The 137655-nt window shown below is 57.2% G+C and overlaps 9 protein-coding genes across 12 annotated transcripts in view; 4 read left to right on the top strand and 5 right to left on the bottom strand.

The window, feature by feature from the left end:
• The window catches only part of MAP3K14 (mitogen-activated protein kinase kinase kinase 14), a 31575-nt gene extending 25912 nt beyond the window's left edge, over window positions 1–5663 (top strand). The window contains exon 16 of the mRNA XM_059489456.1: window positions 1841–5663. Within this exon, the coding sequence (XP_059345439.1) occupies window positions 1841–2005 (165 nt within the window). The 3' untranslated portion in view covers window positions 2006–5663. The remainder of the gene's footprint in view (window positions 1–1840) is intronic.
• Window positions 5664–6618: 955 nt separating this feature from the next.
• FMNL1 (formin like 1) lies at window positions 6619–28127 on the bottom strand. Its single transcript, XM_059489457.1, is given in 26 exon segments — window positions 6619–7897; window positions 8737–8860; window positions 8995–9087; window positions 9298–9399; window positions 9576–9739; window positions 9827–9956; window positions 10553–10633; window positions 10734–10802; window positions 11525–11759; window positions 12887–13089; window positions 13477–13598; window positions 14444–14737; window positions 14910–15129; window positions 15216–15317; window positions 15424–15573; window positions 17001–17111; window positions 17604–17678; window positions 17963–18056; window positions 18170–18246; window positions 18544–18652; window positions 19677–19808; window positions 20495–20578; window positions 21098–21171; window positions 21252–21335; window positions 21574–21657; window positions 27916–28127. Coding segments are annotated over 26 exon segments (3279 nt in total). The 5' UTR covers window positions 28078–28127; the 3' UTR covers window positions 6619–7793.
• An 11776-nt stretch (window positions 28128–39903) lies between these two features.
• Window positions 39904–45993, bottom strand: LOC132084358 (myosin light chain kinase, smooth muscle-like). Of its 2 annotated transcripts, none has more exons than XM_059489431.1 (11): window positions 45803–45993; window positions 44685–44792; window positions 44252–44369; window positions 43844–43934; window positions 43536–43739; window positions 42496–42713; window positions 41534–41657; window positions 41304–41456; window positions 41041–41161; window positions 40451–40541; window positions 39904–40172 (listed from the first exon to the last, which is right to left on the bottom strand). In XM_059489431.1, exons 3-11 carry the CDS (start codon window positions 44265–44267, stop codon window positions 40054–40056), a joined length of 1137 nt encoding a protein of 378 aa, XP_059345414.1. In that variant the 5' UTR covers window positions 44268–44369; window positions 44685–44792; window positions 45803–45993; the 3' UTR covers window positions 39904–40053. The 2 variants fall into 2 exon arrangements, with proteins under 2 accessions (XP_059345414.1, XP_059345413.1); XM_059489430.1 differs by having other exon boundaries at window positions 44685–44746; window positions 45803–45976.
• A 10420-nt stretch (window positions 45994–56413) lies between these two features.
• Window positions 56414–58003, bottom strand: HEXIM1 (HEXIM P-TEFb complex subunit 1). Its single transcript, XM_059489402.1, has one exon. It carries the CDS (start codon window positions 57832–57834, stop codon window positions 56914–56916), a length of 921 nt encoding a protein of 306 aa, XP_059345385.1. The 5' UTR covers window positions 57835–58003; the 3' UTR covers window positions 56414–56913.
• Window positions 58004–59361: 1358 nt separating this feature from the next.
• On the bottom strand, window positions 59362–68267 carry ACBD4 (acyl-CoA binding domain containing 4). Of its 2 annotated transcripts, XM_059489357.1 has the most exons (11): window positions 68139–68251; window positions 67925–68002; window positions 67417–67655; window positions 67151–67235; window positions 66951–67071; window positions 63679–63780; window positions 62859–62956; window positions 62242–62401; window positions 61275–61393; window positions 59911–59946; window positions 59362–59694 (listed from the first exon to the last, which is right to left on the bottom strand). In XM_059489357.1, exons 1-11 carry the CDS (start codon window positions 68247–68249, stop codon window positions 59584–59586), a joined length of 1260 nt encoding a protein of 419 aa, XP_059345340.1. In that variant the 5' UTR covers window positions 68250–68251; the 3' UTR covers window positions 59362–59583. The 2 variants fall into 2 exon arrangements, with proteins under 2 accessions (XP_059345340.1, XP_059345341.1); XM_059489358.1 differs by lacking the exon at window positions 67417–67655 and having other exon boundaries at window positions 61275–61432; window positions 62227–62401; window positions 67925–68045; window positions 68114–68267.
• Window positions 68268–74589: 6322 nt separating this feature from the next.
• Window positions 74590–90087, top strand: PLCD3 (phospholipase C delta 3). Its single transcript, XM_059489361.1, has 17 exons — window positions 74590–74777; window positions 77320–77481; window positions 79215–79443; window positions 80338–80467; window positions 81104–81329; window positions 82023–82224; window positions 82707–82851; window positions 83411–83563; window positions 83641–83793; window positions 84114–84149; window positions 85051–85210; window positions 86124–86240; window positions 86323–86422; window positions 87417–87640; window positions 88649–88798; window positions 88873–88998; window positions 89988–90087. Exons 1-16 carry the CDS (start codon window positions 74675–74677, stop codon window positions 88959–88961), a joined length of 2379 nt encoding a protein of 792 aa, XP_059345344.1. The 5' UTR covers window positions 74590–74674; the 3' UTR covers window positions 88962–88998; window positions 89988–90087.
• Window positions 89454–112746, bottom strand: NMT1 (N-myristoyltransferase 1). Its single transcript, XM_059489356.1, has 12 exons — window positions 112400–112746; window positions 104514–104628; window positions 102541–102685; window positions 100776–100894; window positions 99346–99437; window positions 98645–98761; window positions 97781–97951; window positions 96811–96919; window positions 95652–95822; window positions 94230–94397; window positions 93028–93165; window positions 89454–90745 (listed from the first exon to the last, which is right to left on the bottom strand). Exons 1-12 carry the CDS (start codon window positions 112600–112602, stop codon window positions 90725–90727), a joined length of 1569 nt encoding a protein of 522 aa, XP_059345339.1. The 5' UTR covers window positions 112603–112746; the 3' UTR covers window positions 89454–90724.
• Window positions 112695–121868, top strand: DCAKD (dephospho-CoA kinase domain containing). Of its 2 annotated transcripts, none has more exons than XM_059489359.1 (5): window positions 112695–112937; window positions 115677–115797; window positions 117650–117853; window positions 120339–120426; window positions 120827–121868. In XM_059489359.1, exons 1-5 carry the CDS (start codon window positions 112842–112844, stop codon window positions 121110–121112), a joined length of 795 nt encoding a protein of 264 aa, XP_059345342.1. In that variant the 5' UTR covers window positions 112695–112841; the 3' UTR covers window positions 121113–121868. The 2 variants fall into 2 exon arrangements, with proteins under 2 accessions (XP_059345342.1, XP_059345343.1); XM_059489360.1 differs by lacking the exon at window positions 112695–112937 and adding an exon at window positions 112962–113092.
• Window positions 121869–129215: 7347 nt separating this feature from the next.
• Window positions 129216–135455, top strand: C1QL1 (complement C1q like 1). Its single transcript, XM_059489425.1, has 2 exons — window positions 129216–129779; window positions 135125–135455. The coding sequence occupies exons 1-2, from the start codon at window positions 129216–129218 to the stop codon at window positions 135302–135304; spliced, it is 744 nt and encodes a 247-aa protein (XP_059345408.1). The 3' UTR covers window positions 135305–135455.
• Window positions 135456–137655: the final 2200 nt, after the last annotated feature.

Below are 137655 nucleotides of genomic sequence, written 5' to 3'. Positions count from 1 at the left end.
CCCCCCAGCCATGGCCCAGAGCTCAGGGAGGTACTTTGGTGTGGGACTACCAGTCACTGTTTTTTCTGGGTCTGGATTGAAGGCACTTGAGACAGTAATTCATGTTTGAATTCAGGTGTTTATTATTTCTTATCAGTAAAACAGTCTCACTGCTGTGAGTTCTGCAGCAAGGCACAAAATGGCCAACAATCTCTTGTTACAAGGTCTTTTAAGACTAAACTATCCAATTAAGGACTGACACCTAGATTATTTCCCTTTTTAACCCAATAACTGTTCCCAATGTGAGCTTTTCTGCCCAATTACAAAATGCCACCCAAACCCATGAAGAAGAAGAAAGAAGAAGAAACCCAGGATGACACCCTGTGCTCTCCATCTCGCTTCCATCCACTACACACTAAAAATCCCAAAATCTCAATTTCTCACCAAGTGCTACACCTACACTGCTCTCTATAATCCATTTCACACTTTTGTGGATTCCAGTCTATCTTGAAGTCTGGGAAACTTTCTCCTTGAATGAGGGTCAAAGTCAGAGCTCCCCTGGTGTGATGGTGTTCACAGGGGTCTGAGGATGAGGAAGAGATGAGGATCTGACTCCGTGTTTTAGAAGGCTTGATTTATTATTTTATGTTATATATTCTATTAAAACTATACTAAAATAATAGAAGAAAGGATTTCATCAGAAGGCTGGCTAAGAATAGAAAAGGAATGATAACAAAGGTTTGTGACTGACTGAGACAGTCTGGGCAGCTGGGCTGTGATTGGCCATTAATTAGAAACAACCACATGAGACCAATCCCAGATGCACCTGTTGCATTCCACAGCAGCAGATAACCATTGTTTACATTTTGTTCCTGAGGCCTCCCAGCTTCTCAGGAGAAAAAATCCTAAGGAAAGGATTTTTCATAAAAGATGTCTTTGACACCCTGGGGGCAGGACACCCTAGAGCAGACAGAGAAATATTCCCAGTGCCCTGGGTTTCCTCACTTTGGCAGCAGGGTGGGCACTGCCCAGTGCAGTTGTGAGATGTTTCCTTATGAGAGGAGCTCAGGATGTTCCTGCCAAGCACGAGCCCCTCCCTGAGAGCTGCTTCTGCCTTGGGAAAAGCTGGGTGTGATGGAGGGGTGTAGGAGCATCGGGGGTAGGACGGTTGGGACGGACAGAGATGAGAGATCTCTGCAGCCAGGTCGAGGAATTTGGGGTTTATTGCAAAGGGCCTGGGTGCAGGGCCCTGCTGGGAGCTGCCAAACACAGCTCAGAGCAGGCTGAGAGAAGAGAGGGGGAGAGAGGATGAGAGGGTGAGAGAGTAAAAGGCAAGAGCTAAGAGACAAGAGGTAAGAGTAAGAGCTAAGAGCATAGAAAAGTAAGTAAGTGAGCGAGGTTCCCGTTCCCATACAATAAATCATCTTCTGTGTTGAATATTCTGATTCTCACTAACCAATCTAGTACAAGATACAAATCCTATAGCATTTCCATACAGCCTATAAGAATTACTACATTACCATACTGTGTTACATTTTAAACCCTAAAAACTCCTCTTTGGGCCCCTTCTGCCAAGCTGGCAGGGTCTGCTCAGACTCTTAGACATGCCTGCTTGCAGAGGGTGTTGTTCCATCAAAAGGGGATCACCTTCAGCCAGCCACACCATTGTTTTCCAGTTGTTCAGTAACTGAGGGATCTCGAAGCTTGCTTTCCTTTCAATCTCACTTATAGTTTCTATATTCTCAAAACCTTTTGCCAGACAATCATATTTATAATGCTTTCCTGTTCCATCTTCCCCAACAGAGGGGTGTGATGGAGGGGACTGGAAGTGGCACTGAGCTCTGTGTGTTCTGCTCCCCAGATCCCCGTGCCTGCCTTCAGCCTGGTGACCAAGGAGGGGCAGCCTGTGCACTACAACATGGAGGTGCCTGACTCTGGCATCGAGCTGCAGTGCACCCCGGCCCCCGACTGCAGCGTGGGCTGGGCCTGGCGCGTCAAGCACGGCCAGCTGGAGAACAGGCCCTGAGGCCCTGCCTGCTCTGGAGCTTTGCACCTTGTGAAAGGAGGGATTGCAGAAGCTTCTGACCTCCCCTGCCGTGGAGCACCAAGTGCAGTGGCTGCTGGTTGTGCTGCAGCAGGATCACAGCTCGCTGCCCTCGCTGCTGTTGGCTGCTCTGGTCCACTTCCAAGACGTGTCCTGAGCTTAGACATTCCCCAGGACAGTGGGAATTCCTTGTTTGGGGTGTGTTAGAGCTTGAGAATGGTAGGTGGAAATTCCTCACTTCTCAGAGGAAGGAGGTTGTGCTGTTCAGGAGAGCAGGGCCATGAGAACTCTGCTCCTGCTCCAAGGTGAGGTCCGTCGTGGCTGGGCTTGCCCAGAGGAGGAGCTTGGGTGCCCTCAGTGTTGTGCCAAGGGGAGCTGGCTGACTTCCTTCCAGCTGGAGGAAAAACCATTTCTGTAGGCTCTGGGGAGCATCATCTCCACCTCAAGCCTTTAGCATGGGGAGGATCCACAGCAGTCACTGGCTGGCTCTTGGTTTCACCTCCCACCCTTCCCCGCAGTTGCTTCGTTCTTGAATGAGAAAAGAACTTTGTTCCCAGAAAGAGCTTTGCTTGCAGCCCCCACCTGCAGGGCTCAGAGGAGCTGCTGCTCTCTCTGGTGTCCCTGGCAGGCAGGGCAGGAGAAGGGGACAGAATTCCATGGAGGGGTTGTTCCTCCATCCTGTTCCCACCTCTGAGGTGGGACTTGAGGTGTGCTGTCCCATCCTTGGAGGAATAAGGGACATCAGCTCTGTCAGCTGTGACAGGGATGAATTTTATTGCAGAGTTTATAAAAATCTCCCTCCCAGCTCCCAGTCCAGCCCAGTGCCCCAGTTCTGTGAGCTCAGCCTGCCCTCACAATGCTTCCCACTCCTCACTTCAGACTGGGTTCACTGAGTGGGATGGGCAGCTGGGCCTGCAATGCCTTAAGCTTTAAACTGTTTTTTTTACTGATTTCTGAATGTTTGGAACACACTGAAACCTCACAGGTTAATTCAGGTGGGTGGGTGTTGTTCACCCTTCTCCACCCCAGAACAGATCCCAGGGGAGGTGTGAGCTCCCAGTGTGCTTGCTCAGGGCCGTGCTTGTACCAGGCCTGGCACAGCTGGAAATCACAGTCCCTCCTTCTGGCTGTGCCTCTCCCAGAGCTCTGAGGCTGCATCTGAGCAGGGGCTCTGCATCCAGCAGCTCCCAAATTCAAGGTGGGCTCTGCCAGGTCCATGCTGCTCTGGGAGACACCATGGGGCAGCAAAGTGTTCCCAAGGAAAGTTCACTCAGAAAATAGCTGGGAAAAGCAGAACTCTGGGTCTCCCTTTTTGAGGAACAGCACTCCTTAAACAATGGATGCTCCTTCCCTTTGGTCTCCCAGAGCATGGGCTGGTTTTGCTCCACCAGTGACATCCCTGATCAGAAAACTCAAGTTTTTAATAAGAAAGTGGAACTCATGAAGAAAAATGAAACCTGTCACCACTTTGGGTATCGTTTTTATAGCACTTTTTGTTCTAAAGCACTTAATACGTTGTCCAAAATAGGCACCTAATTATATCTACTATGCCACATTCAGAGTCTTTTCAGTAAATAATTAACACATTATGCACATATCTTCCAGGAGGGAGTGGGGAAGGGGGAGGTTGGCTCCAATTCTTTTTTCAGATGCCATAAATCACTGAGAGTTTAAGCTCTGGAGTAGGAGGGATCAAAGTGCCTCTTCCAGGACTCCCAAGCACAGGCTCAGTGGATCCCTGGCTCCTTTCCTCAGCTTCCTCCAAGGGGACAGGAGGAAAACCTGGTTGTTTTTGTGAGTGTGTGGTGGTGTGTCAATCCCAAAGCACGGTGGGTTCCATCCCAAAGGCTGCACCTTGTGCCTCTGTCACCTGAAGGGTGCTCCCATGTCCTGGTGTCCAGTTCCATGCCTGGGCATTGGGAGTGAGCCCTGGAGCAGCAGGGAGGGAGCAGCAGGACTGCCTGCAGGACTCCTGGGCTCTGCATCTGCAGCATTAACTGAACTCAGCCACCTGCACGGGGCAGGGAGCCCTCCTGGGCCTGGGATGTCCTCACAGGGCCCATGGAGATGTCTGTGTTCCCCTGGTTCATGGAGATCTCCTGGAACATGGAGATGTCTGAGTTCCCCAGGCCCATGCAGATGTCTGTTTTCCCAGGCCCATGGAGATCTCCTGATCCATGGAGGTACCTGTATTCCCAGGCCCATGGAGGTGTCTGTGTTTCCAGGTCCATGGAGATGTCCGTGTTCCCCAGGCCCATGGAGATCTCCTGGTCCATGGAGATGTCTGTGTTCCCAGGCCCGTGGTGCTCTCCTGGCCCATGGAGATGTCCATGTTCCCAGGTCCATGGAGATCTCCTGGTCCATGGAGATGTTTGTGTTCCCAGATCCATGGACATGTTCATATTCCCCAGACCCATGGAGATCTCCTGGTCCATGGAGATGTCCATGTTCCCAGGTCCATGGAGATATCTGTGTTCCCCAGGCCCATGGACATGTTCATGTTCCCCAGGCCCATGGACATGTCTGTGTTTCCAGGTCCATAGAGATGTCTATGTTCCCCTGGCCCAGGGAGATGTCTGTGTTCCCAGGCCCATGGATATCTCTTGGCCCATGGAGATCTCCTGGTCCATGAGGATGTCTGTGTTCCCCTGGCCCATGGACATGTCTGTGTTCCCAGGCCCATGGAGATCTCTTGGCCCATGGAGATCTCCTGGTGCATGAGGATGTCTGTGTTCCCCTGGTTCATGGACATCTCCTGGCCCATGGAGATCCCCAGGTCCATGGAGATGTTCCCAGGCCAATGGAGATCTCCTGGTCCATGGAGATGGCTGTGTTCCCCTGGTTTATGGAGCTGTCTGTGTTCCCAGGTCCATGGAGATCCCCAGGCCTGTGGAGATGTCCATGTTCCCAGGCCCATGGAGATGTCTGTGTTCCCATGGAGATCTCCAGGTCCATGGAGATGTCCATGTTCCCCAGTCCCCTCATAGCAGCATTAGCCAGGATTCCCCCTGTTTGTTTGTCCCAAGCCTCCAGCCCTGTTTTGCTGCCACCACAAGTGCCCAGTGAGGCTGCAGGCTCCCAGCTGGCTGTGTCCCTGCTCTCAGGGTGGCATGTGCTGTCACATCCCTGCCTGGGGACACAAACCACCGGTGCCTTCCCAGTCCCTGAGCTCCTCTGGGCTGATCTCCAGGCTGTGCTGAGCTGCCCCTGGCTCTCTCCTGCTGCCAGGACAGTTTCCTGTTCCCTTGCCTTGTCACTTTGCTGTGACAGGCACAAACAAGCTGGCCTCCAGATGAAGGCAATACTGACAGCAGAAAGTCGGCAAAGATTTGCATTATCCTTGTTCTGTCAGGTTTCATAACGAGTGTTTAGGACAGAACCCCAGCTCAGGGTGGGGAGGACAAGTAGGAGTGATAAACACAGATGGCTCTTGTTGTGCAGCTCCGTCTGGAAGTCTGGAAAAATCGCTGCTGGTGAGCTGAGGATCTCCTCATTGAGATGGGCACTGGGGGAAGGTGCTGGAATGAGGAGCTTGTATGGAATGAATGACACTTTATAAAACTGTGATTTCTTGAAGTTAACGTTTTTGACCTGCATTTTCACAGGGAAAAAAAATAAAGCTAAAAAAAAAAAAAGAGAAGATTTTGTTTGTTGTCACTGCTGGTGGTTTCATGTGTTGTCCCAGAGAACAAGATGGTGATGCTGAATGAGACATTTCCAGGAAGAGGAGCTTGGTCTGAATGAACTCTGCTGTATAACTTGGGTTTGGGAGATTCAGGAGAAGTCAGGGAGGAGGCTTGGGCACTGCCCAGGGAATGGTGCCAGCCCTGAGGCTGCCAGAGCTTCAGGAGGGTTTGGACAGCACTGCCAGGGATGCCCAGGATGGGATTGCTGGGGTGTCTGCAGGGTAGGAATTGGACTGGATGATCCTTGGGGATCTAGGTCTACAATTCTGTGATTTTTGGGGCTGAAGAGGCAGCACCGACTTTGATGGATCTAAGCCCAGGCTTTGCTGAACAGCCTGGCATCTCTCTCCTTCCTAGCAGACAGTCCCTTGTCCTCCCTCTGTCCCTCTGTAGGGGATTTGCTGCACTGGGAGCTGCTCAGTCTTGCTTGGGAGGCACAGAGGTGAGGCAGGCAGGTGCTGCAGCCCCTCTGCATGTTTGTCTGCATGGAGCTGTTTGTCTGTACAGAGCTGAATCCTTCCCCAGCAGGCTGGGGAGGGGCTGTGGCCAGGCTGCTGAGTGAGGACATTCACCCTGACACACATTTTTTGTGCTGTCATGCACCCACATGTCTGTGCTGTGAACAGACCTCAGAGCTGTTGAACTCGAAAAAAAAAAAAATAAATAAATGGAAGGTGGGTGGTTTGTTGCTAGAATTCCAGACTGGATTGTGTTGGAAGGGACCCTAAAGATCATCTCGTTCCATCCTCTCACCTCCCACTATCCCAGGGTGCTCCAAGCCCTGTTCAACCTGGGGATGGGGCAGCCACAGCCACTCCCTCCCTTCATCCTTCCCTCACCCCATCTTTCCTTCCTTTCCCCCTCCCTCCCTTCACGACAGCATCACAAACCCTTCTCCCAGACAAGTCCTTCATCAACTCTGAGACGTTTTTATTACAGTTATGCTTTAGATTAAACAGGCCTTCAGTATATAAAAATAATGTATACAAATGAGCAGTTAATGGTTTACATTTCTGGCTTAAAGGCATTTATAAGTTACACATTCATTTCCCATCCCTCCCCGGACACGGAGCCGGCGCTGAAGCAGCTTAAATACAGCAGGAAGCAGCGGCTGCTGTGGCTGAAGCGAGGGAGGAGCGGGGTGAATGCACCAGCAGAGGTTTAACTACGGCATTGCGGGGCTATTGAGCAGCAGCGGGGCAGGGCAGGGAGGGAGAGCCGGGTCCGGGCCGGTACCGGGAGGTTCGTGCGGCTCCGGGGCCGCTTCTGCAGGCGGCAGCAGGGATTGGGGCTGCAGCATCTCCTGAGAGTCCCACCGAGAAAACGGGGAGCCCCACAAAGCTGACAGTCCCAATTCATCCCAAAGGATGATGGGGATGCAGGTGGATGGAGATGCCACCACCTCGCAGGGAAATTTGTCCCTGCTGCTGATTGTCGCAGCTCCGGAGCCTCCACAGCGCTGCTCGCCGCAGCCCTGGGGCCGCCCTGCGTGGGGGTGTTCCAATCCCCTCCGCCGCAGCGCGGAGAAATTCGAAGGAAGACTTTATAAAATGCTGTACAATAGCACCGCTGCCAGCCCCTGGCTCTGGGGGGTGCCCGGGCTGGGAACGCGGCTCTGGGGGGCTCTGCGGGCCGGGGAGGATGAGATGTGAGATGAGATGTGAGATGTGAGATGAGATGTGAGATGTGAGATGAGATGTGAGATGTGAGATGAGATGTGCGGGGAGCGCTGTGTCCCTGGCTGACACCCCCTCCCCTTCTTCAGGGTGGGACAAGGACACAGGGCCGGGGTAGGGATGGGACAGCCTCTCTTTTCCTTCCAGGACAAGCTGGAGCCCTTTTTGTGCTTCCCTGTAGCCAGGACGACCCGCCAGGCTGCGGAGAGGAGCTCAGGGACGCGGCCAAGCAAGCGCCGGGGGTGCTGTGCCCAGCAGAGCTGGCACATCAAGCGGCTGGAGCAGCTCGGAGCGGGCACTGTCCGTCCATCCCGCCGAGCCCCGGGCACAGGGACCGACACCCTGCGGTGCCATCCGTGTCGGGAGGACGGTGCTGGCCCGGTGCTGCCGCTGCAGGGACGGCGCCGGTCACAGCGCCATGTCCGGCGTCGCCTGCAGGCTCTGCCCCGCCGCCCGCTTCTTGGCGCTGCCGCGGGCCTTGTCCCCCCGCCGGTACGGGTTGTTCCGCAGATCTGCACCGGGAGAAGCACCAGGGATGGGTGAGCTTCACTGCCCGCCCGGCATGGCCGGGGAACCGCAGCCATCGCGTTAATGTGGGATGGGTTGGGTTGGAGGGACCCCCAAGCCCACCCAGTGCCATGGCAGGGACACCTTCCACTGCCCCAGGGTGCTCCAAGCCCTGTCCAACCTGGCTTTGGGCACCTTGTGCCAGGGTTCACCCTCACAGGAATTAAATTTTTTCCGAACCTTCAACCTAAAACTCTCCTTTGTTAATTTAAACCCCCTTTCCCTTGTCCTGTCTCTGCCCGGGATTTGTCCCTCTGGGTACAAGAACCGAACGCAGCCACGGGAGCAGCAGCTCCCAAAAATCAGCCCATGGGACCCCGAGCACCGGCCCTGCCCCGGGGCTGATCCCGGGTGTCAGCGTGGCACAAATCCCGCAGGAATCCCGGAGAATCCCGGTGGGGACGGGAGGGAAGCCCTGGAGCCCCCGCCCGCCCGCGCCGCCCCACGTTACCTACAGAGGACTCTCCTCGTTGAAGCTCACGTCGCAGAAGAGCCGGGACGAGCGTTTGCCCGTCCGGGCCGTGAAAGGAACAGTTTTGAGAGCTGAACAGAGCGACCCAGAGACAGCGAGGAGGAGGAGAGAGGAGGAAGAAGCAGAAGAGGAGGAAGAGCTATGAGACAGGGGAGCAGCTTTGCCATGTGGGATGTGAAGGTGCTTGCAGGTAGGTTTGGTCCCTGTGGTGGGGTTTGGTGACCCCCCAACTCCTGTGACAGCGCCTGCAGCCCCCAGCACTGGGTCTGTGATGTGGGAACACCTGGCTGCTCACCTGAACTCATCTCTCACCTGAAATTATATCCTCGATGGCCCCATCTTTGCCTTCGTAGATGAGCGGCTCCTTCACCATCTGCCGCTTCTTCAGCTCAGCTATCATGTCCATCTGCTGCCTCCTGGCCTTCTGGACAGGCAGCTGGGAGGGCACAGGGCCCTTGAGTGGTGTGATCACACCCCAGAGGAGGTGGGGCACCCTCCCCTTCACCTCCCACCCCAGGACCTGTTTAGTTCTGGGACCCCAGCAGGGCACGGACAGGGGGGCACCTTCACCTCGGGCTGCTGCTCGCTGCCAGGGGAGCCGGATTCTGCCTCCTTGGCTGCAGCCTCCTGCTTCTTCCACAGCTCAATGTCCTGCTCTGCTTTCTTGGGAGAGAGGCAGGGAGGGTGTGATGAGCCTGGGGAATCCAGGACTGCAACCCCTTTCCTTCTTCACCTCACAGCTCACCCCAAGCCAGCTCCAAAATCTCTGACCACCCCAAAGGCATTCCAACCTGTGATTGCTCCAAAGTGGAGTCAGGTGCCCCAAATCTCCTCCCAGCCCTCAGAAAGAGCGACCCCCACGTCCCCTCCTACCTTGTAGGCTTTGATGAAGCGCATGAACATGGGGAAGAAGGTGGTGGGGGGACTGGTCTTGGGGTTCTCCCCAAAATATTCCACAGCTGACTCATAGGCTTCCTGTGGGCAGAGACACCTGATCTGGGGGCTGGGCCCCATCTCAGCAGCTCCTTCCAGCCTCTCCCACCTCCAATGCTGCCTGTCCCACTGGAGCCACATCCCCAGCAGGGACAGAGGTGTGAGCAGAGGGTGTCCCCACGCAGGGACTGTCCCCACGTCCCCACCCCAGCACCCACCTTGGCGGTTTTGCTGTCAGCCTGCAGCTTCTCCATCACCTCGGAGTTGACCTTGAGGAAGTCCTTGAGCACGGGGCTGTCGTCCTGCCGCATGAACTCCCTGCGGGTCAGCTCCATGCCCTGCTGCAGGCTCCGCACGTCCTGCAGGACCCCGTCCAGGGACACTGCGGGATGGGAGCAGGGCTGGGTCAGGGCGGGCTCCGGGTGCCAGGGGCTGCCCCGACCCCCAGCCCGGTGCCCCTGGGCGCTACCTGTGCCCGCCTTGTCGAGGAAGTGCAGCTCGGTGTGGAAGCCGGTGAGCTCCGGGTACTTCTCCATGATCACCCGCACCAGGTAGTGCAGCAGCGTCTGCTTGCGGTCTGTGGACTTCATCTCGAGCAGCTGGGGCGGGGCAGAGTCAGCCCCGAGCCGCAGCCGCCGGCCCTGACCCCGCTCAGGGCTGCCTCTGGTGGCCCTGTGTCCGTGTGCTGGGTGTGTGTCCGTCCCTCCATCCCCCAGCCGGGTCTGCATCCCTCCACTCCCATGGCTGATCCCCATCTTCTCCATCCCCGTGGCTGCGTGTACGTCTGGTTCTTCATCCCTACGTTCCCATGTGTGACCTCCCTCCCTCTCTCCCTGCTGCTGGTTCTTCATCCCTTCATCCCTACATTCCCATGTGTGACCTTCCTCCTTCTATGCCCACGCTGGTCCCCATCTTCATCCCATCTTCCTCATCAAGCTCTTTGACTCCTTTAGATCCATATCAGGTCTCCATCCTTCCCACTCCATTCCTGTGTATCTCCATCCCTTTGCCCCCTCCATGCCCACAACCAAACCTCATGTCCCTCCATCCCTACTGCTGCTGCTTGCATCCTTCTATCCCCACAGCAGATTGCTGTGTCCCTTCATCTCTGCAGCTGCTCCCCTGTCGCCAGGGGTGTCCCTGGCAGTGGCAGTGCCCCCATCGCCCCACACCACGGCACCCACACCGTCCCTACCGCGTCGAGGCTCTGCAGTCGGAATCCATAGGCAGCCCCTCTCTTGCTGCTGTTCATGTAATTCCCGAAGGCCAGGACGATCTGTGGGGACACCAGAGCTTGGGGACAGGGGCCAGGAGGGGGCACAGTGCCCAGGGACACTCTGTGTGCACCTCGGGGCTGCCTCCCCCCGAGCCCTCACCTCGAGGATGTGCCGCAGTTTGCTGGAGGACTTGAGGGACATGGAGGCGGCGATGATGGCGTTGAGTTGCTGTGGGAGGGAAGGAGGGAAGTGTTGGGGAAGATGAAACAGGAAAGCCTTATAAATATGATTGTCTGGCAAAAGATTTTGAGAATATGGAAACTGTAAGTGAGATTGAAATTAAGCTTTGAGATCCCTCAGTTACTGAACAACTGGAAAACAATGGTGTGGCCAGCTGAAGGTGATCCCCTTTTGATGGAACAACACCCTCTGCTTGCAGACAGTCCCAAGGTCAGAGCAGACCCTACAGCTTGGCAGAAGGGGCACAAAGAGGAGTTTTTAGGGTTTAAAATGTAACACAGTATGGTAATGTAATGATTCTTATAGGCTGTATGGAAATGCTATAGGATTTGTATCTTGTACTGGATTGGTTAGTGAGAATCAGAATATTCAACACAGAAGATTTATGGTATTGGAATGGGAACTTTGCTGTCTTAGCTCTTAGCTCTTGTCTCTTAGTTCTTGCCTTTTATGTTCTTACCCCTTCCACTCTCTTATGCTTTTACTCTCTCACCCTCTCACCCTCTCTCCCCCTCTCTTCTCTCAGCCTGCTCTGAGCTGTGTTTGGCAGCTCCCAGCAGGGCCCTGCACCCAGGCCCTTTGCAATAAACCCCAAGTTCCAGCCCTGGCTGCAGAGATCTCTCATCTCCGTCCATCCTGACCCTCCTACCCCCGTCACTCCTTCAGGGCAGGGTGTGAGTGTGGCCACAGCCCCTGTCCCCAGCACACACCGGCATCAGCAGCTGGGCCGTGTCCCCGAAGCTGCCCAGGAAGATCATGACGTTCATGCGCTCGGCCAGCCGCGGGATCTTGCTGAAGCGCACCATGAACTGATCCTCGTCCGACAGCTCCTCCGGCGCCTGCTGCTCCCGCTCGAACTTCCCGATGAGGCTGCGCTCGTACTCGGTGGGCAGGAAGCGCAGCAGCAGCTCCAGGAAGTCGAGGCTCAGGGCTTGCTGATCGTACCTGCATGGAAGGGACACCCCTGGCACTGTCAGGCCCTGCTGCAGGTCCCGAAGCCCCCCTGTCACCCTGAGCTGGTTCCATTGTCCCTCTGTCCCCACAGCTGGCTCCTGCATCCCTCCATCTTTCTGTATCTGGAGCCTGCATCTCTCTGTCTCTCCATACGGATCCCTCCATCTCTCTGTCTTTGGTCCCCACATCCCTTCCCTTCATGGCTGGTTCCTGCATCCCTCCATCCCCACAGCTGCTCTCTGCATCTGTCTGTCCGTGCCTGGCCCCCACTGCCCTTTGTCTCAGCTCTCATCCCTGCATCCCTCCATCCCCACAGCTGGTGCCTGCATCCTTCCACCTCTCTGTATCTGATCCTTCCATCCTCTATCTCTCTGTATCTGATCCCTCCATCTCCCCATATCTGATCCCTCCACCTCTCCACATCTGATCCCTCCACCCTCCATCCCCCCATCTGTGATCCTTCTATCCTTCCATCTCCCTGTATCTGATCCCTCCATCCCTCCATCTCTCCAGACTGAATCCCTCCATCCCTCCATCTTTCCATATCTGATCCCTCCATCCTTCACATCTGATCCTTCCATCCCTCCATCTCTCTGTATCTGATCCCTCCACCCTCCATTTCCCCATCTCTGATCCTTCCATCTCCCCATGTCTGATCCCTCCACCTCTCCACATCTTATCCCTCCACCCTCCATCCCTCCATCTCTGATCCTTCTATCCTTCCATCTCTCCATCTCTGATCCCTCCATCTCTCCATCTCTCCATATCTCCATATCTGATCTTTCCATTCCTCTGTATCTCCGTCTGATCCTTCCATCCTTCCATCTCTGCAGACTGAATCCCTCCATCTCTCCATCTGTCCACATCTGATCCCTCCACCCTTCATCTCTGATCCTTCCATCCCTCCCTTTGTATCTGATCCCTCCACCTTCCATCTCTCTCTATCTGATCCTTCCATCCCTCCATCCCTCTGTATCCGATCCCTTCACCCTCCATCTCTCTCTGTGTCCTGTCCCTGCATCCCCACCCCAACCCCTCCATCCCACCCCACCCTCCACCACCCCAACCCCTTGTTCCTGCCCTTCTCCCCCGCTGCCCACCCCGTGGGGGTCACTCACGTCTCGATGGCCGTGCAGATGTCCTGGACGCTGCGGCCGCCCTTGCGCAGGGTGATGGCCAAGTTCTTGGCGCGGTTGGACTCCATCAGGGTCACCTTGCTGGGCGCCTTCTGCGTGGCCTTGGCCTTGAGGGCACTGATGTCCAGGGCAGGGCCCTGAGCCTTGGTCTTGAACTGCTCCTCAAAGTCACTCATGTCCAGCTCCTGCGGGGACACACGGCAGGGAGGTGGCACAGGACATCTGGGGTGAGGACGGGGCCAGAGGAGCAGGATAAGGGTGAGGAGTGAGGATCAAGATGGAGCAAGGGATGAGGATGGAACAAAGGGACAGGGAGGGGTGAGGAGGGGACCAGAGGATGGAGATGAGGAGGAAGAAACGGGCAGGATGTGAAGGTGCAGATGGAGCAAAGGGACAAGGACAGGGCGAGAGGAGAAGCCCGCCTGACCCATGTCCCTCTCCATGGTGCTAAGGACTTTCCTGACCTCCAGCTCCTCCTGCAGCCCCGGACACCGCGGGGGGGCACAAGGCAGGCTCAGCATGGCTGGGGGCACTGAATCCCCCCGTGCCCAGCCCCTTGTCCCCAGGCTCACCTGCAGCACTTTCTCATCGTTGAGCTCCGTGAACACGGTGCCGTCGATCTGGCTCGGCTTCAGCGCCACCCAGTTGAAGACGGGCATGCGGAACTTGGTCTGGATCGGCTTCTTCACCTTCACTGAGGGCCACAGGCGGGGAGGGGGGACACATCACACCCACCCCAGGGTACCCCAGACCCCTCCTGGGAGCATTTCCAGCATCCCCGGGTCACATCCCCCCATCCCTGGGTCACATCCCCCCATCTCTGGGTCACATCCCCCCATCCCTGGGTCACATCCCCCCATCCCTGGGTCACATCCCCCCATCCCCAGGAGCATCCCCATCATCCCTGGGTCACATCCCCCCATCCCTGGGTCACATCCCCATCATCCCTGGGTCACATCCCCATCATCCCTGGGTCACATCCCCACCATCCCTGGGTCACATCCCCCCATCCCTGGGTCACATCCCACCATCCCTGGGTCACATCCCCACCATCCCTGGGTCACATCCCCATCATCCCTGGGTCACATCCCCATCATCCCTGGGTCACATCCCACCATCTCTGGGTCACATCCCCCCATCCCCAGGAGCATCCCCATCATCCCTGGGTCACATCCCCCCATCCCCAGGAGCATCCCCATCATCCCTGGGTCACATCCCATCATCCCTGGGTCACATCCCATCATCCCTGGGTCACATCCCCATCATCCCTGGGTCACATCCCACCATCCCTGGGTCACATCCCCCCATCCCTGGGTCACATCCCCCCATCCCTGGGTCACATCCCCATCATCCCTGGGTCACATCCCACCATCCCTGGGTCACATCCCACCATCTCTGGGTCACATCCCACCATCTCTGGGTCACATCACCCCATCCCTGGGTCACATCCCCATCATCCCTGGGTCACATCCCCATCATCCCTGGGTCACATCCCACCATCTCTGGGTCACATCCCCATCATCCTCAGGTCACACTCACCTGAACCATTGGTGCTGGAGGGGGCTCCCGGCCCGGCTGGGGGTTCCCCGCTGAGGGGAGGGGGTGGCGGAGGGGGCGGCACGGGGCCCTCCGGTGCCCCCGGGAGCGGTGGGGGGGGCGGTGGCAGCGGGGCACCGGGCAGGGGGGGGGCTGGGGGGGGGTGTGGGGGTGCCCGCGGGCAGGGGGGGGGGGCGGGGGGGTGGGGGGGGGGATGGGATCAGCCCCCGGTAGGGGTGGGGGAGGCGGGGGGGGGTGGGGGCGGTGGGGCCGGAGCCGGAGCCGGAGCCGGAGCATCTGCAAGGGAAAGAGGAGGTGGGTGAGATGGTGACACCACCGCATTGCCCGGAGTCCCTGGGCACATCCCCACATCCTGGGCACCTCGCTCTCTGTGCCCAGAGTCGCTGCCACCCCTCCCCGGTGCCAGGTGTCCCCTCGGGAAGGGGACATCCCCTCGCAGCCGCGGTACCTGGGGTGGTGGCGGTGCTGTCCCCGGAAACCACGGGCGTTGCGGGGGTTTCTATGACAACGGGGACAATCTCGATGGCGACGTCTCCGTCGGGCCCACGCAGGATCTGCACCAGCCCCTTCTCCTCGAGCTCCGCCAGCCGCCGCTCCAGCGCCAGCCGGTAACACTCCTGCGGCTGCGGGCACGGCGGGCTGGGCGGCCGCGGCGGGCTCAGCTGCTCCTGCGCGGTGACAACGGGTGACGACCCCCGGCACGTCACCGGTGTCCCTTAGAGCCGCTCGGACCCCCAGCCTCCCCTCGGCTCACCCGCAGCGCCTCCAGCTCCCGCCGCGCCTGGCTCAGCTGCTTCTCCAGCTCCGCTATCTTGGCCATGGAGTCGTTCTCCGCATCCTGCAGCTTCTCTGTCAGCTGTGGGGGACGAGGCGCCGCCGCTCAGCTCAGCTCAGCCCTGTCCCCATCCCATCCCTCCCTCGGGGTTTGCGTCAGCGGCGCTGCCCACGCTCCCCCGGCCCACCTGGCTGACGTGCTCCTGCAGCTCCTCCATGTGCTCCAGCACCGCCGTCTTGGTCTCCGAGTCCTCCAGCATGGCCCCCACGTCGAACACGTTGTCCAGGTAGGCTTGGATCTGCACCTGCAGCTTGTCGCTCTCGGTGAGGCGCAGGGTCTGATGAGGGACGGCAAACCGGGGTCACCAGCGGTGACAGGGACACCCCCGGCCTGGGATCACCCCCTCCCACCTGTGGGATCACCCACTCCCACCCTCAGGATCGCCTTACTCCAAACCTTGGGATCACCCACCCTCAGGATCATGCACCCTCAGGATCACCCACTCCCACCCCTGGGATCACCCACCATCGGGAGCACCCACTCCCACCCCTGGGATCAACCAGTCTTGGGATCAGTCACCCTCAGGATCACCCACCCCTGGGATCACCCAACCCCACCCCTGGGATCACCCACTCCCACCCTTGGGATCGCCTTACTCCAACCCTTGGGATCACCCACCCTCGGGATCACACGCCCTCAGGATCACCCACTCCCACCCCTGGGATCACCCACCCTCGGGATGACCTACTCCCACCCTTGAGATGGTCCACTCCCACCACCAGGATCAACCACCTTCACCTCTGGGATCACCCATTCCCACCCCTGGGATCACCCACTTCCAACTCTGGGATCAACCAGTCTTGGGATCAGTCACCCTCAGGATCACCCACCGCTGGGATCACCCACTCCCACCATTAGGATCTCCCATTCCCACCCTTGGGATCACCCAATCCCACCTTTGGGATCATCCACCCTTGGCATCCCGCACTCCCACCCCTGAGATCACCCACCCCTGGGATCACCCAACCCCACCCTTGGGATCACCCACTCCCACTTTTAAGATCACTGACCCTTGGGATCACCCACTCTTACCCCCAGAATCACCCACTCCCACCTTTGGGATCACCCACCCTCGAGATCACCCACTCCTATCCTCAGGATCAGCCACCCTCAAGATCACCCACTTCCACCCTCGGGATCTCCCACCCTCAGGATCACCCACTCCCACCCTTGGGATCACTCACTCCCATCCTTGGGATCATCCACCTTTGGAATCACCCACCCCCAACCCTGGGATCACTCACTCCCACCCTTGGGATGACCCAACCACACCCTTGCGATCCCCCACCCTCAGGATCTCCCACTCCTATCCTTGGGATCACCCACCCTTGGGATCACCCATCCCCACCTTTGGGATCACCCACTCCCACCCCTGGGATCACCCACCATCGGGAGCACCCACTCCCACCCCTGGGATCAACCAGTCTTGGGATCAGTCACCCTCAGGATCACCCACCCCTGGGATCACCCACCCCCAACCCTGGGATCACCCACACCTGGGATCGCTCACTCCCACCCTTGGGATCACCCACTCCCATTCTCAGGATCATCCACCCTTGGGATCCTGCACTCTCACCCTTGGGATCCCCCACCCCTGGGATCACTCAACCCCACCCTCGGGATCACCCACTCCCGCCTTTGGGATCACCCACCTTGGGATCACCCACTCCCACCCTCGGGATCACCCCCCCTGGGATCTCCCACCTCCAGGTACTGGTCCAGCCCCAGGTGGGTGAACTCGTACTGCAGGAACACTCGGAAGTTCATGTTCTCCACCGAGTGCACCACGATGTTGATGAACTGCATGCAGGCCACCTGTGGGGACACGGCCAGCATGGGGCCAGGGTGGCTCCTGAGGATGCTGCCCCGGGGGATTGGTGGCCCTGGGGAGTGTATGGGGGTTTACACAGTCCTGGGGACATGATGGCCTGGGGACAGCACAGTGGCCTTGGGGACATGATGGCCTGGGGGACAGTTTGGTGGCTCAGCATGCCTTGAGGACATGATGACCTTGGGGACAGTTTGGTGGCTTAGAAGTCCTTGGGGACAGCAGAACAGCCCTTGGGACATGGCAGTCCTTGGGACATGCCACCCCCAGGACAGCAGGGTGGCACAGCTGACCCTGAGGACGTGGTGGCCTGGGGAGAATTTTGGTGGCCTGGGGACAGTTTTGGTCACTCAGCATCCCTGGACAGGGCCAGCGTGGTGGCTTAGACACTCCTGGGGATAATGCCCTGGGGACAGCACAGCAGCCTTGGGGACAGCATGCCCTGGTGACAGAAGAGCGTGGCCCCAGCAGCCACTCACCATGAAGTCAATGTTGGAGTCCTCATTTCTGAAATACTCCATCAGCTTCTCGAAGCGATTCTTCTCCCCGCAGACCTGGGGGGAGCAGGGGGCTGAGGGCAGGGGGGACATGGCCAGGGGACACCCAGGAGAGTGACAGGACAGGAGGTGTCTTGGTGACACCATGCCAACCCTGCCTGGTGCCGCTGGGGACACATGGTGGCATGGGGACATCAAACCCAGTGAGTGGAACATCCCCAAGTGAGCCAGAGGTTTGGGGGTGGTGCAGGGAAACTGAGGCACAAACCCAAATGGAGCACAGATGTTCATGTGGGGACCGGGTGTCCCTGCTGGGGACAGGACTGGCTGTCCCTGCTCACCTCCTTGAAGTTGTCAAAGGCAGCCAGGATGATGTCGTGTCCCCCTCGGACCAGGCAGACAGCGGCCAGCAGCTCCAGCACCAGAGCTTTGGTCCTGCAGAGACACACGGGGTGTGAGGGGGCTGGCACCGAGGGGACAGGGGGGCAAGGGACACCAGGGGACAGGGACAGAGGGACAAGGGACACAGGGGACAGGCCAGCCCCTACCTGGCACTCTTGTTGTTGAGGCTCAGGGTGATCTCGTTGACGCAGGCCGGGTGGTTCATCACCAGGCTGAAGCCAGACTGGGGAGGGCAAAGGAGCATCCATGGGCTCCTGTGTCCCCCTGGAGACCCTCAAGGTCCCCACCAGGCAGGAGAATGAGCGAGGACATCTCAGAGCCAGGGGAAGCAGAGCCGGTGCCAGCCCGGAGCTGCCCCCGGGGGCTCGGGGGATGCCGGGGAGCCCCGGGCGGGTCCCGGGGGATCCCGGGGGATGCCGAGGGATGCCGGGGGAGCTCCGGGCGGGTCCCGGGTGATGCCGGGGGATGCCGGGGGAGCTCCGGGCGGGTCCCCGCGGATGTCGCCCACTCCCACTCGCACCTGGTAGTTCATGATGGCGCGGAGGCACATGATGCACACATGGACATCGTCCTTCTGGCTGACGAGCCGCGAGTTGCGCAGCGTCTTCCTGCTGTGCGAGGGGTTCAGCCTGGCCGGGGAGAGCGCGGCTGAGCGGGGCCCGGGGCACAGCGGGCACAGCGCAAAGCGGGGACAGCGCAGGGGGTGGCAGCGGGGCTGGGGACACCCAGGGGACAAACCCGCGTGTCCGTGCCCATCTAAAACCCTGGGATCGGGGGGTGGTGTGATGTGGGGTGGGTTTCGGGGGTCCCCTCGTGCACACGGAGGCTCACCGGGGCGGGCCGGAGCTGCCGGGTGACCTGGGGGCACTGTCCCCATCGCTGCCCGGGGCACCGCAGGGGTGGACGTGGCGGAGGAGGAGGGTGTGCAGGTGCTGGTTCGAGAGGCAGCAGCTGGAGGCGCGTTAGAGCCTGCAGGACAGGAGGGAGAAACGGGGCTCCCGCGCCGCCCCGGGGCCACCCGCGCTCGGGGACAAGCGATGGGACATTGCCACGTCCCTCCTGACCTGTCCCTGCGGCCGGCAGGGACGCCCCGGCTCCTGCAGACCCCCGCGGTGCCCGTGGGGTGACCGCGGTGGGTGTCCCTGGGACCCCCCCCGCCCACCGGGGGCGGCCCTGTCCCCAATGCCCTGGTGACAGCAGCGGGGTGTCCCCGTCCCGCCGGTGCCCCGTCACCTACCGTCAGCGCGTCCCCGGCAGCGTGCAAGAGAAGAGCGGGGTTAGACGGGGCTGCGGGCACCGAGCGACAGCCACCAGGGGGGCACGGGGGACACGGGGGACACGGGCCCGTCCCTCCGCCCCGGGTCTAACCCAGGGGATGCCATTTGCTGCCCCAAAATCTCCAACACCCCCAATTTTGGTGTATTTCTGAGGTTCCAGAGCACCCCGGAGCAGTGCCGGGGTGGGGGACACGGTCCCAGGAGGGGACAACAGGGGGATGTGGCTCTGTCGCCACCCTCAAACCAGCAATGGGCGCCCATTTTTAGGGCCGGGCCTGCGTCTCTGTCCCTGCCAAGCCCCTGTCCAAGCGCGGGGGAGCAGCGAGGCGACAGCGGGGACACCACGGGGACAGCTGGGGACGGCACCACACGTTACCTTACAGTGAGGGGCCGCGGCTTGGAGGAGCCCTGCGTGGGGGACGAGGAGCTGCTCCTGTTCAGGTCCTCCAGGGACCTCTCCTTGCCCTTGTCAGAGCCAGGGCTGTTCTCTGAGCTCTCCATGTCGTACCTGGTGGGGACACGGGGACAACGTGAGATGTGGCACCTCAATATGGGTGGGTGTCCCTCAGGAGTGCATGGGGGTTAACACAGCCCTGGGGATGTGGTGGCCTGGGGACAGCACAGTGGCCTTGGGGACAGTTTGGTGGCTCAGTGGCCTTGGGACATGACAGCCTTGGGGGACAGCACAGTGGCCTTGGGGACATGATGGCCTTGGGGACACTTTGGTGGCTCAGCATGCCCTGGGGACAGTTTGGTGGCTCAGTGGCCTTGAGGACATGATGGCCTTGGGGACAGTTTGGTGGCACAGTGGCCCTGGGGACATGATGGCCCTGGGAACAGTTTGGTGGCTCAGCATGCCTTGAGGACATGATGGCCTTGGGGACAGTTTGGTGGCTCAGTGGCCTTTGGGACATGATGGCCTTGGGGACAGCACAGTGGCCTTGGGACATGATGGCCCGGGGGACAGTTTGGTGTTTCAGCATGCCTTGGGGACTTCATGGCCTTGGGGACAGTTTGGTGGCACCCCAATAGGGGCAGATGCTCCTCAGGGATTTGGGGATGCTCTGCTCAGCTCCAGCCGTGGAGCATCGCCCTGAGGACAAGGGAGGGCACCCCCAGGGACCCCCCAGCCCTGCTGAGCCCCAGGGGAGGCTGATGCCAGCCTTGGGGACAGGGGACCCGCTGGGGACGTACGCGACGGAGCACTGGGCGAAGGCGAGGTACTCCAGCAGCACGTCCAGCCCCTTGTTCTCCTCGTTGAGGAACTCCTGGACCCAGCTGGGGGGTGCAGAGGGGTCAGTGAGCTCTGCCAACCCCCACATCCTCCCTCCCCCTGCGCCCAGACACTCAGCAAAGGTGGAATAGAGGTCCCCAGCAAGGGTGGAACACGCTGGGGACATGAGGTGGCACCACGAGCTGGCATTTCTGTGAGTGCCACGGTGAACCTGATATAGGGGGGACACAGCCCAAGGGCTCTCCTGCCACCACTGCCACTGCTGTCACCACTACCACAACAGGACAGCCTGGCCCTGGGCACTGTGGGCACCCACCAGGGCTCAGGACAGCCAGGGTGGGGACAGGGGGACACCCTGGGGGTACCAGAGAGCCATAACGAGGTTCAGACCCCCAAGCACCCTCAGCTGCCTCAGCACCCTCAGCCTCCCATCAGAGACCACCTAAGGGTTCAGGATGAAGCCACAGCCCCACCATCCTGCTGTCACCCTCCAGGCACAGACAGCACACGTCCATCCCAGAGGTGGTGGCAGTGGCTGGGTGACAATGCCACCCCACCCTTACCCGATGTAGTTGGTCCTCAGGGAGATCTCCAGCTCCCGCAGCACCTGCGTGGACTCCTGCACCCTCCTCTTGAACTGTGGGACAGGGACAGCCATTGGCACCGTCCCTGTGCCCAGCCTGGCACGGGGACCAGGGTACAACGGGGACCCCTCACCTTCCTGCTGACCCCACCCGTGTCCAAGTAGCTCTTCAGCTTCTGGATGTAGGCAGACGGGGGGTTCTTCACCTGGAAACGCTCCTGAGAGCCCAAAGAGAGGCTGAAACTGGGCCACCCGTGTGGCAAGGGACGTGCCACTGTCCCCACAGCAGCCACGGTGTCCCTGTCCCCACCCCTGCTTAATGAGGTTAATGAGGGGCTGTGTCAGTAATGAGATGGATGTCAGGGCTTGGTACAGCCAGATTGGTGCCCAAACTGTGCCACAAGTGGCACCTGGGGACAGGGACAGCACTGGGGACACTCTGAGCTTGGAGCTCACCTGGTCACAGATCAGCTCCCACTTCTTCTCGTTGTCGTACTGGTTGAGCAGCTTCATCTTGTCCGGAGGCAGGTTCATGGAATTCTGTGGGTGAAGGGTGTCAGCGCTGGGGGTCACCCCAAAAACACCCCAGGGATGGAGCACCCCCTGCTCAGAGAGCACTGGGAGATGGGGAGACCCATGGGAGGAGGGGGATCCTGGTGGGACACGAAGACCCCCGTGAAAAGATGGAGACACTGGTGGGACATGAAGATTCCAGAAGATGGGGGCACTGGTGAGACACGAAAATTCCAGAAGATGAGGACAATGGTGGGACATGAAGATCCCAGAAGATGGGGACACTGGTGGGACAATGGAGACACGGTGGGACAATGGGGACAGTGATGGAACAATGGGACAGTGGTAGGATGATGGGATCATGGTGGGAAAATGAAAACAGCATTCTTAGGATGGGGACACTGGTGGGACAATGGGGACACTGGTGGGACAATGGGGACAGTGATGGAACAATGGTGGGACATGAAGATCCCAGTGAAAAGACAGAGACACTGGTGGTACATGAAGATTCTAGAAGATGGAGACACTGGTGGGACATGAAGATTCCAGAAGATGGGGACTTCTGGGACAACAGGGACACTGGTAGGACAATGGGGACACTGATGTAACGATGGGGACAGTGGTGAGAGGATGGGATCACGGTAGGAAAATGAAAGCAGCATTCTCAGGATGGGGACACTGGTGGGATGGTGGGGACAACCCTGGGAGGTTGGGAACACCGCATTTCCCAGGATGTGAGTATCCCATGGACCCATCAGTGATGTCCCCACCCGAGGGCCCCCAACGTGGGGGGCAGGAGGAAGACCTGGACACACCCACCCATGTCATGAGTGCCCCATGTGCCTCATCCAGCCCAGTCCCAGCAGTGCCACACGGGGTGAGGGACAGGAACACGACTGGTGACACAACTGAGGAACAGGAACACGACTGGTGACACAACTGAGGGACAGGAACACGACTGGTGACACAACTGAGGGACAGGGACACGACTGGTGACACAACTGAGGGACAGGGACACGACTGGTGACACAACTGAGGGCTCCAGGAGCCTGGGCGGTGCCTGGGGGTCACCCCTGAGTCCCCCTCACCACAGATGGTGACGAGCCCATCTGGGGACAGCAGCGTTTGCTGAGACACGATGACATCAGGCCTGGCTTGTCCCGACGTCCCTCCTTGTCCCCCCAGCCCCCACAGGACGTGACGCGGCTTCCGCTGCCGAAACCACCCCCGCCACCAGCGGGACACGGCCCTGCCCCTGCTCGGGGACACGTGGGGCACCTCCATGGGACACCAGCGTGGCCTGGGCCTGCTGCAGCTCGGCTCGGCTCACGGCGGGGTTATTTTGCTGAAAACCCCAGGTTTTGGTGGGTGGCAGGTGCACGATGGCACGCGGGGCAATGCACGGCCCCAAGCCACCCCTAAATCCCAGTCCTGGGGTTCCCTGAGGAGGAGGAGGAGGATGATGGGGATGTGGGGTGCATGCCATGCTGGAGCAACCACATCCTCACAGGAAGGCATCTCCCAGGGCTTTGGCTGCCCACAGAAGAGCAGGTCCAAGGGGAGAGGTCCCACTGTGGTGGGCAGGAACAGAAACCTCTCCACCAGCACCTCCTCCAGGGAGGACCTGTCGAGCTGCTTTTGCAAGAAGCCAAAAGCAGGAGCTGTGGCTGGGGAGGAGCTGGGTTGGGCTGGCACGAAGAGCTGGGCACGGGGACAATCAGGGTCTGAAATGGCCTCACTGTGAAGCTGCTGGGCTCTGGAAGGGGCAAGGTGACAGCAGCACCTGGCTGTCACCATTGCTGGTCCTGAGCTGCCATCCTTGGGATGGATGAGGGTCAGACCAAGGGACAGGGCTGTGCCAAGAGGGATCAAACACCCAGACACCCCCGTCACACCCGTGACACCTCTGTGGGGACACCCTTGGCACAGAGGGGATGGTGGCACCTGCCACAAGGACCATCCCATGTGGGACCTGGACCCAGCAGAGCCCTGGGTGTGACAGGACCCATCTCGAGGGTGTGGCAGGGCTGTCCCATGGAGGTGGCTCTGCCCCGAGCCCTGGTGCCTCCCTTGCGGGCAGGATGTGGCACAGGTCGGGTACAAAGTGGGTGGGGGCTCCTCCCGGGTGGGCTCGTGGTGCTGGGAGGAAGCGGCTCCGCTGAGGAGCCTCAGCCGGCAGCGCAAAAAAAAACCCCAAAAAAACCGGTTCTCATTTCCTGCCGTGAGGGGGGGAGGTGGGGCGGGGTGGGGGATGTGGGGCACAGTGGGGGATGTGGGGCAGTGGGGGATGTGGGGCATGTGTGGGGCACAGTGGGGGATGTGGGGCAGGGTGGGGGATGTGGGGCAGGGTGGGGGATGTGTGGGGCACAGTGGGGGATGTGGGGCACAGTGGGGGATGTGTGGGGCACAGTGGGGGATGTGGGGCACAGTGGGGGATGTGGGGCACAGTGGGGGATGTGTGGGACACAGTGGGGGATGTGGGGCAGTGGGAGGTGTGGGGCACAGTGGGGGATGTGGGGCACAGTGGGGGATGTGGGGCACAGTGGGGGATGTGTGGGGCACAGTGGGGGATGTGGGGCAGTGGGGGATGTGGGGCACAGTGGGGGATGTGGGGCACAGTGGGGGATGTGGGGCAGTGGGAGGTGTGGCTGGGTGAATGATATGGGGCTGGTTGGATAATGTGGGGCAGGGCAGCAGCCAACCACCCCACATGTGTCAGGAAGGACCTGATCCTCCTCCTCCTCTTCCTCCTTTGGGGACAAGGATGAAGGAGCACCTTGTCCCCATCACCCTCATCCCACCCAGGGCTCCCAGCAGCCCCACAGCCCAGCCCGTCACTGAGTGGGTGCCACCAATGTCCCCAACACCCCAAAGTGCCCCCGAGCCTGCAGGGCCACCCCAGCCATGCCCACAGCAGGCTGAGCCCGGCTGGCACCCAGCACCAACAGGGCCAGGGGAGGTGAAGCAGCCCCAACACCATTTTCTGCTACAAACTGCCTCTTGCTGTGGTGGCTGGCAGGGCTGCAGCTATTTTGGGTGCCAGACACCTCGTTCTGTGCCACACGTGAGCGGGCAGCGCACCGAGGCTGGCACGGAATGTTCTGGCACCCCCAGGGAAGGGTTTGTGCTGTAAAACCCTGGCAGAGCCGTTTCTGGGGCACTGGATGTGTGAGCACAGAGAGGGATGGGCAGCCTGGGCAGCACGGGGGGTGGGACAGGATCCCAGCAGCACCAGGGACAAAGCACTGCCACAGGGAGGGGACAGGGCAGGGGACAGCCCCAGGTGGTGGCTGAGGGGCAGGAAGGACCAACTTCTGCAGGTGTGTGGGTCACAGATGGGCTGTGCCACTCCTGGCATGCTCCAACCCCCCTGGACACAGCACCTCTGAGGGTTTGGGACATGGCCACTCCTGAAGTGCCAGCTGTCCCATGGTGTCCCCTGCAGTGCCACTGGAGTCATTCTCCCGCCTCTTCCCGGGGCTCAGAGCAGGACCAGGCCCACTCAGGACACGGCCAGGACCAGCCCAACCCATCAGGGATCCACCAGACCCAAACCCACCCAGTGTGGGCAGGAGGAGACAGACGGACAGACAGACAGACAGAGTGTCCCCAGGATGGCTGGGAGGATGGTGGCAGCTGGGCTGGGCTGGGCTGGGATGGGCTGGGCTGGGATGGGATGGGATGGGATGGGATGGGATGGGATGGGATGGGATGGGCTGGGATGGGATGGGATGGGATGGGATGGGCTGCCACTGACTCCTGTGGCTCCAGCTCTATTTTAAGAGCAAGCAGAAGCTGCTGTAGCTCAAAGCAGGGAGAGGAGCCTGATCCCACCAGTGTCCCCTCATCCCTGCTGGGGTCCTGCCTGCCCACCCTGCACTGGGATGTTCTCCGGGATCCAGCAGCACGGGAGGGCTCCAGCAGCACAGGGCATTCTCCAGGCCCTGGTCCAGCAGCTGGTGGCAAAATGTCCCACCCAGGACACTGCTGGGGACATCCTGGGGCAGCCCCACATCCCCCAGCCAGCCTTGGCCACCGTGCTGGAGATGGATCCAGCAGGAAGATCAGGACCAGCTCTGTTTCCTGCTGGAGCTGAGGCTGACACTGTAGCCAGGACTTGCTGCTGACCTGTCCTGCTGCTGGGGCCAACAGCACATCTGCAAACATCTGCAAACATCTGCAGTGGTGACGCTGGCCTTGCACTGCCCCAGCTCCAGGGAGAAGAGGCAGCAAAGCCTCAACCAGGCAAAGCTCCCAGCTGGAGCAGCCCCTGTCCCAGCCTGACACTGCTTGATTTTGACTCCACCACAACTCACAACTCCATTTATATATTCCCAATTAATGCCCCTTGACCTGCAAAAGGGGGGAAATCCTTCAAGCAGGAGTATCTGGGCATCCCTATCCCAGCAGCAAAGCTGCTCCATCCCAAAATTCCACCTGGTCACATCCCAAACTGCCTGGCACAGGACAACCCTCCCATGGCTCTGCCAAGGCAGCATCTGCCACAGTGCCCCAGCTGGGAGGGAGCCAATTTTTGAGAATGAAATTTTGGGAAACTTAAATTCCCATTTCTTGGCACTGAATGGGTGTATCCCCTTCCTGGCAGCAATCTGGATCCCCATGGCTCCTCCCTGGCTTTTTCTGCACCACCAGCTGTCCCAGTTTGGGATGTCCAGCCCAAAACTGGTTCTCTCATGGCATCGCTGCAGCCATGGCAACATTGAGTTCTGGATTGTGTCCCACCAGGAGATTCCCAGCTCATCACCACCTGCTCCACCAGCGAGCTCAGGGGTAGGAAAGTTGAAGGCAGAGTTGGGGAATGTGTTTGTGGTGGGTGAGGGCAGAGGGGACCCCCTGTCCCCACCCCCCCGGAGCCACGAGAATGGGGAAGGGACTGTGAAAGGAGGAAGCAGAATTGGGACAGCCACTTTCACAAGCCCTCGCTTCCCCTCAGGCCACATCCAGCCCCTTGGGTGCCCCTTCCCCTGGAAAAGGCCTTTCCCTCGGGATGAGGGCACAGAAAGTGCTGCTGAGAGCCTGGAGCAGCGCTTTCCCCTTTTCTGACCATTCTTTGGTTCAGAATTTGCAACCTGCAGGGCCCAGCCCGGCTGAAAGCGGCGCTTCCTGGGGCCTCACAGCGGAAACACCGCGGGGCTCTTCCTGCCCCGGAGCCATCAGAGGCACCGCCGCCACACCCTGTCCCCCGGGAGTGCCGCGGGGTCCCTCATCTTCATCACCTTCCTCACCTTCACCTTCATCACCTTCCTCACCTTCATCACCTTCATCACCTTCACCCCCTGCGGCTGCGGGGATCACTCACCCCAAAAAATCCCATAAACTCCACAAGATAAAAAAGCTCCCAAGGAATTCGCGCTCGGGGTTGGGATGGGGACACCCAGCCCAGCAGATCCCGGCCGGTCCCACCGAGCGCGTCCCGGCATTGAGGGAGCTGCGCCCGGAGCGGGATGGGCACGAACGGCTCCATCACCTGCCAGGGGCTCGGGGGGTTAAAGCAGAGATTTCTGTTCCTCGGGGGTTAAAGCAGCGATTCCTTTTCCTCGGGGTGTTTTTGGGGAGGGCACGGGCAGGGTTTGCAGCGGGTGGCGCGGTGGAGGGACCCGGCGCGAAGGTCACGGCCGGCCCGCCCCGCTCAAGGACGGAGCAGCGAGCGGGAGCTGCTCTCCCGCAGAACCGAGCGGCTCCCGGGGCTGCCAGCCCTCCATCCATCCATCCATCCATCCATCCATCCATCCATCCATCCATCCATCCATCCATCCATCCATCCATCCATCCATCCATCGCCAGCTGCCCACCGGCCGGGGCTTCCCCTGCTCCGTGAGGAGGAAGAGGAGGAAGAGGAGGAAGAGGAGGAGGTGAGCGAAGCATCGCCATCCGCAGCACCGGCGCGCTCCGGCCCTGCCGCCCATCCCGCCATGGCGGAGCCTGCCCGGGATCCGGGACTCGGGGTCACCCCGGGAATCTGGGGGTCGGATCCCCCCCTCAAGGTGAGAGCGAGGAGGGGAGGGAGCGCTGGGGTCATCCCGGGCCAGGGCTGAGCGTCCCCGGCAGAACGAGGTGACAGCGGGGCAGGCATCATCATTATTAATAAGAACATCAATTAAATAATAAACCGAATAACTAACAGAACTACGCAATAGTCACAATCCGACGATGATAACGCTAATGATGGTGACACCGGTAGGGATGCCGATACCGGAGGGACCCCCACCCCGTCCCCCCGTTTCGTGGCACCCCCCTGTCCTGCCCGGCGCCGTCCCCGCTCACCAGGACGCGGCCGAATCGCTCCTCCAGCTCGGCGTTGCCGGGCATGGGCTGCCGGGGGGGCGGCGGCGCGGCGGCGGCGGGGGCGGCCCCGGGCTGCGGGCGGTGGTCGCGGGGCTCCCGCGGGGCCGCGCCCCCCTCCAGCCCCCCGGCCGCGTTGCCCATGGCGGGGCGGCCCCGGTTCCCAGCCCAGCTCCGTCCTCGCCCGTCCCCGGCGCCGCTCGCCGGCGTTTGCAACTTCTGCGGGCGTTATCGCGCTATAAACGCTCAGCCCGCCCCCGGCCCCCGCCCCGGCCGCGGCCAGAGGCGGCCCCGGCACCTGCGAGGCTGCGGGGAGGGAGCGGAGCGCTGCTGCCCCGGCCAGGCTCACTGCAGCCCTTTTGCTTTATTTATTTTATTTTATTTTATTTTATTTTATTTTATTTTATTTTAATTTTTTTATTTCCTATTTTACTTTATGTTATTTAATTTATTATATTTATTTTATTTATTTTATTTTATTTTATATCCTTTTTAACTTTATTTACTTTATTTAATTTGTTTTATTTTATTTTATTTTATTTTATTTTATTTTATTTTATTTTATTTTATTTTATTTTATTTTAATTTAATTTTTTACTTTATTTTTTTACCTTATTTTATTTTTACTTTTTTATTTTATTTACTTTATTTTATTTTACCTTATTTTAATTTATTTTATTTTACCTTATTTTAATTTATTTTATTTTACCTTATTTTATTTTATTTATTTTATTTATTTTATTTTATTTTATTTTTATTTTTTTATTTCCTATTTTACTTTATGTTATTTTATTTATTCTATTTATTTTATTTATTTTATTTTATTTTATTTCCTTTTTTACTTTATTTACTTTATTTAATTTATTTTGTTATATTTTATTTTATTTTATTTTATTTTATTTTATTTTATTTTAATTTTTTACTTTATTTTTTTTACCTTATTTTATTTTATTTATTTTATTTATTTTATTTTATTTTATTTTATTTTATTTTATTTTATTTTATTTTATTTTATTTTATTTTAATTTTTTTATTTCCTATTTTACTTCATTTTATTTTATTTATTCTATTTATTTTATTTATTTTATTTTATTTTATTTTATTTTATTTTATTTTATTTCCTTTTTTACTTTATTTAATTTATTTTGTTACATTTTATTTTATTTTAATTTTTTACTTTATTTTTTTACCTTATTTTATTTTTATTATTTTATTTTATTTTATTTACTTTATTTTATTTTACCTTATTTTATTTTATTTTATTTTACCTTATTTTATTTTATTTATTTATTTTATTTTATTTTATTTTTTATTATTTTTACTTTATTTTATTTTACTTTATTTTATTTTTATCTTACGTTATTTTATTTTATTATCATTTATTTACTTTATTTTATTTTTTTACCTTATTTTAAACTTACTTTTCTATTATATTAAATGAAGTTTAGTTTTAAATGTCATGTTTTGTCATAAATGTCAAATTTAATATTAAATGTCATTAAAGATCATATAAATAATAATTTATATTATATTAAATTAAATTTGTTTTACTTTTTAATTTTCATTTTTATTTTCTTTCTTTTTTACTTTATTTTAGGCTTACTTTTAAAATTATATTAAATATCATTTATCATTAAATGTAATTAATATTAATTTATATTATGTTAAGTAAAATTTATGTTATATTTTTATTTTATTTTTTAAATTTTTATTTATTGTTATTTAATTTTATTTATTTTTTCAAAATATTGTTCTTAAGTTTTTTCTTTTATTATTTTACTTTTTTAATTTTTATTCCTGCTTTCCCTTTATTTTGTCCTCATTTATTTAATTTAATTCTATTCCTTATTTTAAATTCACTTTCATTCTATTTATCTATTCAATTTTTATGTTCTATCAGTGCATTCTTTCATTACATTTTCTTTAACTACTTTATTTCCATCTTATTTCATTCTATTAGTTATTTTGTTTTAAAATTTCCATTTATTTCTTTTTTTATTTAGGCTTTTTGTTTGACTTTCCTTCTATCTTACAGTAACTTATTACTGTTTTATACCATTTATTTTTACTTCATTTTAGATTTTTCTTATATATAATAATACATTTTAATTTGTAATTAAATAACAATAAATTTAGTGTGTCCTGGGATGGGGATGTGGCACCTCCTGGAATCCTTCTGGGGGCACTGCCAGGGCAGCGGGGCATGGCAGAGACCAGATCTGCTGAGACCCGGTGAGGTTCAGGGACAGACACTGAGATTTGGTGAGATTTGATGACATTCACCAAAATTTGTTGAGATTTAGTGAGGTTGACCAAAATTTGGAGGTACTTGGAGAGACTTGATGAGATTCACCAAAATTTGGTGAGATTTCATAAGATTTTTATGAGATTCACCAAAATCTGGTGAGATTTAGCAAGACTTGGTGAGATTCACCAAGATTTGGAGGTATTTGGTGAGATTAACCAAAATTTGGAGAGACTTGGTGCGATTTACCAAAATTTGGAGAGATTTGGTGAGACTTGATGAGATTCACCAAAATTTCGAAATATTTGGTGAGATTTGTTAGGAGATTCACAAAAATTTGGTGAGATTCAGTGAGATTTGGCAAGACTTTGTTAGATTTGGTACAATTTGGTGAGATTTGGTGAGATTTTATGAGATTCACCAAAATTTAGGGAGCTTTGGCAAGATTTTGTGAGATTAACCAATATTTCATAAGATTCGGTAAGATTTCATGAGATTCACCAAAATTTGGAAATATTTGGTAAGACTTCTGAGGAGATTCACCAAAATTTGAGGAGATTCACCAAAATTTGGTGAGATTCATCAAAATGTGGTGATATTTGGTGAGATTTCATGAGATTTGATGAGATTCACCAAAATTTGGAGAGACTTGGTGCGATTTACCAAAATTTGGAGAGATTTGGTGAGACTTGATGAGATTCACCAAGATTTGGGGAGATTCACCTAAATTTCATTATATTTACCAAAATCTGGTGATATTTGGTGAGATTCACCAAAATTCGGTGAGATTTGGCAAGATTCGGTGAGATTCACCAAATTTTTTTTTTTATTTGGCAAGACTTGGTGAAATTCACCAATATTTCATAAGATTTTATGAGATTCACCAAAAATTTGAAAGATTTGGTAAGACTTTTGAGGAGATTCACCAAAATTTGGTGTCATTTGGTGAGATTCACCACAATTTGGTGAGACTTGGTGAGATTCACAGAAATTTGGTGAGATTCAGCAAGATTTGGTGAGATTTGGTGAGACTCGGCAAGATTTTGTTAGATTTGGTACAATTTGGTGAGATTTGATGACATTGGCCAAAATTTGTTGAGATTTGGTGAGAGTCACCATAATTTGAAGAGATTTGGTGAGACTTGACGCGATGCGCCAAAATTTGGAGAGATTTGGTGAGATATGATGAGATTCGGTGACATTCACCAAAATTTGGTGAGATTTGATGACATTCATTAAAATTTTGTGAGGTTTGGTGAGATCCACCAGGACTGGCTGAGACTGGGTGGGATTCCCCGAGTTTTGGTGAAATTTGTTGAACCCCAAGATTTGAGGAGAGCCATGCCAAGGGACTGGGACGGATCCAGAGGGGATCCCAACAGCCCTGGGGGATCCCAACCCCTGCCCAGCCCCGGCGCTGCCACATCCTCACCACAGGCCCTGCCAGGTGTCCCCAGGTGTCCCCACAGCGCCACCAGGACCAGGTGAACGCGCCCAGCCTGTTCTGCCAACCCCAAATTCCAGGCAGGGGACACACCAGGACAGCAGGCACCCATCCCATCATCCCTGGGGATTTGGGAGCTTGGAGAGGACTCAGCAGCACCAGAATTGGGGTCACCCATGTTCGGGGTCGTTCTGACGTCCCAAAGCTGAATTTTGCAGCCAGTTAAATATTTCAGCTTCTCGTTAAATGTTTTACATTAATTTCCTGATCCAGGTTTTTAAGGGAAGGCATTGCAGCGCTCTGTGGGCACAGGGACATCCTGGTGTGGTCCCAGAGGTGTGTCCAGGGTGAATATTGTCCCCTGGACCATGGGTGGCACCAGGGCTTCCATCCCACACCGGGGACAGGCTCTGCTGTGGGGATTCCAAGCTCTGGGAGCTCCAGGATTGTGGAATTATGGAATGGTTTGGTTTAGTTTGGGCCTGAAACAGCACCCAGTGCCACCCCTGCCATGGGCAGGGACATTTTCCACCAGGCCAGGCTGCTCCAAGCCCTGTCCTTGGACACTTCCAGGATGTTCTGGCCATGAAACCCCAGAGCTGTGGGGTTTATTACTGTTTTATACAATTTATTTTTATTTCATTGTAGATTTTAGATTTAATTTTAGAATTCTAGATCCAGGCAGCACCTCCCTGCCCTCAGCTGGAAAAAGCCCCGAGGATCTGGAGCTCTGGAGCCCCAGCAGGACCAAACCAGACCAACAGTTCCATCTCCTGGCCGCAGGGAGGGCTGCGAGGGGCAGGGCTGGCAGAGCCTCCTGTGACACGTCCTGGGCAGGGCTGGGTGTTCTGTGAGGGGTTTGGGTCCTGCTGGTCCCCACCGAGACGGGAACAGGGAGCCAGGAGGGAACTTGGGCTGCTGGAGGTCTTTGGTGCATCAGTGGCAGCAGGAGATGAGCTGGGGGAGCATCCTGCCCACCCTCTTCCCATTCCTGGGCACTGGGATGGCTCTGGAGGGACATCCTGCCACCTGTGGGATCTCAGCACCTCAGGATGGAGGTGCAGAGTGACCAAGACCACCCTTGGGGGGCTCGGGAGTCCTGGAATGTTGCCAGAAGTGTCTGGTGGCTGGACTTTGATCCTACACAGGAGACGACACCTGTATGAGGATGGGAGGAATTCACTGGGTGAATGGTGAAGGGATAAGTTAGTTAGAGTGTGAAACACAGGGTTTAGGATTTCTGTACAAGGGGGTTTAGAGAAGTAAGATGGAGGAATTGGGGTGTGTCCTGTCCTTCTTCTTCTTCTTGGCCTCCATCTTCTGTGGTGATGGTGGCACTTTGGGATTGGTTATTACTAGAAGTGCACTGGTTAATAAGGGTAAAAGGTATTGGGGAAAAATGATAAATATTGTATATGTAATTTTGAGTATAAAGATAGGTGACCACCCCGGGGGCTCTCAGTGTGCCCATGGCTGACTGCTGTGCAGACCTCTGTCGGGCTGAAAGAAAATCTTTTAGATAAACAATTAATAAACACCGAGACCTAGAAAAGATCAGAAGTCTCTTCTCGTCCTTTGAAGCGCCGGCTGTGCAAGGCCACCCTGGGCCTTTCCAGGCCACCTAAACAGCCGAGAAACCGACAGCCACCCTTCATCCCTGCTCCAGACACTAGCATGTCTCTGGAGGAGCATCCTGCCACCCCTTATCCCTGCTTTGGGCACTGGGACGTCTCTGGAGGAGAACCTTGTCCACCTCTCATCCCATCCCTGGGCACTGGGATGTTTCTTGAGGAACGTCCTGCCATCCTGCCACCCCTTATCCCATCCTCAGGCTCTGGGATGTCTTTGAAGGGGCATCCTGCCATCCTGCCCACCCCTCATTCCTGCTCTGGGCACTGGGATGTCTCTGAAGCAGCATCCTCTCATCCTGCCCACCCTGATCCCATCCCTGGGCACTGGGATGTCTCTGGAGGAACATCCTGACACCCCTAATCCCATCCCTGGGCCCTGGGATGATTCTGGAGCAGCATCCTCTCAACCTGCCCACCCTTATCCCATCCTCAGGCACTGAGATGTCTCTGGAGGAACATCCTGCCACCCTTTATCCCTGCCCTGAGCACCGGGATGTCTCTGGAGGAGCATCCTGCCATCCTGCCCACCCCTTAACCCAGCTCCAGGCACTGGGATGTCCCTGGAGGTGGGAAACCGCCCAGACTGCCCATGGGGGATGAGGGGATTCACTGCTCTTCTCCAGAGTGATGGTTCTGGAGCTCCTGTGACCTCCAAGAGCCTCCTGACCCCTCAGTGTGGGATCTCAGCACCTCAGGATGGAGGTGCAGAGTGGCCGAGACCACCCTTGGGGGGCTCGGGAGTCCTGGAATGTTGCCAGAAGTGTCTGGTGGCTGGACTTTGATCCTACACAGGAGATGAGACCTGTATGAGGACTGGGAAGGTTTCACTGGGTGAATGGTGAAGGGATAAGTTAATTAGAGTGTAAAACACAGGGTTTAGGATTTCTGTACAGGGGGGTCTAAAGAAGTAAGATGGAGGAATTGGGGCGTGTCCTGTTCTTCTTCTTCTTCTTCTTGGCCTCCATCTTCTGTGGTGGTGGTGGCACTTTGGGATTGGTTATTACTAGAAGTGCACCGGTTAATAAGGGTAGAAGGTATTGGGGAAAAATTATAAATATTGTACACGTAACTTCGGGTATAAAGATAAGTGACCGCCCCGGGGGCTCGCAGTGTGCCCATGGCTGGCTTGCTGTGCAGACCTCTGTCGGGCTGAAAGAAAATCCTTTAGATAAACAATTAATAAACACCGAGACCGAGACAAGATCAGAAGTCTCTCCTCGTCCTTTGAAGCGTCGGCTCTTCAAGGCCATCCCTGGGCCTTTCCAGGCCACCTAAACAGCCGAGAAACAGACACCTCAGAACCTGGCTGGGACCTTTGGGAAGTGAGGAAACCTCCCTGGGTGTCCTCTTCACCTGAGGAGCTTTGTTTGGAGGAGACTGAACCCCAGCTCAGGTGTTCCTGATGTTTCTCCAGCACAGAGCTTCTCTCTCCATCGAGCCACCCTCACCTCAGCCTGTCCATGGGGACAAAGATCTGGTCCTTGTCACCACCCTGTCCTCATTCTCCTGTGTTTTCTCTCCTTTCATTTCTTTCCTGGTGTTTGGGGTGTTTACCTGACAACTCCAATTAGCCCAGGGCTGCTCAATTCCTGTGATAAAAGTCCTTAAAAAACCATTCTAGAAACTACACATTCAAATAATCATCTTCACTAAGTGCCCAGGGCTACATTTCTTACATTAAAGGTGATTTCAGACACTTTTGTTTCCCTAATTTATTTCAATTCCCTGGAAAGCACAAGCAGGAATGGGTTTTTCTTCCCCTAAATTAGCAGGTCCACAAAGAAAAAACAAAAACTATTTCTTGATGTTAGAGCTACCCAGGCAATATCCCCTCATCCAAACAAGAATTCCCAGTTTAGATTGTGCAGCCTGAGGTTGTCTGATCCCCTAAAGGATGAAGCTCCAGAAAATTGAAGGTGTTTGGAGAGCTGAGCCCACCTCATGTTCCCCAAAGAGCTGGACCTGAGGGCACCTGAAATTCCTGAGATAAGGTGGGAACCCCTTCTCAACATTCCCCAGGTGACACCACTCATCCTTTCCACCCCCATGGAGCATCCCTGAGGATTTAAAGACATTTTCTGGGGTTCTGTGGTTGAAGTGAAGGTCAGCCCAAGAGTCTGCCTTGGTGGAAGGACAAGATCTTAATTCCTTTGCCTCTGAGATGCTGAGATTAGAATTCTATTTTCAGCACTGCTGAATTTCTCAGTGGCTGTAATGAGTTCCAGGTATAATTCACTCTCCATTCCTTCCTGAATTACAGATTTTAATGTGTTAAACCATAGCAAGCAGCAGAAGGAGAAGGAACACGTGTCTTCTGTCAGCGAATAAGCTGCTTATGTAGATAAATCAGATTTTTTACAGTATAAATATAGGTTAGGAGAGGAAAAGTTTTCATGCCTGCAGTCCTGGGACTTGGATTTTCAGGGCTACAAGGAGTTTGGAAAGCAGAGGAAGATAAACATCTTTCCCAACCAGAAATATTTTGGTCATGTCACATGGTAAATAGCTCATCAAGGGATTGATTATACCCAACTTGGTGTTTGCTTATCATCTGCAGCTTGAGCACACTCAGCCTGTTCCCCAGGGATGGGCTTGGAATGAGGGTAATGAGGAAAACATGGAATAGATGGAGGGGAAAAAAATCTGGGATGTGATGTGTGGGAAAGGGGCTCCTGAGCCTCCCTGTGCTGTTCTGGCATGGGAAATGCTGAGGGCAGAACATGGAATATTTCTGTTTGTTTATTTGTTTCTAAGGAGTTTCTTCTCCAGCAAGGAGGAGGGAATCCACAGCTCCTGCTGGGAACAGGGGAGGAAGAGGAAGCAGGTGAGCTCTGTCAGGATGTCTCTCCCTGTGAGGAGTCATTCAGGTTGGAAAATCCCTCTGAGACCAAGCCCAGCCATTCCCCAGCACTGCCACCACTGACCCCTGTCCCCAAGTGCCACATCCACAGGGGTTTTAAACCCTGAGCAGCCAGGTCAGGGCTGGAGAACCCTTTGGGGGAAGAAACTTTCCTTAATATCCACCCTAAACCTCCCCTTGGCCAGCCTGAGGCTGCTCCCTCTCCTCCTGTCCCTGTTCCCTGAGAGCAGAGCCCAACAGCCCCTGCCTGTCCCCTCCTGTCACAAGGGACCCCCTGATCCCCCTTTTCTCCAGGGAACATTTGGGATTTCCAAAAGTGCTCCCCTTTCACCAGTAGCAGGTTCATATGCACATTTCCAAAATAATTTCCTCCTCAAATTCCACCCTCCATTTCCAACAGGAGATCAGAGCACCAAGCCCTGGCCAGGTGACAATCCAGTGCCACCCCCCAGTGGTCACACGGAGCCAGCAGCCAAGGATATCAGGAACAGGAACAGGTTTGGCCACCAAAATTCCGAAATTATCAGTGCCCAAGGCCTGGGCACTGATAAGGCCCTGGCAGCTGGAGAGTCTGTGCCACAAGGAGGGGACAGGGAGGTGACAAATCCCTCCCCACCAGCCCTAGGGTGCAGGCAGGGGCTGCTCTGCCATCTCTGCAGGCTGCAGATGCCAAGGTGGCATCCGGATGCCAAATCCTGCCTGGATCCTCCTGCTGTGGTGGCCACCAGCTCCCAGAGGGTTCAGCAAGGTGGCCAGAGTGGATTTGTCACCTCTGCTCCAAGAGCAGCTCCCAGGCTTGGTGTCCCTTCCAGCTGGGTCCCAGGCAGAGCTCTCAGACGTGTCCCCCCATGGAGTGGGTGGATTTGATTCTGTTTAATAATTAATTCTTCTAAATTAATTAATTGAATTCGGTTTGGATTTGGTTCTGTTTAATTAATTTAATTAATTAATTGAATTCTGGTTTGGATTTGGCTCTCTTTAATAATTAATTTCATTATTTTTAATTAATTTAATTAATCGAATTCTGGTTTGGATTTGGTTCTCTTTAATAATTAATTTAGTTTAATTGTTTTGGATTTGGTTCTCTTCAATAATTAATTTAATTCTGTTTATTTTAATTAATTCTGGTTTGGATTTGGTTCTCTTTAATAATCAGATTGTTTAATTAATTTATTTAATTGGTTTGGATTTGGTTATGTTTAATAATTAAATTAATTATTTTCAATTAATTTAATTAATTTAATTAATTTTATTTGGTTTGGATTTGGTTATGTTTAATAATTAATTTCATTCTGTTTATTTTAATTAATTAATTTAATTCTGGTTTGGATTTAGTTCTGTTTAATAATTAATTTAATTCTGTTTAATTTATTTAAATTTATTTATTTATTTAAATTTATTTATTTAAATTAATTTATTTAATTTTAGATTTGGTTCTCTTTAATAATTAATTTAATTCTGTTTAATTAATTTCATTTAATTAATTAATTTAATTCTGGTTTGGATTTGGTTCTCTTTAATAATTAATTTAATTCTGATTAATTTAAAGAAATAAATAAATTTAAATAAATTAATTTATTTAAATTAATTTATTTAATTTTAGATTTGGTTCTCTTTAATAATTAATTTAATTCTGTTTAATTAATTTCATTTAATTAATTAATTTAATTCTGGTTTGGATTTGGTTCTCTTTAATAATTAATTTAATTCTGTTTAATTTTATTTATTTATTTATTTTATTTTGTTTTGTATTTGGTTCTCTTTTAATAATTAACTTGATTCTGTTTAATTTAATTGATGAATTTGGTTTCGATTTGGTTCTGTTTCATAAAAAGAGCAGTTTCCTCCTGGCCCCTGCTCCAGGCAGAGGAGGAGGAAGGGTGGAAGGCTGGCATTATTTGGCACAGCTGGAGCCTGGCACTGGGCACCGCTCTGCCCCACCCAGGGCACCTCCAGGAGGCCTCTCTGGTGAGCAGGAAGGAGAGCAGGGAAGAGAGCAGCACCCAGCCCTGCTCCAGCAGGTTTTCATGGAATCACAGCGAGGTTATTGCTGGAAGGAGCCTCTGGAGGGCACCTGGTGCCCATCTCTGCTCCAGGACTGTGCCCAGACAGAGTTTTAGTATCAGCAAGGATGGAGAGCGCACATCCCCCCGGGCAACCTGTGCCAGTGAAAAACATTGAGGTTGGAAAAGCCCCCTGAGATCACCCAGCACGGCCAAGGCCACCACTGCCCCCTGTCCCCAAGTGCCACATGCACAGGGCTTTGAAACCCCACCCCTGTCAGGCCTGGAGAACCCTTTGGGGGAAGAAATCTTCCCTAATTCCCATCAGCAGTAAATAAAAGTGTTTTCCTGAGGATCAGATGGTGCCCATGGGCTTTGGGCCCTGCTGAGTTTCACCTGGTGTCACCCTCCCTCCAGGTGAGGTGAGGAGGTGCCTCTGAGCCTTCTCTTCCCCACACAACCCCAGCTCTCCCAGACATTCCTCGTGGGTGAGGAACTCCAGTTTTCCTCCAATTTTTTATCAAACTGTCCCGTGTGTTCGTGTCATTGCTGCAGTGGGGCCCAGAACACAGCACAGCCCTGCAGGGTGACCTCACTGAATTTGGGAATGATCCCTCACTGAATTTGGGAGTGACCTGTCACTGAATTGGGAGTGATTCCTCATTGAATTTGAGCATGATTCCACACTGAATTTGGGCATGATCCCTCAACTCGCTTTGGGAGTGACTCCTCCCTGAATGTGGGAATTATCCCTCACTGAACTTGGGAGTGACTCCTCACTGATTTTGGGAGTGACCCATTGAATTTGGGAGTGACCACTTGCTGAATGTGGGACTGACCCCTCATAGAATTTGGGAATTATCTCTCTCTGAATTTGGGAGTGATCTCTCATTGAATTTGGGGGTGATCCCTCACTGAATTTGGGAGTGATTCCCTCCCTGAATTTGGGAATTATCCCTCCCTGACTTTGGGAGTGATTCCCCACAGAATTTGAGAGTGATGCCTCTCTGAGTTTGGGAATGATCCTTCCCTGAGTTTGGGAATCCCTCCTTGACTTTGGGGATGATCCCTCCCTGAATTTGGGCGTGATCCCCCACTGAACTTGGGAATGATTCCTCACTGATTTTGGGAGTGACCCCTCATTGAACGTGGGAATTATTCCCCCACTGATTTTGGGAGTGACCCCTCATTGAACGTGGGAATTATTCCCCCACTGATTTTGGGAATCCCTCACTGAATGTGGGAATGATCCCTCCCTCCCCCTGCAGCCCAGGCTCCATCCCCACCCTGAATTCGGCAATTTCCCTCCTCCTGCAGCCCAGGCTCCATCCCCACCCTTCCCAAGGGCACCCTGAGGCTCAGTGGCCACACCAGTGCCCAGCAGGAGCCCAGCCCAGTCCCTGTCCCAGCTGGGTGTCCCTCAGGGTGTGCCTGGGCTCCTCCCCAGGGCTCCCAAACACCAAGTTCTGCCTCCTCAGGCCATGGCTGGAGCTCCCACAGCCATTTCCAGCCCCAGAAATGGGCAGAGCAGAGGCCTCAAGGCTGATCCTGGCCCATGTGAGCTCAGGAATGATAACAACCCCTCTGATAAGGAAGGAATTCCCTTCTGAGCAAGGAGTACCCATGGCTGCTGTGCCCATCACTGCTGGAGATGACCAGGCTGGTGGCCCAGAGCCTGATGCCAGCTCCCAAAGGGTGGCCACAGCTTCAGCAGCTCCTTCCTACCTGTGCCAATGAATCTGGGGAAAACTGGAGCAGCACAGGGAGTGCAGAGGTTGTCAGTGCTTTATTGGTGACAGGGACAGCACCAAGGGACACCAGAGCTCACTCCAGGAGGGTCTGGGTGTGCCCCACACTGGCCAGGACACTCTGGGAGCTGCTGTGGGGCTCCATCCCCATCTCCAGGTGCTCCAGGATGGGGTGACAGGGCCATGCTGTCACTGCCCCGAGGCTGCAGTGCTCTCACCATCCTCCTCCTCCTCCTGGTCTGGCAGCAGCTCGGAGGGGTTGGCACCTGGTTGGGGCAGAGCTCTGGAGGGCTGGTCCTCCTCTAGGCCTGCAGGAGATGGGCAGAAAGGGAATGGTGAGGTGCAGGAGACACTCATGGGGATCACACAGAGCAGGATGAGCCCATCAAGGGCTGGATTTCAATCCCCCCCAGGGATGGGGATGGAGAGAACCTCAGGCCCTGGAGCAGAAATGGCACAGTGGGGCCATGCCTGGGTGTTTAGGGATACCCAGGGTGGAGCAAAAAGAGGAGGAGGCTGCCCAGGAGCACAAGGTGGAGATGGCAAAGCAGAGAGAATGGGCTGGGGGTGTCTCAGGGGCCATCACCTTCCTCATCCTGAGCCTCTGATGCCTTCCCCTCCAGGCTCTGGGACAGCAGGGTCAGCCTCTTGAGGGCCAGCAGGGCTTTCCCTGTTTTCTGGAGGGAGGAGAATTGGCACTGAGCCTTCATTAGAGTCACCCCCATGTCCCCATCACCCCACCAGGAGCACTGAGCTCTTCAGAGCCACCCCATGTCCCCACCATGGGCACTGAGCCACCCCCATGTCCCCACAAGGGCTCTGAGCTCTTCAGAGCCACCCCTCTGTCCCCATGTCCCACCAGGGACACTGAGCCCTTGGGCAGAGCCACCCCCATGCCCCCATGTCCTCACCAAGGGCACTGAGCCCTTCAGCAGAGCCACCCCAATGTCCCCATCACCCCACCAAGGGCACTGAGCCACCCCCATGTCCCCACCAAGGGCACTGACCACTCCCCATGTCCCCATCACCTCACCAGGGCACTGAGCCCTTCTGCAGAGCCACCACCATGTCCCCATCAGAGGCACTGAGCCCTTCAGAGCCACCCTCACATCCCCACCAGAGGCACTGAGCCCTTCAGCAGAGCCACCCCCTTGTCCCCACGTCCCCAGCAGGTACCTGCCACTTCCTCCGTGCCAGGAACTGCCTGATCCTCTCCTTGGACAGCACCTTGGGGCTGCTGGGCTGGGGCTGCTGCAGCCAGGGGTGCAGCAGAGCCCCTGCACTGGGGAGCCGCCGGCTGCAGCACACACAGGGGGTCACGGGGGGCTCCTCCACCCTGGAGCATCCCCCCACCCCAAACACACAGAGCTTCCCCTCACCCACCCCCTCAGCACCCCAAAACCCAGCCCAGCCCCAGCTGAGCAGCCCCCAGGCCCTACCTGGGCTCCTTCTGCAGCAGTTGGCTGATGAAGTCCTTGGCTTGCTGGGAGATCTCAGAGAAGCTCTCCTCCTCAAAGTCCCACCGGGCAGCTGTGACATTGCTCAGGGTCTCCATGTCCGTGTCCCCCTGGAAGGGTGACTCCCCACTCAGCCTGGAGAGGGGAGCCCAGGGCATCAGTGAGAGCTCAGCCCCCTGCACCCAGCCTGCCCTGCCCAGGAGGACACTCACAGGATGTAGCAGATGACACCAACGCTCCACATGTCCGTGGAGAAGCTCACGGGCTCGAAGGCGACCACTTCTGGAGCCATGAACTCGGGGGTGCCGTGGAGAACCTTCACAGGGGTGTCTGGAGCTGCAGAGAGGAGGCAGGAGATCAGCTGGGATCTCCTTGGGGTCACTTGGGATCTCCTGGAGCAGGAGGCCAGTTGGGATCTCCACGGCCCAAGGAGGCCCAGCTGGGATCTCCATAGGGCACACGAGGCCCAGCTGGGATCTCCATGGGGCAGAAGGCCCAGCTGGGATGGTCCTGAGGAGTTGGGATCTCCCTGGGGCGGGAGGCCAGCTAGGCTCTCAATGGGCAGGAGGCCCCGTTGGCTTCTCCATGGGATCTCCCTGGGGCAGGAGGCCCAGGCTGGGATCTCCAGGGGGCCAAGGAGGCCCAGGCTGGGATCCCAATGGGGAGCTGGGATCTCCCTGGGCCAAGGAGGCCCAGCCTGGCATCCCCATGGGCCAAGGAGGCCCAGCCTGGCATCCCCATGGGGAGCTGGGATCGCCCTGGGGCAGGAGGCCCAGGCCGGCATCTCCAGGGGCCAAGGAGGCCTGGCCAGGATCTCCATTGGGAGTTGGGCTCTCCATGGGCCACAAGGCCCTGCTGGGCTCTCCATGGGATCTCCCTGGGGCCAGTTGGGATCTCCACAGGCCACGAGGCCCAGGCGGGATCTCCTGGGGAACTTCATCCTCTTGCCTTTTACTCTCTTATGCTTTTGCTCTCTTATTTTTTTACTCTCTCACCCTCTCTCTTCTCTCAGCCTGCTCTGAGCTGTGTTTGGCAGCTCCCAGCAGGGCCCTGCACCCAAGCCCTTTGCAATAAACCCCAAATTCCACAGCCTGGCTGCAGAGATCTCTCATCTCCATCCATCCCGACCATCCTACCCCCAAAACTCTCCGATTTTAGGGATTCCCACACTCACCCAGCCTCCGTGCCAGCCCGAAGTCGATGATCTTGACGCGGTGGCTGCCGGGGCTGACGCAGACGATGTTCTCGGGTTTCAGGTCCAGGTGCACGATGGCCTGGCCGTGCATGAACTGCAGCCCCTCCAGGATCTGCTGCATGTACTGGGCACTGCTGGGCTCTGTGTGCTCGAAGTCATCGTCCACAATGCGCTCAAAGAGCTCCCCGCCTGCCACGCTGGGGACAGACGTGATGGGGACACTTTGGGGTTTCACCAGCGCCAAGGAGGGGAAGCCCCAGTGGAGAACCCAGACTCAGCACTCTGGGAGCATCTCTCCACCCTTATCTCCAGGAGCTGAGGGTTCCTCATCCAACCCACACCAGCACCCCATGGCACAGGGACCCCTCTCCACCTGTCACTGTGGGGACACCCAGGTGCTGGGGACCTCTTTGGGATCTACCAGCCCCAAAGAGGGGAAGCCCCAGTGGAGAACTCATCTCTCCACCCTTATCTCCGGGAGCTGTAGGTTCCCCATCCATCCCACCAGCACCCCATGGCACAGAGACCCCTCCCCACCTGCCACTGTGGGGGCAACGAGGTGCTGGGGACCCCTTTGGGACCCTCCATACTGGGGACTCTCCACACTGAGGGACAACAAAATTCTGGGGACCCCTTTGGGATCTACCACCTCCAAGGAGAGGAGGCCCAGCAGAGAACCCAGTGCTCTGGGAGGACCTCACCATTCGTAATTCCAGAGTTTCCAGGTTCTCCATCCATCCATCCATCCATCCATCCATCCATCCATCCCCACCTGCCATTGTGGGGACAATGAGCTGCTGGGGACCCTTTTAGGGTCTCACCAGCCCCAAAGAGGGGAAGCCCGGCAAGAACCCAGTGCTCTGGGAGGACCTCACCATTCCAGAGTTTCCAGGTTCTCCATCCATCCATCCATCCATCCATCCATCCATCCATCCATCCATCCATCCATCCATCCCACAGCACAGGGACCCCTCGCCACCTTCAGAGCCCGCCCTGGCAGCCCCCAGCCCCTCACTCACTACTCCATGACCATCACCAGCTGGGTGGGCTCCTGGAAGGCCTCCAGGCACTGCACAAGGCGTGGGTGGTGCAGGAGGTTCATCAGCTCCACCTCGGCGCGCGCCGCCTGCCTCTCCTTGGCCGTGCGCGCTCGGAAATATTTCCCGGCCCGGATCCTGCCCGTGGCCTTCTCCTGCAGCCTGTACACCGTCCCAAACTTCCCCCTGGCACAGAGGAAGAGGAAGGATGGAGGACCCACCAGCAGCACCAGGGCCGTGCATGGACAGCCAGGGCAATGCCCAGGGTGGGACACAGGAGCTTCACTCACTCCCCGAGCTTCTCCAGCTGTGTGTACACATCTGAAACCTTGTCCTGGCTGTTGATGACCACGTCACGGTGTTCAAAGGGCTCCTCAGCTCCTGGGGGATGGATTAAGGTGGGCCATGCAGGGATTCCACCCTGATTTGGGGACCACAGGCCTGTCTTCCCCTCCAGTGATGATTTCTGTGTCCCCCCGGTCCATCTGGGACCAACCACCCTCTGCACCCAGTGTGCATGGCACCTGGGGACAGGAGCTGGTGCAGCCCAGCACTCTGCAAGTCAGGTTTGGGGTGAAAGGTGCTTTTAGGATCAAAAATCCAAGAGAAATGAGGCCAGGATGGGATAGAGACTGGTGCTGATAGGGGGTTGGACAGGGGTCACACCATTGCTGGGGTCCCCTGTGCCTCTGCTGTACCTTCTTCCAGGGACATGGTGGTGCCACTGGCTCCTCACAGGGTGCTGGAACAGTCAGGATGTGTCCCCCTGGTGATAGTCTCTGCTTCAGCTGCTCCCTGGGGCTCTGCACCTTCTCCCTGCCACAGGAGACCACCAGCATGACCCCAACATCACCCCACTCCCCATTCCACTGATGGACCCAAAAGAACCAAGACAGATTTTAAAGCAAGGCCCCTTTTTGGATGGGGACAGCCCTCCCCAGGCTCCAAGGCGATGTTTTTCCCATGCACTGTCTTACATCAGGCAGGAAATCCCCAGGAAAGCCTCACTTGTAGGGCAAAGGAGCTGCTTCCTTACATGCCAGAACCCAGAGGGTTGGGGGGACAGACAGTGACACCCAAGGGTGTCAGGCAGTGACACCCATACCCCAACCCGGGACCCCCAGCACTGACCTGGCACCGTCCAGCCCCTCCTGCAGCTCGCTGCCCTTTCAGTCACTGCAGAGCCACAAAAGCTGGGTAGAGAGGGAAGGGGTGATGCTGGAGGCTGAGGAACCACAACTGGAACCACAAAAATGGGGATATCTCGGGGTCCAGCTGGGAGCATCCCTCCCACTCCAGCACTGGAAGCAGCCCTGGCTGTCCCCTCCCTTTCCTTCCCAGCACAGCGCTTCCGGACATGGGGGATAAACAACCCCCACCAGCCTGAGCTGTCCCCAATGTCCCCTTTGAGTCCCAGGTCTGCAACACAGAGCTGTGGAACCCCAGGGCAAGGGGGGCTGCAGAGAGCTGACCACACAGCAGAGACCCCCAGCTCTGCCCTCCCAACCTCTGTGCAGGATTTGGGGCTCTCACAGGTTAAATCCACAGCCCACCCTGGGGGTAAACAACCCCCACCACCCATGAGCTGTCCCCAAACCCTGTCCCCAACATCCCATTTGAGTCCCCGGTCTGTAATACAGAGCTGTGAAACCCCAGGGGCTGCAGAGGCTGACACACCTCAGCACACAGCAGAGCCCCCCAGCTCTGCCCTGTGCAGGATTTGGGGCTCTCCCAGGTTAAAGCCACAGCCCACCCTAGAGGATAAACAACCCCCATCACCTACAAGCTGTCCCCAAACCCTGTCCCCAGTGTCCCCTTTGAGTCCCAGGTCTGCAACACAGAGCTGTGGAACCCCAGGGCAGGGGGAATGCAGAGAGCTGACCACACAGCAGAGACCCCCAGCTCTGCCCTCCCAACCTCTGTGCAGGATTTGGGGCTCTCCCAGGTTAAACCCACAGCCCACCCTAGAAGATAAACAACCCCCACCACCCATGAGCTGTCCCCAATGTCCCTTTTGGGTCCCAGGTCTCCAACACAGAGCTGTGGAACCCCAGGGCAAGGGGGGCTGCAGAGAGCTGACCACACAGCAGAGACCCCCAGCTCTGCCCTCCCAACCTCTGTGCAGGGTTTGGGGCTCTCACAGGTTAAACCCACAGCCCACCACAGATTTAACCCTCTCCCAGATTAAATCCACAGCCCACCCTGGGGGATAAACAACACCCACCACCCATGAGCTGCCCCCAATTCACCTTTTGGGTCCCAGGTCTGCAACACAGAGCTGTGGAACCCCGGGGGCTGCAGAGGCTGACACACCTCAGCACAGCAGAGACCCCCAGCTTTACCCTCCTAATTCCTGCACAGGATTTGGGGCCTCCCACAGGTTAAATCCACAGACTGGGGCCTCTCCCAGGTTAAATCCACAGCCCACCACAGATTTGACCCTCTCCCAGGTTAAATCCACAGCCCCCGCCCCCGTCCCACCCATGGGTGGGTTCCTGCAGAGGGGCTGAGCACCCACAGCTGCCCCCCTGGCCCTGCTCCACCTGCAGCCAATATCCCAACCCCGAGTTTTGGCTTCCCGGGAATGCTCCAGGTGAATGGCGAGTTAAAAAACTCCTCCTGGCCTCCAAAGTGGGTGATTTAAAGGAAAAATGTGTTTCCCAGCTTTTATCCCCTAAAAGCAGCAGCGCGCAGCCGCTCCGTGCCCGGTACTGTGGTTTTCCTGGTTTGCCCAGATTTGAAATGGGAAGAACGCCGTGATTTCCTCCCGGAGCTGACTCCAAACGCGAGGATCAGGCAGTGGCACCTCAAAGGGACACGAAACCCCTGGGGACCGCGGTGGCACAACAGGGGGTGTCACCTGGGGTTACCTGTGCCCGCAGCCCCTCTCGGGGACCTTTGGGACGCCTCCAGACTCGTCCCAGCGCCGCTCCCAGGCTCGGCTCAAAGTCCACGGGCTCCGGCAGGGAGTAGGTGACAAATGTCCCCAGGGCAATGGCGGGGTCACCACGACCTCGCCGTGCCTTTGTCACCGCGACCTTGGAGCCCGGGGGTGTCCCAGCGTCACCCCCGGGGATGCGCGGATGCTCCGGGCTCGGCGCTCGGCCGGACCCCGCTGCGATGTTATCGACTGCGGGGACACGGGGGTGGCCGCCATGGGGACAGGCGGCTGGAGCACGGCTGGGTGCATCCCGGGGCCCCGGGGTACGGCGAGGCCGGGCTGGGCAGCTCCCCGTGCACCGGAGACAGCCCCGGAGCGAGAGCGATGCCGGCAGCCGCTGGATGTCAGTGTCGGCCTGATGCTGGAGAAAGGAGCAGAAAAAGAAAGATTTGGGGTCTGGGGGATCTGGGGAGGGCTGGGAGCACCCAGGTCCTGCGGGATGTGCCGGGATGGAGGGGAATCCCTCAGGGGATGGAGCATCGCAGCCATGAGACAGCAGCAGCGGCAGGGATCGACAGCAGATCAATCCTGTCTCGTTACCGACGGCTCCATTTACCGGCCCTGTCCCACCCCCCTGCCTCCGGATTTGTCCCCTCCCTTGTGCCTTAACCCCTTCTCCTTGTGCTTTATAAAATTAATTAATTAATCGAATTAATTAATCATTAGTAGTCACAGCAGGCAGCCATGTGTGGTGCTTTGGGGGTCAAGGTGTCCCCATCTGCCCAGGGATTCCCCCAACCCCAAACCCACTCGTGCTGCCCATGGGGTGCCCACCAGACCCCCCAGTTCACCCTGACGCCCTCTGCATCCCCTCCTTCCCCTTTGGGCTCGGTCAGGACCCTCAGGGCAGCTTCAGCTCCTCTGCTTGAGGTGACACCTCAATAAACGGGGTCACCTTGGTGCTGAGTGACAGCAGGACGGACAGGGTCACATCAGTGGGTGCTGGCTGGCTGGCTGTCCTTGAGCCTCTTGTGCCTGAGGGAAGGGCTCGATGGCCTCAGGGGGACACAGTCCCTGCTCCCTGTTATCCCAGAGGGGACACAATCCCTGTTCCCATCACCCAGAGGGGACACAGCCCCTGTTCCCCCTTTCCCCAGGATGAAAGACTCAGCACATGTGCCAGATGTGCATGGAGACATGGGTGACATGGGGACATGAAGGGCACTGTGGACTTGGGGGACACAGGAAGGACATGAGCACAGGGGACACCATGGGCATGGGGACACAGGGGGGTAGTCAAGGGACTTAGGGGGACCAAGGGAGCATGGAGGGGACACAGGGAGGGCAGCGGACACTGGGGACAGGGGGGGACATGGGAGTCACAGGGGCCCGCAGAGGCCATGGAGCAGATGGAGGGGTGCAGGAGACATGCGAAGGACAGGGGACATCGGAGGGACACAGGGGACACCAGAGGGACACAGGGGACATCGGAGGGACACGGGAGGGGACATGGGGGACTTCAGGGGGAACACCAGAGGTGGGGACAGCAGGGACACCCCGGATGGAGGGACAAGGAAGCACAGGGCACATGGCAAGGTTTGGGGACACCTGGGGGACACGGGAAGGGACGGGGGGGACACGGGGGGCGGGGCCAACAGCATGGGGGGCGCCGCTGGTGGGCGGGGCCGGCCGCGCACGCGCTGGGGGCGGGGCTACGGTGGTGGGCGGGATGTTCGGAGCGCGGCTTCCGGGTTGGGCGGGGCCGGCGCGTTGCGTTCGCGGTGGGCGTGGCCATGCCCTTATTGGGAGATGTGGGCGGGGCCAGGGGGAGCGCGCGTGTGCGGCTCTGGCGCCCCGCAGCGCTCGCGGGAGGGGGAGCGGCCGGGAACTGGGAACACTGGGAACACTGGGAGTGATGGGAACACTGGGAACACTGGGAGCGATGGGAACACTGGGAGTGATGGGAGCACTGGGAACACTGGGAGCGATGGGAACACTGGGAACACTGGGAACACTGGGAGTGATGGGAACACTGGGAGTGATGGGAGTGATGGGAGCACTGGGAACACTGGGAGTGATGGGAACACTGGGAGTGATGGGAGTGATGGGAGCACTGGGAACACTGGGAGTGATGGGAACACTGGGAACACTGGGAGCACTGGGAGTGATGGGAACACTGGGAACACTGGGAGTGATGGGAACACTGGGAATGCTGAGAGCGCTGGGAGTGCTGGGAACACTGGGAACACTGGGAGTGATGGGAGCACTGGGAGTGATGGGAACACTGGTAACGCTGGGAGTGATGGGAACACTGGGGACGCTGAGAGCACTGGGAGTGCTGGGAGCTCTGGGAGCGCTGGGAAATGGGAGCACTGGGAGCTGGATGCTGGGAGCGCTGAGAGCACTGGGAGTGTTGGGAGCACTGGGAGATGGATGCTGGCAGCACTGGGAGTGCTGGGAGATGGGAGCATTGGGAGCTGTATTCTGGGAGCACTGGGAGTGCTGGGAGCACTGGGAGCTGGATACTGGGAGACAGGAACATTGGGAGCACTGGGAGACGGGAACATTGGGAGCACTGGGAGCTGGATGCTGGAGATGGGAACACTGGGAGCTGGATGCTGGGAGCACTGGGAGCAGTGGGAACTGGGTTCTGGAAGCACTGGGAGATCAGTGCTGGGAATACTGGAGTTACTGGGAGCACTGGGAGCTGGATGCTGGGAGCACTGAGAGCACTGGGAGTGTTGGGAGCGCTGGGAGCATTGGGAGATGAATGCTGGGAGCACTGGAAGCTCTGGGAGCTGGATGCTGGGAGCACTGGGAGGTGGATACTGGGAATGCTGGGAGCTGGATACTGGGAGATAGGAGCACTGGGAGCAGTGGGAACTGGGTTCTGGGAGCACTGGGAGATCAGTGCTGGGAATACTGGAATTACTGGGAACTGGGTGCATGTGCTGGGAGCACTGGAGCTGGGCGCAGGCTGCGGGTGGAAATGGGAGCACTGGGAGATGAGTGTTGGGTGCTGGAAGTCATGGCTGATGCATGGTGGGAGCGCTGGGAGCACTGGGAGCACTGGGATCCGGGAGTTGGGGGTGCTAGAATGCTGAGGGATGGATGCGGGATGTTGGGATATGGAATTCTGGGGGATGGATGCGGGATGAGAGGACAGGGAATGCTGGGGGATGTATGTGGGATGCTGGGATATGGAATTCTGGGATGCTGGGATATGGAATTCTGGGGGATGGATGCGGGATGAGAGGACAGGGAATGCTGAGGGATGGATGCAGGATGTTGGGATATGGAATTCTGGGGGATGGATGCGGGATGAGAGGACAGGGAATGCTGGGGGATGGATGTGGGATGATGGGATATGGAACTCTGGGATGCTGGGATGTGGAATTCTGGGGGATGGATGCCTGGAGCTGCAGATTTGAGTGCTGGCAGCTCAGTGCTGGCTGTAGGCACTGGGAGTTGTGGTGGCTGCCGGGAGCTGGGGTCAAGCCCTGTTCTGCAGGATCAGGGTTGTGCAAACATCCATCACCCCAAATTTATTCCTGACAGCATGGAAAGGGTTGTGGCATTCTGGATTTGGGATGCCACGAGGGGTGGCAGTGCTCAGCCAGGGTGTGGAGGAGCTAAAATGTGGCTGGAAAAGACCCAAACCCATGGCAAATAAAAATAAATCAATCTGGATCTATAAAGCACGGTATTTCTGGCAGCAGCTCAGGAATCAGCCTGTGCCTGTGTGGGCTTGGCTGATCCAGCTCCTCCAGGCAGCCCCGGGACCCTGGAGCTGCTCCTGCAGCCCCAAGAGGGTGCAGGGAGTCAGGGATGGGCTGGGGAGCGCCCTGGGGAGGGGGATTGACTCTGCAGCCTCGCAAAAACCCCACAAGGTGACAAATAATGGCACTTCAGAGAGCCCACGGTGGCTAAAGGCACGGAGCTGGGCTCAGAGATAAGCACAACGCCCCGAGGCGTTATCAGCTTTATCAGCAGCCCAGGGTGTTCCTGCCTCATCCAAAGCCCTGCGGGCAAAGCTGGTGCTGAGGGAAGGGAAGGGAAGGGAAGGGAAGGGAAGGGAAGGGAAGGGAAGGGAAGGGAAGGGAAGGGAAGGGAAGGGAAGGGAAGGGAAGGGAAGGGAAGGGAAGGGAAGGGAAGGGAAGGGAAGGGAAGGGAAGGGAAGGGAAGGGAAGGGAAGGGAAGGGAAGGGAAGGGAAGGGAAGGGAAGGGAAAAGACAAAACAAAAACCACCCCGCCACACTAAAAAAAAAAAAACCAAACCCACCCCCCTTTGTTGTTTAGTAACATCAGAACTTAATTACAAAAGCTTCAAGTGGCTGCTCAGGCTCATTCCCTGAACTGTTCCTTCCCAAAAATCACACAGGACAGGGCCTGGGCCCAGCCTGCCCCAGAAAATGGGACCCCAAGACAACCGACTTTGAAGGGAGAGACATTTTAGGTTGGCAGTGAGGGTTTTTTTCCTTTTATTTACAAACTGTATTGCTTATTTTTGCCTTTTACATGCCCTGATCACCCAGGACACATTCTCTTAAAATTCCTGCTCACTGAACCCCCCTGTCCACACCCCACAGGGCTCAGCCAGCAAAGAGCACAACCAGTGGGGAAAAAATCCCTTGAAACCCTTGAGAAAGCTCATGGACTTTGCCTTGTGGGTCACTTCTCTCCTTGAGACGTGAGATGGAGGCCAGATAAGCCTGGGAGGAGCCCTTGGGAGAGATGGAATTGGGCAGACTGGTGATTTTAGGGGAGAATTGTGACAAACCGGGTGATTTTGGGGGAGAGCTGTCACCCCCTGAGCACACTGAGCTCCCACCGTGCTGGGGGGACATTGTGGTCCGTGTCTGCTAATTGAGATCCATCTAATTGCGATCTCTGGGTGCCAATTTTAATCCTGATCTGTGGCTGCTGCTGCTGGAACGGTTCTGGAGAAGGACAGAGCATGAAGGAGTTAAATTCAGACGGCTGAAGAGAAAGGCACTCTCATTTGGGGCCCTGAGGCTCTGGGGTCACCCCCTCGATCCAGGCCCGGCCCTGAGCAAGGCCTCGGTCCCTGGGCCGCCCCGGCCGAGCAGCCCTCAGGGCTTTCGGTGTCGCCGTCCCGGCCAAAACCCTCCTCCCGGAGCCCTACGGGGCCTGCAAGGCCCCCCTGACGATATCAAGGCCTGAGGGAGGCCTCGATGTTCGGTGTTCGCTGTCCCGCGGCGAACCGGGGCCGGTTCCTCCGCCTCCCGCCGTGACACAGCGCCCGCCACGTGCGGCCGCGGGGCATCCTGGGGCGGCGAGTCCGCAACCGCCCCGGTCCCACTACCGCAAATCGCTGGCGGACTACAACCCCCATAATGCCCTGCGGTGGAGGAGGCACCGCCTTTTCCTGTACTAGTCGCGTTTCTATTGGCTCCGCCGGGCCGTCACGCAGCGGCACGGCGGATTCTGATTGGCTGGAGAGCGGCGGAGCCGGGACGGCGACTATGGCGGCCGGGCGGGCGGAGCGGGAGCGGGAGCGGTGCCGCCGCCGCCGCCATTTTGTGTGTGAGAGGCCGGGCCGGGCCCCCTCCCGTCCGTGGCCCTGAGGCGGCAGCACGGGCGGCCCAGCCGAGGCTCTGTCCCGCGAGCGGAGCGTGGGGCCCCTAATGGGGGGCGGTACCGCGGCGCCACCGGGACCGGAGCTCACGGAGCTGAGCCGGTGGAGGAGCCCGGCCCGGAGCTCTCCGGCTGTAACTGCGTTACTGGGTGGGGGCTGGGGCTGTTTTTCGATCAAAATTAGCGTTAAACGGTATCTGAAGGTTTCTCACGGCCGCAGCCCGATCTGGTGCGGGGCTGGCCCTGCCTGAGCCCCGTGAGGAGCAGCGAGGGGAGGAACAGCGCAGCTCTGAGGGAAATCGGGGCTGGGTGTGCCGGGGTCCCGTCCCTCACACCCCGCGGTTTCTTGTGTGGGGGGGGAGATAATCCCTGATATTTATTTAATCCTTTGTTTCACACATTTCAGCCAAAGCCCGCGGGGTTCCCGGAGCGATCCCGGCCGGATCCAGTGGATCTCAGCTAACATGGCCTCCCCGGCGGGGAGCTCCGAGACTCAAAAACAAAAGCGTTCGGTTGTTGCCAGGGCCCGGGGGAACTTCTCGGGCGGTAACAAACCCGACCGACCCGGGCTCGCAGGGAGCGATGCCCCTCCGGGGCTGGCCAAGCACCTGCTGCGTTGTTTACCCCGTGCAAAGTCAAACCCCAGCTCTTTAAAAACTAAAAATGGCTTTTTTTGGGGGGAGGGATTGAGCTGGCGCAGCCTCCCCGCGGTTCCTCAGTGGAGCTCCAGTTGCCAGCCCTGTTGTTGCCTCGATAACACCAGCTCATCCCCTGGTATTTGTGGGCCTGGGTTTAGGTTTAAAACAGGGAGATTTGGGAGCCTTCTGCTTCAAGTGTGGATTGTGCTGTCAGACGTGGGTCAGCCAGTTAAAACCAGATTATTTTACATTTAGGCACTTGGTGGGTGGGGTGTTGTATTTTTCTCTTTTTTCTTTTTTTTTTTTTTTTAAATTGTATTTGTTGTTGTGACTCTGCAGATGTTGCTTTAGCAGGTCCTGAATTCCAAAGCATTATATGGAAAGGTGATGGCTGCCCCAGCCCTGGAAGGTGTCCAAGGCCACGTTGGGCAGGGCTTGGAGCAACCTGGGACACTGGAAGGTGTCCCTGCCTATGGCAGTGGGGTGGAACTGATCTTTAAGGTTCCTCCAACCCCATCCATTCTATAATTCCATAATATTTTACATCCCAACTGCATTTCCAGGGCTGGGATGTTTATTGTGTGTGTCTTCAAATGCTTGTGACAGCTGAAAATGCCATTTCAAGCTGATTTTGTCAAACCCATGAGGGTCACACTTGGTTTGAGCTGTGAGCTTTGCACCTGCCCAGGTGTCAGAGGGTTTGTGGGGAGCAGAAGGGGAGCAATCCCGAGGGGCTGGAGCTGCCAGGTTTTTTGTGACCAGCTGCAGATTGTCCTCTTGCTTCACCAAAATGCCACTTGTGCCACCCAGAGTCACCAGTGTCCTGGGAAGGTGGGGACAGTGAGGAGGAGCTGGGGCAGGTGATGTGCCCAAGCTGTGCCCTGGGTGTAACCCTGGCACAGAAGGAGCACCAGGAGCAACTCCAAGGGGCTGCTCAATCCCAGGGCAGGATTTGGGGCTCACCTCACCCCAACAGACACTTCCTTCTTGGATTTGTGGTGTTTCCAGGGATCTGCACTGCATCTGTCCAAGGGGAAAGGCCATTCCTGCACGTGGGATGGAGCAGTCTCCATTTTTGTGTTGGTGCTGGCAGAATTTCAGCCCTTTCTTCTGAAAACAAAAGAGGGTCTCCCAATGCTCTGTGTTTCCAAGTGCCCCAAATCCAGTGTTGGTGTTGCCGTGGAGCCCTGTGGAAGTGATTCCTGCTTGTCCAGAGAATCATGGAATGCTTTGGGTGGGAAGAGACCCTAAAGCCCATCTCATTCCACCCCTTGCCATGGCAGCTGCTCCAAGCCTGCTCCAGCCTGGCCTTGGACACTTCCAGGAATCCAGGACCAGCCACAGCTGCTCTGGGCACCTCTGCCGGCGCCTCCCCACCCTGGCAAGGTTGGCACTGGGTGGTCTTGAAGGTCACATCCAACCCAAACCATTCCATGATTCTGGTTGCAAGCTGAGCTGTGCCAGGCTGATGTCTGCTGCTGTGGCTCTGTGCTCACACAGATGAGCTCCAGTCAGGAGTTTGTGGGAAGCCTTGGGATGAGGAACTCCCTGTCCATTACTGAGCCACTCAGAGGTTCCAAAGGTCCCCAAATGTCCCCGGTCTGTGTCTGCAGGAGCTGCCCTGAGCCCTTGGGATCAGGATAAAACACCATGGAATAAAGCAGGAGAACTTGGTGTGGGCAGAGGAGGTTGGAGAGTTGATCATTATGGTCCCTTTAGTTGGTTTGTTTGCTTTGGGTTTTTCTAGGTTGTATTTTTAAAAAGCATTTGCAGAGAAAATATTTCTTCCAGAGACTTGAACCTGGCTGACAGGGTGTGGGGTGAGTGGATGAGGGCAAAACCTGAGAATATCCCCTTGGATGGAGCTTTTCCCACAAAACAGGTGCGAGGAGCTGCATTTCACAAAGCTGGGACCATCAGGGACCCGGTGAGGAAATGCCTCTTGTGGGAATCGCGGACAGAAAATCGCTCTGCAGGGGAATAAACAGCGGGAAAGCATCGGGCCGGAGGAGCAGGGGGGCTCGGCCCCATCGCAGCCCGCAGGATCCCGCACACCATCGCTGTCCCCTCCCCGGCGCTGCGGTGATGTCATGGCACAGGGAAGGACTCCCGGGCCCTTGAGCAAGTGGCCCTGGCTCGTTTCCTTCCCCCCGCCGTGCCCCGGAGCTGCATGGGGGCTGGGGGGGACAGAAATCGCTGTAATTCCCCCTCCCCCCGATTTTACACCGCCCTGTCTGCTCTGGGGACATCGCTGTGCTCTCCCCCTGAGCACGGCTGCTTTTCCCCCATGGAGCCGCGGGGGTTTGGCCAGGCTGGGGTTAAACCTGGTGGGACCGTTCCAGCCCCGAGGCGGTCACACCGGGCTGCCTGGCAGTGCTGGGACGGCCCCGTCCCCATCGGGATCTGTGGAAATGCACAATTACCCCATTCCCAGGCCCATCCCGGTTCCTGCAGCCCCCGGAGCTCTGGGACGGCCCCATGCCCTCCTCTCCCGTCGGGTTTTATGGAAATGCCCGATTCCCCCATTGCTGGGCAGCTGCCCAGGCCTGTCCCGGCTCCTGCTGTCCCCAGAGAACTGGGATAGCCCCGTCCCCTGTCCTTCCCCTCCCCTTGGGTTTTGTGGAAATGCCCAATTCCCCCATTTCCAGGCCCATCCCAGTTCGTGCTGCCCCCGGAGCGCTGGGACAGCCCCGTCCCCCTCAGGTTTTGTGGAAATGTCCAATTCCCCCATTCCCGGGCAGCTGCCAGGGCACATCCCGCTCCTGCTGTCCCCCCCGAGCCCTGGGACACCCCCGTCCCCTCTTCTCCCCTTGGGTTTTGGGGAAATGCCCAATTCCCCCATTCCCAGGCCCATCCTGGTTCCTGCTGTCCCCGGAGCGCTGGGACAGCCCCAATCCCCTCAGGTTATATGGAAATGTCCAATTCCCCCATTGCAGGGCAGCTGCCCGGGCACATCCAGGCTCTTGCTGTCCCTGGAGCGCTGGGACAGCCCCATCCCCCTCCGGTTCTGTGGAAATGCCAAAATCCCCCATTGCTGGGAAGCTGCCCGGGCCCATCCCGCTCCTGCTGTCCCCGGAGCTCTGGGACAGCCCGGTCCCCCTCCCCTGCCCTTCCCGAGCCCCTCAGGTTTTATGGAAATGCCAAATTCCCCCATTCCTGGGCCCATGCCGGTTCCCGCTGTCCCCGGAGCGCTGGGACAGCCCCGTCCCCTCCTCTCCCCTCAGGCTCCGTGTAAATGCCCCGTTCCCCCATTTCCAGGCCCAGCTTTCATCACCTCCCAGCCCCATCCCCATCCCAGCCCCTCCTCCCCTGCTTCACCCCTTCATGGACCTGTTCACCCCCCAAAAAAAGCTCCAGGCTCGGAGCTTCTCCCTCCTCCTCCTCCTCTCTCTCAGGTGCAGCAGGAGGGAGGTTGAGCCATCGCCTTTCCCTCGTCAGCCATTTCAGAGGCCAAGTGCTGACTACCAAAACTTTTCCTTGGGCTGCTCCAAAACTTTAAGGTTTTTCTTCTCACTTGCAGCTTTAAGTATTTTTTTTTATTATTATTATTTTGGGGCAGTTTTTTGCCCAGATTTCAGTTAATGACCTGGATTCCTGCACAGCTGCTGGGAAACAGAGTCAAGTTTAAGTGAGCCTTAGGCAAACAGAGAGACTTGAGGCTACTCCTACTCCTCTGTGTCCATCATACACCATTTCAACCCCCCTTCCAGGTACTTTAAACTATTTCAGCTCATTAACCAGAATTAAAATTGAAAATAAATAGGGGAAAATAATAACAAAAAGGGTTAAGCGGGGAATTACAACTAAGTTTAATCAAACAGTTATAACAGGATGAAAATAATCCAGGATGTATTCCCTGGTGGAATGCCATCCTGATTATTTTCGAGAAATCACACCAAAACTATTACAGTTACAAGTAATTAAATTTATTAGACCTCTGTATTTTTTTTTTTTTTTTATAGTCAGTTTTGGCCAATTTACAGCTTTCCTGGGGAATTTTTTTTTCTCTTTTTTGGTTTAGACACAAAAAAAAAAAAAAAAAAAAACCAAAAAAACCCATAAACCAGATATCACCAACACATCAACCCCCCCCTCACCCCATCACAGCCACCTAAAAAAGGGGGAGCCCTCGGCCCACCCAGCTGCAGTTTAGCCCGTAAAAAGGGTCCGCGGCGACTCTGTACAAGGACCGAATGTTCCACCCAGCACTGTAAAAACCCCCCCGCGCCCCCCTGGCCCAGTGTCACTCCCCCGGCTTGCAGGGGCCCTTTTCCTGCCGGGGCAGCAGCTCCTGCTCCCGCAGCAGCCGCAGGTTCTCGGCTCGCAGCCTGTCCACCTCCCGCTCCAGCGCCTGCACCCGCGCCGGGTCCGCCGCTTCCCCGCCGGCTTTTTTGCTCTCCATCCTCAGCCGGTTGTTCTCCTCCTCCATGCGCGACAGGCACTTCTCCAGCTCCAGGTACTCCTTCACCAGCTCCTGCTTGCTCATGTTCTGCAGGCTCTCCACATGGTACCGCTCGTAGGTCTCCGAGAAGTCCCTCTGCAGAAACTCGCTGCCGTCCCCCCCCATCCCGTCGCTGCCCCCGTCCTCGTCGGCCGCGTCGTCCAGGAAATCCTCCTCGCTCGTGTCGTCCGACTTGGCGGCCGCTCGCCGCGGGTACAGCCCGGTTTTCAGGTCGGGCTCCTCCTGGTCATGGTCCTCCATGAGGAACTGCGTGGTGTTGTAGGGAGCCACCGGCTGCCCCTTGGCGAACATCTCCGCTCGCAGCCGGGAGGCGCGGAGGCTTTGCCGCTCGTCGAACTGCTGTTTCTCCTCCCAGCTCAGCTTCGAGTACGGCTTCCAGCGCCGCTTCTTCTTCGACGGCCGCCGACGGTGCTTCTTCTTCACCGGCCACTCCTCGGTGCGTCCCACGGCCCGGTACCGCGGGCCCAGGCCGGGACGCCCCGCTCCGCCCGCCGGCGGCCGCCCCTCGGCGCCGCCCGCCGCCGCCGCCTCCGCCCCGGGGGGCGGCAGCCGCCCGGCATCGCCGTCCTCCGTCGGCGCCTCTCCGCGCTCGGGCTGCGGCTCGGGCTCGGACTGCGGCTCCGGCCGCGCCTCGGGCTCGGAGCGAGGCTCCGCTTCGCACTGGGGCTCCGGCCCCGGTTCAGCGGGCGCCGCGTCGGCCATAGCGCTGCGCTCGGCTACGCTCGCTGACGGGCGCTACCGGCGCCGCATGGGGGCTGCCCCGCTCAGGCCGCCCGGGACATGGCCCGGGGGAGGTTTAACGCCGCCGGGCCCGCCTCCCCGCGCGCACTGCACGCGCCGCCGCCGCCGCTCCCGCCGCAATCCCACCCCACGGCCCAACCCGCGCCCGCCGCCGCCCGCTCCCGACTGCCTCTCCTCGGCCGCGGCCGCTCCCTTTATAGCCGCGCGCGCCCCGCCCCGCCCGGCGCAGGCGCCCTGCGCGCCCCGCCCCGCCGCGCGTCGGGACCCGCCCCCGCCGCGCGCCCCGCGCCGCCGCCACGGCCCCGAGCGCGCGGGCGGTGCCGCCCCTCGGCCAATCAACGGGCGCGAGAGGCGGGCCGGCCATCCAGGACACGCCCCTGGCCGTTGCAGGGACTGGCCGCCATTGGCCGAGATGGTCGTCACTCTTCCGCGGCGCCACCAATCGCGAGGGGGAGAAGGCGGGACCGGACCGTACCACGAGGCGGGGGAGTCCCCATGCGCGGGGCCGCGCGCGCCCCGCGACCTTCAGGCCCGCGCCGAGGGCAGCGCGCGCGCCACCCCCACGGCGGGGCTGTGGCACGGTCCGAAAAGAGTCCCCGCGCGGCGGAGGTTTCGCCGGCCGTGCTGCGAACCCCGGGACCGGGGGGTTGTACAGGGCTGGGCCGGGCCGGGCCGAGCCAGGCTGGGCTGTAGGGGGGGCCGGGAGGGCCTCCGGGGGTGCGCGGGCCCGGGGGAGAAGGGGGCGAGCGGAAGGATCCCGGCGCTGTGTGGTGTGCGGCTGTGCTGCAGTTGGCGGAGGGAGATGTAAACAAACCGAAGCGGAAAGAAGTCCCCTCTTAAAGGCGCCGCGTCCCTTTTGGCAGGGGCGGTGCGGAGCCGCGCTCACGAGGCCCGGGGGGTGCGGGGGGAGGGGCACGGCCAAGGAGGGGGATGGGGAGCCCTCGGGCCTTGTGCCGGTCCCGGTACCGATCCCGTTCCCGGCCCTGCCACCCTTAGCCACGGCGGCCATGTCCCCCTCGGGCCCCACGTTCGGGGGGGGCTGGCGGGGTTTGGGGGCCCCTCTGAGGGACACAGGGCGGGGGGAGCCATGTGGGGGCACCGTGCCTGAGGGGGAGCAGCACAGGAGGGCCCCGGGGCAGCCGCGGCCTCACGGGGGGAGGAACCCGCCCTGCCCAGCCCCGCACCGGGCACCCCCTCACGGAGGTCCCGGGGCTCCCTGGGGCTTCCGATCAGGGCCGGTGGCACCCTCAGGGTGGGCATGGCACCCGGTCAGGGGACAGCCTGGGGCCTGGGACAGAGCCGGCCGGGGGGACAGGGCGGCCACGGCCACCTCCGGGGACAGAGGTGACCAGCCGGAGACAGAGGGTGACCAGGCAGGGACAGGGGGTGACCAGCCGGGGACAGGGGGTGACCAGGCAGGGACAGTGGCCAGGCCGGAGCGTTTGGCCGCGCTCTCCTCCCCCGGTAGCAGGGCACAGGCAGCGGGGCTGAACCGAAAATGCGACTTTAATCGAGGCAGGCTCGGTGCTGTCCCCGGTGAGGCCGGGCCGGGCCCGGGGCTGCTCCTGCTCCGGCTGTGCGTGGCGGCGGCGGCGCGGGGCCCGGTGCTGGCCCTCAGTGTCGGTGCCGGTGTCCCGGTGGCTGCTGAGGCGGTTCCCGCGTGGCTCCGTGCGAAGCGGGATGGCGAGGAACGGTGGCGATGCTCGGGGGTCACCTCTTCCTGCCCTGCCAGTGGCGCAGCAGCCACTGCGTGACGAAGGGCCAGGTGGCCAGGAAGAGCAGCGTGCGTGGGGACACGGGCAGGCGCCATCGGGACACGGCCTGGCCGGGCAAACGGGGACAGAGGTGGCACCGATGGCAGCGAACAGGCCCTCAGCACTGCTCGGTGTCCCGGTGACATCCCCCCTCCTCTGTGCATCCCTGGCAGTGTCCCCATGGATGTCACCTGCTCCCCAGATGTGTCCCCACACCCCTGTGGGCTCAGGTGGGCAGGGGCACAGCAGGGCCACCCCAGCACGTCCTTCAGCCCTAACTCACCTGTGGAGCGAGTGCCGGGCCCGGGTCTGTCTGCCCCTGCAAGACAGGAGAGGGTTTGGGGTGCAGCTGGGGTGGGCACCCCCTGTGCCCTGGGACACGGAGGGAATGGCTGGAGAGGCCGTGCAGGGATCAGAGGGGGCAGCTGGGCCGGGAGCATGGGGGCAGAGGGAATGAGGGGGGCAGAGGGAGTGAGGGGGAAAATGGGAGTTGGGGGAAAACAGGAATGAAGGGACAGTGGGAATGAGGGGGAAACGGGAATGACAGGGGAAATGGGAATGAGGGGGAAACAGCAATGAGGGGAGAAACAGGAATGAGGGGGGAAATGGGAATGAGGGGAGCAGTGGGAATGAGGGGGAAACAGGAATGAAGGGGCAGAGGGAATGAGGGGGAAACGGGAATGACAGGGGAAATGGGAATGAGGGGAGAAACAGGAATGAGGGGGGAAATGGGAATGAGGGGAGCAGTGGGAATGAGGGGGAAACAGGAATGAAGGGGCAGAGGGAATGAGGGGGGCAGTGGGAATGAGGGGGGAAACAGGAAGGAGTGAGGCAGGAATGGGGGGGAAATGGGAATTAGGGGAAAATGGGAATGAGGGGGACACCAGGAGTGAGGGGGCAGTGGGAGTGAGGGGACAATGGGAATGAGAGGGGAAACAGAAATGAGGGGGGAAATGGGGATGAGGCGAGCAGTGGGAATAAGGGGGGCAGTGGGAATGAGGGGGAAACAGGAGTGAAAGGGCAGCAGGAATGAGGGGGGCAGTGGGAATGAGGGGGGCAGGAATAAAGAGAAAACAGGAATGAGGGGACAATGGGAATGAGGGGTGTGCTGGGAATGAGGCGGGAAACGGGAATGAAGGAGCAGAGAGAATAAGCAGGGCAATGGGAATGAGGGGGAAACAGGAATGAAGGGGGCAGTGGGAATGAGGGGGGCATTGGGAACAAAGTGGGCAGTGGAAATGAGGGGGAAACAGGAATGAGGGGGGCAGTGGGAATGAAGGGGGCAGTGGGAATGAGTGGGGCAGGAATGAGGGGAAAATGGGAATGAGGAGGCACTTGGAATGAGGGAGCAGTGGGAATAAGGAGTGCAGTGGGAATGAGGGGGAAACAGGAATGAAAGGGCAGTGGGACTGAGGGGGACACTGGCAGCGAGGGGCAGCAGCCCTGCCTCTGTTGGCAGGATCAGGCCACCACCAGCCTCACCCCACCAGGATTTGTCACCAGCAACCACCAGGGTGTCCCCACAACAGGGCCAGCCGTGTGGCAGGGCCCGGAGCCGAGCCCAGCTCTGTCCCAGCGCTGTCCCCGGCTGTGTGGCATGGCCCGGAGCCGAGCCCAGCTCAGTCCCAGCGCTGTCCCCGGCCGTACCTGGGCAGCCCCGAGCGTCTCCAGGCGGCTGAGCCGCTCCCGCACCCGCCGCAGCTCCTCCTGCAGCGCCCGCACCGCGCCGGCCACCTGCGCCTCCAGCTCCCCGGGCAGCCGGGCATCTGCGGGCACAGCCACGGGCACACGGCTGCCAGGGCGCGCTGGCACCCACTGCTGGGCAGTGACACCCATGGGGCACCTGCCCACCCACAGGATGTCCCCAGGGCCGTGCACTGCTGTGACACTGCCTGGTGGTGGCAGTGGGTGCTGTGGGTCACCTGGTGAAGGTGCCACCATGGGGCAGGACAGCCAGGGCCAGGGCAGCTCCTCCCTGGCTGTCCCCAGGCCCAAATCAGGCTGGCAAACCCTGGATAATCCAGGCAGGGAGCAGGACACAGGCAGGGACTCGCTGCCAGCCCTGGGGACAAGTTCAGTGCCAAGGTCAGGCAGCCCGGAAGGGAACAGCAACAGGGGAAAGGGTGAGACACGTGGGCTGTGCCAGGTGAGGCAATGGCACCGGTCCCACGGGTCAGGGTGGCAATGCCACCCCAGAGTGTCTGGGGACAGCACAGAGGGTGCAGTGGCACAGCTCAAGGCCTGGTGGTGCCCAGGTGAGTGGCACTGCTGTCCCCAAGGCCTCCAGAGCACAGGGAACAGCTTCCCCCCTGCCCCGCTGGGCACAGCTCACCCTTGGCACCACCCACACCCAAAGGACAAGGGGCAGGAGCTGGGCATGGGGAACCAGGGCCCTGCATCTCCCAAACTCAGACAATTCAGTACCACAGCAGGAAATGGGCAAAGGAGGGGCTGAGCTGCTTGGGGATGCACACACAGGACACTTGTGGCTTCCTTCAGCTTCTGACCACCCAGCTGTGGGTGCTGGAGCCAAACTCAGCCCCATCCCACCCCCAGGCCAGCCCACGGAGGTGGCAGCAGCAGGAGGGGACTTGGGGACAAGCTCTGCACCCACCTGTGTCAGAGCCCAGGGCTGGCAGGTCTGTGCTGCTGCTGCTGCTGCTCCCCTCGGCTCTTCTGCCTTCACCCCGCTCGCCCTGCCCAGCACTGAGGGGCTCTGGGGGCTCAGCCCCGGCCTGGGGGCTCTTTGGGGGGAGCCCCTGCACCTGCCTGGCCTGTGAGAGGGGAGAGAAGGGCCCTGAGACCCCAGTTCCCATCCCAGGGCAGGGGGGCAATGCCAGGGCAGCAGTGCAGGGCTTCCCTTGGGGTGGCATTTTTGGTGGCATTTCTGGTTCGGGTGGTGACATCTGAGGGGAGTGAGCGCCCAGATTTGAGGTGGAAAAAGAGTGGGGGGTTTTCTTCTTCCTTCCACCAGACCCACAGGCCTCAGCATGGCACCAAATGTGGCAGGGGAACAATGCAGGTGGTGGCACCCATGTGGTGGAGCCTCACCACAGCAATGGGGAGGCTGGGGAGGCTCCTCAGCATCCCCCAGTGACAGGGACAGGCTCCAGGAGTGACACAAAGCACAGAGAGCTGCACGAGGGTGTCCCTGCTGGTTTTATGAAGCTCCCAGGTTGGTGCTGCTGTGCAGAGCAGGGGTGGCAAAGCCTCCAGCGCTTCCTCCATTACCTTCTCAGGCTCCATCTGCTCCGGGGTGTCACTGAACGTGTCCCCCTCAGAGTCACTCGTCACCTGGGTCACCTCGGGGCCTGGAGCCAGCCCAGGTCCTGGAAGGGAAGCACAGGGCTGAGCCCAGGGCAGGGCAGGGGTGCCCAGCTGTGTGGAGGGCACAGCTGGAGCGGGGGATGAGCACGCCCAGGGCGAGGCTGGAGAGGGAAACTGAGGCACTGCAGCTCTGCTCACGTGGCCATGAAGCCAAGGACTGAATTCCCCCTTCTGCTGCCCACGGTGCCCCACTGGCACAGCCCCCAGGGCAGCCGTGGCACAGGCAGGGACACAGCCCAAGGCTCTGTGACCATATTTGCTCCTGGGGAAGGCTGGAGCAGCACCAGCAGGAGGAGGAGGAGGAGGAACCTCCTGCAGCACCCTGCCCAGCCCAGGGCACAGCCAGGGGCCCTCGAGGGGGCACAGCGAGGCAGGGCTGAGACAAAAGCCAGGGCTGAGGTGCCACCAGGGCTTGGTGCTGTGAATCCCAGTGCCAAGGAAGCTGCAAACAGGGCTTGAGCCACGGGAGAACATCCCCCCATGGATCAGGGACCTTCCAGGGTGATATTTGCCAGCCCAGCCTCCCCTTGTCGCTGCAGTTTAGCAGATCTTGGCCCCTTTGCACAGCAGGAATGAGGCAGAGCCAACCCCACAAGTGCAGTGAGAGCTGGACCTGTGACTGGGCAGCGCCCAGAGCATCCAGGGCTGGAGCAGAGGTGCCAAGAGCTCCATGCCCCAGCCCTGGTTGTGCTGCACAGGGCTCTGCCAAGGCAGGAACACCAACCTGGCACGTTCTGCTGCCCTGGCAGGCTGTCCCTGGGGATCTCTGGAGCTGGGCTGCCCTCTGTGCCATCCTGGCTGGTGCCATCCTGCTGCCCCTGGCTCTCTGCACAGAGGGAAAGGCACAGCTGGGTCATTTGGTGCCCTCAGAGCTGCTGTCCTGGCTGGGCTGGCCGTGCAAATGCCAGGGAGGTGCCAGCAGCTGGCAAGGGAAGGAGAGGAGCCAGGAACCCAACTGGGCTCACCCTGTGCACAGCACCCTGCTCACCCAGGAGTGGTGGGGTGTCCCTGTCCCCAACCCCTGGGGCAGCAGGCAGAGGGTGAGTGACAGCAACAGTGACAGTGCTGTCCCCTGGCAGTGCCCACAGCCCAGGGCACAGCCACAGTAACAGAGCCCAGGGCAAGAGGTGCCTTGTGTGGCCAGCAGTACCCCAGAACCTGGGAGAGAAACACCCCACAAATCTGGGCCAGCAGCACCCCAGGGACCTGGGAGAGAAGAACCACAAAGACCTGGGCCAGCAGCACCCTGAGAGGACCTGGGAGAGAAGCACCCCAAGACCTGGGAGAGCAGCACCCTGAGAGGACCTGGGAGAGAAGCACCCCAGGATCTGGGAGAAAAGCACCCTAAAGATCTGGGCCAGCAGCACCCCAAGATCTGGACCAGCAGCATCCCAGCACCTGGATCAGCAGCACCCCAAGATCTGGGCCAACAGCACCCCAAGAACCTGGGAGAGCAGCACCCCAAAGATCTGGACCAGAGGCACCCCAAGATCTGGACCAGCAGCACCCCAGAACCTGGGCCCGCAGCACCTCAGGGATCTGGGAGAGAAGCACCCGAATATTTGAGCCAGCAGCACCTCACAGACCTGGGCCAGCAGCACCCCAGAACCTGGGAGAGAAGCACCCCAAGGACCTGGGCCAGCAGCACCTTGAGAAGAGCTGGGAGAGCAGCACCCCAAGGACCTGGCCAGCAGCACCCTGGGGATCTGGGCCAACAGCACCCCAGGACCTGGGAGAGCAGCACCCCAGGACCTGGGAGAGCAGCACCCCAGGACCTGGGAGAGCAGCACCCCAAGGACCTGGGCAGCAGCACCCCAAGGACCTGGGCAGCAGCACCTTGACAAGACCTGGGAGAGCAGCACCCCAGGGATCTGGGCCAACAGCACCTTGAGAAGACCTGGGAGAGCAGCACCCTGGGGATCTGGGCCAACAGCACCCCAGGACCTGGCCCAGCAGCCCCCTGAGAGGTCCTGCCAGCCCCCAGCCCTCCCCAGCAGGCCCTGGTGCCCAAGGGGTTAATCCCAGCAGGTTTCCAGCAGCCCCCAGGACTTTGCTCCCTGCTCCTGGGCAGGTGTGTGGCAACGCTGCCCTGCTGCTCCTTCCCTCACTCTGCTGTCCCTGCTGTCCCCAGCCTGTCCTCACCATCACAGGGACACTGAGGGGACAAGGCAGCTGCACCCCACACAGGGGCAGTGCCACTCCTCCCAAATCCTCCTCAAATTCCCCAAATCCTCCTCCCCATCCCCAGATCCTGCTCAGGGTGTGCTGTGACCCACAGAGTGTGGCTCCTGTCACCTCCCAGAGCACCAGGACAGACCTGGCCCCAGCCACCACATTCACCAGGCTCTGGAGACCTGGTGGGAGCGGGACCCATCCATGGTTTGGGTTCCAAATGCTGCTTTATAACTTTATATACTTTATATATAAATAAACAAACCCAAAGCTGCCCAGAGCCCCAGCTCTGTGAGCTGTCACACACAGGGACACCAGAGCCACACATGGGGACACCAGAGCCACACACAGGGACAGAGTCACATAGAGGGACACCAGAGCCTCACACACAGGGACACCAGAGCCACACAGAGGGACACCAGAGCCACACAGAGGGACACCAGAGCCGCACACAGGGACACCAGAGCCACACACAGGGACACCAGTCACACACACAGGGACACCAGTCACACACACAGGGACACCAGAGTCACATAGAGGGACACCAGTGTCACACACAGGGACACCAGTCACACACAGGGACACCAGTGTCACACACAGGGACACCAGAAGCTGCTGGAGGCACGTGCCACGCTCCACACTCTGGAATTCCCTTTCTGCTCCACCACAGCTGTGATTGCAGGGGCTGAAGGTGATTTAGGAGCCTTTAACACAAATGACGCCACACCTTGAGGAGCTCAGGGCTTTGCACCTCAGTTCCAGCCACCTCGGGCTGGTTGTGCCACCAGGTTTGGATTTAAGTGACAATGTCACCTGTAAGTGACATTCCCAAGTGACAATGACACCTGTAAAGGACACTCCAAGTGGATAATGACCAGTTTAGGCACAGCTTTTGAATTTCAGAGGAAAACCAAGTCTGCCTTTCAAAGGGGTTCAGCAGCAAAATGGAGAACAAAGCACCTGGGACACAGAGGGACACTGGTGACACACAGAGAGACACGTTTGTCACACACAGGGACAGCAGTGTCACACACAGGGACACCTCTGTCACACACAGAGGGACACCTGTGTCACACCAGTGTCACACACAGGGAACCAGTATCACACATGGGGACACCTCTGTCACACATGGGGACACTGGTGCCACACAAGGGGACAGCAGTCTCACACAAGGGGACACAAATATCACAGACAGGGACACCTCTGTCACACACAGGGACACCTCTGTCACACACAGGCAAACCAGTGCCACATACAGGGACACCAGTGTCACATCAGTGCCACACACGGGCACACCAGTGTCACACACGGGGACACCTGAATCACACACCAGGACACTAGTGTCACACAGGGACACCTCTGTCACACACAGGGACACCAGTCTCACACAAGGGAACCAGTATCACACATGGGGACACCAGTGCCACACATCAGCGCCACACAAGGGGACACCTCTGTCACACAAAGGGACACCGGTGTGCCCAGAGAGCCTCTGGCAGCAGCAGCAGTGCCCCTGCAGGGTCTCTGGGATGTTCTGTGTCCCCCCCGTGTCCCCTCGGGGCCAAACGGGACCCGGTGCCGGTACCGGTGGCAGCAGGAGGGCAGCACTGGGACAGGGCATCACTGGGAGGGCAGCACCGGGCACAGGGTAGCACAGGGGGCACCGGGAATGGCAGCACCGGGAGGGCAGCACCGGGCACAGCAGCACGGGGGGCAGGGTAGCACAGGGGGCACCGGGAATGGGCAGCACCAGGAGGGCAGCACCGGGGACAGGGTAGCACAGGGGGCACCGGGAATGGCAGCACCGGTCCCGGCCGCACTCACCCGCCGTGCTCCTGAAGAAGGCCTCGGGGGGCCGGGGCATGTCGTGGATGACCTCGTAGAGCGGCTCGAAGTAGCGGAACATCTCCCGCGTGCTCTCGTCCATGGGCACGGTGTCAATGACCTGCGGAGGCCGCGGCTGGGCACGGGCACCGGGCGGCACCGGGCACTGCCCGGCCCGGCCCCGCCGCCCGCCCCGGTACCTTCTGCGCCACCTTCTTCATCTCCGCCACGTACGCGGCCATCGCCTCCTCCTTGGACATCGCGCCCAGGCTGTGCCAGGCGTCCCTGCGGGGCCCGGGCCGTCAGCGGGACCGGAACCCGACAGGAACCGGAACCGGACCGGAGAGGAACCGGAGCGGGAGCGGGACTGGACAGGGACAGGGACCGGGAGCAGGACTGGACCCAGAGCGGGACCGGAACCGGAGGGGGAGCGGGAGGGGGACCGGGACGGGGATCGGGACCGGACCTGGAGCGGAACCGGAGCGGGACTGGAATCGTGACTGGACCAGAACCGGAGCGGGACTGGGACCGGGAGCAGGAGCGGGACCGGGACCAGACCAGAACCGGAGCGGGACCGGAACCGGAACCGGAGCGGGACCAGAGTTGACCGGAACCGGAGGGGGAGCAGAACCGGGAGCGGGACTGGACCAGAACCGAAGCGGGACAGGAGCAGAACCGGACCCAGACCGGAACAGGCACTGGGATCTGGAGCGAGACCGGACCCGGAGCAGGAGAGGGACCGGGAACGGACCCGGATCCGAACCGGATGGGGAGCGGGACCGGACCGGAACCTGAGCGGGAGTAGGACCAAGACAGGGACCGGGACGGGGACCGGGACCGGGAGCGGCCCCGGAGCGGGACTGGGACCGGAGGGGGACCAGAGCGGGACCGGAACCAGACCGGTCCTGGACCCGGACCCGGACTAGAACCGGAGCGGGACCGGGACCGGGAGCAGGACCGGGACCCCCCCTTACCACTTGTATCGGCCGATGGGGTCCCAGAAGCCGGGCCGCGGGCCCTGGCAGCGCCCCGCCGTTGCCTGTTTGTAGTAGCTGTAGAAGCGCAGCATCTCCTCGTACGAGGGCCGGTACGCACCTGCGGGGCACGGTCAGCGGGGCCGCCCACGCCGCGCCCGCCCGGCCCCGCTCCCGGCCGCTACTCACCGCTCCGCGGCAGCCCCTGGATCACCTGCACGGCGGCGCGGAACTGCGCCCCGCAGCCCGGCTCCTCCATGGCGGGACCGGCCCCGCAGCCCGGCTCCTCCATGGCGGGACCAGCCCCACAGCCCGGCTCCTCCATGGCGGGACCGGCCCCGCAGCCCGGCTCCTCCATGGCGGGACCGGCCCCGCACCGGCCCCGGCTCCGCTCCCGGTCCCGCTCCCTCTCCGTGCTGGAACAGCGCGCGGCCAATCAGAGCCCGCCTTGCATCGGCTTCCCAGCACTGCGCCCAATCAGCGGTCGCTTTACATAGGCTCCCTCCGCTCCGCGACCAATCAGCGCGCGGCTCCAGGAACGGGCCCCTCCCGGCGCTGCGCTGTCGGCGCCCCCTGGCGGCCGGAGCGGGCAGTGCACGGAGAGCGGGGATGGGAGGCGCCGCCTGGCGGGGATGGGAGGGACTGCAGGGACAGGGACAGATGGACAGATGGACAGGACAGAGGGACAGAGGGACAGGGATGGGGACAGATGGACAGAGGGACAGGGACAGCAACCGGGACAGAGGGACAGGGAGACAGGGACAGGGATGGGGACAGGGAGAGAGGGGCAGGGAGACAGGGGGATTGGGATAGGGGGACAGAGGGACAGGGGGCGGAGGGACAGGGATGGGGACAGGGACACAGGGACAGTGGGACAGAGACAGAGGGACACAGGGACAAGGGGACTAGGACAGAGACAGGGGACAGGGACAGGGGGATAGAGGGACAGAGGGACTGGGACAGAAGCAGGAACAGCCAGACAGTGGGACAAGGACACCCAAACAGGGACAGTGGCATAGCAGGACAGGGACAGGAGGACAGTGCACAGGGATAGTGAGCCAGGGCAATGAGAGTGCACAGGGACAGTGACAGACAGGACAAGGACAGTGCCCAGGGACAGTGCCCAGGGACAGGGGACACTGCCTATGGACAGTTCCAGCCCCCCGGAGCACCCAGGCTGTGCCCAGGTGTGGAGCCCCAAGGCCAGGTTGGACACTGGGGCTTGGGGCACCCTGGGACAGTGGGAGGTGTCCCTGCCATGGCAGGGGTGGCACTGGGTGGCTTTGAGGTCCTTTCCAACCCAAACCATCCTGGAATTCTGTGACAATCATCCAGGATCCTGGGGACACATGTGGGGACACTGGGGCCATGCACTGTGACACCAGGACACTGCAGTGGGGACAGGGACAATGCAAAGGTGCCAGGGGAAGGGACCAGGGACTGGGACACCTCACTGGGATCTGGAACATGGCACTGGGAGGGTTGGACACTGCACTGGGATGTGGAACGTGGCACTGGGATGTGGAACGTGGCACTGGGATCTGGAATGTGGCACTGGGCCAGTGCCACCAGGCCACCGGGCAGCAGAGGGGACAGCTGGGTCAGGCAGAGAATTGTTAATTATTACCCAATTGGATCCACTGTTCTTTTATTCACTGGATACTTTTAACCGCTGTTAATTATTATCCAACTTCATTAATGACGGTAGCGAGGAAGGGGCAGGATTTGGGGTCCGTGAGGGGTGAACCCCCCTGCTCCAAGGGCTGTGGGGACATGGGGACATGGGGACAGGTGTGACCTGGCAGAACAAGGTGCCCTGGGGGGGGTGGGAAGTTCTGGGGTGCCATGGGAGGTTCTGGGGTGCTGTGGGGTGTTCTGAGGTGCCATGGAAGGTTCTGGAGGGCCGTGGGAGGTTCTGGAGGGCCATGGGAAGTTCTGGGAGGCCAATGGAGGTTCTGAGGTGACGTGGGAGGCTCTGGGGTGCTGTGGAAGGTTCTGGAAGGCCATGGGAGGTTCTGGGGTGCCATTGGAAGGTTCTGGAGGGCCATGGAAGGTTCTGGGGTGCCGTGGGATGTTCTGGGGTGCCATGGGAGGTTCTGGGGTACCATGGAAGGTTCTGGAGGGGTGTGGAAGGTTCTGAGGTACCAAGGAAGGTTCTGGGATGTCATGGGAGGTTCTGGGATGCCATGGGATGTTCTGAGGTGCCATGGAAGGTTCTGGAGGGCCATGGGAGGTTCTGAGGTGCCATGGAAGGTTCTGGAGGGCCATGGGAGGTTCTGAGGTACCATGGAAGGTTCTGGGGTGTTGTGGGAGGTTCTGGAGGGCCGTGGGAAGTTCTGAAGTGCATTAGGAGGTTCTGGGATGCCATGGGAGGTTCTGGGGTGCCATGGGGACCCCCTGGATCCAGCCTGGCCCAGGGTGCTGGGGTTGGGATGCAGAGCACCTTTCAGCATCCCTGTTTCATCCTTGCTTCCACTCTGGTTTCCCAACCTTAACCCCACCTCCAAACCCCAAATCCAAGCGGGTCAACACCTCCCAAACCCTTCTAAACCCCACCTACATCGCCTGGGGATACATTCCCTTTCCCAATTAAAGACAAGTAAATAAAAAGAAATAAACCATAATAATAAAAAATGAAACAAAAGCAGTAAAATCTTTGCAGGCCCCGGCCATTTCCCAGCTGTGACTCAGGAGAGCTGCGCTGATTCACGGCACTCGTGCTGTGCTATAATCGGCCGGGAATGCGAGCCCGGGTCCCACGGGATCCCGTCCAGAAAACAGAACCAGCAGCGCCAGGGAGGGGAGGGACCGAGCCGGGATTTGGGATTTGTTGTGCCCTGGGGTTGGGGAAAAATGAAACAGGAAAGCCTTATCAATATGATTGTCTGGCAAAAGATTTTTGAGAATATGGAAACTGTAAGTGAGATTGAAATGAAAGCAAGCTTTGAGATCCCTCAGCTGCTGAACAACTGGAAAACAATGGTGTGGCCAGCTGAAGGTGATCCCCTTTTGATGGAACAACACCCTCTGCTTGCAGACAGGCCCAAGGGTCAGAGCAGACCCTACAGCTTGGCAGAAGGGGCCCAAAGAGGAGTTTTTAGGGTTTAAAATGTAACACAGCGTGGTAATGTAATGATTCTTATAGGCTGTATGTAAATGCTATAGGATTTGTATCTTGAACTAGATTGGTGAGTGAGAAGGAGAATATTCAACACAGGAGAAGATTTATTGTATTGTAACAGAAACCTCGCTCTCTCACCCTTTTACTCTCTCACCCTCTCACCCTCTCTCCCCCTCTCTTCTCTCAGCCTGCTCTGAGCTGTGTTTGGCAGCTCCCAGCAGGGCCCTGCACCCAGGCCCTTTGCAATAAACCCCAAATTCCAAACCTGGCTGCAGAGATCTCTCATCTCCATCCATCCTGACCATCCTCATCAATCCTACACCACGGGGTTTTTGCAGCCAGAGGTGTTTATCCTGCTCATCCCACTCTGATGAATTCCTGGCAGGAACAGAGCTTGGAGCAAAGCCCACTGATGTGGTTTGAAATTGCATTTTTGGGGTGACGCCGGTGTCCCCCTGTGTCTCGGATTGGAAAGACAGGAATCTGTAAAGTGTGAAAAGCGCCAGTCACTTGTTTTTAAAATGTTAAAAGTTGAATAGTAATAAAATCGTTTTAAAAATGGGAATACAATTAGAGTAATAATAATTTGGACAAATTGAATTAGGAAAATATGAGACAATAATTACAAAGAGTTACGGACATCCGGGTACCTTTTCTGGGCAGCACAGCCCAAAAAAGGATCCACATTAACAAAGGATTAACCCTTAAAAGCAACAGCCTGTTGCATATTCATACACTTCATACATGATGCATAAATTCCATTCAAACACAGGATTCTGTCTGGTCATTGTCAGCTTCTTCCTCTGAATCCTAACAGCACCTTCAAGGCAGGAAAAAGTTTGTTTATTCTGATAATGGAGCAATAAATTCTTATTCTCTGAAAGATTCAGGTGTCCTGTGGCTGCTACCTCCCTGTGAGTCCTTTCTTTAAACAAAGTATCCTACACAGCATAGTTTCTATTTTAATATTTTTTATAACCTAAAACTATATTTAACACAGTACTTAAAAGAATTAATACACCATTACTTTCTAACACAACACATATAATATTCATTTGAATATTTGCAAAAAGCCAATCATAAAATACATGCATTTTTCACACTAAGGAAGGCAGGAGCCTCCCCTGAAATGGAGAATGTAAACCCTCCCCACCCCTCCAAATTGCTATAAATTTTAAATTCAGGGGCTCTCAGGCAAAAATATGGGAGCAGGAAATAGCAGTTCTTTAATAGGGAAAAGTAAAATAAATAAAAGGATAAAATAAACAATGCAGTGCACTAGAACAACACTGAGAGAGTCAGAACCCAGCCTGACACCCTGTGGGTCAGGCTGTTGGCAGCAGTGCCATTGGAATTGTGGCTCAGCCCTCCTGCAGTGTCAGGGGTGGTTCTGTTGGAGCAGGGGGATCTGCAGAGAAGGATGTATTCTGCCTCTGAAGATCCAGTGGAAGGAGGGGCAGCTGCTGTTCCTCTGGGGAATCCAGTGCAGAAAGCCGTGCTGGTGTCTGAGAACCTCTGGATTATATCTGGGCAGCAATGCTTGGCTCCTCCCTCTGGGCTCACATCTCCCAATGGGATGTTATAGTTCTTATCAGCCATGCAGGGACATTCAATAGCTGTTATCAGCAATGTCCCCTCCCAGGGAGGTGTGAATGTGGTCACTCAAAGAGAGAGATAAGGCAAACTGCCCACTTGACAAAGGTAATCTGCCACACAGATGGTGATGGAAACATCTTGCATTGCAATCTTCAACACCCTATCCCCAAAGTCCTCAGGAAGAGCTTTATCCCCCCAAACACAGCCCAGATGTGTCCCCAGCTGTGGCAGCAGCTGCCCAGGTCTGGAACCACAGCACTAAAACTCTGTCCCAGGCTGCTCAGGTGCTGTCCAGATGTCTCCCTGCATGCACAGGTGTTGCTCTGGGACAAGCAGAGATTGTCCCAGGAGCCCCCAGTGGTTGCTCTGGGTGCCCAGATGTTGCTCAGGACACACAGACATCACCCAGGGTGCCCAGATGCTGCCCTAAGAGCCCAGATGTCACCCCAGGATACTCAGGTATCACTCCAGATGTTGCCCAGATGTCGCTCCAGCCTGCCCTGCTCTCGGGGGCCTCAGGGCAGGCTCAGGGTGGGCACAGCAGGAATTTCCCCATGGAAAGGGTGCCCAGGCCTTGGGAAAAGCTGCCCAGGCAGGTTTGGAGTGCCCATCCCTGGAGTGTCCAAGGAATTCCTGGATGTGGCACTGAGTGCCCCGGGCTGGGGACAAGGGGAGGGGTCAGGCACAGCCTCGATGATCCCAGGGGTCCTTCCCACCCTAAACCCTTCTGGGGTCTGTGTGAGTGAGGCTGCACACTCACACTCACACACTCACACACTCACACTCACACTCACACTCACTCACACACTCACACTCACACACTCACACTCACACTCACACACTCACACACACTCACACACTCACACTCACACTCACTCACACACTCACACTCACACACTCACACACACTCACACTCACACTCACACTCACACTCACACACACACTCACACACACTCACACTCACACACTCACACTCACACTCTCACACTCACACACTCACACTCACACTCACGCTCACACACTCACACACTCACACTCACACACTCACACACTCACACACTCACACACTCACATTCACACTCACACACTCACTCACACGCACACACTCACTCACACACTCACACACTCACACTCACACACACTCACACTCACACACTCTCACACTCACACACACTCACACGCACACACTCACACACTCACACTCACACACTCATACTCACACTCACACTCACACTCACACACACACACTCACACTCACACACTCACACTCACACTCACACTCACACTCACACTCACACACTCACACACTCACACTCACACACACACTCACACTCAGGGCTCTGGGACTGGCACCTCCCGGCTCCTTCTGCTGCCCCTCCCCGGTGTCCCCTCACTGGGGACAGTCCCCTGGGTGTCCCTTGGTGTCCCTCTGCTGGTCAGCCCCGTTCAGCCCCGTTCAGCCCCGCTCAGCCCCGTTCAGCCCCGCTCAGCCCCGCTCAGCCCCGTTCAGCCCCGGTCAGCCCCGTTCAGCCCCGCTCAGTCCCGCTCAGTCCCGCTCAGCCCCGCTCAGCCCCGGTCAGTCCCGGTCAGTCCCGGTCAGTCCCGGTCAGCCCCGCTCAGCCCCGGTCAGTCCCGCTCAGCCCCGCTCAGCCCCGTTCAGCCCCGCTCAGCCCCGTTCAGCCCCGCTCAGCCCCGCTCAGCCCCGCTCAGCCCCGGTCAGTCCCGCTCAGCCCCGCTCAGTCCCGCTCAGCCCCGCTCAGCCCCGGTCAGTCCCGGTCAGCCCCGGCACAAACGGTTAACAGGGCCCGGCTGCCCCGTGGCTCCTCCCGGTCCCTCCCCGCGGGCCGGCCCCGGTCACGGCCCGACCGCCCAGCCCCAGCCCCAGCCCCAGCCCCGACCTTCGCCGCCGCCCAGCCCGGTTACACCGGCCGGGACACCGGGAGCGACACAACCGGACGGGACACCGGGAGCACCGGAGTCCCGAAACACTCCCGAGACACCGGCGGTACCGGGGATACCGGCGGTCCCGGGCCATGATCTGCGGCAGGAGGGCGCGTCCCGCCGCCGAGCAGCTCCGAGCCCCGTCCGACGGTGCCGGTGGCTGCCGCCGGCCCGGGAGAGCCCTGAAGAAAATGGGTGAGTCCGGGGGGAACCGGGCAGGAACCGCGGCGGGGATGGGGCAGGGGGGTCCGGGAGGGTCCCCGAGGTTGTTGGGGACCCCTGTGACAGGAACAGGTCCCCATGGCTGGGATGGGTCCCCAGGGACGGAAGGGTCCCCCAAGCAGGGAGGGGTCCCCAAAATATCTGTGCACGGCCCCAGCCTTTGGGGGACAGCAGGGTCGGGGTTTGGCCACATCACAGGGGACAGGAGCGCCCCTGCTCAGGGCATTTGCTGTCCCCAAGGCTCGGGTGCCACTCCCCAACACCGTGCCTCAGTTTCCCCTGGCACAGGGGGCACAGGGGGCCCGCCAGGGTGGGAGCAGCAGGAAGGGGCAGGGCTGGCCCTGTGCCCCCAGCCTTGGACATGGGGCTGTGTGTCTGGAGCTGCTGCAGCTCCGTGTGTCCGTGTGTCCGTGTGTCTGTGTGTCCTTGCACCCATCTGTCCCTGTACCTCTATATCCACACATCCACATGTCCATCTGTCCCTGCACCTCTATATCCACACATCCATGTGTCCATCTGTCCTTCTTCCTCTATATCCACACATCCATGTGTCCGTCTGTCCCTGCACCTCTATATCCATGCATGTCTGTCTGTCCCTGCCTCCTGGCACCCGTGTGTCCATGCCTCTCCTGGGCAGTGTCTGGGAGCACCCACCCCCATGTCCATGCATGTCCATGTGTCTGTCTGTGCCTCCCAATGCTCGTGCACCCACGTTCCCACATGTCTGTGTGTCCTGCAGCAGTGCATCCATGTGGATCCATGCATTCCTGCATCCTGTCAGTGCATCCCTTTGTCCACTGTGACTGAACACCTGTGTCCATGCACCTGTGCATGCACCCACCCTCCTGAATGTCCGTGTGTCTGTCTGTCCTTCCATCAGCAGATCCCCATGGATCCACACATCCCTGCGTCTCTGTATCCATCACCCACGTGTCCTTGTGTCTGTGCACCCACAAACCTGTGCCCATGGATCTGATATTCCTGTGCCCATCCCTGTGCCCATGGACCTGTATCCATGTGTCCATCCCAGTGCCCATGGATCTGACATTCCATGTGCCCATGGATCTGATATTTCCTGTGCCCATGGACCTGTATCCATGTGTCCATCCCTGTGCCCATGGATCTCACATTCCTCGTGCCCACAGACCTGTATCTATGTGTCCCTACATCCCTGTGCCCATGGATATGACATTTCCTGTGCCCACAGACCTGACATTCCATGTGCCCACAGATCTGACATTCTTGTGCCCATCCTGGTGCCCACAGATCCGACATTGCCTGTGCCCATGGACCTGACATTCCCCGTGCCCACAGATCTGACATTCCATGTGCCCATCCCTGTGCCCATGGACCTGTATCCGTGTAACAATCTCTGTGCCCATGGATCTGACATTCCATGTGCCCATCCCTGTGCCCATGGATCTGACATTCCTGTGCCCATCCCTATGCCCATGGAGCTGTATCCACATGTCCATCCCTATATCCATGTGCCCATCCCTATATCCATGTCCATCCCTGTATCCACGTGCCCATCCCTATGCCCATGTGCCCCCAGATCCCTGCAGCCCCATGTTTGTGTCCCCATGTCCCCATACCCTCTGTCCTGCACCTCGGGCAGGATGTGACCGTGCAGGGGGTGCTGGCAGCTGTGGCCGTGTCCCCGAGGCCACGGTGGCTCACGGTGTCCCCAGAGCCCCCAGACCACCCTTTGCCAGCCCAGGAGTGGAATCTCCATCCAGAGCAGGACGTGGCCACTGGAGATCATGGGAATGGCTGCCAAAACAATAAAGGGAGGAAATAACCATGCTGAGAACAGATGGAAAAATCCTGGCTGAGTGAGGCGTGGGCCTGCCAGTCCCCTGAGGCCACCCTGTCATTGTTCCCAGCCTGAGCTCTGCTGCTGGCACTGTCCTGGCACTCTCCATGCAGGATCTGGGCAGCTTTGCTGGGATTTGGCAGCTGGGCTGTGTCCCTGCTGTGCCCTGAACAGCCACACTGGGCTCCACGGGGGCCCAGGGCAGTGACATGTCCTGTCTGTCCTCTCCTGCCTGTCCTGTCCCATCCCATTATCTCATTCCCATTCCCATTCCCATTCCCATTCCAACCTGTTTGTTCCACCACATCCCATCTGCTCTGTCCCATCCCATCTGCCTCATCTTGTCCCTGCCCACCCTGTCCCATCCTGTCCAGTCCTACTTGTTCCCATCTTGTCCCATCTTGTCCCATCTGCATTGTCACATTGTGTCATTCACGTCCCACCCCATCAGCCTCTCCTGTCCATCTCACCCTGTCCTGTGCCATCCCATGGATCCCATCCCATGGATCCCATCCCATCCCATCCCATCCCATCCCATCCCATCCCATCCCATCCCTCCTCTCCCATTTGTCCCACGCCATCCCACAGGATACAGATGTGCACCCAGATGTGCACCAATCCCCCCCAGCCTGTGCCCCCAGAGCCCCCAGAGCCCCCAGTGCCCCCCGTGCCCGCGGTATCCCAGGGCTGTCCCCGCAGGGCTGACGGAGGATGAGGATGTGCAGCGGATGCTCCAGGGGTCGCTGCTGTGGAAGGTGAAGGCCCGGGGGGGCTCCAGGGCGCGGCTGTTCCGCCTGCAGGAGGACGGGGTCACCGTGTGCTTCGAGGGACGGTTCCGGCGCGCCCGCGCCCCCCGGAGCTGTGAGTGCTGCCACTGTCACTGCCACTGTCACTGTCCCCAGAGGTGTGAGTGCTGCCACTGTCACTGTCCCCAGAGGTGTGAGTGCTGCCACTGTCACTGTCACTGTCACTGTCACTGTCCCACACCGGAGCTGTGAGTCCTGCCATTGTCCCACGGGGCTTGGGGACACCAGACATAGCCAGAGCTGCCACCAGCTGCAGGGAACAGGAGCTGGGCACTGCCCCAGACCCATCCCTACTCCCCACCTAGGACCTGACCCTTATCCAGACCCCACCTGGGACCCCGATCCCAATCCAGGACCTCGTCCACAGCCTTGGGTCTGGATTCCCACACAGAATCCAGATATGGACATGTCCATGTGAGACCCAGACCCCAACCCAGGACCCCCACCTGGAATCCAGACCCTACCCCAGGACCCAGATCCATTCCCAGCACCCAGAACCCCCCTGGATCCTGAGCACAGCCCAGTTCCCAGACCCCCACCCAACACCTGGATCCCCACTCAGAACCCAGACCCCTCCGTGAGTTCCAGGACCCAGATCCCAGCCCAGACCCAAATCCCGCAGTGAGAACCAGGGGATTCCCACTCCTGGGACATGGAACTCCACAATCCAGACCCCACCTGTGCCCCAGATTCCTGCCTGGGTCCCCACCTGTGACCTGGACCCAGACATCCCCCCTCACTCAGACCCCAGCTGAGGACCCAGACCCCAACCCTGCACCCCAATCCTGGGCTCCAGACCCTCACCTGAGCTGAATCCAACCCAGAATGGGGACCCCCACCCAATACCGGCCCTCCAGCACCCTTCACCCAGCGGCTCCCAGAGCCTTCCAACCCTTCCCAGTGCCTCCCAGTACATGGGGCTGGGAGAGCCCCCACCCTTCCCCATCCCCCCGAGGTCCCGTCCCCATCCCGGCCAGACTTTGTCCCCCTCCCCGGTGTCACCCATCCGGGACGGGTGCCCGGGGCACGGCGGCTCCGTCCCCTCCCTGGCAGTGTCCCCGTGCCCATCCCCGCGGGGACAGCGGCTCCTGGCGCGCCTGGGATTAGCGGGATAAGCCCGGCAGCGGCACCGAGCGGGGCCCGGCCTCATGCCAGGGGTGTCTGTCTGTCCCGGGGAGTGTCTGTCTGTCCCGGGGGGTGTGTGTCTGTCCCGGGGGGTGTGTGTCTGTCCCGGGAGGTGTGTGTCTGTCCCGGGGGGTGTCGGTCTGTCTCGGGGGGTGTGTGTCTGTCCCGGGGGTGTCTGTCTGTCCCGGGGGTGTCTGTCTGTCCCGGGGAGTGTCTGTCTGTCTCAGGGGTGTCTGTCCGTCAGCAGCCAGGGTGTCTGTCCGTCCCGGGGGATGTCTGTCCGTCCCGGGGGTGTCTGTCTGTCCTGGGGAGGTGTCTGTCCTTCCCAGGGGTGTCTGTCCATCAGCAGCCAGGGTGTCTGCCCATCCCAGGGGGTGTCTGTCCGTCCCGGGGGGTGTCTGTCTGTCAGCAGCTGGGGTGTTTGTCCTTCCTGGGGGGTGTCTGTCCGTCCCAGGGGCTGTCTGTCTGTCCTGCGGGGTGTCTGTCCATCCCGGGGGGCATCTGTCTGTCCCGTGGGGTGTCTGTCCGTCAGCACCCAGGGTGTCTGTCTGACCCGGGGGGTGTCTGTCCGTCCCGGGGGGTGTCTGTCCATCAGCAGAACGGGGTGTCCCGCAGGATGCTGGCAGGTGTCTGACCCGCCCGCTGTCCCCCCCGTCCCCGCAGTCTCGGTGGCGCTGATCGAGGCCGTGCGCGAGGGTCGCCGCTCCGAGGGGCTGCGCAAGCACGGCGCCGCCTTCCCCGAGCGCCACTGCTTCAGCCTGGCCTTCAAGGGCTGCCGCAAGAACCTGGACCTGGCAGCCCGAGGGGAGGAGGACGCCCGGCACTGGGTGCAGGGGCTGGGCAAGCTGATGGGGAGGCTGCAGGCCATGAGCCAGATGGAGAAGCTCGACCAGTATCCTTGGAGGAGGGGCTGGGGACAGGGTGGGTATGTGGGATATAATGCCAATATTGCCAGATGGAAAGTGCCTGGGCTCGTCTGGCCCTTGCTGCTTGACCAAGGGCGGCAGCCGTGGTGGTTTCACCTCAGAGACACCTTTGGCTGGCTGGATGCTGCAGCAAAAGTGAGGGTGCCACCTCAGGGGTCTCTTCCCTGACTGATCCATCCCCAGGATGGAGCTGCCCCACGTTGGGCGCCAATATATTGGAATTAAATGACAATATAGCTGGATGGGACATGCCTGGGCTCGTCTGGCCCTTGCTGCTTGACCAAGGGCAGCAGGTGTGGTGGTTTCACCTCAGAGACACCTTTGGCTAAGCTGGATGCTGCCGCTGGCGCTTGGAACAAGTCCAGGCATGCAGGAGCTCAGGTTTACCTCTGGTGGAAAGGCTTTAGGCGAGGTGAAGGAAAAGGACACGGGTCCTGCTGGAGGGTTTCGATCCAGAGTTTTTTTCCCTGCCCTCAGGCCTCTGAATGCTGCAACAGCTCCAACAGAACAAGAACTGTGTGGTTGCTGTGACTTTTAAACCCAGGGAGAGGGGGAGGGAAAGGGTAGGGAGACACCAACCAGGTAAGGAGGTGGAAGTGTCAGGGGACAAGTGACACCTGGATGGCTCAATGTCCCCCAGGGTTGAGAGGCATCTTTTGAACTCTGCCAATCACACGATGCCCTTGCTGGCATACCGAGATTGGCTGACAGCTCTCAGCAGGTAGCAAGGGAGGGGAAGGGAGAGGGTGTTGGCACACCTGGGGGAGGAACTGGGATAGCTGAAACAGGCTATTCCATCACACTGCAACAGGTGGGGATGGCTGTGGGTGACTCTGAGAGGTTTCCTTAGCCCGGTGCAGTTGGATCCATGGGGTCCTGCAGCGAGCAGACAGGAACAAGGACAACAAGATGTCCTTCCGGGAGGTGAAGAGCATGCTGAGGATGCTCAACATCGACATGGACGATGTCTACGCCTCCAAGCTCTTCAAGGTACCTGAGCTGCACCACCCAGTGGCTCCTTCTCTGCATTTCCCAGCACAGAGAGCTGACAAACTCCTGACACCAAAGCCACCAAGGGCTGGGTCCCACCAGGAGCACGTGGTGGAGAGGGGTGAGGTTGGCTGAGCTGTCCCAGCCACTGCTCTGTGTGTCCCCAAGGTGGGACATTTCTCCTCCATGGAGAGCTGCTCCTCAGGGCATCTCCCACACGTGGACGTGTGGATGCGTGGGTATAGAGGAACAAGGACAGATGGACACATGGATGTGTGGATATAGAGGTGCAGGGACAGATGGACATGTGGATGTGTGGACATGGGGACAGGGCACGTCCCTTGGGGATGGTGAGGATGGGCAGGTGGTGGACTTCCACATCTCATGGGTGGTATGATGCCAGTTCTGCTATGAATGTGTAGATATAGAGGCACAAGGACAGAAACTGAGGCACGGGGCTCTGCTCTGCTCCATCCCAGAGTGGGGGCTCAGGGGGCTCTGGCAGGGGGATCAGTGGGCACAGGACTCACCCCACTCACCCTGCCCGCTCCAGGGACAGGCAGAACAAGGCAAGGGGTGGCTGTACCCCGTCCCCACAGGCAGGGGACAGTCCCTGAGGCTGGGCTGTGCCACCAGGAGTGCGACCACTCGGGCAACGAGCGGCTGGAGGGCCGGGAGCTGGAGGAGTTCTGCCGGCGGCTGCTGCGGCGCCCCGAGCTCGAGGAGCTCTTTGGGCGCTACTCGGGAGAGGACCGGGTGCTGTCGGCCGAGGAGCTGCAGGATTTCCTGAGGGACCAGGGCGAGGAGAGCAGCCTGCGCCAGGCCCGCGCCATCATCCGCACCCACGAGCTCAACGACAAGGGTGAGGTGTGGGATCGTGGGGTGGGCGCTCATGGATGTAGGGATGGGGCTCTGATTTGGGGTATCACCACCCCAAATGGGTATGGGGTCCTGCAAGGTTTCTACACTGTCCTGGTACCCATTCCCAGTGTCAACCATCCAACACATGGCCTGGCTGGCACCTGGTGGATGTGACACCATGGGGACAGGGCACGTCCCTTGGGGATGGTGAGGATGGGCAGGTGGTGGACTTCTGTGTCTTAGGGGTGGTGTGATGCCAGCTCTGGCATGAATGTGACACTGCTGAGGGACTTTTGTCCTCCTCAGGTGCCACCATGGCAGGTGCAGGGTGAGCACAGCTCTAGGGGACATCATGGTGGGGATGAAGGAGCTCCATGTAGTACCCTTAAGGCAGATGTGGCACTGATGGAGGACATCAGATGGGAGATGGGACACAAAGGGGACCTCCCCTGAGTGCTACAGTGCCAGGTCAGGGTGACACAGCACTGGGAGGACAGAGGGCATCAGGGTGAGGACAGGGAACCTCCACAGCTCATGGGTGTCACCATGCCACATCCAGAGTGAATGTGGCACCAGCAGTTTGGGTGACATCAGGATGGAGATGAGACACACTTACACATCTCCTGGGTGCCACAGTGCCAGGTCAGGGACGAACATGGCACCTCCAAGTGACACCTGCCACTGTGTCCCACAGCCAAGCAGCAGGACCTGATGATGCTGGATGGTTTCATGATGTACCTGCTGTCAGCTGCTGGGGACATCCTCAACCAGGAGCACACCAAGGTGCACCAGGACATGAGCCAGCCCCTGAGCCACTACTTCATCTCCTCGTCCCACAACACCTACCTGACCCGCAATCAGGTCGGCGGCAGCAGCAGCACCGAGGCCTATGTCAGGTGTGTGTGTCCTGGGGCCAGACGGACAGATGGACACATGGGTGTGTGGATATAGAGGTACAGGGACAGATGGACGTGTGGGTGTGTGGATAGAGAGGAACAAGGACAGATGGACACATGGGTGTGTGGATATAGAGGTACAGGGACAGATGGACACATGGGTGTGTGGATATAGAGGTACAGGGACAGATGGACACATGGGTGTGTGGATATAGAGGAACAAGGACAGATGGACACGTGGGTGTGTGGATATAGAGGAACAAGGACAGAGGAATAGACGGACACGTGGGTATGTGGATATCGAGGTGCAGAGACAGACGGACATGTGGATGTGTGGATATAGAAGTACAGGGACAGATGGGTGGGAGGACACACGGACACAGGGACACACAGCCACAGGGACACACGGACACAGGGACACAGGACACACAGCAGCTCCCGTGGCCCCAGGGCACAGGGCTGACCGGTGCCGGTGTGTGCAGGGCGCTGCGGGCCGGGTGCCGCTGTGTGGAGCTGGACTGCTGGGAGGGCCCGGACGGGGAACCTGTGGTGTACCACGGGCACACCCTCACCTCCAAAATCCTCTTCCGAGACGTCATCGAGAGCATCCGCGACTCCGCCTTCGAGGTGACACTGGGCAGGAGCCCTGGGGGTGCCTGGTGCCCGGTGCAGACTGTGGAGTGTGGAGTGTGGGGTGTGGGGTGCCCGGTGCAGAGTGTGGAGTGTGGAGTGTACAGTGCCCGGGGCTCAGTGCTGAGTATGGAGTGTGGGGTGCCTGGTGCCCGGTGCTGAGTGTGGGGTGCCCGGTGCTGAGTGTGGAGTGTGAAGTGCCTGGTGCCCAGTGCTGAGTATGGAGCGTGGAGTGTGGGGTGCCCGGTGCCCAGTGCTGACTGTGGGGTGCCCGATGTTGAGTGTGGAGTGTGGGGTGCCTGGTGCTCAGTGCCCGCTACCCAGTGCTGAGTGTGGAGTGTAGGGTGCCCAGTGCCCGTTGCTGAGTGTGGAGTGTGGGGTGCCTGGTGCTTGGTGCCCAGTGCTGAGTGTGGTGTGCCCAGTGACCGGTGCCCAGTGCTGAGTGTGGAGTGTGGGGTGTGAGGTGTCCAGTGCCTGGTGCTGAGTGTGGGGTGTAGGGGTGCCCGGTGCCTGGTACCTGGTGCCCAGTGCTGAGGGCTGCCCTCCCCATGCCCAGAAATCGCCCTACCCCGTCATCCTGTCCCTGGAGAACCACTGCGGGCTGGAGCAGCAGGCCACCATGGCCCGGCACATGAAGGCCATCCTTGGGGACAGGCTGCTGACACAGCCCCTGCAGGGACAGGACCCCCACGAGCTCCCCTCACCAGAGGTAAGGCCACCCGTGTGCCACCACCACGGCGTCCCCGTGTCCCCTCCGAGCCCTGAGCTCGCACCTGCCCTCTGCAGCAGCTGAAGGAGAAGATCCTGGTGAAGGGCAAGAAGCTGCCAGAGCTGTGGCAGGAGCCACGGGGTGTCACCTCCCTTCTGGACCCCGAGGAGGAGGAAGAGGAAGAGGAGGAAGAAGAGGAGGAGAAAGTGCAAGAGAGAAGCCCCCGGCGGGTGAGAGACTTCCCCAGGGATGTGGTTTTGGGGGACCATGGAATCCTGGTGGTCCTGATGGATCAGAGCATGCTGGTGGTTTTGGGGGACCATGGAATCCTGGTGGTCCTGGATCAGAGCATCCTGGTGGTTTTGGGGGATCACAGGATCTTGGTGGTCCTGATGGATCAGAGCATGCTGGTGGTTTTGGGGGACCATGGAATCCTGGTGGTCCTGGTGGATCAGAGCACCCTGGTGGTGCCAGGGCATCCTGGGGCTGTCCCAGGTGGGCACTGCCAGCTCTGCCATGCCCCCTGCAGCCCTGCTCTCTCCTCTTTCAGTCGCTGCAGTCACTGCAGGAGATCAAACCTCTGCAGGTGGGTGATGCTGGAGCTGGGGGGGCTGACGGGGTGGGTGCTGTGGGGGTGATGAGTGACTGTCAGAGGGGACAGAGCTTGGGGACTCCTCAGCTGTGCCTCCCTCTTCCTGTTTCTGGGGTTTCCAACACTTTGATTTCTCTGTCACCTCAAGTTCTCCATCATGTTGGGCCTTCATCACATCCAGGGTGACCTCTTGGGGTTGGCATCACTTTGGGGTCTCTGTCACCTCAAGTATCCCATCCTCTTGGGGTACCCATCACCTCAGGGTCTCCAGCACTCTGGGGTCTCCTTCATCTTGGGGTCTGGAACATCTTGGGCTGTCCATTCCCTTGGGTTGTCCAGGTTCTCAACCTCCTTGGGTTCCCCATCAGCCCTGGGTCCATCACTCCATTGCCTGGGGTTCTGCACCCCTTTGGGGTCTCTGCCACCTCAAGAATTTATCCTTTTGGGGTGCTCATCACCTCAGGGTCTCCAGCACTTTGGAGTCTCCTTCATCTTGGGGTCTGTAACATCTTGGGCTGTCCATCCCCTTGGGTTCTCCATGACTTCAGGTTCTCAACCTCCTTGGGTTCCCCCAAGCCCCTGGTTCATCACTCCATTGCCTGGGGTTCTGCACCACCTTGGGGTCTCTGTCACCTCAAGTGTTCCATCCTCTTGGGGTCTCCAGCACTTCGGGATCTCCCTCATCTTTGCATGTGTAACATCTCGGGCTGTCCATCCCCTTGGGTTCTCCAGGTTCTCAACCTGCTTGGGTTCCCCATCAGCCCCAGGTCCATCACTCCTGGGGTTCTGCACCACTTTGGGTTCTCCACAGCCCTGGGGGTCTCAGCACTCAGCACTAGCAGGGCAGGGGGTCTCAGATGGCACCAAGGCCAGCTTGTCCCTGTGGCTCCTGCAGGCCAAGGACGCATCGCAGGTGTCCCCAGAGCTGTCGGCGCTGGTCGTGTACTGCCAGGCTGTGCCCTTCCCCGGGCTGGCCCAGGCCCTGCGCCACCCCCAGCCCTGCCACGTGTCCTCCTTCAGCGAGAGGAAGGCTCGGAAGCTCATCAAGGAAGCAGGTGAGGGCCACCAGATGGGGACAGGGTGGGGACAGGGTGGGTCCCCATTCCTGAGTCACTGGGATGCAGGATGGGCTGGGAATGATGGGCTCGGTCTCTAGGGTGGCTCCATGAGGGGTCAGGGCCATGCTGGTCTCACCCAGGGTACCCTGGATGGGTGGGACTGGGGTCTGCTGGCAGGGCCTGAGGCCAGGGATGGGGTCACACAAACAGGATAAAGGTCTGGGATCAGGATTTGGGATGTGGCATCTGGGTCCAGGATCTGGGGATGGGAATAAGGTCTGGGTCAGAGTCCAGAACTGAAGTCTGGGGTCAGGGTCAGAATCTGAGGTCAGGGCCTGAGATTAAGATCTGAGTCAGGTTTTGGGTGTTCAGGGTCTGGGGGCCAGGGTCAGTGTCTGGAGTCAAGGATTAGGATCTGGGTCAGGGCTTGGGGCTGGGAATAAGGTCTGGGTCAGAGCCCAGGGACTGAAGTGTGGGGTCAAGGGCTTGGGGTCAGGGTCAGGGTCAGAATCTGAGGTTAGGCAGGGCCTGAGATTAAGATCTGAGTCAGTGCTCAGGGTCTGGGGTTTAGGGTCAGTCCAGGGTCTGGAGTTAAGGGTTAGGATCAGTGTCAGGGCATAGGCTTGAGGGTCTTGGTTTGGAGCCTGAGGTCCAAGGATCAGGGTCAGGGTCTGGGTTCCATGGTCAAGGTCCAGGGTCAGGGGTCTAAAGTCCAAGAGTGGGGTCAAGATCATGATCAGGGGTCAGAGGTTTGGGGTCAGGGGTCCAAGGTCAAGGTCCAGGTTTGGGGTCTGGTTTCAGGGTCATAGGTCAGGCTGTCCCACCCATCTGGGCAGGCTCTGTGTCCTTGGGCCCCTCAGCCTCTGTAGGGACCCCCAGCAGCCCCCCTGAGCCGTGTCCCCCTCCCCAGGCCCAGCCCTGGTCCGGTACAACGCCCGCCAGCTCAGCCGCGTGTACCCGCTGGGGCTCAAGATGAACTCTGCCAACTACAACCCCCAGGAGATGTGGAACGCTGGCTGCCAGCTGGGTGAGACCCCAGTCCCCCTGACCTGGCACCCATCCCTGGAGGTGTCACCCACCCCTGACAGCCCATCCTGCTGTCCCCACAGTGGCCCTGAACTTCCAGACGCCGGGCTATGAGATGGACCTGAACGCCGGGCGCTTCCTGCCCAACGGGCGCTGTGGCTACGTCCTGAAACCGCCCTGCCTGCACTGCCCCCCCAGAGAGGGCTCCCGGCGCCTGGCCCTGCACATCAGGGTGAGGACACGCCACCAGCCTGTCCCCAGGGCCAGCTGAGTGCCACCCACATCCCTGCGGGGTCACATCCGTGACATTCCAATGGCTATGTGGGTGCCACCCGCGTCTTTTCGCAGGTGACACAAACCCTGTCCCCATATTCAGCTGGTATCAGCTATGTCCCTTCTCTGAGATGGCATCAGCCACCTGCCTCCTCCTCATCCCATCCTGACTGTGCCACCCATGACACTTCTGGGTGACACCAACCCTGTCCCCAAATCCCGCTGGTATCAGCCATGTCCCTTCTCTGAGATGGCATCAGCCACCTCCTTCCTCCCCACCATGTCCCCAATCCCAGCCAAGTGCCACCCACATCTCTTCTCCTGAGGACCCAGCCACATGTCACTCATGTTCCTTCTCCTGTGTGGTACCAACAATGTCCCTCCTCTTCACCCCATCCTCACTCCTGGCTGGGGGACATCCCCTTCTGGGGACACCACCTTGTCCCCAGTCATGTGTCATCTTCTCCCGGATGGCACCAGCCATCTCCCTCCTCCTCACCCCATCCCCACTCCTGACTGTGCCCCCCATGACACTTCAGGGGGACACCAACCCTGTCCCCAAATCCAGCTGGTATCAGCTATGTCCCTTCTCTGAGATGGCATCAGCCACCATGTCCCCAATCCCAGCCAAGTGCCACCCACATTCCTTCTCCTGAGGACCCAGCCACATGTCACTCATGTCCCTTCTCCTGTGTGGTACCAACCATATCCCTCCCCTTCACCTGATCCCCACTCCTGGCAGAGTGCCATCCCTTTCTGGGGGACACCGCCTTGTCCCTTCTCCTGGATGGCACCAGCCACCTCCCTCCTCCTCATCCCATCCTGACCGTGCCACCCATGACACGTCTGGGTGACGCCACCCTGTCCCCAAACCCAGCTGCCGTCAGCCACTGGGTGGCATCAGCCACCTCCCTCCTTTCACCGTGTCCCCAGCCCCAGCCAAGTGCCACCCAGGTCCCTTCTGGGGACACCCACATGTCCCCTGTGCCCAGGTGATCACAGCCCAGCAGCTGCCCAAGCTCAACAGGGACAAGGGCAGCTCCATCGTGGATCCCTTCGTGCGCGTGGAGATCCACGGGGTCCCGGCCGACTGCGCCAAGCAGCAAACCCACCACAAGCTCAACAACGGTGAGTGGGGTCACCTGGGCACACTGGGGACACCCTGAGCACCGTGGGGACATCCAGTCACAACCCCATTACTGCCCAAATCCCAGCAATGCCCAAGGACAAGCCAGGGTTCCTCAGGGCACCCTGATCCCTGCAGACACCCCATGGAACCTGATCTCCAGGGGTGCTCCAGGACACCCAGGGTTCCTCAGGACACCTCAGGGCACCCTGATCCATGGAACCTGATCTCCAGGGGTGCTCCAGGACACCCAGGGTTCCTCAGGACACCTCAGGGCACCCTGATCCAGGGACACCTTGATGCCAGGGGCACCCTAATCCCCGTGAGGGACATGGGCACCCACAGCCCAGCACTCACTGCCAGTTGAAGCAGTGCCCAGCACATCCCAGTCCCCTCCCCAGCACAGCCAGATTTCCACCAGTGGCAGGGTCCATCATGTCCCAGTTCTCCCAGTGCTGCTCCCTCATGGTCCCCAGTACACCCAGCCCAAGCCCAGTGTGATCCCCATCCCCCCAGCACACCCCAGTACAGCCCCAGTATAACCCCCATTCTCCCAGTATGGTCCAGCCCAGCCCCAGTATAACCTCCATTGCCCCAGTACACTCCATCACGGCCCCAGTATGACCCCAATACCCCCAGTATGACCCCCTTTTTCCCGATACACTCCACCCAGCCCCAGTATGACCCCCATTCCCCCAGTACAGCCCCAGTATGACCCCCATTCCCCCATTACAGCCCCAGTATGACCCCCATTCCCCCAGTACAGCCCCAGTATGACCCCCATTCCCCCAGTACAGCCCCAGTATGACCCCCATTCCCCCAGTACACTGCACCACAGCCCCAGTACGACGCCCTTTTCCCCAGTAGTCCCCACTGTAGTCCCAGCATCACCCCCATCCCCACACCCCCCAGTGCAGCACGGCAGCGCAGCGGGGCAGGGGCAGTGCCCGGGCTCCTGCCGGTCCCCGCCGGTCCCCGGTGGCCCCACCCAGCTCCCGCCGGTGCCTCAGGTTTCAACCCGCGCTGGGAGGAGACGCTGCGGTTCCAGCTGCGGGTGCCCGAGCTGGCCCTGGTGCGCTTCGTGGTGGAGGATTACGACAGCACCTCCTGCAACGACTTCGTGGGGCAGTTCACGCTGCCCCTGCCCAGCATGCGCCAAGGTGGGGGCAAGTGCCACCCTGGGGGGACGCGGGGACAGCCCCTGGCACGGGCTGAGCCCCCTGTGTGTCCCCAGGGTACCGCCACATCCACCTGCTCTCCAAGGATGGCACCTCCCTGGCCCCTGCCACGCTGTTCGTGCACGTTCGAGCCAAGAGCCTGTGAGGGAGCACAGCTGGGACAGCCTGGTGTCCCCATGGAGGTGCCAGGGGGACATTGTGGCTGTGAGGGAGCACAGCAGGGACAGCCTGGTGTCCCCATGGAGGTGCCCATGGGGGACATTGTGGCTGTGGGGGGGACAATAGGCTCCTCCATGAGTGGGGACAGCCTGAGGACACTGCTCACCCAGTCTGTGGCTCCCCTACCCAGTGCCACCCACTGGTGTCCCACTCCTGTCCTTGAGGGGACAGAGATGCTGTGACAACCAGGATTGGGCCAACAACCAGCACAGCCTCACGGGGGTGACATGGGTGACAACAACCAGCAAATCTCACCAGCTTTGGCCACGTTTGGTCCCCACCCCTCTCTTGGAGTGCAAGGATGGTGCCATCACCACCCTGGAGTCCCTGAGGGGACCCTGCCACCACACACTCCATTGTGCCCAGGTGGGGACACATTGCCAAGCTCTGGCACAGATTTACAGCCCTGGGATCAAGCCAGTGGAATAAAGGTTTTATTTTAACAGAGCCTGTCCCAGTGTCCCTGTCACCCTCCGGGGCCCATCGTGGCTGGATCAGGGCTGAGCCCACCCCCAGACCAGCAGGGAGCTGGGGGGATTCACTGGAGCAGCCATGGGGACAAGGGGAGGGTCCCCCACCCACGGCCAGGACAGCAGGGACACACAGGGGGGGACACAGAGGTACTTGCATAGGTGACACAGGACCCCGAGCAGGGGGTGTGATGGCACTGCCAGGGGGGTGTGATGGGCTCCTGGTCCCCTCTGAGGCCCCACAGGTCCGGGCTGAGGTGGGCACAGGCTCTCAGGTGCCACGGGGTGTGACAGGGACACGGCAGCACAGGGAGGTGTGACAGTGCATAGACGGGGTCTTGGCCTTGGTGTGCAGCTTTGGAAACCTTTGGCTGGGCAGGCAGGAGCAGCTCGGAGCTCTGGGCTCAGCACGTGGCAGGAGGATGCCCTGGCACTCCTGGATGGGATGGAGGGTTGCCATGACAACGTTTCCTTTCTCTCAGAGGATCCCACAGCACGAGGTGACACCGGGGAGGATGATGCCAATGGAGAATCCAGATTTCCATGCTTCCAGAGAAAAGCAGCTGAGCAGAGAGGCTGTGGCAGTGACAGTGGAGCATCCCCATGGGGAGGCTGAGGGGAAGCAGCCCCAAAAGCAGAGCAGGGTGTGCCTGGAGCTGAACCCCCCTGGATCCATCCAGCAGGAAGGGTTGGAGTCTCTGTGGCTGGGCAGGAGGTGGGACAAGGCATCTCTTGCACAAATAGCCCTTGGAAAGGAATCTCCCCTGTTAAACAGAGTCAGGAGCAAACCTGGGGCAAAGAGCCTGAAGCACCCTCGGGGCAGGCAGGAGGGTTTTGACCAGCAGCCACCATCAGCATCAACCTCAGCTGTCCCAAAGGAGAAAAAAAGTCCCAGTCCAGCAGCCCAGTGGTGACCTCCAGCAGCCGAATGTAACTCATGGCAGTTGGGAACAGGAAAGATTTTAAAATATATATAATATATACTTTTATTATTCACCCGTTAAATCCATTATATGCCAATCATGATCTAGTTTCAGCAGTTACATTCCCTTGATCATGTCTTTAGGAGGATGCAGTTAAATCAAACAAGGAGGTGGCTGGCAGCAGCAGGGGGGCTCTGGTGCCCCTCTCTCCTGGCGTGGCTCCGGCTTTGGCAGAAAGGATGAGGGCAGCACCTCCTCAGGCCCGGCTCCTCCACGCTCTCCTGGCAAGGGCTCCCTTACTGCAGCACCAATCCAACCTGGAAATGGGGATCAGGACAGAAATTGGGCTCATCAGGACAGAAATTGGGCTCAGGAGGTGCCCTCTGCTCCATACCCAGCTCGGTGCTGCCTGTGTTGGTTTCTGTCACACCCATCTTTTATGGAAAATCCATATGGAAATTCCACAGTGCTGGATTAAAAAATGCTGCTCTGGATGTGGCACTTGAGCCAGCCCTAAGTTCCTCCAGCTGGTTTATCTGCAGCTCCAGCAATTCCTTCCCCTTTAGCATCTCAAATCATCAAACTACAGCCCCATCTACAGCACTGTCACACACATCTTTTATGAAAAATCCTTTCCTTAGGATTTTTCCTCCTGAGAAGCTGGGAGGCCTCGAGAACAAAATGTAAACAATGGTTTTCTACTGCTGTGGAATGCAACAGGTGCATCTGGGATTGGTCTCATGTGGTTGTTTGTAATTAATGGCCAATCACAGCCCAGCTGGCTCAGACTCTCTGTCCGAGATACAAACCTTTGTTATCATTCTTTCCTTTTCTATTCTTAGCCAGCCTTCTGATGAAATCCTTTCTTCTATTCTTTTAGTATAGTTTTAATATAATATATATCATAAAATAATAAATCAAACCTTCTGAAACATGGAGCCAGATCCTCATCTCTTCCCTCACCCTCAGACCCCTGTGAACACCATCACAGGTTTCCCCACTGGTTTTGGGGTGTTTGAGAGCAGCAGAGCCCTGGGTTTGTGGCTGAGTGGGCACACAGGCCCTGCCCAGCTCTGATCTGGGGAGGTGACCAATGTTTGGGGTGTGACAAGCCCCACCAGGTTATGAGACAGCCTTGATTCATGAGCCAGGGGTGTTTCTCAGCTCATGGAGAGTAGAGAGATGGAACAGCTTTGCTGGGAGGTGGGGCTGTTCAGCCTGCAGAAGGCTGCAGGGAGGCCTCAGAGCCTCTGCCAGTGCCAAAAGGGCCACCAAGAGGGACTCTGGACAAGTATCTGGAGTGACACGACAAGAGGAATGGTTTCCCACTGCCAGAGGGCAGGGATGGATGGGATATTGGGATGAATTCCTCCCTGTGAGGTGGGGCCCTGGCACAGGGTGCCCAGAGCAGCTGTGGCTGCCCCTGGATCCCTGGCAGTGCCCAAGGCCAGGTTGGACACCTCCAGGGAACCTCCTGGGGCTTCCTAAGAGCAAGCAGGTGAGGCTGGTTTAGGGCACAGGGCTTGTGCCCAAGGACAGACCTGGCTTCACACCAGGGAACCAAAACCCTGTGACTGCCATCAAGGCATTAATTAGCTGTTAAGGCATTAATTAGCTGTGATGTAGCTGGGCAGATTCTGGTCTGCAAGGTGCTGAATCACATCCCTGGTGTGGAGGGACAGCAGCAAGCAGGGGCTGCCTCAGAATGGCCCAGGACAGGCAGGTGGGGACCCAGCACACCTCTGGGGAGAACAGGCTGCTGGCCTTGGGGACAAATGACATCCTGGGATCCTGTGGCTCAGCTCCTTTGTCACAGGTGCTGCTCCAGCCCGCCTGCTCTCTCCAGAGGGGTGGCTGTCACAGACATCTTTTATGAAAAATCCTTTCCTTAGGATTTTTCCTCCTGAGAAGCTGAAAAGCCTCAGGAACAAAATGTGAGCAATGGTTATCTGCTGCTTTGGAATGCAACAGGTGCATCTGGGATTGGTCTCATGTGGTTGTTTGTAATTAATGGCCAATCACAGTCAGCTGGCTCAGACTCTCTGTCCAAGATACAAACCTTTGTTATCATTCTTTCTTTTTCTATTCTTAGCCAGCCTTCTGATGAAATCCTTTCTTCTATTCTTTTAGTATAGTTTTAATAGAATATATATCATAAAATAATAAACCTTCTGAAACATGGAGTCAGATCTTTGTCTCTTCCCTCATCCAAGAACCCCTGTGAACACTGTCACAGGTGGCAGCTCCTCCCAGTCCACCAGGACACAGTGACACCCATGAGGGATCACAGGTGGCTGTCACAACCCCCGATGTCACATCTGTCACCCTGCAGCCTTCTGTGCTTGGCCTCCTTCCTTAGAGGGAAAGAATTGGTGTGAAGGACTGAACCTGCACTAGTCCAGGAATAAAATTAACTTTGGAAGATGAGTGTGGAGGGGCTTTTTCCAGGGACACAGTCTGCATGCACAGGAGGTGACAGAGGGATCCACCCTCCCTGTGTGTGACACTGCAGGGACACCAGCTGGGCTGGAATGCTGAGGTGACAGCCAACCCCTGTCCCCAGGGCTGAGGGGACAAGCCCCCTCCTCACAGCACTGACCTTCTCTGGTGCCATGCTGGGACATTTCCAATTGTACAGGTAATACTGCAGGTTCCCATCCCCGATCCCAAACTTCAGCTTCTCCAGGAAGGTTTTGTTCTCCATGAGATCCAGTGCATTGAAGACATCAAATCCTTTCTGCACAGGGAGACATGAAGCCATCAGCTCCTGCTTTAGTGCTGGGCAGTTCCTCTCACCTGTGTGAGCAGCCTGGCCCCCTTTCCTGACTGGCTTTGAATCCCAGAAAAAGGGAAGAGCTTTTGGTGTTCTCATCCTCAATCCAACTCTTTGCTGTAGGACATGAGCAACCACCACAAGCTGGAAGGTTCAAGGTACCCCAGCATCCCTCTCCTGGGTGGCAGATCCTTTTGTATTTGGATTTTTATAGTGCTGGGATCAAGCCCTTCCCACAAACCCAGGGTGGCCAGCCTGCAGTGAGTTCCTGTGAGCTGCCCAATGTCCCACAGTGCCAGCCCAGCCCTGCATCCCTCACCTGTGGGAAAAATGGATTTGTAAGGATTCTCAAAGCTTGACAGAAGGCTTTGAGGGTAATTTGAGATTATTTGCTTTAAGGCATTTACAGCATGGTAAAAAGCTGACAGGCCAAGAAACACTTATAGTGTATTGTAATTAGGAAATAATTGGCTTCTGATTGTGACGGTGTGAATTGTAACACCTTGGTGTTCTCACCCTCAATCCAACTACTACAGACTGCTGTAGGACATGAGTAACACAAGCTGGAAGGTTCAGGTACCCCAGTATCCCTCTCCTGGGTGGCAGATCCTTTTGGATTTTAATTTTTATAGTGCTGGGATCAAGCCCTTCCCACAACCCAAGGGTGGCCAGCCTGCAGTGAGTTCCTGTGAGCTGCCCAATGTCCCACAGTGCCAGCCCAGCCCTGCATCCCTCACCTGAGGGAAAAATGGATTTGTAAGAATTTCCAAAGCCTGACAGAAGGCTTTGACGGCAATTTTAGATGATTGGCTTTAAGGCATTTACAGCATGGTGTGACAAAAGCTGCTAGGCCAAAATACACTTATAACATAATTAGGAAATATTTGGCTTCTAATCGTGATGGCGTGAATTCTAACATCTGTATTGTCTCACCCTTGACATGAGGCTGAAAATGGAGTGAAAGCTTTTTAAAACACCCCTCAGCTGCCCCACGTGTGGCTCAGGGAAGGGCTCAGGGCAGCACTCACCGACTTGGCGAGGATGAGCGCGTCGCTCATGAGGTCGATGAGAGGCGTCTTGGTGTGGACGTTGTAGAAGGAGTAAGCAGCTTTCAGGCTCTTGTGAGTTGGGTGGTTCATGATGGTGGAGGGCAGGGTGTAAAAGCTCAGGAAGTCTGTCACCTCTCCTGGGGCACTCTGGAAGGCAGAAGTGACATCATGACTGTCACTGGGATATTTTCTGAAAAATCCTCTTTGCCCAGGACTCTTCCCCTGGGAAGCTGAGAAGCCTCAGAGAAAAAGGAAAACAATAATTATCTGATTGCTTCTCTTATGTTTTGCTGCCTTGGAATGTGATTTGGAGATTGTTTATCCAACAGGTGCTTGTTTGATTGGTTTCGTGGGAATTGTTTTGACTTAATGACCAATCACTATCAGCTGTGTCAGGACTCTGGGGGGAGTCACAGCTTTTTCATTATTATCTTATTAAACCTTCTGTAAATATCCTTTTCTCTATTCTTTAGTAAGTTTTAGTATAGCAAAATATAATATAATATAATATAGCATAATATAGCATAATATAGCATAATATAGCATAATATAATATAATATAATATAATATAATATAATATAATATAATATAATATAATATAATATATACTATTGCATAATATTATATATGATATAATATATGAAATAATATAATTTATATATTATATATATTATATAGTATAGTATGATATAGTACAGTATGAGATTATATAGTATGAGATTATATAAGATACAATATAATGTAATATAATACCATGTAATATAATGTATTGCAATATAATGAAATGCAATGTAATGTAATATAAGATAACATAATATGATATATGATATGATATGATGTGATATATGACATAATTTATATGTGATATATTATATATTATAGTATGAGATTATATAGTATGAGATTATATGATAAGATACGATGTGATGTAATGTAATGTGATGTAATATATATTATATTATATTATATTATATTATATTATATTATATTATATTATATTATATTATATTATATTATATTATATTATATTATATTATATTATATTATATTATATTATATTATATTATATTATATTATATTATATTATATTATATTATATTATATTATAATAAATTAGCCTTCTAAGAACATGGAGTCACATTCATCATTTCCTCCCTGCCACAGAGGACCCTGGAAACACCACCCATGACACGTCAGGCTGGGATAAAACCTGGCCAGGGCCTTAGAAGCTCTCCCAGTTGGAGTGGTGGCTGCAAGGACACCCAGGCCCAGCATGGAGGCACCATCTCCAGCAAACTCCCATCCTGGAGAGCCATGGAGCTGCTCCCTGATGGCTCCCACAGCTCCAGCAGAGGCCAAATCCCAGGAGAACACCCCTCCCATGGTGCTGCTGCCCTCACCTCCACCACGAAGGTGTCGATGATGTTCTCCTGAGGTACAAACCAGTGCTCCACCTCCTCTCTGCTCATCACAGGGGTCAGGTGGAACTGCTTCAGGTACTCAGTCAAGAGCTTGTGCACAGCAGGGATGTCCTTGTGCTCCATGGGCCGCAGGCCAGGAGTCTTGGGAGTCTGCAGCAAGTGGAACAAGTTGTTTTGTTGCTTGCACAGTGGTTTTCATCACCCAAGGGCTCTCCAACGAGCAGCACAGAGACACTCTGTGCTGAGATCAGCCCATTTCCAGCCCCCCAGCCCCGTGTGCCCAGCAAAGGATGGATGTGATCTGCTGTGACACTGATGGCAAAGATCACAGAGAGCACAGCATGCCCCAAAGCCCCAAGTGCCAGGTCAGGTCCCACTGGAAGTGCTCCTACCCACTAACAACACAAACTGTGCTTCCCTCAGGGTCCTGTTCCCACTCACAGCAAGCACAGGTTGGGAGATGTGTCCCAGGCTCCACAAGATGTAATTCCCAGTTGGCCTCAATTACTAATTTAGGGTTGGGATGGCTCAGCAAGCCCAGATCTGCTCTGGGGCTGAGTTTCTGTGCAAAAACCAGTAGCTCCAGCCCAGCAACTGCTATCTGTGGGCTGTGGGAGGCAGGAGCTGGGAGCTGCCCAGCATGAAAGCAGCACTTTCCACCCCAAAGGGGGGACAGAAAGGAGCCAACAAGGTCAGGGAAGGTGGTGGCAATTTGAATGCAGTTTGCTTCTTTCTCTTCCATCTCCAGCTGGGGAACTTCCCCAGCAGGACAACTGCAGTGCCAGAACTGATCAGTGTGACTGAGGAATGAGGGACTAATTCGATCCAAGGTCACACTGAGGCTGTGTTTGGACAGATGAAGGCTGTCACATCTGCCTGCTTGTTTTACCAGAACGACAGGCTGTGACTCACCAGCAAACAAAACCTCCCAGGCTCCTTTAACTGCAAGAACTTGCCCTTAAAATGCAGGTACCCAAGCAAAAATACATCAAGATTAAATAAAGCACAACAGCTTGACAGAGCCATTTACTACATGGAGCAAACCCTGAGTCTCCAGGCAGAGGACCTGACCTCGACCTCCTTTGTGTGTTTTGCCCAGGGAGGAGCAAGCCCTGAGCCCTGTCTGGCTGTCACCCACCTCAGGCAGGCGGTACAGCTTCGTGGTTCTTTGCATAGTCATGTTCCTGCTCAGGTGGGAGAACTTGACCTCGATGAGTTTCCGAGGGTTCAGGGAGCGGTGCCAGTACCTGCAGAAACAAACTGGCAGTGGGAAACTCGTGCTGGGGCAGTGGGGGGGCTGCAGGGGCAAGGGAGAACATCAGGGAAGCAGCTCCTCACTGACAGCAACATGGTTATTGTAGGTGAGATGGGGGTAAGATGGTGGGGATGGATGGAGATGAGAGATCTCTGCAGCCAGGTTTGGAACTTGGGGTTTATTGCAAAGGGCCTGGGTGCAGGGCCCTGCTGGGAGCTGCCAAACACAGCTCAGAGCAGGCTGAGAGAAGAGAGGGGGAGAGAGGATGAGAGGGTGAGAGAGTAAAAGGGTAAGAGAGCGAGGCTCCCATTACAATCTTCTGTGTTGAATATTCTGATTCTCACTAACCAATCTAGTACAAGATACAAATCCTATAGCATTTACATACAGCCTATAAGAATCATTACATTACCATCCTGTGTTACATTTTAAACCCTAAAAACTCCTCTTTGGGCCCCTTCTGCCAAGCTGTAGGGTCTGCTCTGACCCTTGGGCCTGTCTGCAAGCAGAGGGTGTTGTCACACCATTGTTTTCCAGTTGTTCAGTAACTGAGGGATCTCAAAGCTTGCTTTCATTTCAATCTCACTTATAGTTTCCATATTCTCAAAATCTTTTGCCAGACAATCATATTGATAAAGCTTTCCTGTTTCATCTTCCCCAACAGTTCTGAAGTGATTCTGCTGCCAAAGCCTCCTCTCCTGTGTTACATGAGCAGCTTTAGCAAAGCCACTGCATTTAATCCTGAGAGGAGAAACCTGGGCTGGGATCACACTCCCCTGTGCTGGGGAATCCCACACTGGCCACAGAGGGAAGATCTGCAGACAGAAATCTTGGGAGAGCCACAGACACTCACCTGCAAGTCCCCACAGGCTTTGGCAGCACCACTCCTGCAGTGTAAACAGCCTGGAAGATTCCCTCTAGATGCACCCTCCTGGTGATCTCACGGATCAGAACCGGAGCCACCCGTTTGGAGCGCAGCTTTTTGTGCACACACAGGAAGTTTATCTCCACCATCTTCTTCTCTCTTGGGGAAGAAATAATGCAGAGCATGAGGATTGACTGTCCTGACCTGGGAGGGTCAGGCCAACACCCTGGCCAACCTCCAAACCCCTTCAAGGGAATGAGGAATCAACACCTCAAGGAAGGGGCAGGGGTTTTGGAGAAACCTTCCTTAAGGTGTCACCCAGGGATTCTCAGGGAAAATGGTCTGAATCTGGGTCAGGGGAGGGTCAGGTTGCATATTAGGGAAAGGTTCTTGCCCCAGAGGGTGGCTGTGCACTGCTCAGGAAATGGTCACAGCCCCAAGGCTGCCAGAGCTGCAGGAGAGTTTGGACAATGCTCTCAGGGACAGCGTGGATTGCTGGGTTGCCCTGTGCAGGGCTAGGAGCTGGATGATCCTTAAGAGATTCCTTCCAGCTCATGATATTCTATGATTTTACATCCCCATCTAACCCTGGATAATTTCTGTAAGCCCTAAGTTAACCCACCTCCTTGAGGAAAACAGCCTTCACAATGGTTAACTACCAATGTCCCTGCCCAGAACCTCCCTGCCAACCCTTAAATATCCCTTAAATATCCCCCACCCTCCCCTCCAAGCAGTAAAACACCTCCAAAGCTGAAGAGTGCAGGTGTTTGCTGGGGAAGACAATGGAGCCAGACCCCTGAGCACTCCTGGAGCCCCAGCAAGGGGCAGGATGAGCAATGTAGCAGCACTCACGTGTCATAGATGTGGATGGTGGCTGGAATGGCGCTGATAAATCCCACCAGCTTCTTGCTGGACACCACTCGGACCCCACAGTGCCACTGGGGCAGCCAGCCTGGAGGACGCAGTGCCCTGGGGAGGGGACACACCTCAGGACCACATCCATGGTCCCTGGTGTACCTGCTCCTGCCTCCCACCCTGCCCTGGGACACCCTGAGTCCTGCTGGCCAGCAAGAGGATGACAGAGTGACAGGGATGTGACAAGGACTGTGGGGATCATCCAGGACAATTCCTGCACCCCACAGCCAGTCCTCACTAGGGACACAGGAGGAAATCTGTTCCTGGATTTAGGAACACCCTGAGGATACAGCAGATCTGCTGCAACAGGACTCCAAGGGTAACTTGGCAGCTGTCTTCATCCCACAGCTCCAGGGCACTGAGGAGCTACTGGGATTTTCACAAACACTTGAGGGATCAAACCAAAGAGGAGAAAAATCCACTTTTAAGCTCCCACATCCCCAAGGAGCCAGAGGCAGGCAGGGCTGGGTGACAGCCCCTCTCACCATGTCCCTGGGACACCATCCACAGTGACAGATGGGGAAGGGACATTTCAGCAAGAAGGGAGATGGCAGAAGCAAAGGCATCTGCAGCTCTGTCAGGGGGATCAGGCCTGTCAGCACCCCACACCCCTGCTCTGCAGTGCTGCTGCCACTCACCACAGCAGGAACTCGGGCGAGTAATCGAAGCGGAACATGTTGTCATCATCCTCCACGTAGTTCTCGTTGAGCAGAGTGTACAGCTCCTTCAGCTGCAGCACAGAACACTCAGGTTAAGGAGTTTATTCACCCCCAGACAGGATTCTGAACATTTAATGTGTGGCCACAGCACTGGGGCACCATGTGCAGCCATGCCCCTGCTGCAGTGGAGCAGTGTCACACAGAGCAGGGCAGCAGCAGGACACAGAATTTTGGTCCATGCAGTTATTAGGGTAGATGGCTTTAGGGCTTTGGTTGTGCTTAGGGTGAGGAAAAACAGTTGCAGTTATTATAATGTATAGGTAGAAGTTGAGGAGGGTGAGTTTAGGGTTGTAGATGGTAATGATTACTATTCAGCCGGGGTGGGAGATGGAACAAAAGGCCAGGATTTTTCAGATTTGTGTTTGGTTGAGTCCTATTCATCCTCCCAGGGCTGCTGAGAGGATAGCCAGGATAGTTAGGAGTGCAGGGTTTAATGAGGGTTAGGATATGTAGAGTATTGTGACTGGAGGGAGTTTTATGACAGTGGATAGGAGGAGGCTGGTGGTGAGGTAAATAAACCCTGTGTCACCTCCCAGGGAGGTGGGACATGCTCTAAAGGGGTTCTCACAGAACTCCAGGTTTCAGGCATCCTTACATCCCCTTGGAAAACCAGGCCAAGCTGCCCAGTGTGGGATGGAACTGCAGTGGGGGGAGTCAGACCCATGCAAGCCCAAGCTGTGACAGAACCAGAGTCATCTGCTGTGCTGCAGGACACATTTCCCTCCCCAAAACCATCTCCAACAGCCCAGGCATTGAAATGCCACCCAAAACACTCCAAAATGAATGTGCTGAGCTGCCTGGGACTGTGGGAAAAGATCAGGCACCACATGTGGAGCTGTGCTGAGCTGCCTGACCCACCCAAGCCATGGAGTCACCTACTGTGCTGCAGGACACATTTCCATCCCCAAAACCATCTCCAACAGTCCAAACATTGAGCTGCCACCCAAAACACTCTAAAATGAATGTGCTGAGCTGTCTGGGATTGTGGCATTGTGGGGAATGATCCATGTGTGGAGCTGTGCTGAGCTGCCTGACCCATCCAAGCCCAAGGTGTGACAGAGCCAGAGTCACCTGCTGTGCTGAAGGACACATTTCCATCCCCAAAACCACCTCCTACAGCCTAAGCATTGAACTGCCATGAAAAACACTCCAAAATTAATGTGCTGAACTGCCTGGGATTGTGGGGAAGAATCAGGAGCTGTGCTGAGCTGCCTGACCCATCCAAGCCATGGAGTCACCTGCTGTGCTGAAGGACACATTTCCATCCCAAAAACCATCTCCGACAGCCCAAGCATTGAGCTGCCACCCAAAACACTCCAAAATGAATGTGCTGAGCTGCCTGTACTCACCACACCTCTATCCCCCAGGTCCAGGGCGTCCCAGGTGAAGCCCTGGGGCAGGGTGTAGGGCTCCTGGCGGATGTTGTCCTTGTCTGGCTCCACTGGGCCGTGGGTGTTCACCACTTCTCCTGTAAGACAGAGCAGGGAGACATGAAGAAGTTTGAAACAGGGGTCTCCCTCAAGTTTCTGTGGTTGAGATGACCCCTGAGGTATCAGAAAGTTTCTTTTTCCCGGCCCTGTGACCGAAGAAGAAGTCGAAATTCATCAGTTCTGCTTTTCAAGGTTTATTTTATCTATTTCATTCTTTCTCTGACGTGCTGAGGTCAGGTTGTGACACAGTGACTGCCCTTGGGGTGATGTTAACTTTTTATATTAAAAACTACTGTACTTTATTTACAATAATTTTCCAATACCTATCACCTATGTCAGACAGTCTGTCTCTACTCTAAACCAACCCAAAAGTGCCACCAGCACAGCAGGAGATGGAGGTCAAGAAGGAGAAGGACAGGACATGCCCAGATTCCTCCATCTTGCTTCTAAAACCCCAAAATTCTACTTTTTCACCCTGTGATAAATTCACTATCATTCTACTCAAACTCTTGTGGCTTGTCACTCCTCACACAAGGTTGGTAATTGTTTCCATGGGCTAAAATCAAAGGCACAGGTGTCTGTGACTCCATGCCAAGGTCTCTGAGCCCCTGCCAGAGTCTAAAATCACCCAGGGCAGTCAGAGCAATGTCCTGGGTCCCAACAGGTCTCCTCCAGCCAGGTCTCAGAAGCTCTTGGAGATCTATTTCACACCCAAGATAGCTCAGCTACCTCAAAAAGCATCAAATCAGCAGGATGGCTTCTGTGGCAGTGTTGGAAACAAAAAGGTTTTATAATACAAGGCAAAATAACAAAACTCTTTACAGAGAAAAACCAATCCAGGTGCAAGAGGTTCTTGTTGCTGGTAAAACACCTCACAAAAGCAATTTAGTTCCTTTGTTCTCTTCTTTTTCTAGTGAATTGCTCAGGCAGGACTTTTTGGCTCCTGTCTAATTGGGTGTCCTTAGGTTTGAGGTGAAGTCCCCCAGGTCCTATGAGGTGTCTTTTTTGCTAATTGAGGAAAGAAACTTCTGAGCTTTTTTCCTTTTTAAGGGGACAAAAGACAGTTTTGTCACTCTGTCAACAAGGGCCACACTCCTACAGAAGTTCTCTGCTGTGTGAGGCCTCCACAACACCTCAGTCTCACATCTCCCACCCCTGCAGTGGCACACAGGGATTGTCACCTCACCCACCCAGTCTGGGATGTGACAATGGGCAGGGAATCAAAACTTCCAGGGCCAGGCTGGAGCCCCCTGGAGCAGAACTGATGAATCCTAACTTCTTTTTTGGTCACAGGGCTAGGAAAAAGAAACTTGTGTGAAATAGATCTCTAAGAGTTTCTGAGACCTGGCTGGAGGAGACCTGTTGGGACCCAGGACGTTGCTCTGGGTGATTTGAGACCCAGACCAGGACTGGGATTAAGGGATACACAAATGCAGGAAGCATCAGGTGAGGTGTCTGAAGGGATTCCTTGTCACTCTGTACCCCCTGAAATGCTTGCACAGCTCTTCAGACCCTCCCCATTCACCCAGCATGGTGGGGAAGTGATTTTGGTGCCTTTGAAGCCCAGGCCAAGCAGGGACTCACCTGGTGGCCACAGATCAGCATCTCCAGGATTCTCTGAGGGCTTCCTGGGGACCACAGGGCCTCCCCCAGGGCCCACAGGACATTGAGGGGCTGCACATACCTAACTTGGGCACTGGCTGTGTGTCCCAGAACTGGTAGCTCCTCTTGCTGGCTTCCTCCATGGTTTTGGCAGGTCCCTGACCTACAGAGAAGAGCTCGATGGCTTTTTGAATCTCCTGGATCCTCTCAGCAGGTAAAGAGTTCACCTGAGGGCACAGAAAGACAAAATGTGTAAGGTGAGCCAGCAGGGCTCCTCATCAGGGGAATATGGAGCTGATTCTGTCATGGAGAGCAGGCAGGAACCTCCTTTCCCATCCTCAATCCTTGATTTTTTACCAGTCACCTGCCCCTCACCTAGATCTGGTTCCAGGCACTCCCAGGACAAAGGGGATGGAAAAAATTTCTGAAAAATGATTGAAGTGGGTGCTGTGAGCCCCAGGAGCAAACCTCCCCACCTGCCATCCTGCACAGACAGATGGATCAGCCCACACCCAGCACTTGAGATGCTTTCAGTGGCTTTTCTCTCACTGTTCAGCCTCCTCCCCCTAAGCTGGATCTGCATCCACAAACTGCAGCCTGGACACCAGGGACTGGGACAAGGCAGAGAAGTTGAGTCAAGATAAAAGACACTTTCATCCTCCTCTTCCTCAGGGTGGATGGCTCTGCTCTGAATTCCCAACCCCAGCTCCTCTCTGATCCCTGAGGAATTCAATTTGAAAAACACAAAGCCCAAATTTAAAGCTCTGCAGTGTCAGATGGACAAAATATTCAAAATATTTGGACAGAAAACAGCCTGTGCTGATGTGTGTCCTCTGCCACAGGAGCAGAGGGGACAAGAGGGACAAACCCTGTGTGTCCCATTCCTGAGTCCCTGACTGCTGGACAGGATCAGGCAAAGCCCAGAGGGATAAAACAGACCCTGCTCTCCCCAGCTGCTGTTCTTGGGATCATCAAGCAAAAAATCAACACCAGCAGATGTCCCCTCTGTGCTGCTGAGGGCAGGACTCACCTGGCAGGGTGAGTCTGGGAAGAATAACTTGGAGGTGCCAGTCTGACCCTGGAACTGGCTGAGATATCCAGCCAAAGACTTCATTACCCCTGGAGGGCTCTGCAAACACTTCCTGCACCAACAGGAATTCCCACACGTGGAGAAATCCCTTTAATCTGAAGTTTTTTTGAGTAACCAAGTGCCAAAACCCAGGGCTGGGAACTCTTTCCTTGGCCTAAGTAACACTGGAGAGGTTTGGGACGGGGCTGGGATTGTGGAGGGGCCTGGATTTTGGGAAAGGGGTGCTCACCTTCACTGGCTGCTCCTGAGCCTGTTCTTGGGATCATCAAGCAAAAAATCAACACCAGCAGATGTCCCCTCTGTGCTGCTGAGGGCAGGACTCACCTGGCACTGGCAGCTCCTGCCTGTGACAGCAGATGCTGAATGGGAAGAATAACTTGGAGGTGTTAATCTGACCCTGGAACTGGCTGAGATTATCCCTGGAGGGCTCTGCAAACACCTTCTGCACCAACAGGAATCCCCACACATGGAAAAATCATTCAAAATCTGAAGTTTTTTGAGCAACCAAGTGCCAAAAACCAGAGCTGGGAATTCTTTCCTTGGCCTAAGTAACATGGAGGGGTTTGGGATGGGGCTGGGATTTTGGGAAGGTGTGCTCACCTTCACTGGCTGCTCCTGAGCCTGTTCTTGGGATCATCAAGCAAAAAATCAACACCAGCAGATGTCCCATCTGTGCTGCTGAGGGCAGGACTCACCTGGCAGGGTGAATCTGGGAAGAATAACTTGGAGGTGCCAGTCTGACCCTGGAACTAGCTGAGATATCCAGCCAAGGACTGCACTACCCATGGATAACCCTGCAAACACTTTCTGCACCAACAGGAATCCCCACACATGGAAAAATAATTCAAAATCTGAAGGTTTTTGAGCAACCAAGTGCCAAAACCCAGAGCTGGGAATTCTGTCCTTGGTCTAAGTAACATGGAGGGGTTTGGGATGGGGCTGGGATTTTGGGAAGGTGTGCTCACCTTCACTGGCTGGTCCTGAGCCTGGTCTGCCTGGTCACCTCCTCCCTTCTCTTTCTTCCTTTTGGGTTTCTTTTTCTTCTTTTTGGCTCCACTGTCATTTGCTGGACTCAGGCCCCTGGGGAATAAAACAAACATCATTGGAGCTTTGGTTTTTTTCTTTTGGGACAACATTTTTTGGTTTCTGAGGCACTCTAAAGAAAATGCAAGCTCCTGCTGAGTCCAAGCGTCCAGGAAGAGGAATATTCTGTGCACAGAAATCCCTGGGAGCTCCCAAAAAGGGACAGCACCAACACAGGTGTGCTGGGCAGTGGGGACTGTGCCCTGTGCTGCAGGTGACCCCATCCCTGCTCTGCCACCTGTGCCCAAACCCACCCTGGGGAGTGCTGGGGTGCTCAGCTTTGGCTTTTTCCTCTTTTCCAAGCCCAAGGATGAATGTGGAAGCAGAAATAACTGATCCAGCCCCAGAGATGAGGTCCCAGAGCAGGGTCAGGCACCACAGAGGTGGTGACACTGTGCCAAGTGTCACCTCACCTGCAGAGGCGAAGCTGTTTATTGGGAAATCACCATATTGTCATGCTGGAGCTGGAAAATTGAGAGTGAGGAGCAAATTTCTGGGAGAAAAGGTGGGAAATGCCCACAGCAGGGCACAGCTGCTCCTTCCACAGCTGCAGGGCAGCCCTGGCCATCCAGATCATCATCACCATCACCATCATCATCTCCAAACAGCTGCTGGTGTGAAACCCCTCACTGATCCTGGGATTTTGTTCCAGTTTTTCCCCTCACTGATCCTGGATTTTGTTCCAGTTTTTCCCCTCACTGATCCTGGGATTTTGCTCCAGTTCTTCCCCTCACTGATCCTGGGATTTTGTTCCAGTTCTTCCCCTCACTGATCCTGGGATTTTGTTCCAGTTTTTCCCCTCACTGATCCTGGGATTTTGTTCCAGTTTTTCCCCTCACTGATCCTGGATTTTGTTCCAGTTTTCCCTTCACTGATCCTGGATTTTGTTCCAGTTTTCCCCTCACTGATCTTGGGTTTTGTTCCAGTTTTTCCCCTCACTGATCCTGGGATTTTGTTCCAGTTTTTCCCCTCACTGATCCTGGGATTTTGTTCCAGTTTTTCCCCTCACTGATCTGGATTTTATTCCAGTTTTTCCCCTCACTGATCTGGATTTTATTCCAGTTTTTCCCCTCACTGATCCTGGGATTTTGTTCCAGTTTTTCCCCTCACTGATCCTGGATTTTGTTCCAGTTCTTCCCCTCACTGATCTGGATTTTATTCCAGTTTTTCCCCTCACTGATCTGGATTTTATTCCAGTTTTTCCCCTCACTGATCCTGGGATTTTGTTCCAGTTTTTCCCCTCACTGATCCTGGGATTTTGTTCCAGTTTTTCCCCTCACTGATCCTGGATTTTGTTCCAGTTTTTCCCCTCACTGATCTGGATTTTATTCCAGTTTTTCCCCTCACTGATCCTGGGATTTTGTTCCAGTTTTTCCCCTCACTGATCCTGGATTTTGTTCCAGTTTTCCCCTCACTGATCCTGGATTTTGTTCCAGTTTTCCCCTCACTGATCTTGGGTTTTGTTCCAGTTTTTCCCCTCACTGATCCTGGGATTTTGTTCCAGTTTTTCCCCTCACTGATCCTGGGATTTTGTTCCAGTTTTTCCCCTCACTGATCTGGATTTTATTCCAGTTTTTCCCCTCACTGATCCTGGATTTTATTCCAGTTTTTCCCCTCACTGATCCTAGGATTTTGTTCCAGTTTTTCCCCTCACTGATCCTGGATTTTGTTCCAGTTTTTCCCCTCACTGATCTGGATTTTATTCCAGTTTTTCCCCTCACTGATCCTGGGATTTTGTTCCAGTTTTTCCCCTCACTGATCCTGGGATTTTGTTCCAGTTTTTCCCCTCACTGATCCTGGGATTTTGTTCCAGTTTTTCCCCTCACTGATCCTGGGATTTTGTTCCAGTTCTTCCCCTCACTGATCTGGATTTTGTTTCAGTTTTGTCCCCTCACTGATCCTGAGATTTTGTTCCAGTTTTTCCCCTCACTGATCTGGATTTTATTCCAATTTTTCCCCTCACTGAGCCTGGCTTTTATTCCAGATTTGTCCCCTCACTGATCCTGGGTTTTGTTCCATTTTTCCCCTCACTAAGCCTGGCCTTTGTTTGCCATCCTGATGCCAAAATGCAGGACAGGTTCCTGCTCCCAGCATGGCAGAGGGCAACTCATGATGATGATGATGATGATCTTGTGATCCTGCATGGAATGACCTGACACAGGATATTCAACATTATGGGGGAGCTGGGAGCCTCTGAGACACAGCACAGGTGTTCCCCTCCTTGCACCCCAAAACAGGGAAACCCCACAGATCTGACCTGCCCAGAGGTACAGCCTGGAATCCCCCCAAAATAAACCCCAATTTAATGTCTTTACAAACACAAAATAGTGGTGAAAACGGTGGAGAAGGGAAATAAAAGAAGAAATGTGTTGGAAAATATGTTGGAGCAGCATCCAAATATTTATTTCAGGGAGGAAAACAGAGCTTGGAAGGTGGAAGGTGTCCCTGCCTGGATGATCTTCAAGGTCCCTTCCAACCCAAGCACTCTGTGCAATCCCTGGGCTGAGCAGCCAGGTTACGAAACTGGGGAAAAGTGGATGGAGAAATGGTTTTGGAGGATGGAAAATGGGATGTGGAATGGAAATCCATCATGATGGGGAGCAGAGAAGGGTTTGCAGGACACTGGGGAGGGTTTTCCTCTGGATAAAACCTGAGCAGCAGCAGAGACTCTGCAGAAAGGATCCCCATCCATCAGCAGAGCCTGTGTGGGACACCTGGGGATGGAAGGAAGGGACACCTGGAGATGGAAGGGACACCTGGAGATGGATGGAAGGGACACCTGGAGATGGATGGAAGGGACACCTGGAGATGGATGAAAGGGACACCTGGGGATGGAAGGGACACCTGGAGATGGATGGGACACCTGGAGATGGATGGAAGGGACACCTGGGGATGGATGGAAGGGACACCTGGGGATGGATGGAAGGAAGGGACACCTGGGGATGGATGGAAGGTAGGGACACCTGGAGATGGAAGGGACACCTGGGGATGGATAGAAGGGACACCTGGAGATTGGACACCAGGAAGTGGAAGGGACATCTGGAGAGGGAAGGGACATGAGGAGATGGAAGGGACACCAGGAGGTAGAAGGGACATGAGGAGGTGGAAGGGATATCAGGAGATGGAAGGGACACCAAGAGATGGATGGAAGGGACACCTGGAGATGGAAGGGACACCTGCAGATGGAGGGAAGGGACACCTGGGGACGGAAGGGACACCTGGAGATGGATGGAAGGGACACCTGGAGATGGATGGAAGGGACACCTGGAGATTGGACACCAGGAAGTGGAAGGGACATCTGGAGAGGGAAGGGACATGAGGAGATGGAAGGGACACCAGGAGGTGGAAGGGACATGAGGAGGTGGAAGGGATATCAGGAGATGGAAGGGACACCAAGAGATGGATGGAAGGGATACCTGGAGATGGAAGGGACACCTGCAGATGGAGGGAAGGGACACCTGGAGAGGGAAGGGACACCTGGAGATGGAAGGGACACCTGGAGACAAAAGGGACACCAGGAGGTGGAAGGGACACCAGGAGAGGGAAGGGACACCTGCAGATTGGACACCAAGAGATGGAAAGGACATTAGGAAATGGAAGGGACACCTGGAAAGGAAAGGGACACCTGGAGATTGGTCACCAGCAGATTGAGGGGACACCTGCAGATGGAACAGACACCAAGAGATGGAGCATTCCTGGTGTGGAACGAGCAGAGGTTCAGGGCAAGCTGCTCCACAAAAGAGGGTGAAGATAAACCCCCGTTTCTCCAGAAGAACATGAAGGAGAGGAGCAGGAGCAAAGCTCCAAGGCCCAGCATCCCTGGGGGGAATGTCACCTGCCCTCCCTCTGCCAGGAAAGGGCTTTGCCCCCACCTGGGAGATGCAGCTTGGACATGGCAGAGCAGCAATGACACCACTATTGATTTTAGTGACAAATGTCACTTTTTGAACTCTCTGGGGAGCAGCACAGGCAAATCCTGGCCACTCTGAAGTGCTGGCATGAGCAAAGCCACCTTGGAGCTGCCACAAACACATCCAAACCATTTCCTAGCAATTCTGACAGCACCAGGAGAATGCCTGAGCACACCCCAAGGGCTGGCACTGAAGTTGTCCCTTCCAAAGGGGAAGGACACAAGTTCCCAGCTCACCTGCACCTTGGGATGCTGGGACAGACAAAATGCTCTCCTCATCCTCTGTCAGCATTGCTTTGCTTCAGAAATCAGAGCTGCCAACTCCCAGCTTGGTGCTAATGAGCTCAGCCCAAGCAGGCAGGTGAAAGCTCGGAGAAAATTCCTCCCTGATTTATGAGCTGGAAGAAATCAGGGTGCCAGAAGGTGCCATGAGGTTTGGCATTGCAGGTGGCATGGCCAGGAGATGAAAACCAACCTGGCAGAGGAACCACCAGCTGGAAAATGCTGGAAAACCCAAAGTTCCCACTCACTACACCCAGAGAAGCAACAATTACAGGTGTTTTTTATTTTAAATCTATTTAGGAAAGCAAGTATCTTCTTCCCCCAAGGTAGCTACACCTCCCAGATACTCCCCAAATTAATGACAATGTGTGGGACAAACCACCACCACCCAAAATCTGCAGCTGGCCTGAAAAAGCTGAGAGGGCTGGAGGAGTTTCATCCCCAGGAGGGGTGAGGTGCATCCTAAATCCCACATCCCAAATCCCACATCCCAAATCCCACATCCCACAGCCTTCCCAGATGCATTTAAGGCCTTTTTCCCTCCCAAATCCCTTTGCAGCAGGACAAAGGCAAAGCTGCAAACATCTCCCAGCTCCCTGTGGGATCACCATGGGCTCTTTTTCTGGTTAAGGAAAACTTTTCCCTTCTCCTGGGAAAGGCATCCCCACCACCATTGTCACTACTCCAATCCCTCCTTTCCTGTTTCCAGGTGTCTGCAAAGGCTCCACTGCCCAGAGCTCAACCTCTGTGACCTGAGTGATCTTGAAAATTGATTTTTGGGAGCATTTAAAGACAGCAACCAGGCTTGGTCAGGGTGAGACCTGCTTAGATTGGCTCAGCCCCTCCAGAGGCTGGAAAACAGCAGGCTCACCCAGTACCAAACTGGAAAACAGCAGGCTCACCCAGTAACAAACTGGAAAACAGCAGGCTCACCCAGTAACAAACTGGAAAACACCAAGCTCACCCAGTAACAAACTGGTGCTCAGCACCCACTCATCCACCCCTGGCTGCTCCCAAAGCTCAGGGAGGGAGCACAAGGGGAACAAATCCAGTTTTGGGCAGCCCCCTGAGCCTGGTGGGAGGCTGAAGTGTCAGATGAGATCCCTGCTCTGTATTTAGGGGATGGAAAATCCTTCATGCTGGGAAAGGCATCCCACCACCATTGTCACTACTCCAATCCTTCCTTTCCTGTTTCCAGGTGTCTGCAAAGGCTCCAGCCCCAAACACTGCCCAGAAACAACTCCTGTGACCTGAGTGATCTTGAAAATTGATTTTTGGAAGCATTTAAAGACGGCAACCAGCCTTGTTCAGGGTGAGACTGCTCAGCCCCTCTAGAGGCTGCAAAATACCAGGCTCACCCAGTACCAAACTGGAAAACACCAAGCTCACCCAGTAACACCAAACTGGTGCTCAGCACCCACTCATCCACCCCTGGCTGCTCCCAAAGCTCAGGGAGGGAACAAATCCAGTTTTGGGCAGCTCCCTGAGCCTGGTGGGAGGCTGGAAGTGTCAGATGAGATCCCTGCTCTGTATTTAGGGGATGGAAAATCCTCCTGCCATGCCAGGGGCTAATCAGGCAGGGTGCTTAGGCTGTAATCTCTGTAATCTCGTTAGGGAGGATCTCCAGATGGCAGAGCTCAGATTGCCACCAGTGCCTGTCCCAGGAACCTTTTCTTGTGGCTAAAACCCCTCTGTCCCCTCACACAGGGGCACTCCCAAACTCTCCCAGCCTGGAGCAGCTTCCCCAGGTGGCTCTGAGCTGTTTCAGGGGATTGGGACACTCCTGATCTTGCTGTCACCAGTGCCTGACCCCATGCCCTTCCAGAACCAGGGAATAAATCCTCCACAGCAGAAGCTCCCTCCACACAAAAGGAAATGTGAAAAACAACCAAGTGTAATCCCACTATTTTTTTTTTTTTTGGAAAACCAGCTTGGATAGGCACAGCAGAGAACAGGGCAGCCACTTCCCTGCCTGAAACTCAATTCCTCTTTCCTGTCCTTAAAAGGAAAGGAAGTGCTGCTTTCACTGAGGAATACTTTTATGTTTTAAACCTCAGGGCCAAAATCCAGTGAGTCCCAGGCACAGGAAGGGCTCTGAGTGTGGCTCAGCAGCTCAAAGCCCTTCCCTTGCCCTGGTTTTGGGGACAGTGGCACTGGGGTGACAGGAAACACTCTCACACCCTGCTCTAATGGGATGGATGCTATGGAATCAACAGAATTAATGCATCCTGTAAGAATTCCATCCTCCTTCCCAGCACTTGGCCTCTCCCTGATGGTTTTTGGGGGTTTCCCAGAGAAAAACCTCCCTGTTTCATGCTCCTTTATTTGCCCACCAGCCACAATTTTGGTGCTATTTCCCAAATTATCCAAATTATTTCCTAGTGGATATTCCCAGCTCCTCTTGGTGCCCAGGATGCCAAGGAGGGCTCCAGAAAACACCTTTTCCTGGCAAAGGGCATGAGGAACTGCTGCAGCAGTGATTGAGCACCCTGTCTCCTGTGCTCAGCTCTGGCTTGCACAAACCTAATCATGTCAGAGGCAAAGAAAATAAAAATCTCCCCCAAGCACGGCTAAAGAGATTAAAGTGAGACACGGTGCCACACCCGGGAGGCAAATGAAATATAAATGGGCAGCTGTGCTGTCAGAATAAAAAACCTCTGTGATATTTCTTGGGTGACCTTTTATTCACTTTTGGGTCCTGGGCGGGCAGGATTGGAGGGGAGTGGCTCTCCAAGCCCATGGTGGGGAAGCAGCATCAAGAGAGAAAGGGGAGCCCAGGAAAAACAAAGTGAAAACTGCAGGGAACCTCTGGAAAGCCACACGTTGGTGTTGGATTCCCAGCAGGAACGAGGACAGAGCCTCTCCCCCGAATCCCAGGCATGGTGAGGCAGCTCTGCACTGTACTAATTAAGGCAGTGAGTAATGAGGGTGCTACGTTGAGCATTTCTGCTGAGATAAGGACCTGCCTGTGTTGTTGTTATTCCACCACTCCACTCCCCTGCAGGCTCCGACCACGAGACAATGTAGGCAGAGCTTTGCAAAACCCTGCGCTGTGTTTAGGATAACGACGGCATGAGTGTGCAGAACGCCGCGATTATCCCGGGGATGCCACACGCTCCACACAGCAGCGTGTCACCGTGCCACCACCCTGGGTGGCACCGCGGGGATGGAGATGCCACGAGTGGGCTGAGGCTCCTGCGGGAGGGCAGAGGGAATGCGGGGAGACACACCCTAATGCACAGCCAGGAAGAGCTGCTAAATGCGCTCGTTTCTGCCCCAAAAAGGCGCTCCGGACCCATCCCGGCCGCCCTGCAGCACCGCGGCCGCCACCCATCCACGCCGCGGCCGCGCCCGACCCTGCTGAGCTTCGGACACGCTCCCGCAGCGGGCGTGAATGGGCGCCAGCGGCACCGCCCCCCCGCCAGACTGACAGGCGCCTCGACCAATCGCTGCCCAGGACGCTGCCCAATGACCAATCAGCGCACGCAAGGGGCGGGGCGCCTCTCACTTCCCGGCCGTTCCTCGCCTCAATGGGCCCGGCCGCCGCCGTGGCACGCGGTCCCGGCCGCCGCTCACCCCCGGTTGGAGCCATGCTCCGCCTCGTTCTCGCAGTCGCTGCAATGCTCGTGGTCGTTCTCCTCCGCCGCCGGCCGCGAAGGCCTCGCCGGTGGCCGCCTCACTGCTGTCTCACTGTCGTCCGCCATCTTGAACGGGGCCTCCGCGCGTGCCGCGCCCCCGCAACAAAGCGCGCCGCGATTGGCCGGCGGGCCGTGAGGCATGCCGGGAGTGGAAGTCCGCGTGGGTTTGCGGGGGCCGGGCTGCGCCGGGACCGGAACTACAATTCCCGTGAGGCCTCTGGTGGTGTCTAGGGGCGGGCCGCCGGTGGCGGGAGAGCTCCCTCACACCGGGCAGCCGCGTGGATGTCCCGGCGGACGGAGAGCCGCGACCCGTTCCCCGCTGACGCCGCGTCTCCACCCGTGAGGGATGGAAGGGATGGTTGAGGGATGGGTCGAGTCTAATGAGGGCAGCGCTGATTGGCTGGGAGAGACGCCTCCGCTGCCCGCCAGCCAATGGGAGCGCGGGACACTGCGGCGTGGGTGAAGCCGGGCGGAGGGTGAGTGTGAGGGCGGCGGCCATGGCGGTGCCCGCGGGGTCGGTCACGGTGTTTGTGGCGGCTCTTTCCCCGCCAATTAACGATGATTCTTCCCTTTGGCTGCAGCCTCCTCCAGCCAAACACCTCTTAGCCGCAGCAGAGAGGAGGAGAGCGGGGTGAGGATGGTGCTGGAGCTTCATCCCCCCTCCCTGTGCCTGCCTAGTGGATGGGTTGAGGCTGGAAGCTTGTGCTGTGCTCAAACCCCCCAGGAACTGAGACACGGGAATTTTTAGGCACTTAATTCTTTGAAAAACATTTCCTCAGTGCTCTGGGTGCATCTCCCCCAAAAAGCTCACCGAATTTTCTTCTTTGGGTCGTGTTCTGGTTTTTCCCCATGTCTGGTTTAGTTGGAACAGGCCAAATATATAAAAAATGCTGTATTTTGGGGGCAACTACTTCTGGCTCCTGCCAGTAACATCTGCAGGAGCAAGCTGCCCTCTCCCCTCGTGTGCAGTTCAAAGCAGAGCTCGTTAAATATTGATGGGTGAGATCTGTGCAGGCCCTTGGACAGATCTGAACATCCCTGCCTGGCCCTGCTTTCCAGGATAACCCTTCCAAGGGCTGCTCTACCCTGCAGTGATTCCTGTGGAGGAGGGACAGAAATAGCAGGGTTTGGGAGCAAGTCCCAGAACTCTGGAATTACTGCAGTTAAAACCCTGTTTACAAGGGCAGGAGAGTTTTCAGGGTATTTTTACAAAATGTATTTTTACAAAATGTATTTTTACAAAGCAGGAGCCTGCACTGATCCAGCTCCTCCTACAAGCTGCAGCAGTGGGAGGATAAAATCCTGGTGGGATGGCAAATAAATAATAAATAACCAGCTCCTCTGTCACTCCAAGCCCCTTGGGACACCCCTGTGGGGTTCAGGTCCTGTTTGGGATGTAGATAAACCTCCACAGCCTCTGCTTTTGCTGTTCATATTTTGGCCCTCTGTTTTCTCTTGTTGCTGCAGGGGAACAGATGTTCCCATCTGCTGGCCTGGTGTGTGGAAAAGAGAAGGGAAAGGGAAGATGTTCCCACCTGCTGTCCTGGTGTCTGCTCCAGCTCTGCCACAGGACCTGCCCACCCCTTCCTCCCCCATAAAATGTGAATTTGGGTCCTGTTTGAGGACTGAATTATGACTGAAACATCTTTTTTTCTGTTGTTGTTTTCTGTTTTGTTGTGTTCCCAGCCATCCTCTGTGCCCACCTGCTGTCCTGAGGGGCACCCTGGGCAGTTTGTACCTGGCAGGGTAAAATTGTCTGAATTCTGCCCTTTTTTATTGCTTTTGTGTTCCACTCCTGGCTCAGATGGGGCAGAACTCAGACAATATCTGAGCCACGACTGGGACCCATGAGCAGGGGAAAATTGTCTGAATTCTGCCCTTTTTTATTGCTTTTGTGTTCCACTCCTGGCTCAGATCTGAATTCTGCCCTTTTCCCCTGCTCCTGTGTCCCTGGCTCAGGTATTTTATGAATTCTGCCCTTTTTCCAGTCCTGGCTCAGATATTTTCTGAATTCTGCCATTTTTTCACTGCTCCTGTGTCACCCTCAACAAACCTGCCAGAAATTTCCTGATTTCTCTGAGCAGATCCAGAGGGGGCCGTGGAGATCCATCAAGGGCTGGAGCTCCTCTGCTCTGGATCCAGCTGGGGATGATCACCTGGAGAAAAGAGGGATCCAGGGAGAGCTCAGAGCCCCTTCCAGGGCTTAAAGGGGCTCCAGGAGAGATTTTGGACAAGTGGAAATGGGATGTTGGGAAGGAATTCCTCCCTGGTTTTGGACAAGAGATGGAGGGACAGGAAAAGGGGAAATGGGATATTGGGAAGGAATTTTTCCCTGTGAGGGTGGGCAGGCCCTGGCACAGGGTGCCCAGAGCAGCTGGGGCTGCCCCATCCCTAAAAATGTTCCAGGCCAGGTTGGACAGGGCTTGGAGCAGCCTGGGATAGTGGAAATCCCTGTCCATACCAAGAGATGGAGTTGGATGGGCTTTAAAATCTCTTCCAATCCAAAAAATTCCATAATTCCATGCTCAGGGTGCTTGTGATGGTGTTCACAGGGGTCTGAGGGTGAGGGAAGAGATGAGGATCTGACTCCATGTTTCAGAAGGCTGATTTATTATTTTATGATATATATTCTATTAAAACTATACTAAAAGAATAGAAGAAAGGATTTCATCAGAAGGCTGGCTAAGAATAGAAAAAGAATGATAACAAAGGTTTGTGGCTGGGACAGAGAGTCTGAGCCAGCTCACTGTGATTGTCCATTAATTAGAAACAACCACATGAGACCAATCCCAGATGCACCTGTTGCATTCCACAGCAGCAAATAATCAATGTTTACATTTTGTTCTCGAGGCCTCTCAGCTTCTCAGGAGGAAAAATCCTAAAAAAAAAGGATTTTTCATAAAATGTGTCTGTGACAGTGCTGTAGATGGGGCTGTGCTTTGATAAGTGGAGATGCTAAAGGGGAAGGAATTGCTAAACCAGGAGGGACTTAGGGCTGGCTCAAATGCCACATCCAGAAAAGCATTTTTTAATCCAAAATTGTCCTCCAGCCTGTGGAACACCCAGCTCAGAGGCTGCCAAAATCCTGCTGATATCTCAGTGACACCCTGAGAAAATAAAACCACCAGCTTTGAACAACGTTGCCTGTTTGGGACTAAATATTTGATGTGCTCAGCGTGAGCAGAATTCAGACAATATCCTGGCGTGTTTTGCAGCTCTGCACCATGTTCCTGGTGGGACTCTCGGGTGGCATCGCGTCGGGGAAGAGCGCGGTGGTGGCCGTGCTGCGGGAGCTGGGCTGTGCCGTGATCGATGCCGATGTTATCGCCAGGCAGGGTGAGTTTCCAGCGCTCCTCCCTGTCCATGAGGTTCCCCTGACAGCCGGGATCGCTGACGGCAGAGGGTGCTCTGGGTACATCGCAAAAAGGTTTTTCCCTCCTGCTTCCCAGTCCCAGCTGCCCCGGGAGGGGGATTGGAACGGGGATATGTTTTTAATAAAGGAAAAAAAGAAGATCATGACCTAATAAACACCGTGGGGATGTTGTACTCTGAGTTTCCATCCTCTGGAGTGTGATGATTTGAAAGCAAAAGGAAATGTGGTTTCCTGGCAAGTGGAATCCCTTGGTGAGTCTAACACACCCCCTGAGCCCCAGGACACCCATCCTGTCACTCGGGTATGTTGGTGGCTGAAAGAGAATGTCCCTTTGTGCTTCATGTTGTTATTCTGGTGATACTGAGAGATCAGAGCACAAAATTAATGTGCTCAGAAAAAAAGCCAAACAACAAAAAAATCCCAAAACAACAACAAAAACCAAACCAAAAACCCAAAACAAAACAAACCAAAAACCCAAACAACAACAAAAAAAAAGGGCTTATGCTGCTTGGGCTGGAGAAAAACCCCAAAATCCCAGCTCTGTTGACTCAGTAGGACCACAGCAGAACTTGATTTTCCTGCTTACCTATGAGATGTTAATCCCTTCACCCCACCAGGGTAATGAGGAGAGCAGAGGGTGCCCAGAGCAGCTGTGGCTGCCCCTGGATCCCTGGAAGTGTCTCAGGTCAGGCTGGATGGGGCTTGGAGCAGCCTGGGATAGTGGGAAGTGTCCCTGCCATGGCCTGGGTGAGGTTTTCCCCCAAACCAGTCTGGGTTTCTGAGTTTCTGCATGCAGCAGGTTTGGGGTCTGCTCTTGAACAATGGTGTCATTTGGAAATGCCTGAGCTTTTCTGTTTGGTGAAGAACTTACTGTGTAGCCACTTAAAGCTGTGATGCTTTAACATTTTATTGCACTGTAATTCCCCTGGAGGTGCAGGAGAAATTTGCTGGAGGTGCTAAAAGCCCTCAGAGACAGTAGGAAAACACTACAGATACCCTGTGAAAGTTTTCTGCCAATCACTTTATTTTGCACCAATTCCTTTTTTATATGTGTTTGTTTACTGTATGGATTTCACCCATCCTGAAACTGCCTTCCACAGGAGAAAAAAAATTGCTCTTAAAGACTTTTATGAGCTTGGCCTGAGGTTCCAACCTGTGGCAATGTTCCTGGATTTGGGAGAGATGATTATCTGTGCTCTGTCCTCGCTGTGGTTACCCTCAGCTGGAGCTTAATTATGGTTTTATTGCTTCATCCCTTTTGTTGGGGATTTTTTTTTTTTTTTGTGGTGGCTTTAAAGTTGTATACTCCTGTAACATCAGAGCCCCTGCAAGGGCTGGTTGGGGATTGAGCTTTTTCTGTTCATTTTTCTGAAGAATTTAGTGACTGATGTGAAAGATAATAAAAACAAACCACCTCAGCAGCATCCAGAGCCATGTGAATATCTACACAGAAGTTTCCAGCTGGTCCTGGTTCCTTTAGGATCTCCCTGCTCCATCCTGGTGGGAATTGGCTCAGCCCAGCTGCTCCCCCAGCCTTGGCTTGTGGCCATCACCTTGTCCTCCCTGCTGAATGGTCACCCTGAGCAGCAGCACAGAGTGCCACGAGGGTTGTGGTGCTGAATTCATGTCAGCAAAGGGATTAGGGACCTTGGGCTGGTAGCAGCTGCAGATGTGGTGCCAGGACAGATGTGCTGCCAGGGCGAGCATCAGCTCTGTGGTGAATGAGCAAAGCCCATCTGAGGGCGACTGCTGATGCAAACACCAAGTGTAAAGCTGTAAAACTGCCTCTCACCCCCAGCTGTTTGATGTTCTCAGTGGTGCAGCCCCACTCCAAGGCCCATCAGCAGATCCTGCAGCACTTTGGCACCGAGATCCTCCTGGAGAATGGCGAGATAAACCGCGAGGCTCTCGGAAGCATCATCTTCTCCCAGCCAGAGAAACGGCGGCTGCTGAACTCCATCACCCACCCTGAGATCCTGAAGGAGATGCTGAAGCAAATCCTGAAGTATTTTGTGCTTGGTAAGAGGCTTTGTCCAGGCTCCTGCTCCCTTGAATGTGGGGAGAGGGACAGGGGTGACAGAGGGAGGGAAGGGACGTTGAGTGACAGCCTTTGTGCTCTGCCTGCAGTGATCTTTGGTGTCAGTGTTTGGAGGATTCATTCCTGATTCACTCCTGCCTTTCACTGCTGCCCTTCACCGCTTTCCCCTGTGGTTTCAAGTGTATCTGTAGGGCCTGGGAGCAGCTTTGCTGAGATTCCCCACTGGATAATGCCACAATCCTGAAATGGCCACACATCCCTCCCTGCCCCCTGCCTGCTCCGGCTTCACTGCAAGCTCTGGAGCCCTCTGAGTGTTGATAAGGTGAGGGATGGGCTGACAGCTGTGGCTTCCAAAGTGCCACGTTCCCCCTGATAAAAGGAACAAATGCAGCTGTCAGGCTGGGCTGGGGAAATGCCAGATAAGATCAGCAGCTGTTCCAGAGGTCCCCGTGTAGACAGAAGGATGCCTTAATAGAGTCAGTCTGGATTGGTGCTGCTTATCAGAGCCCTGAGAGAGCTGAACAGGCTGGGGCACCACGGGGCCGAGCTCTGCTGCGGGGTGAGGAGGAGGAGGAGGAGGAAGCACAAAGGAAGCAACAGGCAGGAGTGCCAGGAGCCAGAGATGGAGTCTTGAACTCGGGGCTGCGGGCTGAGGAGGCGGATGCTGTCCTGGCCCTTGGCTAGAGCTCTGTGTGGCCTCAGCAGGCTGCTTTGTCCTCATTAGTCAGGATTTAATGATTTGGGATAGCTGGATGATGTCTCTGAGGATGGCTGTGTAAGGAAAGCTCTGATCGATCGAATCAGAGGGCATGAGAAGCCTCTCAGGGCGGAGGTGCCGGTGGAATGGTGGCTCCTTGGATGATGTCTTTTGTCAAGACTTCACTTGCTGTGGGCAGCTCAGTTTTAGGGGGGTTATAAAGAAGGGACACCAGCCTGAGATGTCCCCATGACTGGGGGATACACAGGGGAGTGAAGTCCTGACTTAGAGCTTTGTCCTCTCCCCAGACTCAGCAGGGCATCTCCCACCTCCCCAAGGGCAGAGGCATGGAGAGGACCAGGGGGGCAGTGATGGACTGTGAGAAGCTCCTTGGATGATGATGTCTTTGTCAAGATTTGCTGTGGGCAGCTCGGTTTTAGAGGGATTATAAAGAGGGGACACCAACAAAACCTGAGATGTCCCCATTACAGGGGGACACACAGGGAAGTGAAATCCTGACTTAAAACTTTCCCCTCTCCTCACCCTCTCCCCCAGACTGAGCAGGGCATCTCCCACCTCCCCAAACACTGGCCAAGGGCAGAGGCATGGAGAGGACCGGGGGGACAGTGATGGACTGTGAGAAGCTCCTTGGATGATGATGTCTTTGTCAAGACTTCACTTGCTCTGGGCAGCTCAGCTTTAGAGGGATTATAAAGAGGGGACACCAACAAAACCTGAGATGTCCCCATTACAGGGAGACACACAGGGAAGTGAAATCCTGACTTAGAGCTTTGTCCTGTCCCCCAGACTCAGCAGGGCATCTCCCACCTCCCCAAGGGCAGAGGCATGGAGAGAACCAGGGGAGCAGTGATGGACTGTGAGAAGCCCCTTGGATGATGATGTCTTTGTCAAGATTTGCTGTGGGCAGCTCGGTTTTAGAGGGATTATAAAGAGGGGACACCAACAAAACCTGAGATGTCCCCATTACAGGGAGACACACAGGGAAGTGAAATCCTGACTTAGAGCTTTCCCCTCTCCCCCAGACTCACCAGAACATCTCCCACCTCCCCAAGGGCAGAGGCATGAAGAGAGCCAGGGGAACAGTGATTGGCTGTGAGAAGCTCTGCTCCCTGTGCTGTCAGAGGTTTTAAACCAAACTCAGCCAGTTTTGGTGAAAGTTCAGCCCCTGGGCTGTGCCTGGAGGCTCCCCTCACATTTCAGTGTCACAGCTGCAGGAGGTCTGTGGAGATTTCCTTGCTCCCCTTGGAAAAATGGAGCTGTTTAACCAAAGCTTCTCATAAAGGGAGGAAAGCTGAGCAGGGAAATGCTGGCTCAGATGGCTGCAGCCTGGTGAAGTCTTGGACAAGAGAAGGAGAGGAGAGCAGATCCTGCTGTGGGCACTGCTTCCCAGGAGAGGCCAGCACAGCACACAGCTGCTGCTGCTGCCAGCCAGGCACTGCTGCTCTCATTTCAGCTCCTCATTTCAGCTCCTCATTATATTTCTGCAGTTTCACCTTTGCTCTGGAGCAGCCAGGTTAGGGTTGATTTTTTATTTTTTTTTCCCCTCTGGAAACTTGGAATGAAACCACTTCCTCCCTGTGAGAGGGAGGAGGGCCAGCAGGCTCTGCTCTGCTCGGCTGTGATCATGGAGCTGAAGATCTCCTGCTTGCTTTGCTTTTCCTGGTCATGGTGTGTGTGCAGCATGAAGGGATTTGGGAATGGGGGTTAACTCTGTTCCTTTTTTTTGGGGAATGTTTCCATTTCCACAGGTTACCGCTACGTGATCCTCGACATCCCTCTGCTCTTTGAGACCCGTGGGCTGACCAGGCTGATGAAATACACAGTGCTGGTTTATTGGTAAGTGCTCTGGGAACCACGGGGACAGGGACAAAGCCACCTCTCTCAGAGGGGACCATCATCCATTCTGGAGGTTCAGCCTCAGCCCTGGTGCAATTGAGAGAAGTGATATCTCCCTTTGTAGTGCATGAGGGCCTTCCTGAGCTTCCCTGGCACCATCATAGAGGGGAATTCACTGCCCTTGGGCTTTCCACAGCCCATGTTCTATCAGGGCAGCATCTGGGGCATTGTGTCAATGCTCAGAACAGCCCAGGCAGCCGTGCCTCTGCTGCTCCAAGTGCAGGCTGCTCCCCCAGAAATGACAAGGGTGCACCTCTCTCATTCCCACTTTATCCCGAGGAGGGCAGATCCCCCTTTCATCCCTCCCACCCCCAGCTCATCCCCGTGCTCCGCCCTGCAGTGACCCCCCGACTCAGCTGGCGCGGCTGATGAGGAGGAGCGGGCTGGGCGTGGCCGAGGCCGAAGCTCGGATCAGCTCGCAGCTGCCCCTGGAGGAGAAGCGCAGGTGGGCCACGCACGTCATCGACAACTCCGGGGACTGGGAGAGCACTCGCCGGCAGGTCCTGCAGCTGCACACCCGCCTCGAGGATTCCCTGGATTTCCTCTGGGCACGGCTGGCCGTGGGCACGGCTGTGGCCGGGCTGGGCGGGCTGGTGTTCCTCCTCATCCGGCATTTCATCTCTTAATTCACCTTTTCTCTTAGGCAGGGAAGGGGGCCTGAATTTCCCCGTTTGAAAAGGGCACTGAAAGGCCACCTCTGTTAATGAGCTTTGCCAGCTGAATGCAGACAGAGGCGTCTCCTTGCACTCTTCCCAAGGTGAACACAGCCAGAGGTTTTTTTCAGGCACATTCTTCCTGCTCAGGTTCTCACCCACCAGCTGTGCCTGTGGGATGATGCCCTCGTTCCCATGTGGGTCCACTGTGGGACTTCAGTGAGTTGAGGCACTTTAATCTGGGACAATCTCACTTTAATCTGGGACAATACCACTTTAATCAGGTACAATCTCATTTTAATGTCTTCTAGGACCATCTCCTCCCTAGGGCTGGGGCCTTCTCAGGCCTGCAGTGTCCCCTGGGGTGATTCCCCGTAGCTCAGCCCTCTTAATGCAAATTTAGATTTGGGATTTTCTTTCTTTCATGTTGATTTAAAGGAAAGCTGTTAAATCAGTGAGGGGGAGGACAGCACCTCATTCACATGGATGGGGTGCTCAGCTTGCTGCTCCTCCCCTCTGCCTCTGTGGCCATCACTCAAGGGTCACCCTTGGCTTTGGATCCAGGGCTGTGATCCAGCCTGGAGCAGGCTGAGACCAGGGCTCTGCCTCATTCCAACTCATTTCCTGCTGTTTGAGCTTCCTTTGGCAGCAGTTCCCTGGTGGGAGAGCCGAGCCCGGGCGAGGCGGGTGCTGGGTCTTCACTTTTGTTTTAATAAAACACTGCAAGCAGCTGCTGCACATCCCGTGGCTCTTCCCAGGCTGTTCCTATGCCTGGGCACGGCTGCACTCTGTAAAGTTCAGCACACGCAGGAAGAGCTGCTGCCTGCTCCTGCTTTTCCCAGTAAACATCCCTGAGCTGCTCCAGGAGCTGCTTGGATCATCATGACCTTCCTTTGGGGGGACTGTGGCTCAGTGTTGGCTCTGGGGTGGGTCTGGCTTGTTGGGATGTGATCCTGGCTCTGCTGTGGTTCTTTGTTCCCCCTGTCCCCAATGCCACTGCTTGTCCCCACACCATGACCATGGTGATCCCTGGGATCCTCCAGGGTGTTCCCACCCTCCTGCCTGCCCTTGAGCCTGTCCTGCCTGTCCCCTGTGCCATCTTTTAGGCACAGGGACCTTCCCAGAGTGTCCCCAGCCAGCACCTGCCCCTTTTTGGGGCCACACTCTTCCACCTCCATCCTCTCCTGAGAGAGGAGAGACCTGGTGGTCCCTGTGCAGTCCCAGGGAGCCTCCCTTAGCTGTACCCCAGCGCTGACCCCTCCTGCTCTAAACGCTCCCTAATTGTGCAATGCCGCTGGAATCCCTCGCAGGCAGCCATCAATCAGGGCCGGAGCGAGATTTCTCGGCCGAGATAAGAGCCAGTTCCGCCTCCCTCGGATAAATGGAGCCCGGGGTGGGAGGATGGAGCAAGACGGGGAATAATCGCATTTGGCGCTGCGCTCCCGCCCGGCTGACGTTCGTTCACCCGCCGCTAACGAGTTTAGCGGGGCCGGGAAAGCGAGAGGATCCAGGGGGATGCTGAGGCCGGGGGAGCCTGGGCTGAGCCCCCTGCGTGGGCTGCACCCACGGGGAAAGGGCTCTGGAGCGTGGCTATGGAGTTGTGTCGGTGGGAGCTGCCCCAGGATTGCACCAGCCCCACTCCTGAACATCCCACACCCCAGCCAAACCCCCTCGGGGACAAGCCCAAGGAAGGGGGGCTCCAGGAATGGGGTACACCAAGGAAGGGGGCTCCAGGAATGGGGTACACCAAGGAAGGGGGGGCTCCAGGAATGGGGTACACCAAGGAAGGGGGCTCCAGGAATGGGGTACACCAAGGAAGGGGGGGCTCCAGGAATGGGGTACAGCAGGGAAGAGGGCTCCAGGAATGGGGTACACCAAGGAAGGGGGCTCCAGGAATGGGGTACACCAGGAAAGAGGGCTCCAGGAACGGGGTACAGAAGGGAAGGGGGGCTCCAGGAATGGGGTACACCAGGGAAGGGTGCTCTGAGGAAGGAGTTACCCCAGGGAGGGGGTGCTCTGTGAAGGGGGTGCTCCAGGGATGGAGCTCCATGGCCACCAGTGGCCGTGTGGCCAAGCCTCAGCCATCCCCTGTCGGTGACAGATGGCTCAGCTCCCTGCACCGGCCATCAGTGACCATGGAGGTGGCCCTGGAGGACGCCCTGGCTGAGCCCCTGAGCTCCTGGAACAGGTTCTGCCCCCTGAGCCCACGTGGGCTCCCAAAGCCCCTGGGTGCTGATGGAGGGTTATGGGTGCTGATGGAGGGTCGTGGATGCTGATGGAGGGTCGCGGGTGCTGCACCTCGACCCCAGCCCTGGCCCCGCGCGTTGAGGCCGCCCCAGCTCCCCGCACGTCCCGCCATCGATCGCGGAGCCGCCGCCACCGTCACCGCGGGCCCCGCGCCCACCGGGGCGGCTCGAGCAGAGCCGGCCCCGCGCCGCGAAGCCAAATATTTGACTGTGCAAATTGGCGGCCGGATCGATGCTGCTGCGGCTGGCGGGGGCTGTGACAGACGGACCCTGCTCCTGCCGCACCCCTGCTCCTGCAGCCCCTTCCGAACCGGAGCAGCCCCCCCCGAGCATTTCCTTCCTCAGTGTACCCCATTCCTGGGGTGCCCCCTCTCCTCTGCACCCCTTCCTTGGAGCATCCATTCCCCATTCCTGAAACCTCCTTTTTCTGGAGCTCCATCCCTGGAGCACCCCCTTCACCGAGCACCCCCTTTCCTGCTGTACCCCATTCCAGGAGCCCCCTTCCCTGGTGTACCCCATTCCTGGAGCCCCTTCTCCCTGCTGTACCCCATTCCTGGAGCCCCTTCTCCCTGCTGTACCCCATTCCTGGAACCCCTTCTCCCTGCTGTAACCCCATTCCTGGAGCCCCCTTTCCTTGGTGTACCCCATTCCTGGAGCCCTCCTTTCTTGGAGCTCCATCCTTGGAGCACCCCCTTCACAGAGCACCCCCTCCCTGGGGTAACCCCTTCTTTAGAGCCCCCCTTCCCTGCTGTACCCCGTTCCTGGAGCTCCCCTTCCCTCGTGTACCCCATTCCTGCAGCCTCCCTTCTCTGGTGTACCCCATTCCTGGAGCCCCCTTTCCTTGGCACACCCTCCATGGGACACCCACTTGGCCAGGAAGAGGGGTCAGATGTCCCCTCATGAAGCTGCAGGTACAGGGTGATGTCCCCCCATGGGACATGTCCCCAGGTGTGAACTGGGTGGGCACCTCAATAGCCACAAGGGGGAACAAGCCGGGGCTGTGAGTGTGGTGTCACTGCATGGTATCTGTTGTCACAGGTGTCACTGTCACTGCACGGCCCCGGGGTGTGGCACAGTGTCAGTGTCACTGCACACCTCCCCGGGGTGGCACATAGTGTCACCGTGGCTGCACAGCCCCACTCGTGTCACACGGAGCTGCTGCACAGCCCTGCGGTGCTGCACAGCTTCACTGTTGCTCCCCGGAGTGTCACATGGTGTCACTGTCACCGCGCGGTGCACAGGGTGTCACTGTCACTGTGGGGCCGCCGGGTGCCACGCAGTGTCACTGCAGCTCCCGTGGATTGTCACACAGAGTCACCGTCAGCGCCTGGTGCTGGGGCTGTCACACAACGCTATGTCACCGCGTGGCCCACGGCGTGTCACCCACTGTCACCGTCACTGCCGGCCCACAGTGGATCACCCAGTGTCACTGTCACTGCACGGCCCACGGCGTGTCACCCACTGTCACCATCACTGCACAGCCCGGGATGCAGGACACTCCCGGTGCCACCCCTGCACACCCCATCGCTGGCACCCCCTCCGTGTCACACCCCGCGACAGCACAGCTGTCCCAGCACCCCAAATCCCGGCTGCTCCCCCTGGGGACACGTCCCCGAGCCCGTCCCCTCCGCCAGCCGTGTGGCCGTCGCCTCGCAGCGCTCACCGCCGGCGCTAATTAACTGCGGTGTTGGCAGCCCTTAATTGCCGCGCGGTGGGAGGGTGACAGCCCCGCCGTGTCCGTAATGAGAGGCGGCGTGACGGGGACAGCGACGGGGATGTGCCACCCACACCTTGTGCCCTCCCCCTGCCTGCGGCCGGGCTGTCGCCGCTGGGCTGGGGACAGTGCCTGGTGCTGGGCTGGGGACAGTGGGGATGGGGACAGTGCCTGGTATTGGGCTGGGGACAGTGCCTGGTGTTGGGATGGGGACAGTGGGGATGGGGACAGTGCCTAGGGCTGGGCTGGGGACAGTGCCTGGTATTGGGATGGGGACAGTGCTGGTGTAGGGATGGGGACAGTGGGGATGGGGACAGTGCCTGGTGCTGGGCTGGGGACAGTGCCTGGTATTGGGATGGGGACAGTGCTGGTGTAGGGATGGGGACAGTGGGGATGGGGACAGTGCCTGGTGCTGGGCTGGGGACAGTGGGGATGGGGACAGTGCCTGGTATTGGGCTGGGGACAGTGCCTGGTGTAGGGATGGGAACAGTGGGGATGGGGACAGTGCCTGGTGTTGTGATGGGGACAGTGCCTGATGTGGGGCCGGGACATGTTGGGACGGTGTTGGCTGGCCACCAGCCAACTGCTCAGCTAGCCAGACAAGCAGATGGACATCTGGACAGGCTGGTGGTCCACTGGCCAGCCAGCCAATCAGCCATCTAGCCAACTGGCCAGCCAGGCAACCAAGCCACCAGCCAGCCCACCCTGCCTGGGTGTCCCACCAGCCTGGTCACTGCCAGTGAGCCACTTGGCCACCAACCACCTGCTCACCACGCAGCCATCCACTTGTCCTTCAAGGCCAGCAGACAGCTGGGCCTCCCTGCCCACAGCAGAATGTCCCCATCCCATGTCCCATGTCCTTCCAGAGCCCATCCTGAGGACACAGTTGGAATTTGGGGGACAGCATCCCGACTCCTTGGGGCCTGCAAATGGCTGCTTGTCACCGTGAGATGACATTGGGCTCATTGGTTGTGTCCAGCTCTGTCCTAATTCCAGCTGAGCCTGCCCATGCTGAGCCACGGTGGCACAATGTCCCTGTCCCCCGTGCCAAGCGTGGTCCTATGGGCACCATCTGCCACAATGCCAGGAGGGGAAACTGAGGCAGGGCACAGTGCCAGCCCCACTAGCCCCCTGCCCTGGCCCGGTCACGCTTCCCTTTCCCAAATCCTCCTCCATGAGTTCCAGGAGGTGCTGGGTGTCGGGCACAGCCACCCCCGGCCCAAGCTGCGCCCCTGGAGCATCGATCGTCCCCGTCCCCGCTGCCGGCGTCCCCAGCACGGCCCAGCCGCCCCCGCCCGCGTTGCCAAAGCAAACAGCCGAGGGCTGGGCCGGCATCGATTCTGCGGGAGCTGCTGTTTGCTTAACCTTTGCAGAGGAGCGGCGGGCGTCGAGCGGAGCCGCAGCCACCGCAGCCACCGCCGTGACAGCAGCTGCAGGCACCACTGCCACTGCAGCCACCACAACCCCTGCAGCCACCACCGCAGCCACTGCCGCAACAGCTGCAGCCACTGCTGTCACTGCTGTCACTGCATCCTCTGCACCCACTGTCACAACCCTGCAGCCACCGCAGCTGCAGCTACTGCTGTCACCATATCCTCTGCAGCCACCACTGCCACTGCTGTCACCGCATCCAGCTGTGCACCCACTGCCACAACAGCTGCAGCCACTGCTGCCACTGCAGCCACCACAACCCCTGCAGCCACTGCTGCCACCACTGCCACTGCTGTCACCACATCCCCTGCAGCCACCACAGCCGCTACTGTCATCACAACCCCTGCAGCCACCACCACAGTCACCACCGCAACAGCTGCCGCCACTGCTGCCACTGCTGTCACCATATCCTCTGCACCCACCACTGCCACTGCTGCCACTGCTGTCACCGCATTCTCTCCACCCACTGTCACAACCCTTGCAGCCACTGCTGCCACCACTGTCACCACAGCCCCTACAGCTACTGCTGTAACCCCTGCAGCCACCACTGCCACTGCTGTCACCACGGCCATCGTTGCCACCACTGCAACCCCTGCAGCCACTGCTGTCACCACAGCCACCACTGTCACCACAGCCACCACTGCCAACACCATCGCTGCAGCCACACCACAACCACTGCAGCTGTGACAGCCACTGTTGTCACCACTGCTGCCACCACTGTCACCACAGCCACTGTGGCCACCACCACTCCCACAGGAGTCATGCTGTCACTGCAATCAATGCTGCCATCGCTGCCACCACAACCACGGCAGCCACTGCTGCTGCCACCTCCCGCCTTTGTCCCTTTCCCACCTCCTGCACTCCCAAGTGTGGCCATTTGGAGCTTTGCCATCCATTCCCTGTGCATGGAGCTGGTTCAAGGGGCTTGGGGACAGGGAGCGCCTCAGGGGCTCCAGCAGTGTCACCTGGGGTGTTGTGTCCCCCCATAGAATGCTGCTGTCCCACGGGCCATCCTGGCTCTGTAATGCCACAGCTTGGGGACATGGTGGCCAAGAGTGGTGGCCTTGCCATGGGGACAGGGCGGCCCGGAGTGATGCTGTGGCCTGGGGTGGTGACTATGCCAAGGGGACACAATGTCCTGTGGCAACAAGGTGACCTCGGGCAGTGTCCCCACCACGAGGATGCAGCAGCCACGACCAGGGATGTCCCCTGAGCCTCCAGGCGAGACGAGGGCCCTGGTGCAGCCAGCGTGGGCCTGTCCTCCCTCTGTGTCCCCACCACGGCCACCCTGTCCCCACGCAGAGCCCCCTGCCCACCCGGGCCACCCTGTCCCCGTGCTGCTGGTGACTCACGCAGCCCGTGACCTCGCCAGGCGTATTTTTAGGCACTTGTTAAAGCAGAAAGATAACGAGGAATGGGGGGGTATGCAGGGGGGGGTGACAAAAATGATGGAGAAAAGCATCAGGGAAACAGCTGGTGACAAACTTTGGGGGGGGACACGGTGCTGGCAGCGCCCCCACCCCAAAATGCTCTCCCCCTCCCCAGCCTTGTAAAGACCCCAGCAATAATTGCCTCCTTAAAGGTAGCTAATTGATTTCTGCTGGCTGATTAAAGCCTCTGCGGGAGCCGGGGGACATGCGGGGGCGATCGATGCCTGTCAAAAGTCCCCTTGGTTCCCCCTCTTGTGGGGCGGGGCTGGGGCTTGTCCCCCGTGTGTCCCCTGGGCTTTGGCAGTGAGGGGGATGAGGGGAAGCCCCCTCAGGGTGTTTTTTGGGGGGCAGGGGGTTGATGACCCTATGGAGCTCACAGGTGCCACTGAGGTTGATGCCACCTCAGTTTTGTCACCCAAGCGCTGTGGCGGATGGCACTGGCGGTGGCCCCGGGCCGCTCTGTGCCCGTGTGTCCGTGTCGCCCTCCCCCATCCCCGCGTCCTTCGCTCACCCCCGGCGCTGGCGGCGCCTGTCACTTGCCATCGCGTCCCGCTGTCCCCGCCGAGGCTGATGGAGATGGCAGGCGACGGAGCGGGCGCAGCCGCGTGTCCCCCGTGCCATGAGCCCTCGGGGGCCCGGCCCCGGGCACGGCTCTTTGGCACAGCCCGGCGATGGCACCTGCGGCTGTCCCGCTGTCACTGTGCCACCAGCGGTGACATCCCATGCCACGGAGGCTGACCGCGATGGATGGGTGCCACTTGGGCTGTGAGGGAAACTGAGGCAGGGAGTCGGGGCGGGCCCTGAGGATCACACCCGTGGGTGCTCTTCTGTGGGGACACAAGTGACAGGGTCCAGAGGTGTCCCCAGCTCCACGGGGACACTCGCAGTGCTCGGCGTCTGGCGTGGGGACACCGAGGGACCCCCCATTGGATGAGGGGGTCGGCGGGGCCGATCCCACCTCCGTGCCTCAGTTTCCCTTCATGGGCGTGTCCTGATTGGATGGGCGGGATGGAGGGGGCGTGTCCGGCGGCGGGGTGGGCGTGGCCCGGCGGGGTGGGCGTGGCCCGTGCGGCGCGGGGCGCACCGGAGGCAGCGGAGCGCAGCGGAGCCGCCGCCAGCCCGAGCCCCCCCCGCCGCCGCCGCCCTGCTCCCCCCCGCCGGCACCATTCCCTCCCCCGGGCGCCAGCGCGCCCCGGCCGGGCGGCGGCTCAGCCTGGGCCGCAAAACTTTGCTGGCGGCCGCGGCGGGGGTGGTGATGGTTCTGGTGCTGGTGGTGCTCATCCCGGTGCTGGTGAGCTCCGCCGGTACCGACGGTCGCTACGAGATGCTGGGCACCTGCCGGATGGTCTGCGAGCCCTACGGCCCCGCCGCTCCCCCCCAGCAACCGGCCGAGCGCGGCCCCCTCCCGCCGCCCTCCACGCTGGTGCAGGGTCCCCAAGGCAAACCGGGCAGACCGGGCAAACCGGGACCGCCGGGGCCGCCCGGAGAACCGGGGCCGCCGGGGCCGGTGGGGGCGCGGGGCGAAGCGGGAAGACCGGGACCCCCGGGATTGCCGGGACCGGGCGCTACGGGCGCGGTGAGCGCGGCCACCTACAGCACGGTGCCGCGGGTCGCCTTCTACGCCGGCCTCAAGAACCCCCACGAGGGCTACGAGGTGCTCAAGTTCGACGACGTGGTCACCAACCTGGGCAACAGCTACGACGCCGCCTCGGGCAAGTTCACCTGCGCCATCCCCGGCACCTACTTCTTCACCTACCACGTCCTCATGCGCGGCGGGGACGGCACCAGCATGTGGGCCGACCTCTGCAAGAACGGGCAGGTAAGGGCTGCCCCATCCCGGCTCCATCCGCGGGACCGGGAGCTCTGATATCCCCCAGCACGGGAGAAGGGCTGTGGGTGCTTCCCCGTGCTTTTCCTGCCTTCAGAATGGGTGCTCCATCCTTCTCCTGCCCCGGGGTGTCACATCCTCTTTGTGCTGGTGATGGACCGCGGGTGCTTTCCCAGGGGCTCCGTCCTTTTCCCGGCCCCTGGATGCACCCCCAGGGTGCCACATCCTCCTCCCAGCGCTGATTGCGGGCTCTGGGTGCTTCCCCAGGGCCCCCATCCTATTCCCATCCCCTGGGTGTCACATCCTTCTCCCAGCGGCAGTGATGGGCTCTGGGTCCATCCACATCCTTCTCCCAGACACTGCCATGCACCCCTGGGGTGTTTGATCCATCTCCCGGTGCTGAGGGTGGGCTCTGTGTGCATCCCCAGAATGCCCTGTCCTTCTCCTACCCCCAGGGATGCACCCCCGGGATGTTCTGTCCCTCCCTGGGTGACGATGATGGGATTTGGGTGCGTTTCCAGGGTGCCACATCCTTCTCCTGGGCACGGAGCTGTAACCCCAGGGTGCCCTGTTCTCCTCACAGCGATGTGATGGGCTCGGGGTGCACCCCCGAGGGGCTCTGTCCTGCTCCCCTCTCTGGAGCTGCATCCCCAGGATGCCCCATCCTTCTCCCAGTGCTGGAGATGCTCCCCCAGGATGCTCCTTCCTTCTCCCAGTGACAATGACAGGCTCTGATTGTGTCCCCAGGGTGCTTCCCATGCTGAAAGAGCAGCCCTGGGGTGCTCTGTCCCTCTCTCAGTGACAGAGCAGGGCTCTGGGTGCACCCCTGGGGTCTCCTGTCCCTCTCCCAGTGACAGTGCAGGGCTCTGGTTGTGTCCCCAGGGTGCTCCATCCTGCTCCCCACCCTGAAGGAGCAGCCCTGGGGTGTCCTCTCCTTCTCCCAGGGACAGTGCAGGGCTCTGGGTGCACCCCTGGGGTCCCCTGTCCCTCTCCCAGTGACAGTGACGGGATCTGGGTGCACCCTTGGGGTGTCCTGTCCTTATCCCAATGACAATGACAGGCTCTGGGTGCACCCCTGGGGTCCCCTGTCCCTCTCCCAGTGACAATGACGGGATCTGGGTGCACCCTTGGGGTGTCCTGTCCTTATCCCAGTGACAATGACAGGCTCTGGGTGCACCCCTGGGGTGTCCCATCCTCCTCCTCCTCCCATTCCCAGACGCTGCCCCGTGTCCCCTGTCCCTCTCCCAGTGCTGGGGACAGTCACCATCCACCCTGGCGTGTCCCCAGGGGTTCCCTCAGCTCTTTCCTTGGCCATGGAGATGTTCCTTGGGGGGTGTCCCCCTGGCCATGCCATTGTCCCCGCGGAGGTCCCGCTTTTGGGGGGCCGCACCCCCAGCCTGGAACCGGCTGGGTCTGAGTGGGGACATCGCGGGGGACACCCCGAGGGTGGCTGCATCCTTCCCCTCCCCTCATCCCGCTGGAACCCCCAATGCCAGGACTCAGCCTCGCCATCCCCACGCTTTTGGGGCGCCCCTTTCCCACACCAGGACTCGAGGGACAAGATGTGGCCGTGTCCCCTCGGGGATGTCACCGAGCTCAGCTCCCCTGGATGGCACCGCAGCTGCATTCCCGCGCCTCCATCCACGCTGCGTTTCCCCCGGCATCAAAACCCGCGATGCCTCCTTGCCCTGAGCATCCAGGACCCCCAAAACTGAGTTTTCACCCCAAAAAGAGCCGGGCTGTAGGGAGGAGCGGGATCCTTGTCACCCTCCCCGAGCCCTTCCGAGCGGGAGCACGGCAGGAGCCGCTCGCTCCGCAGCTTTTCTCCATCCAAACACTTCCAATTTCCTTTTATTGAGATTATTTTTGTCCTCCCCCTCCCTCAAGCCTTAATTTTTGGGGGTTTCCAGCGCTGTTTGGCACTTCTTGCTCTTTCCCCAAACACTCCGGACTGAGCACCCCAAAAAATCACCTCAACCTTCAAATCTTTTGGGGGACCGCCCCAAACCTTCTACCCCCTAGATCAACATTTCTGGATGAATTTCCAGAAGCTTTGGAGCTCCTTGTCAAGAGGAGCAGCGCTCGGGCGGGCGATGCAACTTAATTAACGGCTTGTTAATTACTAACAAGGCATCGCCGCATCGATAGCTAGAAAGAAGATTCCCCCCTTAATGGCCCAAATAATTAAAAAATTGGGTTATTTAGGGGATTTCTGCTAAAAATGCCCCGTTCCTGGCATGGTGTGGGGTTCCCAGCAGATAAAGGTTGATCCTGGAATATTCAGAGCCAGTCAGAATTTGGGGGGTCCCGTCTGGCACCCCAAAATCCCCTCAGTGCTGCTGGTTTGGGGGCTGCCCATCAGCGTTGGGTCGGGGCTGGAGTTAATGAGAGCCAGGGGAGCTGCTGCTGGTGCTTAATTAGCATTAATTATTATTTGTATTAGCCCGTAGCTGAGGCAAGGGCAGCGAGAGGTGGATGGACGGAGGGACAGATTGATTGATTGATTGATGGATAGGGCTGGTACCAGGTGGTTTTGGGGTCCCAATGCTGTAGAAGGCCATTCCCCAGAAGGCTCAGGGAGGGTCACAGCCCCAGGGGACTCTTGGGGACAGTCCCCAAGGGTACACAAGGATGTGCTGGAGGGTCCTGGGGGCATCTCCTGCTGCACCCAAGGGCCGTGGGGGGCACCCAGAGCTGTGCCCGAGCATCCTGAGGAGCCTCTGCCACTGAGTTTGGGGGCTCAAAAGCCACCTCAGGGTGCTGGGCCATGGTGGCACATGGGGCACGAGGTGTCCCTGATGTCCCCAAGTGTCACCGCACATGGCAGCACCCCACTGTCCCCTGAAAGCTGCTGGGTGCAGCCACCTTGGGGACCCCTCCAGAGTGTCCCCAGTGCCAGGGACACCCCTCAGAATTGTCACTGGGGTCAGGGAGAGCGGCTGCAGCAGAGCCCAGGCTGGGGCCATGCCACCCCATGGGGAAACTGAGGCACAGAACAGCACGAAGGGGTGAAGCCATCGCTGGTGGCCGTGGTGGCAGCCCCCCTCCCGTGGCTCTGCGGTGCCGGCAGCGCCTCAGCCCGGGCCCAGCGCTGCCATTTATCTTGCCTGGTTAGCGAGGGCTGGCGGGCTCGCCGTGATGAGGCGGCTCCTTAACGAGGGAAGACGGATGGCACCGGGCAGCTCCAGCTGTGGCGGGGGGGACGGAGCCAAATGGCTTTTCCTGGCTCTCCTTCCTCCTTTCCTGGTTCTCCTTCCTTCTTTCCTGGCTTCTTCCTCCACTCCCGATCCGCAGCAGGACCCAGGAGATTGGGGCGCTGTGAATGACCGGGATTTGGGGTCCCCCACCTGCAATGGGGACCTCGAGGTGACAGGGTGGGCGCAGGGTGAATGTTAAAAGTGGGTGCTGTGGGATCACAGCCTGGCCGTCGGTAGGTTCCAGAGTTAACATCGTCCCAGGTGCGGCTGGGTGAGGAGTGACCCCGGGACTCCCGTCCTGGGGACAAAGGACAGGACTGCAGGGGACACCGTCCTTGTCCCACCGCTCCGGGCCACCGCAGCCGCTCGCCGATGCGAGCCCAATTAAGAGGCGATTCTCGTCGGTCGTAATTAGCGGCACCTTCTCCCGGCGCAGCGCTTTCTGCATTTCACTTGGGATTTCAGCAGCCGCCTTGTCACTGTCACCCAGCGCCGCGATCTCCCCGCGAGGCTCCGCCGGAGATTTGATTACCCACAGAATTCTGCAGCGGCTCCAGCCACGGAACCGCTGCTGCGGGCGGGGACGGCTCCTCCGCCTCTGCCGGCACCCAGGGAACCTTTCTGGGGGTGGATGGGGGTCTGTGTAATGGGAATGGGGGTTCAGCCCTCGCCACACCCTCACCGTCCCCGTGCAGCTCCCGGGATGCAGGGTTCAGTGGTTTGGGTTGGGACTGGGATGGGAGATGGGGGGCTGTGTCCCAGGCATGGCCCTGGATCCAAACCCAGAGATGGGGGGCTGTGTCCCAAAAATGGCCCTGGATCCAAACCCAGAGATGGGGGGCTGTGTCCCAAAAATGGCCCTGGATCCAAACCCAGAGATGGGGGGCTGTGTCTGAGCTGTGCATCCAAATCCAGAGCCAGGGTCCTGTGGGAGAGCCATGGTCCTGTGTGGAGCTGTGGTGCCACGGTCCTGTGTCCCAACCTGGATCCAAATCTGCATTTGGGGTTCTGTGTCAGACCATGGTCCCATGTCTGACCCATGTTCCTGTGTCCAAACCTGGATCCAAATCTGCATTTGGGGTTCCGTGTGGAGCTGTGATCCCACATCTGACCCACGGTCCCAGATCCAAACCTTGATCCAAACCTGCATTTGGGGTTCTGTGTCAGAGCTGTGGTCCCACATCTGACCCCCGGTCCTGGATCCAAACCTGAATTTGGGGTCAGAGCTGTGGGGACACAAATGACTCACAGTTCTGGATCCAAACCTGGATTTGGGGTCCTGTGTCTGAGCTGTGCATCCAAATCCGGAGCCAGGGTCCTGTAGGAGAGCCGTGGTCCCGTGTGGAGCTGTGGTGCCACGTCTGGCCCATGGTCCTGTGTCCAAACCTGCATTTGGGGTTCTGAGTCAGAGCTGTGGTGACACAAATGACCCACGGTCCTGGATCCAAACCTGGATTTGAGGTTCTGTGTCTGAGCTGTGGTCCCGTGTCTGAGCAACATTCCTGTATCCAAACCTGAATTTGGGGTCAGAGCTGTGGTGCCGTGTCTGACCCACGGTCCTGTGTCCAAACCTGGATCCAAATCTGCATTTGGGGTTCTGTGTCAGACCATGGTCCTACATCTGACCCACAGTCCTGGATCCAAACCTGGAGTTGGGATTCTGTGTCTGAGCTGTAGTGTCACGTCTGACCCACGGTCCTGTATCCAAACCTGGATTTGGGGTTCTGTGTCAGAGCTGTGATCCCACATATGACTTGTGGTCCTGGATCCAAACCTGGATTTGGGGTTCTGTGTCAGAGCTGTGGTCCCATGTGGAGCTGTGGTCCCACATCTGACCCACGGTCCTGTATCCAAACCTGGATTTGGGGTTCCCTGTCAGAGCTGTGATCCTGCACCACACTGGGGTCCCGTGTCTGGGCTGCAATCCCGCACTGACCCCACACCCGCAGTCCCCCCCTGTGCCACTGTCCCTGTCACACCCAGCGCCGCGCTCCCGTTTCGGTGCCCGCGGGGTCCGGGGGGGCTCCGGGCGGTGCTGGGATCCCACGGGGGGGATCCGGGACACCCCTCGCTGCCCCGGGGCGGCTGGATCCGATTGATGCGTGTGAGGCGTGCCCTGAGCCGGTGTCCCCTGGGCAGGTCCGGGCCAGCGCCATCGCTCAGGACGCCGACCAGAACTACGACTACGCCAGCAACAGCGTCATCCTGCACCTGGACGCGGGCGACGAGGTGTTCATCAAGCTGGACGGGGGCAAAGCCCACGGCGGCAACAACAACAAGTACAGCACCTTCTCCGGCTTCATCATCTACTCGGACTGAGCCCGGCGCCCCCCGCATCTCCCCGCAGTGACCCCCCGGCCCCACGGTGTCCCTGCTGCCCCCCAGCTCCCCCCCGGCACCCCCTGCCCACCCATGGATCCCCCTCCCCGCTCTCCCGGCTGCTCCGAGCCCCCTGTTCCCGTCAGGGCTGGGGGCTGCAGGGGTTGGGGGTGGCACCCACGGCACCCCCATGCCCGGCTGTGCCCCCCCTGCCCCGCCGCCGCTCTCTGCCCGCCCCCGGGGCGCTGCCGGGGCTCTCGGGGGGTCCCCGGGCCTGGGGGGGCTGTGCTGGGGCGGGGGGTGACAACATGGTAAAGCAGAGCTGTGATCTGTCCCGGTCTGCTGTGTGTGTCCCCAGTGTCCCCAACGCCGGGGACGGGGTCTTTGTGCCACCACCACCACGTCCCACCCCGGCGCCGCTTCCTTTATCAAACCAGTCCCTGTCCCTGCACCGCTGTCATGGGGACACTTGGGTGCCGCCCTTACCCCAGCCCTGTCCCCATGAGGGAGTGTCCCCTGAGAAACACAGCATTGTCACCGCTCGGGGAGGGACACACGGAGCCACCGGGACCCTCGGGCACTGCGCCCGTCACCGCTGCCTCGGCACGGGCGGGACCTGGCGCGATTCGAGGTGACAGCGGCTGTGCTGGGGACAGAGGATGCGAGCCCTGGGGACACGGAGTGGCCTTGGGGACGGGACGGGGCTGGGTGTCCTCCTGGATGTATGTGTGTGTGTCCGTGTGTCCTCAAGAATGAGTTTTGATGTCCCCGGTGTGTGTGTGTCCCTCAGGTGAGTCTGTCTGTGCCCCAGGTGTGTGTGTGTCCCTCAGGTGTGTGTCTGTCTGTTTGTCTGTGTCACGGGGGTGTGCGTGCCCCCAGGTGAGTGTGTGTGTCCCAGATGTGTGTGTTCATTCCAGATGTGTGTGTTTGTTCCAGATGTGTGTTTGTTCCCAAGCCCCTGCGGCTCCCGGCGCTGTTCCCCGGCACCGATCCCGGCTGGAGGTGGCGGCGGGGCCGGGCTGGATCGCAGCTTCGAGCAGAAGGTCCCCGAGAACGAATTGCAACCTGGGGACCCTCCGGAACCTCCCAGGGACCCCCGGGACCTTCCAGGACCCCCGGTACCCCCGGGACCTTCCCCTCTCTCGCCCGCCGGGGCTCGGAGCTGCAGCAGCCGCTGCCGGCGGCAGGGGGCGCAGGCGGCACCGAGACCGCAGCCCCCATAGCGCCTCGCGCGGGGCTCGGAACTACAACCCCCATGATGCATCACGCGGGGCGCAGCCAATGGGAGTTGGAAAGGCGGAACAGGGCCAATCAGAGAGCAGGGCGGGGCCTCGCGGGCAATTTAAAAGCGGCGTGAGGGTGGGAACCCGCTTAGAGTAGAGGGGCCGGGGCCGTGAGGGTGCGGAATGCAGTGCTCTGTGCGAGGGGTTTTGAGGCCCCAAAGGAGGCGCAGGCACCCTGAGGAGGCCGTGGCTGAAGAGGGCGGCAGGTCGTGAGGGGCTGAGCGGGCCCTGAGGGGACGGTGTCACCGCCATGGCCTGAATAGCTACAGGAGCGGCTTGGAGCCGAGGCGCCTCTCCCTGGCCTGGATCCCCTTCCCCAGGAGGCTCCCTGGGCACATCCCAAGGGAGCGGCTCCTTCCCCGGGGTCTGTGCCCGGCCCGGCCACACAGCACGGGCAGCCCGGGAGCTCTGCCATGGAAGTGCCTCAGGAAGGAATCACCGTGCACCAAACACAGTGTCCAGCACAGGATTGTAAACATTTCGTACTGCATCCTTTAAAATGCTTAAAGGACTCTGGGCTCGCTCCAGCCCGGCTCCTTTGGACCCACAGCCCAGCCCTGTGCTCCATCCACTGCAGGAACTGCACCAAAATGCTGCACAATGGAGAGAGTCAGACCCGATCTTAGAACTGATGTGGAATATGCTCAGGAAATTTTAACACTCTCCCTTTGTTCCCTCCCTGCTGCAAGGATGCCAGGTGAACTCATCCAGCACCAGCAGTTGGGTGTTTGGGGAAGGAAGGTGGGCTGGGGTCCCACATGGGTCAGCAATTCAGGAACCTTTCCATCCATCCATCCATCCATCCATCCATCCATCCATCCATCCATCCATCACATTCCTGCCCCTCCAGACTGGCACTGAAGCCCCTTCACAGCAGCAGCTCCAGAAATTCCTCATCAGGAATTCCTCCCTTGATCTTAACGTGGCATTCCTGCTAATATATTAAAAAGCAAAAGTTTCAAGGGATTTAACACTGCCCTACACACATTATTATTGCAGGTACCAAACAACAAAATTAAGGGTTGCCATAGGCCAGAGGGGATTATCAATATAAAAGCACAAAAAAAA

Source organism: Ammospiza nelsoni, chromosome 26, assembly GCF_027579445.1.
Source record: "Ammospiza nelsoni isolate bAmmNel1 chromosome 26, bAmmNel1.pri, whole genome shotgun sequence".
Classification (NCBI taxonomy): Eukaryota; Metazoa; Chordata; class Aves; order Passeriformes; family Passerellidae; genus Ammospiza; species Ammospiza nelsoni.
This window is presented reverse-complemented; position numbering and strand designations above follow the sequence as displayed.

Excerpts from the sequence above, each read along its gene's own strand:
- PLCD3 (XM_059489361.1), top strand. The coding sequence starts at position 74,675 with ATGATCTGCGGCAGGAGGGCGCGTCCCGCCGCCGAGCAGCTCCGAGCC. Across the intron at positions 77,482-79,214 it reads CGCCCGCGCCCCCCGGAGCT|TCTCGGTGGCGCTGATCGAG; the intron begins GTGAGTGCTGCC and ends CCGTCCCCGCAG. Across the intron at positions 85,211-86,123 it reads GAAGCTCATCAAGGAAGCAG|GCCCAGCCCTGGTCCGGTAC; the intron begins GTGAGGGCCACC and ends CCCCCTCCCCAG.
- C1QL1 (XM_059489425.1), top strand. The coding sequence starts at position 129,216 with ATGGTTCTGGTGCTGGTGGTGCTCATCCCGGTGCTGGTGAGCTCCGCC. Across the intron at positions 129,780-135,124 it reads ACCTCTGCAAGAACGGGCAG|GTCCGGGCCAGCGCCATCGC; the intron begins GTAAGGGCTGCC and ends TCCCCTGGGCAG.
- HEXIM1 (XM_059489402.1), bottom strand. The coding sequence starts at position 57,834 with ATGGCCGACGCGGCGCCCGCTGAACCGGGGCCGGAGCCCCAGTGCGAA.
- DCAKD (XM_059489359.1), top strand. The coding sequence starts at position 112,842 with ATGAGGGCAGCGCTGATTGGCTGGGAGAGACGCCTCCGCTGCCCGCCA. Across the intron at positions 115,798-117,649 it reads CGATGTTATCGCCAGGCAGG|TGGTGCAGCCCCACTCCAAG; the intron begins GTGAGTTTCCAG and ends TGATGTTCTCAG. Across the intron at positions 117,854-120,338 it reads CCTGAAGTATTTTGTGCTTG|GTTACCGCTACGTGATCCTC; the intron begins GTAAGAGGCTTT and ends CCATTTCCACAG.
- LOC132084358 (XM_059489431.1), bottom strand. Across the intron at positions 41,658-42,495 it reads CGGGCTGGCACGGAGGCTGG|CTCCAGACACCCCTGTGAAG; the intron begins GTGAGTGTGGGA and ends TCCTCTCTGCAG. Across the intron at positions 41,162-41,303 it reads CTGCTGCAGAAGGAGCCCAG|CCGGCGGCTCCCCAGTGCAG; the intron begins GTAGGGCCTGGG and ends TGTGTGCTGCAG.
- ACBD4 (XM_059489357.1), bottom strand. The coding sequence starts at position 68,249 with ATGGAGGAGCCGGGCTGTGGGGCTGGTCCCGCCATGGAGGAGCCGGGC. Across the intron at positions 68,003-68,138 it reads AGTTCCGCGCCGCCGTGCAG|CTACTACAAACAGGCAACGG; the intron begins GTGATCCAGGGG and ends GCGCTTCTACAG. Across the intron at positions 59,947-61,274 it reads AGACGCTCGGGGCTGCCCAG|GGGCAGACAGACCCGGGCCC; the intron begins GTACGGCCGGGG and ends CCTGTCTTGCAG.
- NMT1 (XM_059489356.1), bottom strand. The coding sequence starts at position 112,602 with ATGCCTCACGGCCCGCCGGCCAATCGCGGCGCGCTTTGTTGCGGGGGC. Across the intron at positions 102,686-104,513 it reads CTCAGGACCAGCCAGTGAAG|GTGAACTCTTTACCTGCTGA; the intron begins GTGAGCACACCT and ends CTGTGCCCTCAG. Across the intron at positions 97,952-98,644 it reads ACCATCCACATCTATGACAC|AGAGAAGAAGATGGTGGAGA; the intron begins GTGAGTGCTGCT and ends TTCTTCCCCAAG.